The sequence below is a fragment of the Onychostoma macrolepis genome, chromosome 03 (genome assembly GCF_012432095.1).
Source record: "Onychostoma macrolepis isolate SWU-2019 chromosome 03, ASM1243209v1, whole genome shotgun sequence".
Classification (NCBI taxonomy): Eukaryota; Metazoa; Chordata; class Actinopteri; order Cypriniformes; family Cyprinidae; genus Onychostoma; species Onychostoma macrolepis.
In genome coordinates this window covers 2,204,563-2,339,507 of record NC_081157.1, presented here as the reverse complement: position 1 = coordinate 2,339,507, position 134,945 = coordinate 2,204,563, and the positions used below count along the sequence as shown (strand labels likewise).

Genomic DNA, 134,945 nt, shown 5'->3' with positions numbered 1-134,945 from the left:
GAAAAGAAAAGAATCTCTCACAATTACATTAAAACTTACTTGAATTAGAGAGAAGTGTGGTGTTTTCATCTGAATGTAGATGACCAAACAAGTAATGTTGCACTCCAGAGTCGAGACCTGCAGTGACAGTGCAAAATCTTTATTTATTTATAAGCATTAAATATTAATTTTACATTCAGATAAGCATTTAAACAATAAAAACAAAGGACCCATGGCAATTTCAGCACTGGGGAGTAGGGGTCGAACCGATATGTGTTTTTCAGGGCCGATGCCGATACCGATTATTACAGACCAAGTGGACCGATAACCGATATTTTTAACCGATATATTATGTCTAATGTAAAAATGAAAATTAATGTCAAAATTAAGAATAACAAGGGCTCTGACAAAAACTGCCTTCCCTGGTGTTGATTGCACTTCTTACTCTTGTCATCCTCCATGCATCCATCTACAATAAGGGTAATATAAAGAGAGAGTTAAAAGTGGGGCCACTGCACGCTTCATGATTAAGCCGATGAATACTGTACTACAGCTAAACAGCTTGGGGAAATGTAAGTATTTGGCTTCAATAATTTACATGTTAGAAATGTATGTGGAATAGCATAACCTCTCATAATTATAATATAAAAGTGTAAATAATTTAATTGTCTTCATAGCTCCATTGTAGAAGTTGTGAAGAAGACTGCAACTATTTTAATTAAACTATAACACTAATAGCCTGTTATAGGCACACTTGGTTCAATAGCCTATTGAAATGTCACAATTTATGTCGTCATAATCTTGGCCTGTGTGACAGTATCTTAATCTTGGCCTATGTGACAGTAATTTCGATTACTTTTAATTTACAGTGCAGTGCAAATGAAGCCATAAAACATTCATTTCAGTTATCTTTTATTCAAATGAGAGTTAAACAAAATTTTTTCGCAAACAAATGGGTTTACCATTAAAATTAAAACATGGAATAAATAGCATATTGTGTGATTATTCTTTTAAACAAAAGTTGTTGTTGTAGTAGTAGTAGTAGTAGTAGTAGTAGTAGATAAACCAAACTTTTATTTTGACGGGTTGCCATGAGGACCTCTTAAGTTTCTGTATAGCCTATGTATGTGATATGACGATCGTTTTACTCAAATGAAACGGTCAAATGCTCATGAAGCAACTCTCAGAGCAGTTCTGGGGATGTTGGTCATGTATTTATGTCCTCATTTAGTGAGACGGCAGATGCTGAAAACACTGCGAGCGTCGCGCACTTCAGTGTGTGTGTGTGTGTGTGTAATCAAAACCGCGTGTCTGTGCCATTCACATATACAGAGACACGCAGAACATACAGAATTCATATTTAAATAAGTCTTTTTGCAGCTTAATATTTACAGATACTAGTCCATAGCGCGAGTCGATTTAAGTGTACTGACCTACTTTTGATTAGTTCATCCAAACTTTGACGAACTCCGTGACTCCGCGTTATACAGTAAATTCCCTTTACATGACTGGATTCCGCGATTCCGTCTGTGTTTTCCCCATCGCAGAAACCATAAATAGATAATATTAAGGTGTTTTGCAACTTCAGTGTAGTGGATTGTGATTCATTGCAACTTGAGCAACGTCTGCTGCTGCCTTTGAGAGACAACTGATGCGTGATGATCACTGAAACTGTAGCAAGCACTTTCAGTGTGAGAGTGCCTTAGTCTTCCACATTGATTGGTCTGACTCGTGACTCCCAACAAATCAGATGCGTGGTGGGCGGAGACTGCTCGAGGCCACAGAGTGGTGAGTTCTGACAGGCTGCATCAGAGCCAAATAGCGCGTTTCAAAATTAAATAATTATATCGGCACATCGGTTTTGAAAATGACCGATACCGATAATCATAAAAATGCTTAATATCGGCGCCGATAATCGGCCAGGCCGATAATCGGTCGACCCCTACTGGGGAGGGCACAATATTAATGATTGAAATGAACTGAGTGATGGATTTTGGATGCTCCATACTGAACAAAAAGTAGACTGCAAACAGATACTGTGTTATTGGTCAGTGACACATCCATTTTGATGCTAACTCTCTTTGCGATGAGTAGGCTTGACATCCTAAAATGGGAATACAAGTCAGATAAACATTTATTAGACCTATGGAGAGTACAGTACAACAGGAAAAAGAAAAGAATCTCTCACAATTACATTAAAACTTACTTGAATTAGAGAGAAGTGTGGTGTTTTCATCTGAATGTAGATGACCAAACAAGTAATGTTGCACTCCAGAGTCGAGACCTGCAGTGACAGTGCAAAATCTTTATTTATTTATCAATCAATCATAAGAACGAGCATGATAAAAGGTGGAAAATAGAAAAAAAAAAGAAGCTATCAGTAACTTAAGATTAGCTGATTGATGAGTTTCAGTTGGTACTGTTAGGAACAAGAAATAATGTACCTTTTGTGTTATTGTTTTGCAGCAGGTTGGTCATGTTTCCTCTGACTTCCACTTTTCAGCTCTCTCTCTCTGATAAGGTGGAGCTAAAACTTTAACAGTGCTCTCTCATGGGATAGATGAACATCTACAACAACCAAATACAGTGTGTTTTGAATAATATACAATTACTTCAGCAAAACAAATATTTATATTTCACTATACGGTAACACTTTACAATAACAGTACATGAACTATCATGTACTAATACCTCGATTAATAATTACTTGACTATGAACTAACGAAGAGTTAAGACATGTATTAATCAAGAACTAATGAAGAACTAACTTAACTACGACGTGAGTCATATGAATTACCGCATGAATAACACCACCTTAATTACATGTTAGTTCCTGCATGTTAGTTAATGTATTAATTAACACTTTGGGGTAAACTAAATCAAACATGCTCTAGAAGAAAGATTCATGAAAATGGCACACTGCAAAATTGTTTATAAATTTTCCACCTGCAGCTATGTCACAAACATCAGTGAATGACCGTGGATTTCTTGCAATATTAACGTTTAACCAAACTCATCCAACGCACAATGATGCATTCATAATTAAAAACAACTTCATCTCATCCTGTTTTGAGTGATTCCACTGCTGCCCTCCTGCAATAATGTATTCATTAAGCAGATGTGATTTTCCAAATTAAAATCAGTGTTAGCATAGAGATGATGGTTATGTTATGGATTGGTTTACTGTCTTTATATCATAATAATGCACTGAAATCAGACGTTTGTCTTGTGTTCTTGCTCTTCTTTTGGGCCACTATTGCCCCTTCAAAATGTTAACCTTCCTCCTACCGTTCAGTTCCTTCTCCATCCAAATGCAGCCACGTGTGGTGACTCCTGGAGTAAAGCAGGAACTTGTGACCTCTTCAGCAAACGCCTTTTCCTTTGTCTTTCTCTAGCAAGCTCCCTGACTCTCTCTGACTCTTGTTTTGATTGTGTTTCTTTCTTTCTTAGTCTTTCTGCTTTTTTTCTTTTCTTCTCCTTTTCCTTGAAATTGTCATTATTCCTCTTCCTCTCTCTGAATTCCCTTTGTCTTTCAGTATTAGTTTTTGCCATTGCGCTATAGGATGAGAGTTATATAGTATAATTACACTTTGTTGTTGTTTCTTTGTTCGTTATTGTATATCGTTTTATTGGTTGTTGTATTATATTAATTACTTTTATTAACATTGATATTGTGTAATAAAAAACATTTTTAAAACTGAACTGATTCTTTCATTATACACAGGCAACAGTGTGTTCAAGATATTTTATTTATTATTGTAATTTATGCACTTTTATCAAAATTAAAATGTACATGTAAATATCAAATTACTTACCATTTACTTCAAATAAAGTAGATATTTATCCAGAAATAGTTCGATCTGCATTCACCTCAGAAATAACTCCTCTTGCTCAACAGAGGGCGCGCGCAGGAAAGAAAATGAGGGAAAACGCGTCATCACGAGAGGCGTGTCCTTTACGGTACAGCAGGACGTAGGCGATCAGCTGAGTAAACATTTGCGCACGTCTATTCGTCTCTCTCTATTAAATATCGTCATAAATTATAAATATTATAATTATTACAGTATGTAAATCTTAATTATGTTCTCTTTATTAAAAATTATTTTTTTTTAATTTTTTTTATAAATGTTACTAGAATGAATTGGTTTCTGAAATGTTCTGATATAGCCTACAGTAACAGAGATACATTTAATGTGAGCCAGTGATTTTAATAGCAACAGCATGGTGAACAAATACAAGCTGGTCAATTGCATGATTTAATATGAAGCGTCCGTAACGGTCACGTCCGTAACGCATAATTAAGGTTGTTAAGAGCGAGTAAGTGAGATGAATTGTCCATCATAATTAGCATGGACATATTTTGGCTTTGTATATGAAGTTTGACATTATTTGTATTAATATTTATTATACAGTATAAACTTTATATTTAAATCGTTACGGACATGACACAGCACTGAAGCGTCATTACTTCCTAAATATATCGCTTGTAAATGTACAAGGCAGTGCTGTCATAAAGTGAGTGTTTATTTCTCATGCATACCCCCATCTTTCTGCAAAATGCTTACTGTTAACAAAGTATAAAAAAGGGAGTATTTGATCCCTCTTTTGAAAGCATGAATTATAGTTGACTGAAAATTTAACTTTTCTTGTGCAAACCTCATATGTGGTGAATAAACAAAGCAATTTCCTTAATTTCCATGGCAGCACATTAATACAATAAAATACAGACCTTAAAGGACAACTTTGAAAGGGTTTTATTATTTTGGTAAAAAATATATTTTTTCATGGCAAGGTTGACATTTGCATGGAATTGGTGATATGCTTCCTCTTCGAGTCAGGGAGTCAAACAGCAACGCATGGATATTCAACAATTCCTCTTCAAATCAGACAGGATGGAGCTGCACTCCTGTACAGCATACACTCAACACACAGCAGTTAGTTAGTTTCAATTCGGCACTCGAGACCGAGTATGCCAACTGGGGACACGGGCAGACACAAGAGTATAATATCACACCTGTGCATGCATCAATCACTGCAAATGGTCACACGTGTTCACTTCACACTAAGCACTGCAACTCACAACAACTCACGGTGAATAGGGTCTCCACTCGCGGTCCCAGCCGACTCCCTCCTCTCAATTGACAAAACTGTACATCCAGAACTGTGTGAGAAGTGTATTATGAACACACAACTGACATTAGAGGCTTCAAACCAGCTTTCAATAACCTCCAGGGCAGTTTCACCAAACTGTTGTGTACAGCGCGTACTGAAGGCATTAAGTTTCCTAATAATAATTACAGATGACAATCAGCTGCTTGACGAAGTAACACAGATCCACTACCTCTCTTCCTCTGTTAGTATTATCTCCCTTTATGGGTCCAGATACATCAAACCGCTGCTTTAAGGCTCCTTCTTCCTAATGTGCAGTCTCCCTCCGCTCTGTGTGATCTCAGTGTTTCTCCCGGAGTGGGTCCCACCTCTCTCCATGCAAACATGTCCTTTTATAATCCCAGACTAATTTATAGTCTCTCTCGCGGCTCCATCTCGCTCGTTACACAGCTGACGCTCATTTCTCATTTTCTAAGCCCGGCCGGACTGTTTACATGGCAGCATGGAAACAACATTAGGCAAAAATAGTTCCGCTTCACGTCACCCCGTGACAGATTCCACTGCTGCCCTCCTACAATAACGTATTCATTAAGCAGATGCAATTTTCCAAATTAAAATCAGCGTTAGCATAGAGATGATGGTTATGTTATGGATTGGTTTACTGTCTTTATATCATAACAATGCACTGAAATCAGACGTTTGTCTTGTGTTCTTGCTCTTCTTTTGGGCCACTATTGCCCCTTCAAAATGTTAACCTTCCTCCTACCGTTCAGTTCCTTCTCCATCCAAATGCAGTCACGTGACCTCTGCTCTTCCACTTTTTTACAAACCACCAAAAAACACCAAATATCTGATTTAGATGAGCTGAATATGTATAAAACATGTGTAATTGATAACTTTTAAAGATGTGCCCTCAAGACAAGTCATGACATGATACATTGACAACTCATGAATTCATGTTAAGTTATAAGTAATTAATGATGAGTTAATAATATTGTGCCCCCCCCAAGTAAAGTCATGGCATTATGATACATTAACAAGGCATGAGTTTATGTTAGTTAGTCTATGAGTTGTTAATGATTTATTAATAATGTGTACAGTCAAGTAAAGTCCAGCGTGATCTCATGATAATTCATATGTATTTTACGTAAAACGTGGTTCTATAAAACATACATTTACTTACGTTTTTACAGGCACCAAAACGTACAATACTAACGTATTTTCAGCATCTAAATGTACAAATACTTCCGTATTGACAAAAATGAATCCTTATGAATATTGAAATATTTGTCATATCAATTACCTTGTTTCCAATTGCATCATTAAATTGTTTACTCGTTTACTTAATATGAAATAATAACATTTATTTTTTGCCAACGACACGTTTCTGAGGACAGTCGGTTCCCTTCAGATACATTCACATAAAGACAACCGCGCAGCGTTTTGACTTGAAACGTGCAGCGCTCATATTGATTCAATGACATCGTTGCCTTTTGAAGTTTAATCCAGCCGTATCGCGACTCTTGTCTTTCCGTCCCCAACTGTAAGACCTCTAGAAATTATAATTAAGACATTTCTTATACCATTTAACGCATTTAAAACTTTTTTTGGCCTTAAGTTTGATACAACTCACGGGAGATCTGTATTTAAGAAGTCCATCCATAAAACTATAGGACATAGCGTAACAGTGTATTGAGGCGATTCACTTCCTTCGTAAGTTCAGTACGTAACAGTTTTCCTGAAGCTGGATATTTTACTTTAGAAGGTGTTGAATATGGATATTTTTCTAACACAAATGCATTGGTTTGCATCAAAAGATGTTTACTAACCCCCTGGAGCCGTGTGGAGTAGTTTTATGATGGATAGATATACTTTTTTGAGCTTCAAACTCATGGCACCCCTTCCCTGCCATTTTAAAAGTAGAAATGTATCAGTAGTAGACTAAACTGTCTAAATTCCCTTTCAGATAAAAACACACTCCACACAATGGGTAACCAATCATATTATAGTTTCATCCTTTGAGGTTTTGTGTGATTGGCGTGAACATCACAGCTGGACATCATTCATAATTTATGGTTATTTAATGTTTAATGGACATTGATCTTAAAATTTGTGTTCAAGAAATATAAGATGAAGAAATATGAGTTAAAAGCAAATTAAAGGTTAGTACAGCATTTTTAAGAATTGAAGGCACTAAAGCACATCTTGCATACAAATACACAAAGAAGAGCACAGCGCTGGGAGAAATCATTAGAAAGAAAAGCGTAAGTTTACAATTAACAAACAAAGATGGTTATACTCCGTTACAACAGAGAAAAAGAAAAGAAATATTCTCTCATTTTGTCTGTTTACACTTACAGTGACCTTCTTGGTTACTATTGTAACCTCCGTTCCCAGATGTCTTTCTGTATTTATGTAGACATAGACATTCAGTTCTAAAGTTCTTACCTTGTTGTTCTGGGTAAATGAATATTTAATTTATTTTGCCTGAAGGCTTTACAATAATCAACAACACGGTAATGAACAAACCCCAGAAAAGTTTAGAGTTCACAAGTTGAGAAGAAACAGTTTCCAGTCAGTTAAAGATGGCAGGCGAGTAGTATGACTGAACCTGTAGAAAGACAGGTAAGGTATCGTTGGACCCAAAAGTGTTGCACAGTGACAGCAGCGCTGCACAGTACTGAGATGTTGTTGAGATGCGAGACAATCAAGCAGACGAGTTTAAGGGTAGTAGAGATGTTTTACTGAGAATTACAGACATCTGCATTTGGTTTTGCTCATGCACTACTCCCATTAAAACATTTGCTCAGAAAGTGTTAACAGATTGCTTATAATTTCATTACAGTTACACACAGAGACATGCATGAAGAAGTGCAGAATATACCATTAACCATAAGTTACTTTTAATATTATGCTCAATTAAGGTAAATGATGAGAGACAGTGAAGATATTCTCCTTCATATCAGAGTCTCATAAAGACAGAGGGGTACATTTTCTTAATTAAAACAGTGTTTTACTCTCAAACAGTGTTCGTCATGTTTACAGCACATGTGATGAACTGGTTAAAAACCACTGACTGCACATTAACCTCTAACTGAAGTCAAGTACTTATAATTATATTTATCTTTGGCTTCATGATTGACTCACTGATTTTTTTTTTTTTTGCAGTTGAAAAACAAAGAAAGACAGAAAAGAAGAAGTGAACAAATGATTAGTAAAGTATTATAAAGATCTGTGAGGCTCTATTCAGCCTATATTCATCTGTTATGCACTATTTCATAATGTACAGGCAAGCCTTGTTCACAAGCTAACACAATGTAACGCGTGGACAACCTCCCTGTATCATATACACAGTTTGGCCACTGACCACTTCTTAAATTACACGTGACCACAGAAAACTGTTGGTTGTTCTGAAACAGGTTATTATTCAGTCGGTTATTTCTGCCACAAACTGCTGTAATTTGATTTTCATTTGCTTGTATGAAGGTGTTGACAGGTTTGCAGCCACCAGTTTCAGAGACGATGTTTCTGTTTCTGATTACATCTGTACACATCTCCCTATTCACAAAAGGAGCCAGATGCTGATTGAGGAATTTTTGATAACGAGCCCTTATATACGCTGATTGACCATGAGTGAAGGACGACACACTCAAGAGCAGCAGCACAATCACTGAAGACCGATGGATCTCCATCACCTGCTGAACAACACACACGTCACACTTGACTTACTCAATCAGTTTAGGCATGATTAATTAAGAACATACTTCATCAAATAAACGACTGTTTTTACTTGCACATATCTGTGTTACGTTAACCCAGCTGTGCTCTTCATACAGTACATACACGGTTCCAGTCCTGTATTTGTGTTAAATACACATTTCTTGTATATCTTACACTTTCTGAGTAAAGTTTTAAAGTTCTTACCTTGTTCTTCTGGGTTAATGAATATTTTGTTCTTCTTTTGCCTGAAGGCTTTTAGAGTAATCAACAGCACGGTAATGAACAAACCCTGATGAAAATGAGTTTAGACTTTACACTTGTCCATCAGTACCGCTGGAGTATTTATTGAGAACCGAACATGATCTTTGAACAAAGTAAAGTGCAAACATGGCCTTGGCCAATTGAGCTGGTTGACGGGAATTCCATCATCCTTATTTGTTATTTGCAAATATTTAAAAAGGAAAACATTAATGTTGTTTCAAAGTCTGGTTTACCGCACCTGAGCTCCTTTAGCTAGATCTTTAAATGATCTGAAATATCCTGTCATGATGCACACGGTTGAGCTACACCGGTGGTTATCAGATCCAGTAGCTCATGTGATCAAACTGAAATGTCGTTCACAGTCAGTCTAAGAGGTCCTTCTAATGATTAGACGCACAAGCTATAATAAAAGTGTAGATGTGGTATGAGATGTTGAACATGGTCAAATAAAAGCACATTTCAAATGTTTTTTCCACAGTGGTGTTGATGGGCCACAGTTTGAGAAGCAAATACAGTCACAAAACAATTCCATTCCTAAATGTTGGTTCATCAATGATTTATTGATCTCAATGTGTGGACTATGTGTGGTACTGTCTAGGTGTTATACTTCTCATGTACACTTTTAAAAATAACCTGACTACAGAAGATGATTTTCAGTTCTCTGACCTCTGTTCACTTTCTTTTTATCTGACTGCGATGGAATGAAGCCAAGGGGTGATATTTGAGAAACAGTTCAGTCTCAGCATGCTTCTTTGTTTTTGATAGTTTACCTGACCTGTTAAACACACAGAGACAGGGAATGAGGTGCACATTCATTTTGTAAGGAATAATTGACTCCGGGCCGTTGGATTATTAGAAAAATGTGCATTATTTTTCTAATAATTCAACGGCCCGAAGTCAATTATTCCGCTTATACTACGGTTGCCACACCTCAAGACATCGATCAGATGATATATTTCAAGGCATTCGTCCGGTTTTTCTGAATAGGAGTGAGTAGGATTATTTCTTCCACATCTCATCCAACGACTCCGTTGCTAATTCCAAAACGTCATTTTAAACTGTAACGGAGGCTTGAGCCGTTGATGCAGTTAATACAGTTAATAACTAAGTTATGAGAGAGAGAGAGAGATTACCTCTGTGCGTTTGTCAATAGTGTTCGGCAGCAATGTCTCTAGTTATAGTGAAACCATGATTTTTACTACCCCAACCCCATAAAAATCACAATAACTCATGAGCGTTAGCTCTGATAATATTCTTTTTAATTGTTGAACACTGACTGTCTGAATGAACCTGCAAGCACAAGAAAAAAAACAAACATTATTTTTCAAAGCAGTGTTTACAGAATTTGCCTCAACTGTCAAACTTGGTGCTGTATGCACTTTGATGTTAATAAAACCTTATATACTATATCTAAACGCACCTACAAAAGGAAGGTACATAATTAGTTGCTAATCCATCACATTCAAATTATTATCCATTTTTTACAATGCATTCTCAATCAGTAGAGCAAAGTGCTAGAATGCTGAATTAATGGGTTTGATTCCAGGGGCGGTTCTAGGGTGAGTGGATATCCGGGGCTTAGCCCAGAGACATTCATTTATCTATCAGAATACACGTCAGATAAAACGGCTAAGTGGCTTAATTTTTATTTTAAAGCGACAAGTGTAATTATAATTTTCACTTACAAATTGCATAAATAATATTATGAAATTAATGTTTTAAATATAAACAAAAATATGTAATGATAGAAAAAAAAAAATAGAACGATACTTTTAAAAATGAGACTAAAATTACCAGTAGGTGGCAGCAAGCCACTGTCTTAATGACTGAGCCACTGAGTCATTTATTCAATCTATTCATTAAAAACTGCTGATTCTTTCAGGAATGAAGAAAGAATAGATCAGTGAATCACTGATTCAAGGCATTCAAAAAAGGTAAATTCTTTCAGTAATGAAACACTGTTGTGTGCAGAGACGCACAACATGGCTTTGTCTAGAACCGTTTTTGTGAAAAGACAATATTTTCTTCACGATTTAAATCACTTAATATTAACTTCTTGTTTATTGAATTTTGTTGCCCTGACACTTAGTAAAGTCTGCCACAGACCATGCTAAATGCTATCTGTTCATATGATCTAGTCATTCTAAATGTGTGTGTCCTAGAAAATCTGTGCTTATAATACCATGATTAAAAATCTATATTTGTTGCTATACAGTAACAGTAATCTAATTTTGTCAGATGGGGATATCGGTATTATGAATTTATTGGCTACAGTAAGTTAAAGATACCTGAAGCAGCTACATTTTGCTGTTTTAAGTGCTGGTTTAACAGAAATAATTTTAATGCACATGAAAACTCAATCTTGAAGACATGGTAATAAAAACATTCGGGGCTTTAGCTCCCTTAGCCCACCCCTAGCGCCGCCCCTGTTTGATTCCCAGGGAATTAATAACTTAATAAAATGAGTTGGGGAGCGCAGGGCACAAACTAACACGGGGTAAGTTATAACACACATGGTTTCAATATTTCCACACATGCTAGCATAACCAAATTTACAGTATTTACTAGCTGCCATATCAACACTATATAGAGAATAAAGTGCACCAAAACTCAAAAATCTTTTGAAGATGTCGCTGAATATTTATTCTACCACAGCAGAAGTACATTTCTGGCTGAAGTAAATTTTGTCATCTCAGTTTTTAGTATTCATTTAAAATTAGACAAATCTGCTATTATTTTAATCTCCAATCTGTTATCAGTTTAGATAGTTGTATAATGCTTCGCTAACTAGCAGAAGACACTAACCAGTTTTAAATTCCAGTTGCACAGATGGGTAACGTTATAACACTGCGTTACAATGTGCCTCGATATTATTAAACTATGCTATTCTATGACATTAGCGATGCAATTTACACCATTTACTTTTATGAGTTTCAATGAGAAGCCACAAGAAGCAGGTGAATAAAGACTGAGAATCGATGTTTAATGTTCAGAAATTGTTATTTCAAGAAATGTAAAGCATTTTGGCTCGTTTATGTGTCTCGTGTCCTGTGACAGCTGTGTGTGGAGGGAGGGGAGTGTATCATTTCTGAATTTCTGACTGTGTTTCTTCATTTGCGCACTCTGTTTTGAACTACACTATATATGTAGCTGTGTGTTGCGATCAGGGCCGTCCCAAGCATGGTTGCAATGTGTTCATTGTCAAACTCCAAAATTTGATTATTTTTCATTCTTAAAAAACGCCATTATTTTATTTGAAAAAGTTAATGATTTTATTGACAAAATATTTTAGTTTGTCGTGTATATTTTTTCATTAGATCCGATAATATTTTAAGCTGTCATATGGTTATGTTACAACGTGCCCCTCACATGTTACAATGTACCCCACCTACGGGGCATGTTGTCACTTCCATTCTTTTGAGATAAATAACGAAAAACATATACACCTGTAATTATGAAACAACGCAACATATTTGTACTAGACAAGTGTGAAATTAAAGTGTATAAATAAATTATACTCTGAACCCCATGTGGATTGACACATGCTAATAAAGTCAGTGTTAGGTTGTGTCCTGTGCTCCCCTATATTAAATTCAATATAACTTGCTTTGGCTAAAAGCATCTGGCAAATGCATGAATGTAAATGCAATGTAGAACAAAATGTATTTTGGGTTACCTAATTCTGCATTTCTGTAAAACGGACAGGTGGCTGTACGATGATTCTGCCCTCATAGTAAGGATCCTGTTTTTGCTTGGAGAAATCTCCTGTAACAGACAGAGTCACAACACACTTTTAGTGTTACTATAGTTTATGATCAGAAAAAACTACCGTACAGTAATACAAACATTTTTAATAAAATAAACTTTTTTGGTAACACTTTAACCAATGTTAACAAATGACATCTTATTGTAATGTATTAACTAACATGAACAAACAACGAACAATGCATTTATTACACTATTTATTAATCTTTGTTAATGTAAGTTAATGACAATACAGTTGTTGTTTATTCATGTTAGTTCACAGTGCATTAACTAATGTTAACTTGTGATTTTAATAATGCGTTAGTAAATGCTGAAATTAACATTAACTAAGCTTAATAAATGCTGTAGAAGCATTGTTCATTAATGTTTTAAACTAACGTTAATGTTAACTAATGAACCTTATTGTAAAGTGTTACCACATTTTTTATATTTATAAGCAAAACTTACTATATTAATATATTGCTAGCCCGTTCCTCTCTTATAAAGTAAGTTAGTGGAGAACAGCAGCCCGTGGCTAATTTGGCTACTTTAGTAACATTAGATGAAAGCTCACCTGTTGTTACGACGGCAATCACAGGAAAAGACTCCAATACTCCTCCGATGCAGGCGACATGACCACAAGATCACAAACTTGAAAATAAAATACAAAATATGTACTTTACAGTGGTATTTCTTAACTCAGTTTTCCTCAGTATTTCACGTTAGCTCGCGGTTTTATTTTACGTCTCTCACTGAATAGAGACCATCTCTAAAGTTACATACAACATTGGTACACACGTTTCTAACTTAAATAGCATTTGAAGAGAATTACACTTGCGATAAAGAGGCAGTGTACAAAAGATATTATGCTTCTCTGTGTTCGTTAACTTCGGCTAATTGACATTATTAACTTACCAGTTGATGTTATCATCGAAACTATGGCATTCACAAGAAGAGGCTCCAAAATATACCTCCGACGTTGTCGACGAAATCTAGACTAGAAACTTGAAAAGAACAAACAAAAGAAGTACTTGAAAATACTGTTTAAAATCTCCACTGAATTGAAACAGTGGTGTTGCCTACGCACTTTACCTCAGTAACATTATTTCATTGTTAAGGTTAAGTAACGACTCGCCAGATTAACTAACTTGCATCAAAGGGCAGCAGAACCTACACACGTGTTTCTCGGTTTAATAAGGTTTATTTTGACTAATATAGGTGACCTTAATTTACTCACCAGTCGATGTTATCACCGTTATGGCGGCGTTATCCGGCCATCAGTCAGAAAAAAAGGCCCCAACTCCCGACATGAAAAATGACACGATGAATAAAGTTAGTTTGTTGTTAACAAGTTAAAACATCTTAAAATATCTCAGTTTTGCATAAAACAGAAATAATATACTAACCTTTTTGTCCAGTTAACAGTGCAACGTGTCTCTTTTATTCTTTTACTACTGCATCCACTAAACAGCAAACAAAATAAATCTCCCTTGCCATTGGTTTCGCAGGCAAGTTCACCATTTACAGTAGTTTACTGTAGTGACCATATATTTTCCCATAATCCTTTGCAGTTTACAGTAAAATACTGTTCAAATTACAAAAATCGGTTACAATTTACACAACCATGACAAGCCACACACAGACCTTAAAAACATGTACAATAATATAACAGCTAAAGCAATAAAATGCTCAGTGTGCATCTACCATCCCAGGATATAAAAGTGAAATCACCTGAACCACAGATGATAATGAAGAGAGGTCTATATAGAATAAAAAGATAAACAAAGACTGCAATGCGGTAGGGAGGCTACGGCGCGTGGCTTGAATCAGCTCGGCGTTAAGGTTAACGAGTCACTGAACACCATCGACTATCTTCACTTCTCACTCTTTGGATTATTGGATTGTATCATTGCATCGTTATCAAATAACTTTGTGGATTTATACTCATTTCATCGCCATCATCAGTTCATCTAAAGTCTGGACATTGATAAGTTTCATTTATTATATTGACTCATTTACACAGAGACAAGATTGTTTGTTTGTGCATTTTCTTTCTTTTTTTTTTGTGGTAATTATATAAATGAGCACTTGTGGGAATAAAATATGAGAAGAGAATATTTGTTTGGAGAAGTGGTTTTATTATTCTGTACCGATCAAATTTCTGTTGAACCCCCTCAGAGTAACATCTTAAAAAAAGGAGGTGTTGCAATGCAATAAAATCAAATAAAGAATGAGCTGCAGAACCAGGCTGAAGCTGAACACAGCAGTTTGATACGGCTATTCATCTGATGACCACTAGATGGACACAATGCGTTGAAAAGTGATGAAAGTGAAAGTGAAAGTGACATATGAAGGCCAAGTATATGGTAACCATACTCCGCATTCGTCCCCATCCACGTTAGTGCACACATACGAGGGGTAGTGAACACACTTTTTTATTGAATGATAATTTACAAACTCAAGTGGGGAACAATAATATGCATATGAAACTATACACACTTTTCCCGTAATTACATCTCCAGCCATACATGTCAAGTCAAGTCAGCTTTATATATATAGCGCTGTTAACAATACAGATTGTGTCAGAGCAGCTTTACAGTATTCAGTGGGAAGAATAGTGTCTCAATAATGCATATTACAGCTAAAACCAAAGACATGATTATAGATCTCGGAAAGTCTGCTATTTCTGTTTCTCCTTCTGTCAATAATGTGAGGCACATTGAACTTGTGGATGAGTATAGATGTCTGTGATTGATAATAAATTACATTTTGATGCTAATACTGAGGCCATCTGTAACAACGTTTGTTTTTCTTAAGAAAAACTAATTTTTTTTTAAAGTATGCACAGTGTTAATGACACTGTTTTATTGAATCTGTGATTTCTGAGTGTGTTTGCTTGCATCAGCTTGTCTGGTAGAAACAGAACGACGAAGCTGATTAAGACTGCATCCGAGTTGATTGGAGTTCAACACACATTGCTTCCAGACATTTGTAAAAAGAACGTGTTGTTAATAAAGCTTACATTCATTCATTCATTACATAAAGAGTTTGTTGTCCTCCCATCAGGCCGTGGATATACAGCGATAGGGTGCGGACAAATTCAGTACTTATTGGACTAAAACATTTTAATATTGTCATAATTTAAATGATTCTGTCTGCAGCTTTGTCATAAACATTACTGGACGGCACAGGAGTAGTCTGTCATTATTTTCACAGATCCTCAAATGTAGAAAATATTAAAACACTAATAAATGATCTTAAAAGCTCATGATCTGTTTTGTGTGATTCTCTTTCCCGTCAAACTCAACATTGTAAGGTTCTGGAGAGTCATTCCTTCTGAAGGATTGGGTAATACTCGGGTCATTACAGGAGGGTTATCATGAGCTTTAGACTACTAACAGAATGAGTGAAGGACTCCAGGCAGCTGCTGATGAAACGGACAGAAGCATCAGAGGAGGAACCTGACTTTCTTAGGCACGCTCTTGTGTCCGTCTGTGGAGGAAACCGAATAAACAATGATACATTACTTTGACTGGGGTTACCCACATTCTTCAAAATGCCTTCTTTTGTGTTCAGCACGAGAAAGAAATTAATGCATGTTTGGAGCAACATGAGAGTGATGACAGAAAAAGACAGAATTTTCCTTTTTGGGTGAACTATCCCTTTAAGGACAAGCAGAAGCATGTTTCAGAAGCAAACAATCACATAAATAAAATCATATGTGGTCTGAAATCCTGTTCAAATGGCATTTCTGGAAATCTGTTTCAGTCTGACGCTCAGATTAGATTTTTTTTTTTTCACCGGTCACTTTCTCACAGCACGTAAAACAAACACCTCAGACTGTGTTTCTAGAAAACATTTCTAGCTTCCTAAGTTTCTGTTTCTGCCTTCAGCTTGTGTGTTATGGACTGTAAGTCTTCATTACAAACAGAAAAAGAAGTTCTGCCCGTCCTGTGAAATGAGTTGCTCGTCTCTGTTGACAGACGCATTCAGATCAGCCTCCATTTCTGTACGCAGCGCTCACTGTTCACAATCAAACTAGCTACCACTGGACAAATCAAGACCTGCACTGCGCATGCTTTTCTTGGTCCACAAGCCGTCTCACTCAGAATAATGACCTTCATTTCATGCCAACATTAAAGGTGACAGCCACTTCTCAGACAAAATAATTTGATAGAAAATCTTTCTTATAGGCAAAACAAAAAGAAGAAAGACACTAGTAGTGAGAGTGATGAGTTAAACTCTTCATCCTCCTTCCCCTCATCTTCACTGGAGGATGAATCCAAAGAGAAGAGAACACACACACACACGTCTTGTTTGCTATCCTTGTGGGGACTCTCCATAGGAGTAATGCTTTTTCTACTGTACAGACCGTATATTCTATTGTCCTACACCAACCCTACACCTAAACCTACCCCTTACAGACACACACACACACACACACACACACACACACACCAACCCTACACCTAAACCTACCCCTTACAGACACACACACACACACACACACACACACCAACCCTACACCTAAACCTACCCTTACAGACACACACACACACACACACACACACACACACACACACACCAACCTACACTAAACCTACCCTTACAGACACACACACACACACACACACACACACACACACACACACCAACCCTACACCTAAACCTACCCTTACAGACACACACACACACACACACACACACCAACCTACACTAAACCTACCCTTACAGACACACACACACACACACACACACACACCAACCCTACACCTAAACCTACCCTTACAGACACACACACACACACACACACACACCAACCCTACACCTAAACCTACCCTTACAGACACACACACACACACACACACACACACACACACACACACCAACCCTACACTAAACCTACCCTTACAGACACACACACACACACACACACACACACCTAAACCTACCCTTACAGACACACACACACACACACACACACACACACACCTACACCTAAACCTACCTTACAGACACACACACACACACACACACACCAACCCTACACCTAAACCTACCCTTACAGACACACACACACACACACACACACACACACACACACACACAACCCTACACCTAAACCTACCCTTACAGACACACACACACACACACACACACACACACACACACACACACACACACACACACACACACACACACACACACACACACACACACACACACCCTACACCTAAACCTACCCTTACAGACACACACACACACACACACACACACACACACACACACACACACCTAAACCTACCCTTACAGACACACACACACACACACACACACACACACACACACACACACCTAAACCTACCCTTACAGACACACACACACACACACACACACACACACACACACACACACCAACCCTACACCTAAACCTACCCCTTACAGGAAACTACAGGCATTTTTAGATTTTCAAAAAACTTCATTCTGTGTGATTTATTCACGAGTCCCCATGAGTCTGTTCTGTGTGTATTCAGGTTTAAGTCCCCACCTGAATAGAAAAACAGGTACACGCACACACTCTCTCACACACACACACACACAGGCCAAGATCCAGTGCCACAGTTAAGAGCACTTCTTTTCATTTATTCTTGATGTTCTCTCCTTTTCTTATGAAACAGTCAAGCAGTGCATCTGAATCCAAGGATTTTTTGGCGAATAAAGGTTAAGCGCATCAAAATGTTTGCGATATAGCTGATGGAAATGTTAATTATCGATAAAATTTTGCAAATGTTGACAATATTTTTCCGTTTAACTTTAGTGCATAAATTATATATCGATACTTCAGATGTTGCAAAAACTACTTTGGAAACACTTTTTGTCGGAAAAAAGGGTTTTAACACAAATAAAGCTGTGTCACATGATACATTTTCATCACGTGAAATCACAACGAGAAATATGGCGGAGCGGTTCGCTTGGACTGATGAAGAGACTCGTTATTTCCTCAATTTAATTGAAGAAAACGACATTACCACTATTTTTGATGGAAATGGCAAAGGAATACAACATTCCAGGATCTGGAAAGAAAAATGGCTACACGAAGCCGTGGCATATTCTTTGCAGTAAATGTAAGGTGCTGAAACAGCGTGACCTGGCAGAGAAGCGTGACCGTTCACGTAGTGGTTCTGGGGGGAAAATGAGGACGAAGTTTAAATTTTTCAGTGGAATGGATCGCATACCATACCATACCGTGGTGGCCTCGTTTTCCACAAATATCAACAGCTCTGGTCAGTTCTGTTATTGTTTCACGTAGATCGCGGAGAGTTCTGTTTAATGTGATTTTATTTGATGTTACTTCTATATGTACATTTTTGGAGCGCTTTCTGTGCAATTCGTCTCTAAAACATTTAACGTTAAATAGAAAACATCTTTGAGATTTAAAATGAAACTGCTTTTTAACAGACTTTTTAAAATACACTTGTCTTTGAGATGTGTACGAGCGCTATCTAAAAATGAAAAGCTTATTTAAAGACTTACAAATCAACTAGGCTATTTTCATTGTATTAAATAGAGTCCTGTGATCTGTTTGAAGAGCAGGGAAATGAAGATGACTCCAGTGTGTCCACAGGTAAGTCCTAATTAGAAATCATTTCTCATTTCCAGTCATTTTTATCTATTTGACTGTTGGCAAAATTTGAAAGAGAAAAAAAAAAGCATTGATTTTTCAATCTGACATGTTTGTAATACTTCTTTACTTGTTAACATTTTGTATTTACATTGTGCTGAATGTGAATTGCATGTCTTACGGAGCTGTGGACATTCAAGTAAAAAAAAAAAATAATAATAAGTAAAATAAATTAGGTGTTTATAGTGTTTTTACATCATGAAATCTAACTCTTCTGGATTGTAAACTAAAGTTTCTGGATTTTATAGATCATCCACCGAATGATTCACTCACCCCCTCTGATGGTGGACCAACAAATGATTCAAGTACAGAGTCACCCTCCCTGGACCATCCTGAGCAAACAGCACAACAAGATTCTGACCCACCACCCAATGACTCAAGAATGTGGAGGCGAAGTCAACAGCATGCTCCAAAAAAAAAAAGCAGTTGGCTGAGGTGAAAGCTATTTTTCAGGATTTCCTTAATCTACAGCAGGAGCAAGCAGAGCGAGATCAACAAGTCATTCAGTCAATTACCACCGTCATCTCTCAAGCTGTGCAGAAAAGCATGCTCAAGCATCTGAGGTGATGGCTGGTTTGAGGCAACCAGAGAGTTTGCACAATCAACCCAGGTGCTGCAATCATCTAGCGTCTCATCTCCCCTACTTTAACTTTACAACAAAGGTTCACAACAACAAGTCTGGTGAATTCTACAAAGATGTACAGTAAGCTTCAATGTGTTAAATCTTTATAAAGCAGATGTACAAATTTTGTTACAAATAAAATGAGTAACAACATATTGTAGTTTGTGATTTGAAATAATAGTAACACATTTTGGTTTTATGGTTCAAATACCTTTTGAACTTTTGCCATGACAGCCTACTGCCTTTCCAAGTTTGATACATATTGCATTAGAGTGTCCCTGATAAGCACAGCTTGTGGAGGTCGTTCATCGCATTGCAAGCGGCGTGGTTGTCTCTCGCCTTCATTACATGAGTCTTCACTAGGTGGTACAAATCGTTGCTTCTCCATCTCACAGATGTTGTGGAGTACACAACACGCTGCCACAACAGTAGACATGAAAGAGTGGTGAATATCAGATCGTTTTGCCAGGATGCGCCATCTTCCTTTCAGCCGTCCGAATGTGTGCTCCACCTTAACCCTTGATCCATTCAAGTGAGAGATGAATGCTGCTTGTTCTTGTGACACATTGGGTCCAGAATAACCTTTGATGAGCCATGGCAATAGTGGATAGGCTGGGTCTCCTGCTACTAGCAGAGGCACCTGAACTCTCTCCACATCAGTTGTAGCCTGGGGGTGTCTCTCAGTGTGTCTGATTAATGCAAATACAGCAAAGCTAATTTACTGTGCCAGTCAAAATATTCAACACACCTTGTGTTTTCATTATCTAAACATTTTTTATTTTATTAAATGGCAGATATTTTAGCATATGTGAAATTCTTTTCCATTCATATTAACTTTAATACCCCCCAGCTTACTAATTACTTTCACACTGTAAAAAGTGGTAATCAGTAATTGTTACTTTAAAGAGCTATTTCAACTGGATTTAAGCCATAAAATATGGTATGCTGTTGGTATAATGTTGTTCAGTTATGTTAAATAATATTTTTGACTAGAATAAAACCAGTTAATTTACATGTTAACATTGTCTTATAGAATGTGCAGTGTATAGTTCATATTTACAGCTTTAAGACATTGAACAACAATTGTTAGCTTTTACCACACTTTTAATGAAAAAAAAAACAAACAAAAAAAACATTTATGATTTATCACAACTTTGTCAAATCAATTTAGATTACCTATTTCTGTTCAGATAATATTGTTTCCTTTGTTGATTTAAACACCTTTATTTTGTATTAATTCAAATTTTAGTTTTAATTAAAAATCTTAAGGCAAGCAGGTTACAGTACTAATTCAGTTGTTATCGCACTGGGAAAGATGTTGAATGGTAGGCTCACCTGTACAGATCCGAGGCTGCAAACACAGCTGCATCATGGGCACTTCCAGGAGTGCCAACGCAGATGTCTCGTATCATCAGAGGTGGGTAGTAACGAGTTACATTTACTTCGTTACATTTACTTGAGTAAATTTTTGGGTAACTAATACTTTTAAAGTATATTTAAAAATGGGTACTTTTACTCTTACTCAAGTACATTTTTAGTGAAAAAACGGTACTTTTACTTCGTTACTGTGGGCGACGCTCCTTTCGTTACTTTATCTTAATGCAATACAAGTTAAAAATCCTTCAATTTATTCCAAACGCTCCGTCTACTTTTTTTCTGGGCAATGATCGATGCCCGTTCGCGAATGATTCATTCTTTTGAGTCAATTCTGTTCGAAGGCTTGATCAGACCAGTTGGCAGACCAGTGAATCGGTTCGCGAATCAGTTTAAATGATTCGTTCAGTTCCCTGCCGCACGCAAGTATAGGTCTCTGCAGCAAAGTAATGGGAGTTACCAGATCGGGGCGTTTTTTGACCATGTTACTTGATTGGCTGACGTCATAGTGACGGTAGGTTTAGGGGTGGGGTTAGGTCAGGGGGATCATTTTGATTGCATGATTTAGAAACACCCAGCAGCTTGAAAATGCCTAGCAATTCAGAAACATCCACTTTTGCTCTGCAGAGACCTCAATCTCGCCGCACGCGCTGAGTCGTCTGAAGCGGTAACATCAGGAGCGTTGAAGACGTGGCTTTGGATCAACAGTCAGTTGAAAGCAAATCTGCAAAGGCTATGGTTTGCTAGCTATGAAGATCTTTATTAGACGAACACCGCGTGTGCTGTCGGTTCCACAGGTACAGATTCGATTACAGTACACGATACCACTTTGACATTACAGTTTGCTGTACATGTACCTTACACATTAAATACAATGTATAATTTATTCATTAAATAAGCTGTCACAGAGTATGAAACGAACACCCGCCAAACCCGCTCCAAACCTTTCCTAGAGACAATTAATATTGATATTTTCACAATATTTACGCTTGCGGAAACAAAGGCTACATTTGTTTACATTTTGCAGAACAGACGGAAGAAGTGCATTTGTTTCGTTATGTTCAGATGTTCTGTAGCGGTCATGTGAGGAGTTTTCACTCTTCTCCGTGTCAGAGGTTATATACATTTATAATACATAATTAAACTTTAAAATATAATTTAATTTAATTCAGTGATGCAAATCAGAATTTTTATCAGCTGTTACTCCAGTTTTCAGAGTCATATGATCCTTCATAAATCATTCAAATATATTGATTTATCACCAGTGTTGTTGAAAAACCAGCATATGCTGGTTAGGTATGTTTTGAAGCTGGGATGCTGGTTTAAGCTGGTCCTTTGCTGGTCGGACCAGCATAAACCAGCAAAGGACCAGCTTAAATCAACTCAAACCAGCATCCCATGCTTCAAAACATACCTTACCAGCATATGCTGGTTTTTTCAACAGAGAACAGTTTTGCTGCTTAATATTTTTTGGAACCTGTGACATTTTGTTCAGGATTCTTTTATGAATAGAAAGCTAAAAAAAGAACAGCATTGATAATAAATCAGGCTGATAAAAATTCTGATTTGCATCACTGAAATAAATTACATTAAAAAAAAAACATTAAAAGTATTTTGAACGGCAGTGTGTGTGTGTGTGTGTATATATACATATATGTATGTATGTATATGTGTATGTGTATATACATATATACACAGTATATGTATATATAAATTTAGTCTAAATATCTATAGATCTACATAAAAATAGACTATATTCAGTATATGATCCAAAGTAACTAGTAACTAACTACTTGAGTAGTTTTTTTATCCGATACCTTTTTACTCTTACTCAAGTAACTATTCAGACTATTACTTTTACTTTTACTTGAGTACAGTTTTTGGGTACTCTACCCACCTCTGCGTATCATGCACCTGTCATCAACAAGGGCCTGGAGAACAATAGATGGCCACCCTTTGCGATTAATGTAATCGCGGTAGCCTTCCGTCGGCGGAAGAATGAGCACATGCGTGCCATCCAGCGCACCGTAAACCTGTGGCACAAGATGCACCAAGGAATTACGGTATGCAATTTCATTGGCCTCCGCTACAGTTGGCAGTCTGATATAACGCCGCATTAATTTTGCTTTAATAGTTGTGCACACAGCGTATACACATCGATGGACAGTAGTTTTACTAACTCCAAACGTTTCTCCCACTACTCTATACTCGGCGCAGGTTGCCAGCTTGTAAAGGGCGATGGCAATCCACTTTCGGGTTGGAACCGGTGGTCGGTGGCAACCTGTGATGGGCGCAACATCAGGACCAATGAATTCACACAACATCTCAAACGTCGGCCGTGTCATTCTAAAATGTTGCAGCCAGAGACTTTCTGTAAAGTGTCTCTCCACCACCTCCTCCCAGAACGTCTTATTGCGCGGTCTCTCCGATACCCATGGGCTTCGTTGCATTGGGGTAGTTTCTTGATGAGCAACTGCTTCATTCTGCTGTCGTCTTCAGATATTTTGTACAATTGCAATTATTTGTGAAATTGAAATAACAGTAAGCTGGCAAATTTCAATAAATTGTCTGAATACTCTCCATTTTTATTTATTTTTTTGTTTGTTTGTTTTGGGTAGGGGGGTGTCACGTGGAAAACAAAAGGTAGATATTTTGCGACATACACAAAATTATGTATGGAAACGGCTCAAGGGCAGATTTCTTTTGCGATACACCAAAACTTCGCTTTTGTCATTCGTGACGTCATCACGCACTCCACTTTATCGGTAAAACACCAGTTGGATGGAAATGGTAAACATTGCAAAGTTTTTTTTCCCGCATATTCACTTTGTCGATAACAAAACAGCGCAAAACCTGGATGGAAACTTGGTTAGTGATAAATAACTCTGGCAGTTTCTCTTGTTGAATAATAAATACTCACTGTGCTGTAATGTAACAAAGTAATAATACTTCGTTACAGTACTTAAGTATTTTTTTGGGAGGATCTGTACTTTACTTATATTTCTGTCAACTTTCACTTTTACTCCACTACATTTCTTAACTAATATGTATACTTTTACTCCGATACATTTCCCTGAAGCATATTCATTACTTACTACAAAATAAACTTGAAGGAAGAAAGACAAAAAGCCAGTTTGACGAATCAGTGGTCTAGTGCTAGCAAATACTGCATGTGGAAATATTAGCAGATGTCTGTGGTAGTGACAGGTTACAGAAGAGTGTTCATCATTATGCATGTCTTCAAAGTGCCATACTCTCTTTGAGTTTTGCTTTTAAATAATTGTCAGAATTCAGTGATTATTTTGGCTTTATTTATTACTCAGATATGTTTACGTTATGAATCAATTTGAATGAACTTTTTAATATTAAACAATCACAAACTAGGGCTTAGGTGATGCATAACTCACAGGTAATGGTAACTGACTGTTAATGTTGTTGGGTAGCTTTTAGATCCTGTAGCTGAAGTTGTTACACTTAGAGTGTTTATCTCTCTCTGTTTCAGAGAAAGCATGCACACACCTTAAAAAATATGGAAATTGACATCAACAAAAAGGGGCCATCAGGGTCATCTGCACAGACTTGAAGGTTCCAATGTAAGTAATTGTGTATGTTTTTTGTTACCATAATTTAACAAAATGTCTTAAATGTTTTATAACTGTCCCAGTGTTTCCCGACCCATTCTTGGCCATTAACTGTATCCACTTCTCACTGGTTCATTTTAGCTTTTTTCACTAGATGAATGGTTATATGTTAATAAACAGTGTTGTTGTATTATAGGTGTATTATAGGTTTAATCCAGCTGAACTTGCATTCCTCACTGAATATGCTGCTGCTATGAGCCCAGTCGCCCAGGCAACCGGCATCTTGCCAGCAGAAGCACATGCCCAGATGGGCTGGCTACTTCCAACAATCAACTTTAGTCCAGGCTATATGAGAAAATAATGTTCACTTTTTCATAAAAGCATGAAACTTGGTACACTTGTATAGTTTGCGGCCCTAAACATTTTCAGAAATGGAGCCATTGCAAAAACACCTTGTGGTTGCCATGGTGACCATTTTACTTTCTGCCATAACCAAATTATGTATTTTGTGTCATAGCTCCTGAACCAAACATGATAACACAGAAAAGGTGATGTCTACCCCTATGTTTTGATGGTCAAGGATTACCATAATGATACCATATACAAAAACATAAACTATTCAGGTGAAGAGTGTTGTGAACTTTTATCTTCTAAAGTTTAGGCAACTCAGAAGTGAAGACCATGGAGACTTCGGGTTGTATCTTCAGCAGGATTCTTTTATTGAGAACACAAGCTGTTGGTAGCTGTAGTCATCGAAAATCTCTCTAAAGCAGTGATACATTGTAGTTTATATACATTTAGGGGGCAGTGCTTAGGAATGGAAACAAAGCACCTGGGTGACGATCTTAAACAAAGCATGCAAATGAAGTATTCAGGTATAGCAACCTGCCCCATTTAACCACTCCTAATCTAGTCAGCCTAACTGCCCAAAGATTGGGGCAGGGGCATCAAGAGCAATTACAAACAAAAGGTGAGATTCTCCGTCGTCTGGCTCATTTCACTTACAATAAGAGAACAGGAACTGACAACCTCTTGCTACAAACTTTGTATATCACAGCCGTTCATCTGATGTCACCATCTTCACCATAAATGCTAAATACAATGTATATAACTTCTTCAGTTTGTATATTATTACATTGGAACCTAGATTTAACATTTTATAAATTTGTAATCCCACAAGAGTTAATGGTGAAATCAGCAATGTGAGAAGGAAATAACAGTATCTGAGCATCACAGCATTTACAAAAGTCCATATTATGGCTATAATTTTTTTCTTTGATAATTAACTAATATTTTATTCAATAATACATTAAAAGATTGTTTTCAAGAATACTATCATATATTTCAGAGATATAAAAAAATATCTCAGTTAAGTGTATTTTCTTTACCTCTCAGGCAGAGTCAGATAGGCAGTGGTGTGTTTCCAATACATTCTTGTTCTCTCTCAGCAACGCTCTAACATCACACACAGATGGCAACGCAATCAGGTGAACAGTTAATGGTTAATTCAGTGACTTTATGAGAAGCATTACAATGAAATCTCAGAAGATGCAGAATGAAATTTCAAACATATTTCATGTAAACTTAATTTACAATCGCTCTCTGGGGGTGTTGTCTATTATGTTGTCCACAAGGGGGAAGCCAGATTCCTGCATGCAGGTGGGTACACGCAGATGAATCGCTAATGTTTGATGTAACGGGTGGAATAATATTTATGTGTAGGGTGTGTTGTGGGCGGACGGTGAAAAGCACAGGCGGGTTGACGTCCAATAACCAAGACTATTTTGACTCGGTCCAGTACACGCTGAGCAATGTAGCCAATCGCACTGCCACTGATTGACAGCTGTAGTGATTATATTAAAGGGAACGCTCTTTGCTTGCTTTCTGTATTTAAATCTATTCACAATTTGAATAAAAGTTTTAATAGCTCGGCTAGTCCTTCCGACATTTGCCAAAAAAGTGCAAAAAATTTAATAATTTAACAACACTGCGTAGTTAGCGTTGGTATTGTATCAGACACTTGCACTTAACATTATATGAAAATCAAGCTCAAATGGAGTTAACAATGTTTTTGACCAGAGAATGACGGAGATGGATTGTTTTGTCTGTCACTGGAACGGCTGTAAACTTATCTGAAGCAGCAAGTGCATTGCATTATATGCTTTCATCAACTTTTACAGGTTATATAACTTTGATTGTAGCTATATGGGCTCTTAGTTTTTTCTTGTTGTTTAATACACTTGGCCAAAATCTCAAATTAAGCGCTTATGCACAGGATATTTAAAACGTAGCCTACACAAGTATATAGACGGCAAATAACTAATTCTTCTCCACTCTTCAAACACACACAAACATTATCCTTTACAGACATAGTGTTTGAGTAAAAAAAAACGGCTGTACTATTCAAACATGAATTATTTATTTACCCTCAAGGAGCGGAAGGCCTGCGATCGGATGCCGAGGTTGCTTTGTTTCTTCTCGATAGGTGAGTAACACTGTGTCTACACCGGATGCGCCGCTACAGGTAAAGCCTGCCTACACTGGACGCAATAAAGCAACTGTTGAAAATCATTTGAAATTTGTGTCAGCATGTTATAAATAGAACGCGGCAGCAGTTTTCAGTTGGAAATTTGTCGCGCCGCACAGCATCCAGTGTAGACAGCATCACTGATTATAATGACTTATATAGTATTTTGTTGCGCCGCTTGCGTCTGGTGTAGACATGGTGTAACATTGGTTTTGCTTTGTTTCACAGAACTAATCGTTGCATACGTATGTGTGGGGCGGAGCTATCAAAATAGGGGCGAGACCCTTTTGGGGTAGGGGCGTGTTTGTTTTAGTGATTTCAAATATCAACATTGGCTTCCAGAAATCGCTTACCCCACCTTTAATGGGGCTATACTGTCTTAATGGTTCTCTATTGTCCGCCCCTAAATGGAACAGCACACTAATGGTTTGTTTTTCCAGACTTCCAGCCAGATCTCCAGAACCAGCCACTGGCAGAACTGCTTCTGGAAGATTTAGCAGACTATTCTGATGTTCACCTGCAGGATCTTTTGGACCTGGATGACCTCTGAAATGCTCTTGTGCTCTTCATGGATGATTAGTATTATTATTTTGTTTTTATTTAATTTTCTTTTGATTATTTAAAAGTTTAAGTATCTGTAAGTGCTTTTTTTTTTCATTAGGTCTTTTTATTGGACTTATAAATCCAACTTTTGTTGTTGACACGTTTTGTAAACTTACAATTATTTATTAATAGTACTCTCTTTAACTGTATATGTGTGTGTTTTTAAATGTAGCTTTCAAAAATATTTTCATATTTACACCAATTTAAAATTACATAAGGACTGGAATTGAGAACCACTGACCTAGACCCTGACCTAGTTTGTAGGAAAATTTTAAACAATCATCACAGGTCAATCAAGCTAAAAGCGACTGCTAACGCTACCTCCCTAGATTTCTACAGAACACTACTACATACAAAGGCCCAGACTTCGACACTACACACTAATTAGAAATCTTCTTCAAAGAAACCGATACCCATGCCCTCCTACATTACTAGAACTTCCATCCTCGACACACCTTCGGAGGCATTGTACGATCCCTACTTTTCCAGAATCTGCACAAGAGAAAATGACTTCCAGGAAGCTACAAGGATCCTTTTTAAGGCGCTAAAAACGAGGGGCTATCCATGATCACGATTGAGACAGCTATATAAACAGCACTGACGTCTGAACCTACCCTTCTAATCACACCCTGGATCCAGTAGTTTTCACCAACAATCCAAGTTCAGTAAAACTTACCCAGCATATCAAACACAATTCTGCACAAACTCTGGTTCCAACACAGGATTTCACCATCCTAGCGGCATACCAGTGAAATTCCAACTTGGGAAACCATTGTAGGGAGTGAAATTATTTCCTTTATGAAATTAACTCAGGAAATCACAGATGCCATGCAATAAAGCCGTAAAACTAATCTGGAGAAGAGATCTCCAAAGAGAACAGACAACACCACCCTAACCAAACTTATCTTCTTTGATCATTTACGACCCCCTTCTTCACCCTGCCATCTCTGCATCTCCCTCTTTCTCCCCAAAAGGGTTCACTCAAAGTTCATTAAGAATATGCAAATACCACGTCATGTATCTTGTGAACCTGTTGTTTTTCACCTTCATGTTTGGTATCATTTTAAAGGTCTCGGTGCGATGGGTAAACTGGTCTCAATTTCACAGTAGTCACTTGTATTATGAGAAATATTGGAAACTTAAGTTAACTCTGTACTTCTGTTGTGGGCGGTCTCCTTTCAAAACCTGATAAACATTGCTCTACAGGTACGAGAACAGCTCCTCCTGAGGTTTCTCATCCCCCATACACAGATCTAATCTGTTTTGGGGCAGAGAATAAATGTCTATGGGCCTTTTGTTCTGGTAGTATTTAAGGGAAAGTTGCAAATCAGTCGGTGTGATTTGTAGTCAGATCAGCCCGTAGTGTGGAGGGTATTTAATATTGTTCCATACTATGTATCTTCTTCTTGAATTCAGGTAAACATTTTATTCTTAGATTCATCTTTGAACAACTGATGTTATGCATTTTCTTATTTTTAAATTGGCTTCTAATTGTTTCATTATGTAATTGGCGAGATACGTTTACCTGACTAATAATAAATTGTTATATTTGATTTATTCTGATCTCTTCTGAAATCATTTTTTCTAGTAGATTAATGTGTAGCAGTATTTCCGCAAATACGTGTTCAGGACAGATCACACCAAAGCACTAATGGATGAGCCATGGGGAGCACCATGAAGGAGACTTAACACGGTGTAGCTCTCGTGGTTATAGGAAAAAATACACTTTTTGTTATGAGTATGCAGGCGCAGCTCACTTAAAGGTATTATAACACTCTGCAGCCCACCCCACCCATCCAAGAAAAAAAACCCACAAAATTTTGCACGAACAGCCATGTTTTACTATAACAATATAAGTGTCAGACAAGCTTATATTTCTCAATTGCACAAATCCTTCAACAGAAGATTTGAAAAACACAATTCTGCACAAAACAGTATAAGTTATCAGAGCTTAAATAAATATACTCTATATACATAAAAGTGGCAAAAATATGTACAATCAGAATGTAACGAGCAGAGAGTAACAATAATATAAAAAATTAAGAATAATATACAAATAAAATATAGAATAAATATTCTAAATAGCACAAATTCTTCATCACACAAATCACACTAAAGAAAATCTAATTATTACACTATTGCACTAAGAACAGAAAACAAACTAAAACTAAAACCTGACCTTTCTGGCCTTCCTTGATGCAAAATCATCAATAATGTCATATGTAAATTCCGTTGGCTAATTACAGGGCCCAACATTAACCCAAATGATGGAAATGAATAATAACTGTACTTGTAACGGTTTTGTTGCAAAGCACAATCTTACGTGAAATTAGATCTCGTGATTGTTGAGTTAAGACTGAATTATTGTTGTATAAGCATAGCAAGCATCATAGCAAGAAGGCTAACAAACGTAAGAGTTAACGTTATACCACCAATTAACATTAGCCCTTCATTGATGACATGGATACCGTAATCATACAGAGAGAACGTAGTTGCATACCTTTATCTTTTGCTCTTTTCTCCTCTTCTTCTTTTCTTTTTTCTTAAATTCTTAAAACCGACCCCCAATGTCCTGCAGAACCACCACATTCCAGAAAGGGAAAATTGCGTCCAAAATAGAAAGATAAAAAGAACAAAAAAAAAAAAGTAAGAAAAGAGCTTGAACATTTCCATTTCCAAGTCAAGTCAAGTCAAGTTGAGCTTTATTGTCATTCCGCTACATGCGGGGCATACAGTGGAACGAAATGTCGTGCCTCACAGGACCACGGTGCTACATAAATACAGGCATACAACAATGGAGTAAGACAATATAAACCTATACACAACTATCCTACTGATAGATTTTGACTATAAATATACTATCTATAATTTTTTTTTTACCTATACATAAACTAAAAAAATACAAACTATACAAACTATAGGAGTGCTTCAGATAAGTACTGTACATGTGCAGGAGAAACATTGAGTTCAAGCAGCTGGCTGGGGAACAGTGCAGGATGATTTGTAGTGCATATAAAATAGAAAATATCCAGGATGGAGGGGAGAGGGGCACCGATGATCCTTGCAGCTGTGTTCACTGTCCGCTGGAGGGTCTTGCGGTCTGCTGCGGTACAGTTCCCGTACCAGACAGTGATGCAGCTGGTCAGCACACTCTCAATGGTGCCCCTGTAGAAAGTGGTGAGGATGGGTGGAGGGAGACTTGCTCTTTTCAGCCGGCGGAGGAAGTGTAGGCGCTGTTGTGCCTTCTTGGAGCACATCAGCTTGCATTTAACTTTCTCTCCACTGTTCCATTCCCTTTTCTCCCTATCTTCATAAATGTGTCCAAATATCAGCTTTTAAGGCATTTACTGTGCACAGGCTCCTGCTCTCCTTCTGAATATGTATATACATATGGAATATGTATGCAGTTTACTTCCAAAGGTCACATTTTTAAAAATCTGTTCTTTTGTTTTGTGCATTGCCTTTTTTTTTTTTTAAACATGATGCATCGTAAAAAAAAAAAAAATTAAAAGTTTGAGTTTGCGTATACAGTGGGGAAAATAATTGAACATGTCAACTTTTTTTTTTTAATTAAACACAGTTCCAGTGCAGCAATTGACATGAAATTGAGTAGAAATTGGTAATAACTGAAGAAATCTACACATACAAAAAAAATCATAATATTACAGTTCATAAAGTTATGTGTAAAATGAAATGATACAAGAAAAAAAACTATGTATTTAATTAATCTGCATTGTTAATCCTTTTGATCTTTTATTTAAAAAAATCACAAAAATCTAACCTTTCATTGGATAATAAGAATTTAAAATGGGGGAAATATCATTATGAAATAAATATTTTTCTCTAATACACATTGGCCACAATTAACGCACCCTTTTATTCAATACTTTTTAAAACCTCCATTTGCCAGTTTAACAGCTCTAAATGTTCTCCTATAATGCCTGATGAGGTTAGAGACACCTGACAAGAGATCAGAGACCATCCAGAATCACTCCAGACCCTTTAGATTCACAGCTTCTTCTCTTCAGGTCACTCATGTTCTACAGGGTTCAGGTCAGAGGACTGGAATGGTGTTTGCTGCTAAAAAGCTCATTTTTTTAGCTTCATCTGACCATAGAAGCCAGTCCCATTTGAAGTTCCAGTCGTGTCTGATAACTGAATATGCTGGAGTTTGTTTTTGGATGAGCGAGGAGAATTTTTCTTGAAACCCTCCCAAACAACATGTGCTGATGTAGCTGCTGTTTGACAATTTAAATTTTTTTTTTTTTTTAAGGTTTTCTGACTTAAGAGATATTTTACTCATGAGAATTTCTAGGGGTGACAATAATTGTGTCCAGTTGGTCACATGACGAGAGTGATACAGGACACTATGATCCAAAGGCTCAATTTTTGTTAGTAAGTTTCTTAGTTTAATAGAAGCGAGTTTGTCTTTATTGTTTTATATGTTATTAGTGCAATAGTAGCAGTTTTTTTATAGATTTGTTTAATTGTTATAATGAAAAATTAAATTAAAATGTTTTATTATTTTAAGTACTGAATTGTATTTCAATGGTAATATATATGTATTGATTTGTTATTTAAATATTAATAAAACAGATTATTACTATTATTATTGCATAGTGATATTTATTTTACAGTACAGTAGGATTATGCCTATCATAATTCATATTATTATTACTAATTACTAAATTATTAAATAAATTTTACAATGAAATAGACTTGTAGCAAATGTAATATTTATTTGTTATAATTTAAATAAAATAAAATTCATATTTAGGTTATTATTATTATTATTACTTTTTTATTTTACAATAAAATAGGTTTATTGCAATCGTAACATAAGCTCAAATCACTTCAGCAAAGTTTGTACGTTTAACACATTTTTAATAAAATAATTGATTTTGTTCAGTAAATATTATGTCATTAAACATGTCATTAAAACATATTAATTTAAAAAATATATTTTAGAAAATAAATATTCTGTCATCTTTCACAGGAGTTCCCATAATAATTTAATATGTCTTTACTGTAATCACAGCATTTAATCAGATATATTTATTATAATTAATGTCATATTTTGTCAGAAACTGAAGCTGATTTCAGTCTTGTGAGGAATCGATTTTATTCATGAATCATACAGCATTCAGACATTTCACAGATTCATCATCAATTAAAATATATCAAGATGATTTATTACAAATAGAGAAAAATCACATGAATTTGAAGATATCAGACTGATTTTGATAGTATATCAATGATTGATGTGAGACTTAATCAGAAGTGATTTTAATCAGCACAAGTAGAGTTTGAGAAAAGCACAGAAAAACAAATCATCACACACTGATCTTACTGTATAGATGGGGATGTATTACACACATTTATTCTGATTCATGTTATTTCACTTACAGTTCAGCTGCAGTATTAATGTCACAAAGAGAAAAGAAGAGACTCTATAACATCTCACTGTTACTGATTTATCATGCAGCTCAAAGCATTATGGGTAGAATCTCTCATCAGTCTATTCTGATTCATCAACAAAGTTTACTGATCCATAAACTCTAAACCCAGGATAGAGCGGCTGAGTGAATGTGGTGTGGACTGTGTGGATGAGGCTCGTTGTGTCAGAGACGCTGTAGAAGGACAGAGTTCCTGCACTCTCATCCACATACACTCCTACTCTATAGACATTACCATACACTCCTATTCTCCTGCTGATGGGCTTCACAGAGAGAGCAGTCTGTGTGTTATTGTGTCTGAATGAGTATCTGTCAGGAGAGCAGTACAAACTCCAGGACTGAACATTACGTCCAAACCAACACTCATCACCCCGTCCCTTCCTGCTGATGCTCTTATATGACACTGATATACGCACTTCTCTCCCACTCCACTCGATCTCCCAGTAACAGCGTCCACACACACTCTCTCTACACAACACCTGACGACACACATCAAATCTGTCTGGATGATCAGGATACGGCTGGACTGTGTCAGTGCGAGTAATCACTCTGTTGTTCTCAGACAGACTGAGGTGTTTATTCACTGTGTTCAGATCCAGACTGAACTGATGGGAATCTGATGGAGATAAAACACATCACAATCAGGATTCACGAATGAATTATTCAATTAGACACACAAACACATGACCTTTAATATAAGACTATAAAATCACTAAATATACTATTGTCCAAACCTGCACAACCTAAACCTACCTGTCACAGAACACATTCTGATATATATCTGTTAGGGATGTGACGAGATCCGGTGTGTCTCGCGAGAACGTGACGATATCCTCGCAAAATATTTTGCAATGTTTACATTAGAGCTGCACCATTAATCATTAAAAATTGCGCTTGCGATCTTGATTCAAACACCCACGCGATCTTATTCCTGAATGACAGCGATTCAGCTCTGTCTATTAAGACTGTTTCACATCGCGAGTGTCAGTGGAGCGTGAGATGTTGATGAATCAGCATGAATTCATGCTGCTGCTGATCCAGAAAGAGTCTTTTCAACCACACATCATTATTTCTGTGTTACAGACATTTAAATAACAGAAGTACTGGGATAAAAGTTTATAGTTTGGGTATAAACACTTATTGTCTACAGTAGCGATCAAAACGAAAGTGTCTTAACCAGGGCTGGACTGGTAATCGGGCATACCAGGCATTTTCCCGGTGGGCCGACAGAAGTTTTTTTTTTTTTTAATTAATTAATTTTTTTGCAAAGGACCATCACTCAGGGACGATGAGCAGCCAGTGGCCCATTGGTTTGTCTCCTGTATTGACAGCGTAAACCACCCAATCACAATGCGCTACAGACGGAGTCATGAAGTGTTTTGCTCCGCCTATATAAAGAACGCTTCACCCCAATTACTTCCTCGTCGGCTTTTCCCACATTTTCACAGCAGCTTCATCAAGAACAGGCTTGCTCTGCGGTGAGTGAAGCGGCGTAAAGAGCCAGCTGGAGGAGGAGAGGAGAGCAGCTGAATCGGTAAAGTGCTTGATAGGGACTCGCAATGGAGGCAGGCATCTATCCTGTGCGCGCGCCATTAGTGCAGAATACGCAAACACTTTTTATTAAAACGTAAATTCGTCCACCGCGATTTTTTGGCCAAGTCATGTCAAGTGTGTTCATAGAGGTTTCCATGGGCCAATGCGAATAAATCTAGATTTAAATTCGAAAAGACACAATAAAAAAACGTCAGGTCTGACAATATCATCCAAAACAACCAGATGCAATGATACATATCTACACTACCAGTCAAAAGTTATTGAACAGTAAGATTTCGAATATTTTTTTAAAGAATGATCTTCTGCTCACCAAGCCTGCATTTATTTGATCCAAAATACAGCAAAAGCAGTAATATTGTGAAATATTTTTACTATTTAAAATAACTGCTTTCTATTTGAATATATTTTAAAATGTAATTTATTCCTGTGATCAAAGATGAATTTTCAGCATCATTACTCCAGTCTTCAGTGTCACACGATCCTTCAGAAATCATTATAATATTCTGATTTGCTGCTCAAGAAATATTTATTATTATTAATGGATTCTTTGATGAATAGAAAGATCCAAAGATCAGCATTTATCTGAAATAAAAAAAAGCTTTTGTAACATTATACAATACACCATTCAAAAGATTGGAGTCAGTATAATTTTTGTTTTGTTTTTTGGGAAAGAAATTATGGAAATTAATACTTTTATTTAGCAAGGATGCTTTAAATTGATCAAAAATGATGATAAAGACATTTATAATGTTACAAAAGCTCTCTATTTCAGATAAATGCTCTTCTTCTGAATTTTCTATTCATCAAAGAAACCTGAAAAAAAAATATACTCAGCTGTTTTCAACATAATAATAATAATAATAATAATAAATGTATTTTTGAGCAGCAAATCAGAATATTTGAATGATTTCTGAACAATCGTGTGACTGGAGTAATGATGCTGAAAATTCAGCTTTGAAATCACATGAATAAATTACATTTTAAAATATATTCAAAAAGAAAAGTTATTTTAAATAGTAAAAATATTTCACAATATTACTGTTTTTGCTGTATTTTGGTTCAAATACATGCAGACTTGGTGAACAGAAGAGAGAGAGAGAGAAAAAAAAAGAAAAATCTTACTGTTCAAAGACTTTTGAATGGTAGTGTATATCATATTGTGACGGATCGGTGGCCCTCCCCCTTATTATCATCACCACCCCGTCCCTTATTCGCCGCCCTTCACCAGGCTCCCGACGGGAGTGGGCGGATGAGAGGAGGGGCGTGGGATCAACGTGGGCTGGCGGCGTGTGATGAGGCACAGCTGGACTGAATGAAGCCTCATCACCGCCGCTGTTTAAATGCCAAGCGCGCCTCTCCTCGAGAGACGGGTCTCTTCCCCCGTGCATGCACGCTGGTGTCCTCGTGGGTCCAGGAAGGGTGCGTAGAGGGACGACGCGCCACCGGAGATGTGAGCTGCAGAACCCGCGGTCCGGGAGAAAGCCGCACCCGTATTACGGCCGACGGGCCAGGATGCCGGGCCGTTCAAGTCCCGCCAAAGGCCGAGGAAGAAGAGGAAGAGCCGCCGCTCAGAAGAAGCCGCCGCCCCTCATAACCGGACCAGAGCGGGAGCGCGTGCGGCCACCGGACTCCGCCCCTTCCCTGGACCCTTCCTCCTTGAACACTGCCTTCCTTCACGAGCCCCGCAGCACAACGAGGACACCAGATCCCCCTGTTTATTTTGGACACTTCTTCCCCTGGACACTTTATTTTATTGATTTTTGTTTAATAAAAGCCTCTCCGAGGCCTGATGCCACACCCACTGTGTCTGTCGTTGGCTCCTCCCGTCATATATATATATATATATATATATATATATATATATATATATATATATATATATATATATATATATATATATATATATATATATATGTGTATGTGTATATATATGTATGTATGTGGTGGTGGGCCACCAGGACCAAAAAATTCCAAGGCCGATTTTTTTTTTGTCCCAGTCCAGCCCTGGTCTTAACACTTGTATTGTAACGCTTATCATCTTCCGCCAGGAGGTGGCGACAACCCGTTTAAAAAATGTATTTGACATTGAATCATTCATTCAGGAGATTCCAACAGTCAAACAAGTCTTTATGAAGTGAGACACTGATTTCTTCATTGATTTTTAAAAAAAATTTGTTCAAATTAATATATATATATATATTTAAAAGACTTAAGCAATGAACATTTTGTCAGAACAACTAGTAAATTACGTTATTTTGTGAGAGAATCGTGGTCTCCAATTTATATAAAAAAAAAAAATTGTGATTCTCAATTTATCCTGAATCGTGCAGCTCTAGTTTATGTTTATTACTGCATATAATTCATCAAAATAGAAGTTTAATTTCATAAAGTATAAGTTGATTTCAAAATGCACCTACATTTTTTGCATTTTGTGTTTTTCAGTTGAATAAAAGACTATTCTCCCTATATATTTAATCATTTTTTTAAGTCTAAAAATCTCGTCGTCTCGTCTCATGGGATAAGTGTCTCATCACACCCCTAATATCTATATATTCTCTTATATATCGTATATGTATGTTTTACCATTCCTATATAGAAAATTTTTATATAAGAATATTTTATCATTGTTATATATATATAAAAATGTTAAAATGCTCTGAAACCTCACTACACACAGGCTAAATGGGGAGGACTGATCTGGTCTCCTAGCAACAGTGACACAGCAGCTGTTGCCGAGCGACAGTAACGACTGTACTGGACTGTTTCAAACTGATGTCTGATCCATTTATGTATAAACTGTCTGCAAAATCACATTATAGACCAAAATGTTAACATTTAAACCGCTTTAAAGTTTAAAACCGCTGTATGTTTATCTGCTGACGTTCACAGACCTCCAGAGGAAAATCACAAAATCTGTCCTTCTGCGCCCCGGAAACTAAGGATGCCATGAAAACCATTTCACTTGTCCATAAATTATGTTTCTATTTTATTTATTTCTGGATTCTGTGATTAATGATTCAGTACCAGTTTAACATAAAAATGGTGTTTAATTCAATGAAGTAATAGAAACTATTAAAATCTTTTAAAATGTATTCAAATGAAAACAATTAATTTACAACAAAACAAAATATTGCATTTTTATTTTAGTCAAATAAGATGCTGCACAGCAGAACTGTATAAATTAATAAAAAATCAGTGGTTGAATGATATTCTTTAATAATAGTAATAATAATAATAATAATTATTATTATTTTGATAATTATATTTTAGTATCCACCTTTTTCTTCAACGCGGAAGTAAGGCTATGGGTGAGACTTCCGGTTCATTAGCTGCTATAGGTAAATAACGAGAAGAATAACAACGTGCAGTAAACGGTAAAACTATTTGCACTACAAACCAGTGTGTTCATAATTAAGATAATACATTAAAATAATATAAGACAAGACACACCAATTTTCAATATCAAGCAGCAAAACAAACTGTTTTGTACAGCTAAAAATAGCTGGACGCAGATGAGACCGGAAGCTAGACCCATAGAATTTACAAATGGCCGCACCCATTTTTACATCAAGAAAAAGGTGGATACGACAGAGCCGTTGAGAGACAGAGTCGTGTCAACTCCATTCACTCCAACGGACCAGTTTTTTACAGCAATGGCGGATCGTGGAAGTTAGCGCTATGCAGTTTCATTCATCGTTGTGCAATTAAATATTTAAGCATGATTTTTGCTGGTGGGGAGTTATAGAGAAGGAGAATGTGACGTCACGCCGTGTTGAGTTCTGGGAAACTGCTTTGTTTATCCGCCATACTTGCAGGATAGCGCTGCCTTTCCGCTATGGAGTTTAGGGCAGTATTTGATTTTTTTGTCGTGATTGTGAAAAATATCACCATTGTATGTCATTCATGCTGCATCGAGAATTGCAATAGTAACTCATATCATCGTTCTGAGAGAAAACTGGATAAAATAGTATGTTTTTTCACCTTTTGTCTGTGTAAAAACACCAAAGGCAAGGCAAGTTTATTTATATAGCACATTTCATACACAGTGGTAATTCAAAGTGCTTTACATAAAACGAAGTGAAATAGTCATTAAAAATAATAATAAAAACAAGGAATTTTAAAAAAAGAATAGATCACAACAATAAAAACAAAATGATAAAAAAAAACTGATTTAAAAAGAATTTAAAACAGTTAAGAATAGAAAGTGATTATACATAGTGCAATCAGTTCGGACGTAGCACAGCGCTCATTCAACAAATGCACAGCTAAACAGATGAGTTTTGAGTCTGGATTTAAAAGTGGCTAATGTTTTAGCACATCTGATCTCTTCTGGAAGCTGGTTCCAGCTGCAGGCGGCATAATAGCTAAAAGCTGACTCCCCTTGTTTTGTGTGAACCCTTGGTATTTCTAACTGACTCGATCCTAATGATCTGAGTAGTCTGTTAGGTTTATATTCAGTGAGCATATCTCCAATGTATTTAGGTCCTAGGCCATTGAGTAATTTATAAACAAGTAAAAGTACTTTAAAATCAATCCTAAATGTAACTGGAAGCCAGTGTAAGGACCTGAGGACTGGTGTGATATGCTCTGATGTTCTGGTTCTAGTCAGAATCCTGGCAGCAGTGTTCTGGATGAGCTGCAGCTGTCTAATGGTCTTCTTTGGAAGGAGACCATTACAATAATCCACCCTGCTGGTGATAAAGGCATGAACCAGTTTCTCCAAGTCTTGACTGGAAACAAAACATTTCATTCTTGCAATGTTTTTGAGATGATAGTATGCTGCTGATTTAGTTACTGCTTTGACATGACTACTAAAACTAAGGTCTGTCTCCAGAATCACTCCAAGACACTTTTTGACTTGGTTTTTAGTTGTTTGACCCCTAGAGTCAAGGTATGCATTCACCTTGTGAACTTCATCTTTGTTTCCAAATGCAATGACTTCAGTTTTCTCCTTGTTTAACTGAAGAAAGTTCTGGCACATCCAGCTGTTAATTTCATCAATGCATTGGCAGAGGGAGTCAATGGGGCTGTAGTCATTTGGAGATAAGGCTGGGTAAATCTGGGTATCATCAGCATAGCTGTGATAGGCAATTTGGTTCTTTCTCATTATTTGACTAATGGCGCTTTTCCACTGCGTGGTACAACTCGTCTCGGCACAGCTCAGTTCGGCTCGGTTTGCGTTTCCACTGCAGTTTAGTACCGCTTTAGAGTGGGCGGGATTATTCACGTGCCGTTATAGTTGTGCCGCCTCTACTGCCATGACTCCTGAAAAACTTTTTAATTCCGTGTCGCTCCATCAAGCTCTCGCTGGATCCGCTCCTCGGCTATCAACGAGAGGACAGTCTGTACTTCCTCAACAGACCACGAAACAGCCATTTTTTCCACATTGAAAGCACGAAGGCTGTCTTTATAGATGCTATAGTGAATTTCAAGTTTTGTCTTCCGCCACATCTGCTCAGCTTTTCTGCATTGTCTTTTCATACTCTGAACTGCTGTTGATTTTCTCCAAGATGATTTTTGTCTGCCAGTCTTCTTGCAGACCCTTGTCGGAGCAATATCATCAATAACTTTCTTAACTTTTGAGTTAAATGAATCCAGGAGAAGATCAACAGAATCTGCAGAAATGCTTGGTGTTAAAGATACAGCCTTCATAAATAGCGCACTAGTGTTCTCATTAATGCATCTCTTTCTGACAGAGACTGATCTAGATTCAGTGGTAACAGAGATCAATATATCAAAGAAAATACAGAAGTGATCAGATAGTGCTACATCCTTAATAACAATGGATGAAATGTTTAGACCTCTACTGATGAGTAAATCTAGAGTGTGTCCACGATTGCGTGTGGGTCCATGCAGGAAGCAGGTCACGGAGAAGACGCCAAATAGTAAATCTGTTAGTCACTGATTAAACCTACTGCCTCTCACTCAATAAAAGAATCACATTTCTGTGTGTTTTTGAAAGATTTGATTTTGTTGGTTTAATAATTAACGTTACCTTCTTTGCGAGTATGACTCTCACTAGACTTGTGAATAATAACTTGAACAGGGGACTTTCTAAAATGCTTAAAGTGGCTTAATGTACCAAGGCAGTGATAAAGACAAAACTGTGGAGCATATACTATGTGCAGATATGCATAAACTCAAAATGTGAACAAACGCGTTTATTTACGTTAAGCATTTTCCTCTCATAAAAACACGCTTAATCCACAGAGACAGCGATGATAAAAGACCACATTCTGTACACACCTTTCTAATAAATCATAATACGTGCAGGAAAACAGATGAGCCCAAAATATGAACATTAACCACTGTCTTAATCCATAAGCGCTTTCTATATTACGGTTTTCTAAAGGGAGGAAAACACTTTGTTGAAAACATGTCGCATTAATATTCTGGCTCACCTGCATGTCTTTTAGCATCACTGTCTTAGTACATCAAAATGCTATAAAACTGTTCACAAGCTCCTAAGGATTAGATTTTGCTTGTCATTTGTTGAAATTAAGATAAAAATACAGCGAGTTTTTGATTCGCTGAATGTGACCCACAATCTCTGATTCTCCTCCGTGACCATGGAAAAATTTATATTTATGACAACAATTATACTTTGTCATTTAAAAGTTTCCAACAAAGAAATGGATCGACTTCTGTCAGCTTGTTGAACACACTTTTATTTGGATAATTTAATATGACGGCTGAAGCAGCAGCGAGCGTCCAGCGGGTGACACTGTTTTCACGGTAATCAGATCAACATTGTAAATGAAATTCTACAAAACCTAAGAGAAAAAAAATCTAATTATCATGCAGTGCGATAAATTAGCTTCTCTTCCCTGTAAACGATACAATGAAGGATGAATAATTGTTTAACTTAAAGGCAAAAACAAAACAAAAGATGAGCAGTTATCCGTATAGAGAATGAGAAGTAACCATGGGAATGGACAGCGTATCGTGCTAATATGGCGGTGCCTTCCCGAAATGCAACGCGGAGTGAAAAGAATGTGACGTAACTCCTCTTTCTCTATTATTAAAATTTATTGCAAAGGATGCTGTTGGACCTTATTGATAATGGAAAAAGTTTAAAACAGGCGGGCAGTTTTCATTTCGGAATCATACTAAGCTAAATTGCCAGAAATGTATTATATGCTACTACTGTATTATGAAAGTAATCACTGTAAATCTGTATTTTATATTCAAACTTCTTAGCTACGGAAACACTGTGTGGTGGAGGAGCAGTGATAAATAATGTTTCCTAATCCATATGGTCTAATCAGAAGTGTCGTGAGAGTGACATTAACTTCCTGTTTAAACCGGAAGTGAGCTCTGCGCCTTTAAGAGAAGGCTTTATCTGTGATCTGGAGCGACTGTTAAATGAAAGGTGAGTAATTCGGCTGTTGAATCTCTTCTCTGATAGTTTTTGGCTCAGGTTGTCTTGTTTGTGTGTGTGTGTTATAAGCTCTTCACAGCTTGTTTTACATACATAAAGCAGCTAGCGTGTGATGCTAACGGCACTACCAGACTTACTGACCATGGCTGTAGCCAGGCTTTGAAAATTAGTGAGGTGGGGGTGTTAAAGAATTGTGCTATAATCAGGGCTGGAAATGGGGCGGAGTGAATTTCAAGGGGGGATGGTGTTTCACTTCCACCTGGTTAGGTTTATTTGGAAATTAAAGTGATTTCTATATTTTATCCATTCAAAAGATCATGAAAGCGATCCCAGTTCTGCAAATAAATGTAGCGCAGTGTTTATGGTTTCTGCTATAATATCTGCAGCCAAAATGAAATGCTTCTCTATCGCTGCGTGTCCTGCTCCTCACAGCACAGATCGTGAAAGCAGACTGTGGTTTTTGTCATTCATTATAACAAACAAAGTGTAAAGACGATGTAAATAATAGATTCAGTGTGCAGTGTAGAGGGCTTCATTAATTAAAACGGAAGTTTGTGAGATAGCGATGAAGTAAGACGAGTGACAGTTTTTTAATGATTATAAAGAGTTTGCAAATGAGAAACTGAATTTATACGACAGTTTTATACATTTCTGATTTTATACAAAAGTTAATATTAAGTGACTTACATTGTAGGAACACTGTTGTCTATTTTGCTCTATTTCGTAAACAAAAATAAAGTTCAAAAACAAAGTCCCAGCTGAGCCGCTGCACATCTATAGTCTTTGACACAGCGCTGTTTCGTTTATGAAGGAGTCTTTGTTTTTGAACAAATCTAGTGGTCAATGATTCAATGAATTTTCCATTCATAAAGAGATTCACTTGCTTCGTTCCTAAATGAATCAGCCGTTTGAATGAATCGACTGAATGAATGGCAAAGACAGTGACTTGCTGCCACCTACTGGCGGTTTCAGTTTCATTTTTAAATTATAAATTGAGTCATTTAAATAATTTAAATTTCTATATTCAAAACTTTTTATTTAAAACATTAACCTCATAACATTGTTATTATGAGATGCATTAATGCCACCTCTGAGTCTATTCCTTAATGCCATATTTGAGCTCTTCTGTGGCATGCAAAGATGAATTGATGCTGATTTCATTCGACTGGTAATTTATTTGTCCTGATTGTATCTTATTATTTTAATTGAATTTATTGTTTAATTAAAATTTTTGATAAAAGTTTATAAACCTAAATTTTTTCAGAAAAATGGCATTACAAAGGTTAAAAAATAAAAAAACTTTAAGGAGTCAAATATCAATGGGAAAGTTCATTTCTGTCATTGATCGGAAGGTGTCAGCCTCCTTCACGGACAGCAAGCCAAGTTTGTTTACCATTATCTGGCAGGGCTGAATGGGCAGGCGAACTCATGAAATGTATGTCAAATTTCTGTAGAACTAGTTACTAAATAATAATTAGTTGAAACAGCTTGACATTTTTTACAGTGTGTGTAAAAAATATAATACACACACTGTAAAAAACACTGATATTATCGGACTGATATCGGAATCGGCCGATTATGCCTTTAAATGTACATATCGGCATCGGCCCGATAAGAAAAACTATGCCGATATGTCTTGCCGATAAGAGGAATAGGTTAACTCACATGTGCTCAGGGTGTGCTAGCGATTAGATCACGTCAGCAGTGTGACTCATTTTTGAAGCAAGGTTTTGCCTGAATGGTGATTAGATTCACTGTTTTGGATTGCTGCATTTAAACTGAGAATGCACGTACAGAATGATGCGTTCGTTGTGTGATAGAGTCAATATTGACTACGTTTACATGCGCAAGAATAATGGGATTATTTCCAATAATCAGAGTAAGGACTTAATCGTATTATGATGTTTACATGTCAAGAGCAAACCTCTTCACTCCCGTTTACATGCACTTTCCATTATTCTTATTATTCGCTAAGAATTGTGATTATTTTTTTACTGCCATTATTCACATACCCCACTGCACAGCACAAATGATGGACTCAGAAAGAGCAGGTGTGTTACTGGCTGCTGTTTTAATTTATTTTCGTCTAATGCAAAACACTTTTGTATGGTCGTATTCCTTGCTTTTTTGGCGCCATAGAAATGTAATTTGTTTGCTTACGCTGCCATCACGTTCTACTCGCCATTTCTGGATGAGGGTAAGGAACAGAGACTGGTGGCAGCAAGTTGTGTTTTCTGCAGATATGCGATACTTTCTTCCTCTCCATCGTTTCTAATCTCCGTATTATTACAGGTGCGTGTTGCGTCATTCATGTCACTTAGCTAATGATTAATTAAAGCAGACAACTGGAAGTTTAAAGGCATGGCTTCGACCCAATGTGGTAATTAACATATGAATTTACTTCATTAGTTAATAAAATAAATTGTTAGGTATTTAACTGATAACAATTTATTGATTACTTAATCTGTGAATCATATCGAATGTTCATTAGTTGCTGATGCAGTAATCATTAATAAATGGTTTAGTTCTTCATGAGTTACACATTAACTCATGATTATCTGTGCATTTGTTGAGCATGAATTAATGCATATTAGTGTCACCGTATTGTAAAGTGTTACCGATTATTTTACCGATCTCCTTGCTACGTTTCTGGACCTTGATCTTGTAAGGACCCTTGCTGTCTCAGATTCCATTAAAATTATCTTCATTTGTGTTCTGAAGATGAACGGAGGTGTTATGGGTTTTGAACGACATCAGGGTGAGTAATTAATGACAGAATTTTCATTTTTGGGTGAACTAACCCTTTAGGGTTACTACTGCATCTTTCTTTAAAAAAAATGCAGCGATTGATATATAGTTTATTTATAGTTATTTTCAAAGCTTCAATGTACTGTCATTATAAAAATATTTAATTCTAACAGATAAGTTCTTGTTTAAAAATAATTTGCTTGGAGTCACGTGAGTACCTCAAGCAAGATGGCGGCTCCTTCGATAAGCTCCTACCCACTTGCTAATTATTACATAATTTATGATGAAATAGTTGACATTTCGTTGGAAAGAATACTTTGAAAACGTCCATGACCAGAATTCTAGTGACCAGGTGGAAGGCTGTATTTCACACTTGGAAGATGTGACAGAGGGGCTGACGACAGACAAAGACGCTAAAGAAAAGAAGATACAAGCTTTGTGGGAACGTGTTTAAATGCTTGAAAACCATAGCAAGAGGAACAACGTAAGGCTTGTGGGGCTGAAAGAGAAGTACGGGATGAACGGCACCCTGGAGAGATGCGTGAAGAAAGTTCTGAGTGAAGGTCTGGAGATCGGCATGGAGGGGGAGTTCAAAATTGAAAATTAAAGATCTTTTGCATCAAAAAACATCATCATTTATACATAATAGTCTATTTCTGTGCTGTTTTTGACCCCCTTATCTGAACGCTCCGTTTGGATAGGTGTGACCCATTATAGAGCAAGTAAACACCCACTACAATGATTGGCTAACAGTTTTGCATATTAAAATAAGTTTCAACGTCCCCGTCATTACGCGTGTGGAATTGTTTCGAAAATTTCTGATTTTGAGAAATGGCTACTGGTGAAATTCAGTCAAACATGTTTGAGCCAGAAGACAATGAACCTGCACCTCAAATGCCAAAGAAAATACAGTCTGTGACAGCCTAATAATTAATTATTTGCATTTATATGTATTCCTTATGTATTATATATTAGTGTTTCACTGAAGATGCTACAGAAAACTGTTCATGCCATTATGTTAACGTTTATGTGTATTGCACATTTTATATTTCATTGGTTGTGGCACAAAGTTTAGATACTTGAAGCTACTACAGTTAATTAAAAAAGGATAAATCATGCTGTTTTGATGTAAACGTAAAAATGTAAAAATTCTGCATGTCTGTTTGACAGCCTACATCCTTCACAGATGGAAACTGCTGTGAATTAGGTTTAAAATGCACGAATGCTCATATCAAACGATCTGTAATAACAGACAAAGCAATAGTGAGCACGTAATAAAAACAGTTTCTCACATCTGACATCCAACAGTAATGTTGCAATACACAAGCGACATTACTGTCAGATCCAATATCAGAATCAGAATCAGAGAGAGCTTTATTGCCAAATGTGTTCACACACACACAAGGAATTTGTCTTGGTGTTAGGAGCTACCAGTACAGAAAGTACAAACACGTGTGAAGATGGGGGCCAGTTGGTCAGACAGGCAGGTGAAACACCGTCTTGACCTGAAGCTTTCCTAGATTTCTCTTTTCTGAAGACCCGGTTCACATTCTCTACACAGACCTTAAAGGTGCCATAGAATGAAAAACTGTCTTTACCTTGGCATAGTTAAATAATAACAGTTCTGTACATGGAAATGACATACAGTGAACCTCAAACACCATAGTTTCCTCCTTCTTATGTAAATCTCGTGAATAAAAAAGACCACTGAAAAAGAGGCGAATCAGAACATAACACTGATCAACAGTCGTGATCACTACGCCCCCAACATTTGCATAAACCCGCCCTTGTTCTAGGCCAGCCACCAACCGAACCTACACAACCGAATCATCAGAAGTTCTGCAGTTATTGTAAAGAAACAAGCGAGGATAACAGTGAAAATGGCAGACCATGGAAATAAATGTTATGTTTCAGGCTGTGCAGGGGATGTGAAGTGCAGGGATGGGCTGGTGTCTATATTCAGAAAGGCACAGAACGCAAATAACGCGTTCTAATAAAATAACGCAAGCCACTAAAGGAACATGGTTAGCTTGTTAGCAGTAGTCTGTTGCATTACAGTACATAAGATTTCACTTACCACATAAACAGAGTAAGGAGAGATGAGGATGATGGAAAATGATTTACAGATCCTGAGCACCACTGACAAGCATCTGATCTTGTAAAATGTGTGGTAAGTACTGCCGCTCCATAGTATAAACATAGTTCGTGCGATCACGTATCTTGAAAGTGAAACTATAACGCGATCAACCAATCGTTCAAAAGCAGTTTCAATGCCTTGCGTATTAATAACGGCTCCCTGATGCCCGCATTTTATATACAGTATAATTACCCGAAGATATAACTGCGAGAGAAAGTATTTAAATATATATTTTCCTCCCTGTGTTTCCTTCTTGCTTTGAGTTATTGAAATGAGCCGCACTGTGAAACAGCCAATCAGAGCAGAGCTCATTATTATTCATGACCCTGCCAAATAAGCCAATAACAGACCGTTTCATTCTAGGGAGAAATCCTAGGGTTTTAAATGGACATTTCTGGAGATTTTTTGCCCTTACCTAAGCCACATACCTTCTATGTGGCTTAGGTAGATATCAGAGAACAATTTAAAATACTGTATCAATGCATTCTATGGCACCTTTAAGCGCAGGTTGAATGGTGGAGGGAGTGGGGGAGGGAAGGGTGGTAGGTGAATGTGTGAAGTGCAGATCAGAGCGGGTGCTGGGTGTCAGTCTGGCCTTTTCAAATCGGCAGTAAAACACATTCAGATCGTCATGTCAGCCAGTTGTTGATTCTACACAGACTGCGGGGGTGGTTTCTTGTACATGGTGATGTTCCTCAGACCAGTCCATACTGACGCCGGATCGTTGGCTGAATTCTCTTTTCTCAGCTTTTCAGAGTAGTTCTTTTTAGCCACTCTGATCTCCTTTGTTAGTCTGTTCCTGGCCTGGTTATACAAGATTTTATCCCCACTTCTGTAAGCAACCTCTTTGGCATGACAAAGCTGTTTGAGTTTCCCTGTAAACTACGGTTTATCATTATTGAATGATAAGAATGTTCTGGTGGGGATCCACTTATCCTCACAGAAACTTACATATGAAGTTACAGTCTCCGTGAGCTCGTCCAGATCGGTGGCAGCAGCTTCAAAAACACTCCAATCAGTAAAGTCGAAGCAGGCTTGTAAATCCCGCTCTGCTTCATTAGTCCATCTTTTAACAGTTCTTAATACAGGTTTAGCCAATTTCAGTTTCTGCCTGTAAGTTGGTATTAAAATGAACCAAACATTGTTCAGAGAGCCCCAAAGCTGCCCGTGGGACAGAGTGATATGCATCTTTTATTGCTGTGTAACAGTGATCCAATATATAACTGTCCCTGGTGGGACATGTAACGTGCTGTCTGTATTTTGGCAGTTAACGGGAGAGATTTGCTTTGTTAAAATCTCCAATAATAATTAAAAGAGAGTCTGGGTAACTTTGCTCCATTTCAGTTATTTGTTCAGCCAGTTGTTGCATCGCAGCGCTCATGCACGCATCCGGAGAAATGTACACATTCACGAGAAAGGAGGAGGAAAACTCCCGGGGTGAACAGAATGGTTTGCAGTTTATGAAGAGCACCTCTGAATTAGGAGAGCACAACTTCTTCAGAGTTGTTACGTCTGAACACCAACCTTCATTTATGTAGAAATATAGTCCACCACCTCTCGTTTTCTCCATTAACTCCGTGATGCGGTCTGATCTGAACAGCTGGAAGCCCAGCAAATGAAGCATGTTGTCCGGAATGGCTTCACTCAGCCAGGTTTCAGTGAAGCGGAGCTTAACCAGCACGCTGGCGCGCTTCCCTCTTTTCCGTCTGAGCACGCGTTTGACTAGGAATGCTGCCCCTCCGACTAGAACATCCAACAAAGCGTCCGGATAATCAAAAACCAGAAAAAATTGGCTGGTGTGTGTTGCCTTGTGTCCATTAGTCCGTCTCTGGTAAAACTGATAGTAAGAGAGTGACTAAAAACAGAATAAACAAACAAAAACTGTAAAAGAATGGGAGAGCTCCACACCATGGCAGTCATACACGGTGCCATCTTATATCCACTTATAACATTTTATTTTATTTTTTATTTTATTTTTTTACATTATGTTTATAGGGTTTTTCCAAGTTAAACACAACATACAAGATACAGAATAATCTAAATATATAATTCCCATATATATACAACCCATAGTGCCACAAATAAACCGTAAATAAAATCAAACAAGAAAACAGAGAAAATTAGATGGTATCTAGTCATTCTGTCCTGTTATGCCCAAATAAGAAAGGAAACTACCCCAGTATTTGACAAACAAATCTAGACGTTTTTTCAAACGAAATGAATTTTTTTCCAAAGGTATATAAGATGATACTTCTTTAATCCACATAGAAGTAGAAGGTGGTTTAGAATCCTTCCATCTCAAAGTTATACATTTTATGGCCGCTAGGAAGGCTAGCCTAAGAAATCTCAAATTAACCCTTTGTTGATCAAGTAATGTGGTGTCCCCTAAAAGAGTAAGTCTAGGCTCTCTAGGCACATTAGTGGCAGCAACTGTGGCAATGATCTCTAAGACCTCTTTCCAATATACTTCCAATTCAGGGCAAGACCACAGCATATGTAGGAGAGTCCCTCTATCCGCTTTACATCTAGGACAGAGCTCCGAGCAGGAGATTTTAAAGGAGTGCAGTCTAACTGGGGTATAATAAACTCTGTATCACATTAAATTGGATGAGTTTATGACGGGTACTGATAGAGAAACACTGAGCATCCTCACATATTGTTTCCCATTAATCATCAGTGAATGAGCACTCCAAGTCTTTTTCCCACTTAGATTTGACGTCACAGATATTACCAGCCATCAACTGCAACAACTTGCCATAGATAAAAGATAGCCTCAAGAGGTGAAAAAGGGAGCTTAGATAAACGGCCACCTTGCTGGGTCTGAATGTAATGTCTAACTTGTAGGTATTTAAAGAAAAATGTAGAGGGAAGGATACATTTCTGTTGTAGCTGCTCAAAAGACATGAACGTGTCCTCCTCATAAAGTCTGTCAAAGGTTTGAATGCCTCGATCGTACCACTGTTTGGCTATGCCATCTTTAAGAGCAGGGAGTAGAAAAAGATTGTAATAAAAAAACAGTGGATCTGAAGAGAGTCTGCTTGCAGTTCATCTTTTCCCTGAGGTCCTTAACAATTTTAGAGGTACCAACGATTAGTGGGTTAGAGGTCAATTTCTTTAAACAGTTTATAGAACTAAAAAGGTATTGCAGCAAGAGTTATACCCTGTACCTGGACCTCTTCTAATTGCCGCCATGCAGGAGGGGAAACAGATTTTGATTGCCAAATCCAGACTATGCGCAGCTGAGTTGCACAATAATATAAATAAAAATCAGGCAATTTGAGTCCACCATTCTGAAAAGGCATACACAGTGAACTTAATTTTACCCGCGGAACTTTCCCTTTCCAAAAGAACCTAGAAATACTTCTATGAAGATCTTTAAAGAAAGACTTTGGTAACACAGGAGGGAGTGCCTGAAACAAATATAAAAATTTTGGCAACACATTCATTTTTATAGAATTTACCCGGCCAATTAATGAAATAGGAAGAGATTTCCATCTATCTAAGTCCTTTTCTACTCTTTTAAGCAGGGAGGCTTAAAAGTTTAAGTTATATAATTGAGACAGATCTCTGGGTATTTGTAATCCCAAATACATGAATTTATCTGTATTCCAGACAAAAGGGAAATTTTTAAGGGACAATTGGGTAGGAGCTATATTAAGAGGCATAGAGACACTCTTATTCACATTAATTTTATAACCAGATATGATTCTGTGCTCTTGTAATAATGTTGACAAAGCTGGTATAGAAGAATCTACATTTGTCAGATACAACATAATATCGTCTGCATATAATGAGATTACATGCTCAGATTGAAGGGTTGTAAAACCACTAATGATGTCATGTGAGCGAATTGCAATAGCTAAAGGCTCTATTGCAAAAGAACATAAAAGGGGAGACAGTGGACAACCATGCCTTGTACCCCGCTCCAAAGAGAACCGAGCCGAAATCTCATTATTGGTCCGAATGACTGCTGTTGGTTGGTTATATAGCATTTTGACAATGTTAAGAAATTTAGGACCAAAATTCATCTTTTGAAGGACTGTAAATAAATAGGGCCACTCAACACGATCGAAAGCCTTTTTGGCATCTAAAGAGATAGCAATAACAGGAAAGTCAACCTGAAGCCCGGTACACACCAAGCCAACGCCGACAAACTAATGGCGACGAAAGCGGACTGCGAGGTCAGCTCTGCATCCGACGGCCAAGTAGCATGTCTGTTCTGCACCTTTCTCGCACACTGGTTCGCCAGCTGAACAGCCAATCAGAAGGATCAGATGGCCCGACTGACCGACGAGCTCCGACGCATATTCAACATGTCGAATCGGCCGAAAAAAAGCCGACAAGGACCAACTTCTGCCGACGGCGTGGAACACACTGAGAAAACTTAGTCGGCCAACAAACAAAAACTGCCCGACGACCGACCGTCGGCTTGGTGTGTACCAGGCTTAAGAAGCAGAGAAAATTACATTCAAAAGTCTCCGAACATTGTCAAAAAGAGATCAATTTTGAATAAATCCTGTTTGATCCATGTGTACCAATAGTGAGATAACTTTTTCCAATCTTAAAGCAATAATTTTGGCAAAAATCTTATAGTCTGAATTGAGTAATGAGATCGGCCTATAGGAGCCACACAAACGGGGGTCTTTACCAGGCTTAAGTAAGAGAGTTATTATAGCCTGTTCAAGAGAATCAGGTAAATGCCGAGTCTCTATAGCCTGTAAATACATATCATTTAGTGGTTTAATTAGTTTAGGTAAAAAAGCCTTTAAAAAATCCATAGAAAAACCATCCATACCAGGCGATTTGCCAACAGCTAAGCAAGATATGGCTTCTTGTATTTCGATCTCAGTGATGTCCCTCTCCAAACAGTCCAAGTGAAGGTATGTCAAGTCTATCTAGGAAAGAGTATATTTTCACCATATCTGTACCCTGGGAGGTGTATAACAGCTTATAGAACTGCATAAATTTCTGATTAATAAGATTAGGGTCTCTGAAGACAGTATTATCCATTCGGTGAATTGCATTAATAGACCTCACTGCATCTTCTTTTCGTATTTGCCAGGCTAACAATCTGCCAATTTTGTCCCCATGCTCGTAATATCGTTGTTTGGCACTGAGGAGGATACACTCTGCTTCTTTAGTGGACAGCATATCAAACTCAAGCTGCAATGAGCTTAGTCTCTGAAGAATATTTTTGTCTCCACATACAGAATAGTCCTGTTCCAATTTTTTAATGTCTTTGGAAAGTACATTCAGTTGACTTTGATATTTTTTATTTTTTCCAGATGAGTATGCTATGATTATTCCCCTCAGATAAGCCTTTAGTGACTCCCAAATCACCCCCGGAGAGGCAGAGCCAGCATTAAAATTCAAGAAATTTTCTATATTGCTGTTTAAAAAGGCTATAAAATCAAGGTCGTTAAGAAGATAGTTACTAAAGCGCCATCTTCTAATATATAATTTAGTAGTAGGGGTATAAATTGTAAGCGCTAAAGGGGAATGATCAGACAGAGTTTGTGGGAGGTATTCACATGATTCAACTAAGTGTTCTTGTCTTTTATGTAGAAGAAAAAGGTCAATTCTAGATAAACTCTTATGGGGCCGAGAATAAAAAGAAAAATAATTTTGCTTATTATGTAAAGCCCTCCAAATATCTATCAGTTCTAATTCAGCCATCTTGTGTTTCACAGCTCTTGCTGATGGGGTTAAGACAAAACCCTTGGTGGGTGATCTGTCGGCTGCATCTAAAACCAAATTAAAATCACCTCCAATGAGTGTACAGGGCAAAAAGAGTTTAAAATAAAAATTATGGAAAAATTGAGAGTCGTCTTGATTTGGGGCATAAACATTTGCTATCGTCACATTCTTAGAAGTAATATATCCTTTAAGAATAATATATCTTCCATAATTATCTTTAACCATGTGTTCAAAAACAAAAGGCACTCTGTGATTGATCAGAATGGCAACATTTCTTGAATGAGAGCTATATGAAGAAAAAAATATTTGTCCAGACCACTGACGTAATAGCTTACAATGATCTTCCTCAGTCAGATGGGTTTCTTGTAAGACAGCAATGTCTATCTTATTTTTCTCTAAGAACAACAGAATTTTCTTTCTCTTTAGATTGTTATTAATGCCATTAGCATTCCAGGACAGATATTTTTTCCATCACTGTCCATTCTGGCAGTCAGTCAGAGTCATCCATAAAATGCAGTCACTAGGCTATTCATAATGTACCTACAGTCCCACTATGAACTTGTTGACTATAGAAGTGTTGAATGATGGGCTTTTAGGTAAGCCTCGGCAGCCTCTTTTGAACCGAATGATCGCACGCCCTCAGGAAGATCCACTCTAAGAGTCGCTGGGTACTGCATACTGTAGGAGATATTATGGATCCCGGAGCCGTCTTCTAAGAGATGCAAACGCCTGTTTCTTCTTGTAGAGAGCTGTTGACATATCTCGGAAGATCATGATTTTGGAGTTTCCATATGCAAGGTCTTTTTTCTCCCGTGCAGCATTCAAAATCGTGACTGTATGTCTGAAACGAAGCAGTCTAATTACAATGGCTCGCGGTCTTTCGTGTTCTGACGGCCGGCACTGAAGTGTACGAGCCCGCAAGTCCTTTCTCCAGTTCTGTCTGGAACCATTCAGGCGGCAATGTCGGGCTAGTCCCTACAGCTAACGTGGAGTGATCTTCGACAGTTGTTTCCTTCTTATTCTCAAAGAATTTCTTAGGAGGCATCTTCAAAAGTTGCCCAAAGATGCCAGTCCGGTTCAGAAAAAGAAAAATACAAGTAAATCCACGCTTTACTCAAATTAGTGCAATAAAAAATAATTTTGTGTGGGAGCGAAGATTCTCGCATCTCACTCTATGACGGCCATAACCAGAAGCCTCCACTTAAAACATTTTATAGTAGGCACATCAACATCTTTTAGTTTTCAATCCTGCATCAAATCGTGCCTTGTTTGTAAATGAATCCGCACTAAAATGAAGTGTACAAAGGACCGAGTTCTTACTGACATGGTCTGGAACTTCATTAAAGATAAAGTTCATCCAGTTTTTCCGCTGCTAAAGAGTGATGTAGTGATGTAGAAGCATTTGTTGATCTTCTTCCACAGAGACAGGCTTACATCGCACTGTGACATCATAATGTGACAATAAATGAGTGGTTTTTGCAGCTTTTAGACTAACGAGAAAGTTAGTTGCCTCACCCACGCAGAGCACGGAAGCACAAGTGGATCCTGGAGCACGACTATCTCACTCACGAGCACGACGGCACGCACAAACACTCACAATAAACGCACCCTTCGGGGCATTTATTGACTCTCCGTGTCGTGTGATTCTTCCTCCCGTTACAATATATATATATATACATACATATATGTATGTGTGTGTGTGTGTGTACATACATTTCTTTACTCCTGCTGTAATCCTGGATTGTCCTCCATGATCCACACTATAAAACACACACAATAACATGCAATCAGTTAACACACACAAAATCATATTATATTTTCAATTAGGATCTTGTCTTCAAATGATTATGAAAACAAGATTATCATGATAAAACAATGTTAAAAATACTTTAAACATACTAGCAATATTCTAAAGTATGCTAAATCTAAATCACACAGCAAATAACAAGACAGCACAAAATAAATGACTAAATTTGCTTAAGATTGTTCCACTGGTCTTGTTTGGTTGCACAGAGACTGAACTTGTCTAAAGCTGGTCGTACCACTCTTTCTGCTCCTGTTTTGTTTTTTCAATAATGTTTTGGTGATTCGTTAACTTTCTTAAACAAGTCTCTGAGTGATTAATTAACAATAATAACTTGTTATCTGAACCTGAATACAACCTCATCGAGCTCCAAGAGGTACGGACTTGACTGAGCCAGGACGGTCACCGGCTGAAAAGCATCCAGAATCATTGACGGCATCCATCCAGATAAGAGGTAATTATGCATTCGCTATTTACAAGGTACTTATGGATGATGAAGATGTCAATTATGAATTTTTGGAGCTTTTAACCGGTATAGAAGCACAGCAAAACCTATGTGAGTGCCACAATAGGTAGAATGCAAAATGTTTCAATAGAAGCATTTCAAAAATATTTAAATACACCGCATACTGAGTGATGTGCCAAAATTATATACAATATTAGAATGTTTAAAGGAGTGGACCCGAAAATCGTGGGAGCGAAACACATGTTGTGGGAGCAGGCGGCAATGGTCAGAAATTCAGCGGTAGCGGGATTAAGAAAACAGCCGAATCCCGGACATTTTGGGGCGAATTAAGAAATTCCGGCTGGATGTGTCCGGGGAAAAGAGTTAATTAAAGTTTGGTAAAGTTGGTTTTATATTGGCACATTCGGACTTCTGCATTCAGTTACTTTGTTAACCGTACTACATTGCACATTCAGCATTTTGATCGATTGTGAAAAATGTAGTAGGTTGACGATGTCGCTGATTAGAATTTGCAAAAAATAACTTTATTGCACATATAATTAGCAAGTTATTGAACGCGTGAATGTGTGAATATAAAACCATCTTTACCCAAGTGGAAAAGAGGACGTATAGTTACCCTATTTAATTTATTTCTCCAAAATAAAACACTTTTCATAGATTAAAAAAAAGAACAAAACGCGAATAAAAGAACCTATGAGCATGGGTTATCTCTAGCCGTTGAGTGTACATCGGTTGTACACTGCTTTTTGCGGTGCATTGTGGGATTGAATGAGTGCACTCGAGAACATCCACTATGGTTTCGAACACCACTTAAAATGGCTGTCCCCTCAAATAGTGCACTATTTGAGGGTATAGGGGGCGATTTCGGATACAGCCTTGAAGTCAGGTCAACTTTATGGTAATGAGCTATGAGAGGATTCCAGAGAACGCAGTCCTGTAAACTATAGCCGCTTTTCCACTATCGGGCGAACGGTTCCGTTATCAGCCCCACAGTGGTAAACGAAACCGTATTCGTGCTGACTGGCCCGGATCGGCACGGAACAGTTAAGCAAAGAGAACCGTTCGCCCGATAGTGGAAAAGCGGCTTTTGGTTCCCAAGCATTTTCACACTAGAACGCTTGTTTTTCAGCGGGAATGCAATTTATTTGCTCAAAACAACACCGATTTGACCAACTGTATTTAGGCTGCACTTCAACCAGGACAGTTTGGAATGTAGGGTGCGCACAAATTATGTTAATGTTAATGAAAGACCTAGGCTAGTAAACTTCTCCCATAAACTGCATGTTGAAATTAGACTAGCACTTAACCATGAACACAAAAAAAACACACCACACAAATGGCATTTATTGGTTTATTTCGTTAAACATGTAACTATAATTGTTGTAACTATAAAGTTCTTTCCATTGATCAACTTCTTACTTTCACAATTAAAATATTTCATGAGGTTAACTTATACCCTACTTGTGGTCAGTCTGCACAAGATCAACGCCTTTGTTTCCTTTTCGCTCCTTTAAAAGCGCCGATCGTCAGAGCATCAACGAATCTTTCTACAGCGTCGTTAGCAGGGCGGCCAGAGCCAATTTTGACGCTCTCGCCGGCGGTGTGAACGCACGGTTATTCACGCTACCTCCATTCAGGTTTAACTTAAATTAAATATGTGATTTTTTTTTGTTGCACAAAACGCATGTTAATTGAGGAGGAACAGAGCTTTTAACCGGAGCGTTAGCACAGCTCGCCTCTCCTCAGCCGCGCTTCCCGCGAACTGAAGAAGAGAGGAGAACATGACGCTCTCTTAAAGGGGCCCAGATCTGATAACGTACCCAAACCATGGAAAAATCAGAGATGGCAAAAGTACACACATAGTGTACATATACTCATGTTTAAAAATACATTGGTAAAAGTAGAAGTACTGGCTACACTTCTTTATTCAAGTTAAAGTAAAGAAGTATTGGCTATGACATTTACTCAAGTAAAAAGTACCCATTACTACTACCTGTTTTAGTGTCACTCTGGTAACTGGACCTCACATCATGTTGACATTAATACAAAATAACTTACATTTAATATATTGTTAGCTAATGAATGTATCATGGCTGAACAACCACCATGTAGAACAGAGCAGGACTGGGACACAATTTCAGGCAAGGAAATCTCACACTCATCCAGGCCATCCCATACACCCACAACACATTCTGAAACTACGAATAACACTCCTTTTTTTTTTTTTTTTTTTTTTAATGGGCATCACATTTAAAAAAAAGTTTAAAACCTCAGGCTGGGGCCATGCAAAATAATTAAAGGTGCTCCATTTAATTGCACCTTCACTTCCACTTTCATTTTCATCTTACTTTGTGTGTGTTTACTTTTTTCCACTAATTTTCTTGTACCTGTCAATTTTCCCATCAGCCATCCGCTGTTATGAACAGAGCTGCTCCACCTTGTTGCAAAACAACCACCTCATTGTATTCTGTTTGCAATAACATAACTTTTTTAGTTCAATTTAAAGTTTCACATTATGACCATGTTGTTGTTCTATCTTATAATGACTTGAATACTATAGATTTAGCGAAACTATACTTTTAAATTGCCTAAATGTCAAAATTAGTACAATAATAATTACATCATGACAATATATTTAAAGAAAAATCCTAATACTGTACATGGTATTGCATTATCATGAGTCATTTTTCTCTTACCAAAGTTAACCATGGTTTATGTAAAAGTAGAGTAACCATATTTGTTTGTTTGTTTTTTGACAGATTGATTGCGATCGGTTTTAATTCACAACCATAGTTTTACTACACATTTCATGGTTAGACTATAGTTAGTGTAGCAAAACCATGGTTTTTGGTTTGAATTTTCGTAAGGGTTGTGTTGTTATCTGCCCTAGCTCCCACTCCTCTAAACTTATTATAAAATGATGTTTTATAACATTTGCTAAATTACTACTGTAACTTTACAGTAGATAATAATGATGTCCTTTACCATACAGTATTTTGAGTGATGATAGTAATTTAGTTTAGTTTAGTTTACAGTAGGCTATTATAAATCATCTGGCTGCTACTTCTAAGAGTTGCTAGCAGTTTAATTCTTAACCAGTGTTGGGTAAGTTACTTTCAAAAAGTAATTAATTACAGTTACTAATTACTTCAATATTGTAAATTCCTCATAGTAGGTCTTCTTTCAAAAATGATGAAAATTAGATGAATCTTGATTTTTTTTGTAATATTTGGGTTTTTTCTGTATCTAGGTGAGGGCGTTTGCGTGCAGGTGACTGCATATAATGAGCTCAGATACAGGAAAGACTACCTCAGTTTCATTCGGATTACATAATCAGATAATATTTGTTTTCGATTTGAATTCGTTCATTTAAAAGTAGAAACCAAGATTTCAGATCAGGGAAAGACTGTACCTCGCTTTCATACGGATTACATAATCAGAAATATTAGTTTTTGATTTGAATTCGTTCATTTAAAAGTGGACACTTCAAGCTTTTTAGATTCTATTGATTTTAATCTTATGTATCTGAGTATTTAAGGTTTCTCTGTGAATCAGGAAAATCTGAAAGTGAACGAGCCGGCGCGCAGAGGATTAAAGCTGCTGCATTCAATGCAGCAACGGTAAATTTAGATTTCAAATTCAATATTGATTTTAGAACTCTTGAAATTATTTACTGTATGTAACGCAAGTACTTTATAAGTAACTGTAATTAAATTACCTAAAAATGAAGAGTAATCCCTTACTTTACTTTTTCAGTGGATAAGTAATTTAATTACAGTAACGCGTTACTTAGTACTTAGTAACGCGTTACACCCAACACTGCTTCTGACTTGTGTGCCCTCTAGAAGCTTGTGTTCTGCAAGTGAACGTTGCTTTATTGTGCCATCCCAAAGAGGCACAAAATCACTTTCACAGACTTTTAAATTAAATGTTCCCTCCTGGTGGAATGACCTAGGCCGGGTTTCCCGATAACAATTGATCTTAGCGCTTAAGAGCGTTTTCTACGAGTCATTTTGCGTTCGTTATTGTTTCACAAGCGTTTCCCAAAAATGCACTTAACACAATCGCACGTAGCCGTGCTTTAAGTGCTACTTAGGAGTCGCTATCCATTGGTCAAGTGCTGAAATGTCAATTTATAGAATGGCTTGTATTTGTAGTACACGCTCGCTTATTAAAATGTTAACCTAATGCTGCGTTCCAGACAGCTCGGATATAATAATATAATATAATACAGTGGGTACGGAAAGTATTCAGACCCCCTTAAATTTTTCACTCTTTGTTATATTGCAGCCATTTGCTAAAATCATTTAAGTTCATTTTTTCCCCTCATTAATGTACACACAGCACCCCATATTGACAGAAAAACACAGAATTGTTGACATTTTGCTTTTTTGATTTATTAAAAAAGAAAAACTGAAATATCACATGGTCCTAAGTATTCAGACCCTTTGCTCAGTATTTAGTAGAAGCACCCTTTTGAACTAATACAGCCATGAGTCTTTTTGGGAAAGATGCAACAAGTTTTTCACACCTGGATTTGGGGATCCTCTGCCATTCCTCCTTGCAGATCCTCTCCAGTTCTGTCAGGTTGGATGGTAAACGTTGGTGGACAGCCATTTTTAGGTCTCTCCAGAGATGCTCAATTGGGTTTAAGTCAGGGCTCTGGCTGGGCCATTCAAGAACAGTCACGGAGTTGTTGTGAAGCCACTCCTTCGTTATTTTAGCTGTGTGCTTAGGGTCATTGTCTTGTTGGAAGGTAAACCTTCGGCCCAGTCTGAGGTCCTGAGCACTCTGGAGAAGGTTTTCGTCCAGGATATCCCTGTACTTGGCCGCATTCATCTTTCCCTCGATTGCAACCAGTCGTCCTGTCCCTGCAGCTGAAAAACACCCCCACAGCATGATGCTGCCACCACCATGCTTCACTGTTGGGACTGTATTGGACAGGTGATGAGCAGTGCCTGGTTTTCTCCACACATACCGCTTAGAATTAAGGCCAAAAAGTTCTATCTTGGTCTCATCAGACCAGATAATCTTATTTCTCACCATCTTGGAGTCCTCTATGCGGGCTTTCATGTGTCTTGCACTGAGGAGAGGCTTCCGTCGGGCCACTCTGCCATAAAGCCCCAACTGGTGGAGGGCTGCAGTGATGGTTGACTTTCTACAACTTTCTCCCATCTCCCGACTGCATCTCTGGAGCTCAGCCATTGTGATCTTTGGGTTCTTCTTTACCTCTCTCACCAAGGCTCTTCTCCCCCGATAGCTTAGTTTGGCCGGATGGCCAGCTCTAGGAAGGGTTCTGGTCGTCCCAAACGTCTTCCATTTAAGGATTATGGAGGCCACTGTGGTTTCCAAATGAAATACAAAACTTGCTCTCATCTGAAAAGAGGACTTTGGACCACTGGGCAACAGTCCAGTTCTTCTTCTCCTTAGCCCAGGTAAGACGCCTCTGACGTTGTCTGTGGTTCAGGAGTGGCTTAACAAGAGCAATATTAAATATCCTAATTGAACTATGGCCTAATCCTGGCTTAGTCTAAGCCCTGTCTGTGAAACTGGGCCATAGTATATAATATCTGTAGAGACGTTATTATCGGGTCCAATATATGGCTGGTTTTCGTCACTGACAGATTTTTATGTTTTTTTGTACACACATACATCTAATCCATATAAATCATCCATGTATATATATTACGGGTGAAACGATACATGTATTCGTACCGAACCATCACGGTACAGACATCTCGGTTCGGTGCATGAGGCCTTACAATGAATACAGGCAATTCACCCCCAATCCAGAAGGGGGCACCCACAGTAATGCAACACTGTTTGATAACCGCCAGCAGAAGAACAGCAAATGCCATGAGTTGCGCACTTGAAAACAAAGCCCCCAGACAGTGACCATGCGCTGATTCTGAACGCGTCTCTCAAAGTTGTGAATAAAACACAAATCATTTTAAAAAAACATTTTCAATCTCCTCACATTCTTTCTTACCTTCCTCAAAGTAACAGTCACACTGATGGGGCATTAGGGGGTGGCCCTTTGTCTCTCAGGTGTGAATCACTAAATATTCATGGCCGTTGTCACTCCCTCACATACAGGCTTTCGATCACAAAACATGTCTTTAAAAATTTAAATCAATATATTGTTTTCTGTGAAGGAGTAAGCAGGATGATTTTCACATCATTTTGAAGTAAATATTCAAAATGATGCCTACAAATAAATAGCCTACAAGACTGTTTACTCAAAAGTCTTATTCAGAACTATTCAGTATGGGTTTTATGGCCTTATTTCAGCTTAAGTTTTTCCCCCAAAACTTACTAACCATGCGTAATATTTTTTTTCTAAAAAATGCAAACATGTACCTCCATCATGCTCACATATTATTTTAGCACAGTTTGTGCGGAATACAAAAAAAAAAAAAAAAAGAATGTTGGCCAATAGTATAAGTAGCTGAAATAAGCACAAATGTAAGGGCATGTTAAAATATCTCAAGGGCCACAAAATCACCTCAGACCCCAGTGGGTCAAATATTTGTAAAACCCACAAACAGACATAACGATGACCAATAGCACTGATGTAAAATAACGAAATATAATAGAAATAGGAAGTTTTTGATAATTTTTCACAGCACACCCGATAGTGTGCCATGGCACAGTGGTTGGGAAACACTGGATTAGACTGACAAGACAGCTGATTCGGTGGTTGCAACTTCAATGCACTGCTCTTTTCAAAATTAAAAAAAGTCAACAAAAAAAGGCAGTGCGGTCTGATCAGCGCTTAAATCTATTATATTGATGTGTCCTCTAGAATCCCCTAAACTTCTGTCTACATAGAGACACTGAGTAGTTCAAATAATAAAACCTAAAAACTGTTGCTGCTCAACTTACTTGAGTTTCTCCAGTGAACAGTCTGGATCCCTCTGTTTTTCAGAGAGCAGCTTGACTCCTGAATCTCCTGGGTGATTGAAGCTCAGATCCAGCTCTCTCAGGTGTGAGGTGTTTGAACTCAGAGCTGAAAATATGTAATGACAGCCTTCCTCTGTCACCATACACCCAGACAACCTACAAACACACATAGCAACAGTCCACATCACATTAGTTTGGCAGTCAGATGTTACTAACACAGTCATTTGTGCTGTGGCTGTTATTTTCTGTAGTTTCAATCACAAAAGTAAAGTAATCAGAAACAGTTATGCTCTATTAAAATATAAATGTACTTAAGAACAGGCATTAAGTATTTCTTTATTGTCACTAGACACTGAAGTACCATTTTTAAAATTAATCTTGCTGTGTCATTTCATCTGAAAAGAGGACTTTGGACCACTGGGCAACAGTCCAGTTCTTCTTCTCCTTAGCCCAGGTAAGACGCCTCTGACGTTGTCTGTGGTTCAGGAGTGGCTTAACAAGAGCAATATTAAATATCCTAATTGAACTATGGCCTAATCCTGGCTTAGTCTAAGCCCTGTCTGTGAAACTGGGCCATAGTATATAATATCTGTAGAGACGTTATTATCGGGTCCAATATATGGCTGGTTTTCGTCACTGACAGATTTTTATGTTTTTGTACACACATACATCTAATCCATATAAATCATCCATGTATATATATTACGGGTGAAACGATACATGTATTCGTACCGAACCATCACGGTACAGACATCTCGGTTCGGTGCATGAGGCCTTACAATGAATACAGGCAATTCACCCCCAATCCAGAAGGGGGCACCCACAGTAATGCAACACTGTTTGATAACCGCCAGCAGAAGAACAGCAAATGCCATGAGTTGCGCACTTGAAAACAAAGCCCCCAGACAGTGACCATGCGCTGATTCTGAACGCGTCTCTCAAAGTTGTGAATAAAACACAAATCATTTTAAAAACATTTTCAATCTCCTCACATTCTTTCTTACCTTCCTCAAAGTAACAGTCACACTGATGGGGCATTAGGGGGTGGCCCTTTGTCTCTCAGGTGTGAATCACTAAATATTCATGGCCGTTGTCACTCCCTCACATACAGGCTTTCGATCACAAAACATGTCTTTAAAAATTTAAATCAATATATTGTTTTCTGTGAAGGAGTAAGCAGGATGATTTTCACATCATTTTGAAGTAAATATTCAAAATGATGCCTACAAATAAATAGCCTACAAGACTGTTTACTCAAAAGTCTTATTCAGAACTATTCAGTATGGGTTTTATGGCCTTATTTCAGCTTAAGTTTTTCCCCAAAACTTACTAACCATGCGTAATATTTTTTTCTAAAAATGCAAACATGTACCTCCATCATGCTCACATATTATTTTAGCACAGTTTGTGCGGAATACAAAAAAAAAAAAGAATGTTGGCCAATAGTATAAGTAGCTGAAATAAGCACAAATGTAAGGGCATGTTAAAATATCTCAAGGGCCACAAAATCACCTCAGACCCCAGTGGGTCAAATATTTGTAAAACCCACAAACAGACATAACGATGACCAATAGCACTGATGTAAAATAACGAAATATAATAGAAATAGGAAGTTTTGATAATTTTCACAGCACACCCGATAGTGTGCCATGGCACAGTGGTTGGGAAACACTGGATTAGACTGACAAGACAGCTGATTCGGTGGTTGCAACTTCAATGCACTGCTCTTTTCAAAATTAAAAAGTCAACAAAAAAAGGCAGTGCGGTCTGATCAGCGCTTAAATCTATTATATTGATGTGTCCTCTAGAATCCCCTAAACTTCTGTCTACATAGAGACACTGAGTAGTTCAAATAATAAAACCTAAAAACTGTTGCTGCTCAACTTACTTGAGTTTCTCCAGTGAACAGTCTGGATCCCTCTGTTTTTCAGAGAGCAGCTTGACTCCTGAATCTCCTGGGTGATTGAAGCTCAGATCCAGCTCTCTCAGGTGTGAGGTGTTTGAACTCAGAGCTGAAAATATGTAATGACAGCCTTCCTCTGTCACCATACACCCAGACAACCTACAAACACACATAGCAACAGTCCACATCACATTAGTTTGGCAGTCAGATGTTACTAACACAGTCATTTGTGCTGTGGCTGTTATTTTCTGTAGTTTCAATCACAAAAGTAAAGTAATCAGAAACAGTTATGCTCTATTAAAATATAAATGTACTTAAGAACAGGCATTAAGTATTTCTTTATTGTCACTAGACACTGAAGTACCATTTTTTAAAATTAATCTTGCTGTGTCATTTCATCAAAGCATTATCAGGAAAAAACAATTGTTCCCCAAAATCATTACACATTATACATCTTGGCCCTTATTTATCAATTTAACCTAAAAGCGAGTGCTGATCCAGAGTCCACAAATCAACAGTGTTCACATGTGATTCATGAAACATTCATATGCCACAAATCCCATCGTAAAAATAATCGGACGTTAGTATATATTGTGGCTGAAAACAATTGTCATTTTAATATCAGGCCCCTAGAAACACCCCGGTTTAGAGGCCTTGCCCCTAGAATTTACGACATGGAAAAACATAACCTGGCCAAGAACAGGAAGTAGGCTAATCTCATGAAAGAAATTGATTTTACACCTAAAAACACCTGTTAATCTTGTAATTGCAAACAATTCAATTATTATATAAGTACACTACACATTCCAGTTGTGTGTGTTTTTGAGAAGAAAAAAACAAACAGAAAAATCACATCCTTTAAGTTGCATTTTGTTACATTTGTAAATAAAAGTAAAAAAAAAAAAAAAAAAAAATGATAAACCGAAACATTTTCAAACATTAAAAACAAAATTAATTAATTAATTAATGGATAATCACTTATATAAACTAACATTCAAAGAATGTTATTATTTATACATTTATGTATTTTTATAAAGAAATGAATACTTTCATTATATATATATATATATATATATATATATATATATATATATATATATATATATATATATATATATATATATATATAGTTAATTTTCAAAACCGATAAACGCCACTTTAAAAAAAAATGAGATGAGTGTCGTACATTATTCTCCACATATAGCGCAATCTGAACCCTAAACACATATTGTCAAAACAGCCGGTATTGTTCACTTTCAAGGCACCGCAAGTTCACGTTTTACTGCAGAAGCCGACAAGCGCCCTTGTTGTTTTTGAACAGAAGCCGATATGTCCATTTTAGTGAATTAGCACGCTGTAACCAGGTCAGGTGACAAGGCTACTTTCACTTTGAAAAGATGTGCTAGTGTAGCAGGGTTATGTTTTACACCATATTATAAATTTTAGTTATTTACGTAATTTTATTTTTAATTATTATTTGTTAGGGGTATTTTATTTTGAAAGACGTTTGTGCGCTTTTATTTAAGGTAATAGTCACAGTAGGTACGTCGGCTGACGTCATACGTAGGTGAGAGGTTCAAATCACAGCGCAATCAGAGTTTGTCCTCTTTCCTGCAATGCCACTAGAGAGGAGAGGTACGATTTCATGAGCTCCGTTCATCTGATGTTAAACTGTTTTATAGGTGTTCATTTCATGTTTAAATGATCAACTGTGAAAAGGTATTCCATGTGATGTTATATTTGACTATTAGTTTGAGTTCTCAATCGGTTAAATGAAGTTTGTTTGAGTGGTGTTAATGGGTGAATAGTATATTGCGTGAAATGGCGTCCTGGTGTGTGCGTCATGAGTGAGAGATGTGTTAGCGGTTAAGCAGCTAACATTTCGATTAAATGTGTATGTATTTATATATAGATATGCATGTATAATTGTACTTATGTAATTGTGTACATTTTGTAAAAATACTAAAGACATATATTCTAGTTTATTAACATGATGGACACTGCATCAGTGTTTGTTTTGTGGTTGACTACCCGGTTTAGAGGCCTTGCCCTAGAATTTACGACATGGAAAAACATAACCTGGCCAAGAACAGGAAGTAGGCTAATCTCATGAAAGAAATTGATTTTACACCTAAAAACACCTGTTAATCTTGTAATTGCAAACAATTCAATTATTATATAAGTACACTACACATTCCAGTTGTGTGTGTTTTGAGAAGAAAAACAAACAGAAAAATCACATCCTTTAAGTTGCATTTTGTTACATTTGTAAATAAAAGTAAAAAAAAAAAAAAATGATAAACCGAAACATTTTCAAACATTAAAAACAAAATTAATTAATTAATTAATGGATAATCACTTATATAAACTAACATTCAAAGAATGTTATTATTTATACATTTATGTATTTTTATAAAGAAATGAATACTTTCATTATATATATATATATATATATATATATATATATATATATATATATATATATATATATATATATATATATATATATAGTTAATTTTCAAAACCGATAAACGCCACTTTAAAAAAAAATGAGATGAGTGTCGTACATTATTCTCCACATATAGCGCAATCTGAACCCTAAACACATATTGTCAAAACAGCCGGTATTGTTCACTTTCAAGGCACCGCAAGTTCACGTTTTACTGCAGAAGCCGACAAGCGCCCTTGTTGTTTTTGAACAGAAGCCGATATGTCCATTTTAGTGAATTAGCACGCTGTAACCAGGTCAGGTGACAAGGCTACTTTCACTTTGAAAAGATGTGCTAGTGTAGCAGGGTTATGTTTTTACACCATATTATAAATTTTAGTTATTTACGTAATTTTATTTTTAATTATTATTTGTTAGGGGGTATTTTATTTTGAAAGACGTTTGTGCGCTTTTATTTAAGGTAATAGTCACAGTAGGTACGTCGGCTGACGTCATACGTAGGTGAGAGGTTCAAATCACAGCGCAATCAGAGTTTGTCCTCTTTCCTGCAATGCCACTAGAGAGGAGAGGTACGATTTCATGAGCTCCGTTCATCTGATGTTAAACTGTTTTATAGGTGTTCATTTCATGTTTAAATGATCAACTGTGAAAAGGTATTCCATGTGATGTTATATTTGACTATTAGTTTGAGTTCTCAATCGGTTAAATGAAGTTTGTTTGAGTGGTGTTAATGGGTGAATAGTATATTGCGTGAAATGGCGTCCTGGTGTGTGCGTCATGAGTGAGAGATGTGTTAGCGGTTAAGCAGCTAACATTTCGATTAAATGTGTATGTATTTATATATAGATATGCATGTATAATTGTACTTATGTAATTGTGTACATTTTGTAAAAATACTAAAGACATATATTCTAGTTTATTAACATGATGGACACTGCATCAGTGTTTGTTTTGTGGTTGACTACCTGGTGTATTTAAACACGTATTTTGTGGTTAACAGGCAAAAGAGAAAGGTATGTTAATTGGCATTTAAGAAACACTGTAATGCTCTTTTGAATTATTTTCATATAAGAATGACATGTTGTTACTTGATTATAATAATTAATACTTTGTATTATTATATACGTGTATGCATGTTGTAAAGTGTGTATCTTTTATTATTAACATCAAAATAACACAACGCAGAGGAACAACCGCTACACTGGCTGAAAGGAGTTTCATCAAAGCTGACTAAAAGTGATCGAGGATGGATAATTTCGACGAACTTGATATCATCTTCAGGGCAAAAAAAGAAAATAAAAGCTGAAATGTTTTCATGGACCCTTGCGAAGCGCATTACAATGGTGAGGGAAAACTCTGTGTATTGCCTGTAATCACATCCATAAATCTATGATCACAAGAATATTTGTCAGGCATCTACTGTCATCTGAGGAGACTACAAAGATTAAATAAGTGTTTTTTTTTTAATCTCTAAAACATGAAATGTGGAGTTATCTGCGTTTGCTATAAAACAAACTTTTAATATGTAAAAAAACAACATACTTTCAACTAACTTTAATTTAGTAAATTACCTGTACTTAGGTTATTAATAATTAATCAAAACAACCCAACTGCAGTTTGATTGATATTACCTGGAATGTGCAATTTAAAAAAAAAGTTTAGAAAGCAAAAGTTAGAAAGTTAGAAAGCAAAAGTCCTGCTGTATGTTTATGCCACTCATGAACTCAGCCAGCTGATTTCACTAATTAGTTCTACCTCCTGGCTGAAAAACTGTGCTAATTAGCAAATCCAGGTGATTGGAACAAAATACTGAGGAGGACTTTTACTATCTCTGAGCCAAAGTCAGTTCTGCTGTTTTCCACATCAAAATGCAGCGCGGTCACTGGCAGTCAATTTTATAATAAAAGTTATACAAGATCAGGAGTAAACAAACAAACACACCACTAGACCATCATATATCATGAATGAAGAGCGCTTCTCTCTCATGTTCTTCATGCTGCTGGAAAAGGTACTTCTGGGCATTTCATGGAAAGTTAATTCATGGTTGAGTGGTAAAGTGTTCGTTGGCAATGTCAATGATGGGATTAAATCCTGAACAAATGTGTGTTTTTCTGTGAGGATTAATGCAGATTTGTGCAGTTCTAAAACACACTGATTTATGTTATGGCCCATTTTACACTAAAGCTATACAGGTGCATCTCAATAAATTAGAATGTCTTGGAAAAGTTAATTTATTTCAGTAATTCAACTCAAATTGTGAAACTCGTGTATTAAATAAATTCAATGCACACAGAGTGAAGTAGTTTAAGTCTTTGGTTATTTTAATTGTGATGATTTTGGCTCACATTTAACAAAAACCCACCAATTCACTATCTCAACAAATTAGAATACTTCATTGTTGGCCTTCTGGAAAGTATGTTCATTTACTGTATATGTACTCAATACTTGGTAGGGGCTCCTTTTGCTTTAATTACTGCCTCAAGTCGGCGTGGCATGGAGGTGATCAGTTTGTGGCACTGCTGAGGTGGTATGGAAGCCCAGGTTTCTTTGACAGTGGCCTTCAGCTCATCTGCATTTTTTGATCTCTTCTTTCTCATTTTCCTCTTGACAATACCCCATAGATTCTCTATGGGGTTCAGGTCTGGTGAGTTTGCTGGCCAGTCAAGCACACCAACACCATGGTCATTTAACCAACTTTTGGTGCTTTTGGCAGTGTGGGCAGGTGCCAAATCCTGCTGGAAAATGAAATCAGCATCTTTAAAAAGCTGGTCAGCAGAAGGAAGCATGAAGTGCTCCAAAATTCCTTGATAAACGGGTGCAGTGACTTTGGTTTTCAAAAAACACAATGGACCAACACCAGCAGATGACATTGCACCCCAAATCATCACAGACTGTGGAAACTTAAGACTGGACTTCAAGCAACTTGGGCTATGAGCTTCTCCACCCTTCCTCCAGACTCTAGGACCTTGGTTTCCAAATGAAATACAAAACTTGCTCTCATCTGAAAAGAGGACTTTGGACCACTGGGCAACAGTCCAGCTCTTCTTCTCCTTAGCCCAGGTAAGATGCCTCTGACGTTGTCTGTGGTTAACAAGAGGAATACAACAACTGTAGCCAAATTCCTTGACACGTCTGTGTGTGGTGGCTCTTGATGCCTTGACCCCAGCCTCAGTCCATTCCTTGTGAAGTTCACCCAAATGCTTGAATCGATTTTGCTTGACAATCCTCATAAGGCTGCGGTTCTCTCGGTTGGTTGTGCATCTTTTTCTTCCACACTTTTTCCTTCCACTCAACTTTCTGTTAACATGCTTGGATACAGCACTCTGTGAACAGCCAGCTTCTTTGGCAATGAATGTTTGTGGCTTACCCTCCTTGTGAAGGGTGTTAATGATTGTCTTCTGGACAATTGTCAGATCAGCAGTCTTCCCCATGATTGTGTAGCCTAGTGAACCAAACTGAGAGACCATTTTGAAGGCTCAGGAAACCTTTGCAGGTGTTTTGAGTTGATTAGCTGATTGGCATGTCACAATATTCTAATTTGTTGAGATAGTGAATTGGTGGGTTTTTGTTAAATGTGAGCCAAAATCATCACAATTAAAAGAACCAAAGACTTAAACTACTTCAGTCTGTGTGCATTGAATTTATTTAATACACAAGTTTCACAATTTGAGTTGAATTACTTAAATAAATGAACTTTTCCACGACATTCTAATTTATTGAGACGCACCTATAAATATTACCCAACTGTGTGACTATATTTCCAGTCCAGTCTGAGGGTGTTGGGGTTTGGAGGAGTTCAACAGCTTCATCGTGGGGGTGTGAAGGTCTGAATCACCAGTCTTTCATACAGAGAGAAGAGGCCTTACAGAGCAGACAAAGGCCCGGTTTCACAGACAGGGCTTAAACTAAGCCAGGATTAGGCCAAAGTTCAATTAGGACATTTAAGTAATTTTTATAAACATGCTTAGAAAAAACATTACTGTTGTGCATCTCGAGACAGAACAAAGGCACTGATATATTTTAAGATCAGTCAGAGCAAGTTTATTTCAGTTGAAACAGCTAAGACTTACATTTTAGTCTAGGACTAGGCTTTAAGCCTTGTCTGTGAAACCGGGGAAAGTGTTTCAGGATAAATGCCTCAGTGTGTCCAAATGTGTTTTATTAAGCGATAAATATTGTAATGTACTTAAAAGTTTTACATGAAAGTGTTTAAAGTGTTCAGTTGTTTTTTACAGTTTTACAATATTTTAACAGTGTCTTATGATGCCAGCAATCTTATATTATCTAAACATGAACCGTTGAGGTAAAGCATCACTGCCAGTTCTATAGAAATGAATGTGAGTGGAGCTGAGGATACAGAGCTCTTAAAGCTATACTAAACCTATTAAATTATATATTTATTTATTTTTAATGCTCATATGTTGACATTTTATTTCTTTTCTTCCACTGATATGGTTATCATTTGTCAGTTATCTCATATTTTGAGTGATAATTTAGCAGATTCAATCCAGTATTTAAATGCAACTGCATGAAAAATAAAGGTTTTACTCAAATGATGAATAGATTGTATAGAGAGAGTAGATGTGCCGGTATTCAGTAATGCGATATCACGATAATGAATATGCACAATATTGTTATCATGGGCACTTCAAAATACAGAGAATAATTATTTATAACAAATTATTCAGAATTTTGAATGCATTTAAGAATATTTTTCTCATCAACTGGTCACAATGCACAACACCGCTGTATGCTGCATCAAAGACGTGGGTGCACTCTGATGTAAACAAGCACGGATGAGATTTTTTTTTTCCAGTTCCGGTGCGCCGTAAGATAGCTGCGCTGTTGAGTGCTCTGGGCAAAGTCTACAGCATTTCGTGCTTTTTTTTTTTTACTGTTTTTGTGTGTCTTTTTGTAAATGTCTCTTCCTTGACCATCCAGTATGATCGTCAAACACTTCTAGACATTAGATCAACACTTGACTTGGACTCTCTGCGCATTTTGAACGCGAATACAAGCTACTGCAGCTTCTCCGCTGAGCATCTACCTCTTTGTTTACACCCGTGCCGGCGAAAGAGGAAAAAGCACAAGAGGGGCAGCTGTGCCGGCATTTTGTGCAGAACTTGCAAAAGGACTTTCAAACCTGCTCTTCCGAGTATTCTTCTAGCAAATGTTCAGTTGTTGGTCAGCAAGGTGGACGAACTGAATGCTCAGATTATGTTTCAGTGCAACATAAGATACTGCTGTCTATTTGCATTCAACTAGACATGGCTAGATGCTACTATTCCAGACAAAGGAGTTTCATCTTTGTTTCCAGGCAGAATGTTAAAACGCGACACACACGTCTCCCGAAAATCCTGTATAATTCAACCAATCCGACGACAAGTTTGACACTCCTGAAGTGTTTCCAGATAAGTGTGCCATATATATCAGACGCTTAGCCAACGTTCCATGGGCGTTGTCTGAGGCTGAGACTATTTTCACAGTAACTTATACTGTATACCTCTGCAGGCAGATAAAAGCAATGCAATGGACACTCTTTATGAAACTATAAATAGTCTGGAGAACAAATACCCGGACGCTGGTTTTATTGTTGCTGGAAACTTTAACAGGGCAAACCTGAAAAAGGTCCTCCCTAAATTCTACCAACAACCTTTCACACTCGAGCAGATCAGACGCTGGATCACTGCTACACAGCACTCAAAAACAGTTACAAAGGAATATACAAACTCTGTCACTGATTACATCAATATGTGCACGGAGAAAATTATCCCAAAAATCTGCATTAAAACCTTTCCAAACCAGAAACCCTGGGTGAATGCTGATGTCAGGGCTAAACTCAAAGCTCGTACTGCAGCCTACAACTCCGGTGACACCGAGGCATACAGAAGGACCAGATACGATCTTCAGAAAGCTATCAGGTCGGCAAAAATAGTCTATAAAGACAAGATGGTTTAAAACATTCAGGGATTTAATCTCAAGCTCTTGTGGAACGGCTTACACTCAATCAGATAACAGTGGAAAAAATGATGGAAAAACCTAAAACATGGATCTGTCTGCCTCTCTGCCAGATGAGTTGAATGCCTTCTATGCACGGTTTGAGGATAGCAACACCTTCCCTGCAGTGAAACTGCCAGCAGAAAATAACAGCTGTTCTCTTACCTTCTCCTTGCCTGATGTTTTCAGATCACTTAGAGCAGTCAACCCACGGAAAGCACCTGATGTCCTGATGGTGTACATGGCCATGTCCTCAGATTGTGTGCCAGCCAGCTAGCGGAGGTGCTTACAGACATCTTCAATCTCTGTCTTAGACTGTCTGTGATTCCCACCTGCTTTAAGAAAACCATCATTGTCCCTCTCCCTAAGAAGTCTGAATGATTACTGGCCTGTGGCACTGACCTCTATCATCATGAAGTGTTTTGAGCGGCTCATTAAAGACCACATTTGTTCCTTCTTGCCAGACACCATGGACCCTCTCCAGTTTATATATAGGAAAAACAGATCGACTGATGACACCATTGCTCTAACCATTCACAATACCCTCACACACTTGGACAAGAAAAACACTTATGTGTCGATGCCGTTTATTGATTACAGCTCTGCGTTTAACACCATCATCTCATCAAAATGTATCACAAAGCTCAGAGATTTAGGACTGAACTCTTATCTCTGCATCTGGATAATGGACCTTCTGACTTGCAGACCCCAAGTGGTAAGAATTGGTAACCATTTCTCGTCCACACTGACCCGGAGCACAGGAGCCCCACAGGGCTATGTTCTCAGCCCCCTCCTACACTCTCTGTTCACACACAACTATGCTGCCAAACACAATTCCAGTATCATCTTTAAATGTGCTGATGACACATCAATCCTGGGTCTCATCATAAATGGAGATGAGATGGCCTACAGAGATGAGGTGAGACCGCTATCACAGTGGTGCAATGACAACAACCTCTGCCTCAACATCAGCAAAACCAAAGAGATGATAGTGGACTACAGGAGGACACAGGAGGTCAGCCACGCCCCCTTATACATCAACGGATCTGCAGTAGAAAGAGTTAAGAGCATCAAGTTCCTTGGTGTGCACCTCTCCGATGACCTATCCTGGTCTCTGCACACCACATCAGTAGTTAAATCTGCATGCCAGTGGCTCTATTTCCTATGGAAGCTAAAAAGCTTTGGTCTCCCTCCCAATATCCTTATAAACATCTACAGATGCACCATTGAGAGCATCCTGATGGTGTGCCTTACTGTATGGTATGGCAGCTGCTCACTCCTCGACTGCAAGGCCCTCCAGAGAGTTGTGAAAACAGCTGAAGTCATCATCGGCAACAAACTTCCATCCCTACAGGACATCTTTCATCTGCGATGTCTGAGGAAGGCCCAAAAAATCACAACTGACTCTAGTCACCCAGCACACAGTCTGTTTATCAAACTGCCATCAGGCAGGCGATACCAGAGCATTCAGTCTAGAACCAGCAGGCTGAAAAACAGCTTCTACCTGCAGGTCATCAGAACCCTTAATAAACTGTAAAGCTGTCTCTAAAATTACACTATTATCCCCCTTCATATCATACCAAAGGACCATAAAAACTGAATCTTGCACACTTTGCACAACTACATTACATTACATACAGTGAGGAAAATAAGTATTTGAACACCCTGCTGTTTTGCAAGTTCTCCCACTTAGAAATCATGGAGGGGTTTGAAATTGTCATCGTAGGTGCATGTCCACTGTGAGAGACATAATCTAAAAAAAAAAATCCAGAAATCACAATGTATGATTTTTTAACTATTTATTTGTATGATACAGCTGCAAATAAGTATTTGAACACCTGAGAAAATCAATGTTAATATTTGGTACAGTAGCCTTTGTTTGCAATTACAGAGGTCAAACGTTTCCTGTAGTTTTTCACCAGGTTTGCACACACTGCAGGAGGGATTTTGGCCCACTCCTCCACACAGATCTTTTCTAGATCAGTCAGGTTTCTGGCTTTGAGCTCCCTACAAAGATTCTCTATTGGGTTTAGGTCTGGAGACTGGCTAGGCCACGCCAGAACCTTGATATGCTTCTTACAGAGCCACTCCTTGGTTATCCTGGCTGTGTGCTTCGGGTCATTGTCATGTTGGAAGACCCAGCCTCGACCCATCTTCAATGCTCTAACTGAGGGAAGGAGGTTGTTCCTCAAAATCTCGCAATACATGGCCCCGGTCATCCTCTCCTTAATACAGTGCAGTCGCCCTGTCCCATGTGCAGAAAAACACCCCAAAGCATGATGCTACCACCCCATGCTTCACAGTAGGGATGGTGTTCTTGGGATGGTACTCATCATTCTTCTTCCTCCAAACACGTTTAGTGGAATTATGACCAAAAGTTCTATTTTGGTCTCATCTGACCACATGACTTTCTCCCATGACTCCTCTGGATCATCCAAATGGTCATTGGCAAACTTAAGTCGGGCCTGGACATGTGCTGGTTTAAGCAGGGGAACCTTCCGTGCCATGCATGATTTCAAACCATGACGCCTTAGTGTATTACCAACAGTAACCTTGGAAACGGTGGTCCCAGCTCTTTTCAGGTCATTGACCAGCTCCTCCTGTAGTTCTGGGCTGATTTCTCACCTTTCTTAGGATCATTGAGACCCCACGAGGTGAGATCTTGCATGGAGCCCCAGTCCGAGGGAGATTGACAGTCATGTTTAGCTTCTTCCATTTTCTAATGATTGCTCCAACAGTGGACCTTTTTCACCAAGCTGCTTGGCAATTTCCCGTAGCCCTTTCCAGCCTTGTGGAGGTGTACAATTTTGTCTCTAGTGTCTTTGGACAGCTCTTTGGTCTTGGCCATGTTAGTAGTTGGATTCTTACTGATTGTATGGGGTGGACAGGTGTCTTTATGCAGCTAACGACCTCAAACAGGTGCATCTAATTTAGGATAATAAATGGAGTGGAGGTGGACATTTTAAAGGCAGACTAACAGGTCTTTGAGGGTCAGAATTCTAGCTGATAGACAGGTGTTCAAATACTTATTTGCAGCTGTATCACACAAATAAATAATTAAAAAAATCATACATTGTGATTTCTGGATTTTTTTTTTTAGATTATATCTGTCACAGTGGACATGCACCTACGATGACAATTTCAGACCCCTCCATGATTTCTAAGTGGGAGAACTTGCAAAATAGCAGGGTGTTCAAATACTTATTTTCCTCACTGTACCTCAAAGCAAAGTTTCCATCTCAACCTTGCACCTGCGCACTTTTTATTTTATTTTTACTTTTATTGTTATTGTGTTGTATTGCATTGTCAAACTGTTTTAACCACTTTAAATTTGTCTTGCTTGCCCCTTTATTATTTATTTCTATTATTACTATTGTACTGCTGTAGACTGCCTAAGCCTTACAAAAAGCATTTCAATGTACATTCTGTCACTGACACATGTACATATGATAAATAAAACTTGAACTTGATGAGAAGCGAGACGCTCTGGATGCAAGCGCACATTCACTCTCTGACAGCATATGGTGCTAATCATAATGCAGATGTTACCCCGGAAACCCCGGAAACAAAGCAGCTTTCTGTTTCTGAAAGGTGTTTAAATTATTTAAACAGCCATTCAGATTTGTGTATTTGATGTATATTTGCTATGGTGTTCATCACAGAGTCAAACACTTAAATATTTAGACTTAATAGGCTATTTATTTTTAAACTTTTTATTTATTTATTTATTTATTTTTTTACAATTCTCAATTTGCTCAACCAAGACCAAAACAATGTCATTTTACTGCCAAATTTTCAAATGATTTCACACTGTATGTCAGAACAGATAACATCATGTTCTAAACCTAACTTGTAGGATAAAGTCAAAGTCAACAGCTGTATATATATATATATATATATATATATAGTGAACTGAAACACAAATATGTCCCCTGTATTTTATTCCATTGCTAATGAGAAACAGCTGATTGAAGTTATGCAAATATATAAATTACAAGTAATAATAATAATAATAATAATAATAATAAATTAAGCTCTTGTTCTGTCCAGGCTGGACTATTGCAATGCTCTCTTGGCAGGTCTTCCAGCCAGTTCCATCAAACCTCTACAATTAATCCAGAACGCAGCAGCAAGATTAATTTTTAATGAGCCAAAAAGAATGCATGTCACACCTCTGTTTATCAATTTGCACTGGCTACCAATAGCTGCTCGCATAAAATTCAAGGCATTAATGTTTGCCTACAAAACCACCACTGGCTCTGCACCCCTTTACCTAAATTCATTACTTCAGATTTGTGTGCCTCTAGAAGCTTGTGTTCTGCAAGTGAACGTCTCTTTATTGTTCATCCCAAAGAGGCACAAAATCACTTTCACTGACTTTTACATTTACTGTTCCTTTCTGGTGGAATGACCTGCCCAACTCAATCCCAGCAGCTGAGTCCTTAGCCATCTTCAAGAATCGGCTAAAAACACATCTGTTCCATCTTTACTTGACCTCTCTATTCTAATTCTATTTTATCTATCTGGATAAAAGTGTCTGCTAAATGTAAATGTACATTACAGCTGATTCCCATCTAGGAAACACACTCAGGTGTTGGGTTTTTCAATCGCATGACCATATGATACAGTAAAAGAGGAACTCTTTGGGCTGATCTTGTGTGGAAAAGTGCACTCCTGCATAAATGTGAGATTTAAGAAGATCTGCACCAAAGATTGGTGCCAGAGAAAGGGGACGGGTGGGAGACCACTTATATATGCCAATATATGTGATCACATGGAACAATGTGGCATTCCACCATTCCCAGTGCAGTCAGAGCCTGGTTTGACACCCATTCGAGAATGATGTCTCCTTTCCTTGCCCCTTACTCCCCTTTCCTCCCCTTTCCTCAACCCCATTGAGGAGTTTTTCTGAGCCTGGAGATGGAAGGTTTTTAACCATCGTCCACAGGACCAAATGTACCTCCAGGATGCAATGGATGCTGCATACCAAGATATTACAGCTGAACACTACAGGGGTGGATAAGGCATACCAAAAGTATCTTCCCAAGATGCCTTGCCAGAGAAAATATCAGGTGTGATGTGGATGAGAACATGTGGCCAAACACAGAAGACCGGGCAGATTAGATTACATTTATTTATAATTCTGTGGCTTTTTCTGTTTGTATATTTTGTACTTTCACGTAATACATGACAGAATACTGCATATCTTTTGTTTTCTGTCTCAGTCTCTTTTTCTCCCATAAATCCTTCATTCTATAAAGCTACTCTGAGATGGATTTACTAAACCCAAAAAGAAAAAGAAACTGTAGTGTAAAACAATCTATGATCAATGCAATATACTGTATTACTTTAAGGTCAGACCTGACACCTAAAATAATACAGTTTCTGTAATTCCATTTGATGTTAGTGTTTTTATGATGTTGTGCTATGATTGACTAAATGTTCCTGTTGGAAGAGAACATGTGTTAGAGTTTTGGATTAGTAATTTGATTTTGAGACGTGTTTGCAGTGTTTAGGTAGATGTAGTTTGCAATGTGTGATTTTGAACATGAAATTAACTGTTTTGTCAATTGTGTGTTGTAGGAGTGTTGGTGCATTAAGAGTTTAGTTAATTGTTAGAAGTACTGGAAAAAATGTCATAGCGATTGTAAAAAAAAAAAACTGTAATCTGGACTACAACATGCCCTATATATTGTTTGAAAGTGTTTTGATTCTTTATTGTTAGGTCAAACTTTACATTAGGGCTTCATTAGTTAATTAATTAGTTAATATAAACTGCCAATCAAAAATTCTTCTAAACATTCATTCATCTTAGGTAATTCCAATATTTAATAACACATTGTTAAAATCAAAAGCTGCAACTGTGTTATTTAATGAGCTAATATGAGCTAAGAGTTGTATTTTTTAACAAAGTGTAGCATTTGGACCAATCAGACAATTTTGCATTTGATTTAACAAATCAATTAGTTAGTAGATTAAAAAATGGTCACAGACCCCTCACCCAATACACATACTGGGTGCTGGTATGTCTGTCAATGACTCCAGGCCCCTGGTTCCATGGCAACCCATCTGATAACACTCGTTTTATTGCTCAAAGGATTGCGGGCAGAGCAACTCACTTCATCTCCCCTTAGGAAAAAGACATTATGCCATAAAAATGGACTCTTCTCTAATTAATTCAAAGAAAAACCTTTATTTGTTCAAAAAAAACCTCCAAAAGTTCAAGTCACCATAGGCTCTTTGACTCCCCAGAGGTGTGACCTCTATAGCAGATAAAGCTCTCACGTAAGTGATGCCCTGGCAGTCTGTGGTTCTGTTAGATCCTAAGAGGATGAGGAAGATGTGAGCTAAAACTCTTCTGAACACCTTAAGTTTTGCGCCAGACCTTGCAGCCTTGTCTTTCCATTCAACCAAAGCTCCTCGACCTCAGCAGATCTCTTTCTTAGCTCTTTTCCCACTCTCTACCTGGAAGAACATTTGGTCCCACTTTATTTTAGGTGGCCTTAACTACTATATACTTACATTTGAATTAATCATTTGGTACAATGCACTTATTGTGTACATACATGTTTTTACATTGTACTTATATTTTTAAAAATACCTATATGTAATTACATCTGTAATTAATTTCTGTAATTACATTTATAATTACACTTTTGACCCATCACTTACATCTTAACCCAGCCTTAAACCTACCCATACCACCAAACCTGTCCCTAACCTTACCCATATCCCACCTCAGTAGCAGCAATAGTGTTTTGCAATACAGTATAAACACAATAAGTACACTGTACTTATTTTTTGATGTAAGTACATAGTAGTTAAGGCCACCTAATATAAAGTGTAACCGAACATTTCTACCTCAGAACCTCTTTAGAATTCCTCACTCTTCAACCCGGAAGAACATGATCGGGAGTCCAAAACCTTGAAACCATTAAAACTTTCATCTTGAGACTGCATTCCGGACACTCGTCACGACCAAATGCATTGCAAGTATTGTACATTTAACTAAACGAAACAGAGGTTATTAGTACAAGTTATAGACCCCGTTATAAACGGCGCTGATGGTTTTACTCAGGTGGTTAAATGACTTTTTCCATAACTGCATTCTCTGGTTTTCCTGATGGTTTCATCCATCAACTCTCATTAGCCCTTTCCCCATGTATGAGCGATTGTTAGTTAGTTAGACTAGTCTGCGTTAGTGTTTAGTTAATAAAACTCTTATGCACAAATTACATTTTCTGATTCTGCCTTGCAAATTAATGTCCCTTTACGATAAGCTAATTTGCTACAAAAGATTAATAACTTCTATAGCAAATGTAGCTTTTGCTCATTGTGAATGTTAATGCATTAACTAAGTTTTACTAATGAGATCTTATTGTGAAATGATGCCTATTGGTCTTTATAATTCTTTTGCACTTTAATCTGTGTAAACATTTTACTTCATACATGTTTTTGTGTATGGTTTATTATATTTATATGTTCAGTTATTTTTGTTATAAGAAAAAAGTTATTAAACCTGTTATACTGTATTATGACAACACTTTTTTTCAACTAAATTTCAATATCGTGATAATACCGTATACCATGATAAAAGCATTATCAATTAATCGGAACATGAAAATTTGATGTATCCCTAAGAGAGAGTAAAGAACGCTTCATTTAAAATCACTGAAGTTTAGCTACAGTATACTCATGAGGTAGTTTTATTAATCCCTTGCTTCATTTTAGCTCCATTGTTTTAGCTAAATTGTGGCCATGCTTTATTTGTTTAATATTTTAGTTAAATAATCAGTTAATCAGAATTAATAAAAAAAATCCTCAATGATTTCTTAGTTTTTTTTTTATTCATTTTGGTGCGATTTTCACATGAAAGTGTTGCATTTGTTTTCTTTTAATGTATTTTATTTTCTTATAGGTAATTTAGAGGGTACCAATTTAGCTAATTTTGTGTGTTATTTTGGCCTGGTCCACTCCTGAAGTGAAATTCTTTCATTTCTGTATTTCTTGTTGGTTTTTTTGTTGTTGTTTTTTGTTTGGCAGATCCACTTCTTGAATGAGTATCCTTTATTTAGTTGTAACAAAAAGGTGTACATTTTCAAAACTCAAAAATCCAAACTGATCACACTTGTAACACTGCTAGTCAATTTTCCTAATATGATATTTTGAAGAGCAGATAGAAAAATAGCCAATGTAAACTAAATATCATAAACATCGGAGTAACCATAGAAATGTTTAAATGTATCTTTATTAGACTTTCTATTTATCACCGAAACATGGTTTCCCAATGGAGATCTAGCTCCTCTCTCTGAGCTTTTACTGCCCAAATGTAAATTTTTTAATTCCCCTTGCTCTGGAAGAAGGGGTGGCGGTTTGGTCTCAATTTGTAAAGATTGTTTTCAATGTCGAACCATGCAAAGAATTACATATAACAGTTTTTAATTGCAGATGTTTGTGTTGGACTCGGACATTCCGTTAGTTGTTGCTGTGGTCTACAGGCCTCCTAAGCCACATAAAGACTTTTTAACAGATTTCTCAGATTTCTTGGGGGGGAATCATCCCCAATTCTGATAGGTTTTTAATTATTTAACATTCACATATGCTGCCCCCAAAACTCATTTGCAAAAGACTTTATCTGTTAAGGGACTTACTCATATTCGTGGACACACTCTCGATCTTATAATGTCCCATGGTTTCTCTATGGGTGATATTGAGATATGCGATTTCAGCTTTTCTGATCACAATCCTATTTTATTCAATACACCATTGTCATTGAATGCTGTAAAACCTCATGTATCAGATCACCTGACACGGAGGATCACTGCTGCTACCTCCGCTTCTTTTTCTTCAATGTTTGAGGAGTTTTCCCATTCTACTGCTCTCGCTTCATCTGAGCTTAGTCCTGATGAATTGCTTTTTAGTTTTAATTCTGTCTGTACAACTATTTTGGATTGCGTGGCTCCACTGAGGATTAAACATCAGTTATCAATGAATGGAACAGCCCCCTTTATATAAACTTCATCGACAGTTTACATCTTATGTCCTATGTTACGGCCTTATGTCCCATACAGGACGAAGAGGATTAAGTTAAGTAAGTGTAACGGGGCTGACGAGACGTGAGACATGCGGATCCAAATGCAAGCTTTTTACAGGCATGGTCATCAATACAGGCAGGGTCGAGCAATGGCAAACAGGTATGGCAGGGACAAGACAAAGAGTAATCCTAAGGCAGGCAAAGGTCCGTCGACAGCGAACAGTATCCAAAGGGGCTAGACAGAGAGATAATCCAATTACATGAGCTATAATCCAGGCGAGGGAAATGATCAGAGTCAGAACAGGGAGACAGGGGTAAACACTAGGAACACAGACTAGAAAACAACAAAAGTACCGTATCGCAGCTAACACTAGGGGAGTGAAAAACGCAGAACAATACAGGAACTGAAAAGAAACACGGAATGGCACAGAAAGGGTTAATCCAGGAAAACACGGGTTAGAAATAAACACAGGAGAACAGGTAATGCCAGACTAGGAATACTAACAATGGCTTTGTAGAGTAGCTACGGCTAGGGGAGCGGTAAACACATACAATACTCGGCAGTGAGGCAGAGAAAGTCCAAGGCTTAAATAGTGTGTGTGATTGCATGTGCGTGGGATCAGGTGTGCGTGTGATTAGTGCAATGAGTGATTGATGACAGCTGTGATCAGTGTTGGATGATGGGAATTGGAGTTCATTGTGAAGTGTGGTGTGAAAGTCCATGTGGTGAGCGGGTGACCTCTGGTGGTGAATGAACGGAAGTGCAGACCAGATTCGTGACAGTAAGTTTAGTCAGTTTACACCTATTTCACTTTCTTTTTTAAATGACACTGTTAATCAACTCAAACCAACTGGTTCACCCTTAGATATACTTCCCTCACGGTTATTTAAACAAGTGTTCAGTGTAATGGGTCCGACACTTTTAAATTTGATCAATAAATGCCTTGTTAGGAGTTGTTCCAGACTTTTAAAACATGCCTCGGTACAACCCAGACTTAAGAGGCCTAATTTAGATTCCTCTGATTTATCAAATTTTAGACCCATTTCTAACCTTCCTTTTTTAGCAAAAATTATAGAGAAAGTGGTTTTTCATCAACTTCAAAGTTTCTTGGTAGATTACAAAATTGTTGATGCATTCCAATCAGGCTTTATGAAATTTCACTCCACTGAGACGGCTCTTTTAAAAGTGTTCAACGACATTCTCTTAGCTACCGACTCTGGAGATTCTGTAGCTCTGGCACTTCTAGACTTGAGCGCTGCTTTTGACACTGTAGACCACAATGTTCTTCTGTCCCGCTTAGAACAGGTAGTGGGCATTAGAGGTTCAGCCTTAAATTGGTTCCATCTTACGAACAGAAGTTTCTCAGTTAATATTGGCAAATTTCACTCTTCCTCTGTACCTTTGACCTGCGGGGACCCTCAAGGCTCTACTCTAGCTCCCATGTTATTTTCCTTGTATATGCTTCCCCTTGGATCTATCTTTGAGAAGTATGGTATATGCTATCATTGTTACGCAGATGACACTCAAATATATATTCCTTTGAAACATAAGAATGGATTAGACCCAATGGCCGCCTGCCTCTTGGATGTTAAAGCATGGATGTCTCTAAATGTTTTGAGTCTGAATGAGAGTAAAACAGAAATTGTGGTATTTAACCCTTCGGATACACACTGTATACCAAATCTAAATCTCGGTGTTCTTGCACCTTATGTAAAGCCATACGTGAAAAATTTGGGTGTAGTGTTGGACAGTGCCTTAAAGCTTGATAGACAAGTCAATCAAGTTGTGAAGTCAAGCTTTTATCAGTTCCGAACCCTGGTAAAAATGAAGTCCTTTCTTTCTTTTACTAATTTTGAAAGAATAATCCATGCTTTTATCACCACAAGGCTTGATTATTGTAACTCTCTTTATTTGGGGATTAGTCAATCATCCTTAAAGCGCCTTCAGATGGTTCAAAATGCGGCTGCTAGAGTCCTGACGGGCGCTCGAAAGAGTGAGCATATTACCCCTATCCTTCAGTCGTTACATTGGTTACCTGTGTGCTACAGGATTCATTTTAAAGTGCTCTTACTGGTTTTTAAGACTTTAAATGGTTTAATACCCTCTTACCTCTCGGATCTGTTGATAGACCAACAACCTGCAAGAGCTCTTAGGTCTGCCAACTTAAGGCTCTTAGTGGTTCCTAGAACCAGGCTCAAGTCTAGGGGTGATCGAGCATTCGCCGTAGCTGCTCCAAGACTTTGGAATAGTCTTCCTACAGAAGTCAGAACCGCCCCTACTCTACCCATTTTTAAATCCAGGTTAAAAACGTTTTCATTTGATCTGTCCCGTGTCTTGCAGTTTTATTTGTGACATTGGAATCATCCACGCTCATCCTTGAAACTTTGATGTTTCTAGGGTTTTTAAAAAACTCAGAAATTCTCTTTTGCGACATGCTCAAATTTACACTGCGTGTGTCTAACTGAAATTACATCCCTCAAGGTAACCCTCAACCTGCAGCACCCTCAGCACCCCCACTTCCTGGGCCTATGAACTTATCTTGTGCTTAACACTGCAGCAAATCAAACTGATTCATGAACAGTTTGATCCGGTTCAACTCACTGACTCAGTGATCTGGTCAAAGCGGTTCACATTATCAACACACTAAATCTGTCCTACTGAAATGAGGCAAGAACTGGGAGTAATATGATCCTCAGAGCACAGTGTGGAGAGAATTTGATTGACGAAGTGAAAATAAAGCTACAATAATAAGTGCATTAAGAAAGAGAACATTTAAATTGACATGAAATGGTTAATAGAAACGAACGGTTCAAAAGAATCACTAAAGAAAATGTAGGTATTATTTCATTCTCATAATTGGAATACTGCATTACAAAATTCCAGGTTCCTCTTCAGGAACTCAAGCTGCGTCCAAGAACGCTAGGGGAATGCCTCCAGCGTGACCGCGCTCTGATACAAATGTAATCTGTCCAAAGGATGGGCGAGACGTCACAGGCGGGTGATGTAACGGCCAGGAAGCATAAAAGCACGTGCGGTGGAACCGGCGTCAGCTTTTGTCATTCAGCAACCGCTACTCTGTCTGTGTGTCTGTCGATCTGTGTGGTGGGTCTTATTTAGTGTTGTTTGTCACTTGAAATAAGCTCCACAATGTCCAAAGTGCAGAGAAAACTAGCACTTGGGCGAGAGCAGATCACATTACAGGCTGTGTGTTTTTCACTAACAGTCCGTGTGTGGTCTGCTTGAGAGCAGAGCACGCAGAGTCAGCTCTCGAGGGACCTGACTGCCCGCTTTGTGAGTGTTTGTCGCTGCGTATGCTTACTCTCAGAGGGCTCTCTTTGAGGAGGGAGCTTTCACCTGCATTCCTTGCGTTACCGGCCCGCTTTCGCTGAGGCAGAGCAGCAGCTGCGCTCGTGGGGATCGCAGATGGATCAGGTGGAGGGAATGAAGACGGGCGAGCCCCTACCTTCTTCCTTCCCATCAGATCCAGCGCCCGCTCTCTGGGTTCGGAAGCCCCGCGGGTTCTTCCCCCCAGAGAGAGGGCTCGACGCTCCGCCTGTCTTTCTCCGAGGAGGTGGACGTGAAGGGCGTTGATGAGCTTTGTAAAATAGCAGTGTTTGCACGAGCATTGTTTGCACAAGCTTATTATGAACGAGGTTGTCATTATAGCAGTGTCCCTGCATAGGAACAGAGTTAGATATGTATGTGTAATACATATCTGTGAGAAGTTAGATGTGTATGTGTAAAAGGAGCCCAAGAAAATTTGGGATTTTCTCGAGTGAGAGCACAATGTTTTACCTCTCTTCCTCTGAGGAGGTTGATGTGGTCAGCAGGGGCTGCTGGGCAGAGCAGCCCCAACCGTGTTCCAGCTCCTCATATAGGGAGCGTCATTTCTCGTACTCCCCAGTATGTTGGAGTCAGAGTGGCGCTCCCGGGGCGAGGCCTTCTAGCAGAAGGCGGATCTGCGGACCGTCACTCTCGCTGGATAGTCTTTGGCTAAAACATCCTGCTGCCTATGGCCCAGGACTTCTGAGGGCCGGCCCCTCTGGGGAAGAGCAGCGTACACCGCGGTACATGGTGCCCGTCTCTCCTCAGTGCCCTCAGGAGATCAGTCTGCCAACCCTGCCACGTACGGTGTTCCAGGGCACAGCGATCTCCAGCGAGCACACATCTCAGTTTCTTCCGCCCGGAAACGTAGCGGAGCTGAGATGCTCGCCACCCCCTTCAGGGGTCTCTAGAGCAGCTAGTTTGGCCGTTTCCTGCCGGCTTGCCGTTCCAGGACACCGATCTAGCCGCCCTGGTTATACCAGAGGCCAGTCTTGAGAGACTGGTTCCCTTAGTAGACTATTTGGCAGCGTGAAAACTACTGCCAAATGTGTCTCCATGGGACCTGCATATTGTAGAGAGAGGCTACAAAATCCAGTTTGATTCTCCTCGTTTCAAAGGGGTGAATCCCTTCACCCCTTGAGATAGACCTTGAGATGGTAATGGATTGCTTCAGTCTGTTGTGCTGATTGCTTCAGTCTGTTGTGCTGCTGAGAGGTTTGTGTTTGTAGCTCCGTGTACCTTCGCTTTTTATTGAATCTCTACTTTACTTTCAATCCCTTTTGTCTAAAGTGATAATATATAACTTAATTCCCACCATATTCTGGTGTTATCTTTCAAACTAATCTAACTAATTTGATCGTTCTCCTTTAAAAACCGCGAGTGCAGCTTGTTAGCCCGTTAGCTTGTCACTCGTGGTTCCATTTGCATTCTATTCGCGCCTATTATTATTTTATTTTTCCTCGCTCCGTTTTCATGAGCTCATCAAACAACAGTGGTAAGTGGTAAGTTAAGTTGGTATCATTCATCAATCACGGTGAGTAATGGCTTCTTCTCCTGCTATTGTTGTTTGCACTGTTTGCCACATGTATAGTTTATCTGTCTCTGTCAGCAGCGAGGATTCACATGTGATAAATGCAGGAAATAGTTAGGCTGACAGAGAAGGTTTTAGAACTAGAGACACGCATCCAAACTTTAGTTGAGGATAGTAAGAATGTGAGGGCTGTAGATACTGCTTTGGATGCGACTAGCTCAAGGAGTCCTGTACATTGTTCGGTTTCGGTTGAGCCCGTGCAGCAGGGCAACTGGGTGACAGTGAGGCGGCATAGTCGCGGGTCAAAACACCACTCTTCCGTTCGATCAGAACATCAAACAGGTTCTCCCCACTCGGTGACGCACCCACCGAGAAACCTGATGAAAGTGCTCTAGTTATTGGCGATTCTGTTATGCGGAACGTGAAAATAGAGACACCAGCCACCATAGTCCATTGTTTACCGGGAGCCAGAGCGCCTGACATCTTGGCAAATTTAAAAGTGCTGACTAATGCTAAACGTAAATTCAGTAAGATTGTTATCACGTCGGCGCTAATGATGTTCGACTTCGCCAGTCGGAGATCACCAAAAATAATGTTAAAGAGGTGTGTGAACTTGCAAGTACGATGTCAGACACTGTAATATGCTCTGGTCCGCTCCCTGCTTACCGTGGTGATGAGATTCATAGCAGACTGTCGTCACTTAATGGCTGGATGTCTAAGTGGTGCCCGCAAAATAACATAGGCTTTATAGACAATTGGAAGAATTTTTGGGGCAGACCTGACCTGTTGAAAAGAGATGGTGTTCATCCCTCTTGGGGTGGTGCCGCTCTTCTCTCTAGAAATATGGCACATAGTCTTAGAGTTTGTACTTGACTAACTGGAGCCCAGGTCAGGAAGCAGACAGACTGGCTAAACCGATCGTCTGCTAGCCGCCTCACGCCACCAAAGTCAGTTAACTCTCAGCACATAGAAACTTTTTCACCTAGATATCACACTATAGAGACTGTGTCTGTTCCCCGAACTAGAAAATACAGAAAACATCCAAACCAAAGTAATAGTAACAATTTAATTGATGTTCAACAAATAAAAAAACGATATAATACAGATAAACACATGATAAAGCTTGGCTTATTAAATATTAGATCCCTTTCTTCAAAAGCACTTTTTGTAAATGATATGTTCACTGACCATAAACTAGATGTGCTTTGTCTGACAGAAACCTGGCTAAAACAAGATGATTACATTACTTTAAACGAGTCTACACCCCAAGATTACTGTTACAAACATGAACCGCGTCCAAAAGGTAAAGGGGGAGGTGTTGCTACAATTTATAGAAATATTTTCAGTATCTCTCAGAGGTTGGGTTTCAAGTATAATTCGTTCGAAGTAATGGTGCTTCATATAACGTTATCCAAAGAAACAAGTGTTAATGATAAATCCTGTGATGTTTGTACTGGCTACTGTATACAGGCCACCAGGGCACCATACAGACTTTATTAAAGAATTTTCTGATCTTCTATCAGTTAGTGCTGACTGCAGATAAAGTCCTAATCGTTGGTGATTTTAATATCCATGTTGATAATGACAGAGATTCGTTGGGATCAGCATTTATAGACATTCTAAACTCAATTGGTGTTAAACAACACGTGTCAGGACCTACTCATTGTCGAAATCATACTCTAGATTTAATACTGTCACATGGAATTGATGTCAGTGGCGTTGAAATTTTGCAGCAGAGCGATGATATCTCAGATCATTATCTAGTCTCCTGTATATTCCATATAGCTAAAGCTGTAAAGCCAACTTCTTGTTACAAATATGGTAGAACCATTACCTCTACCACAAAAGACTGCTTTATAAATAATCTTCCTGACTTATCTCAGTTCCTCAGCATATCCAATAGCTCAGAACAACTTGATGATGTAACAGGAACTATGGACTCTCTTTTCTAGCACTTTAGATGCGGTTGCTCCTTTACGCTTAAGGAAGATTAAGGATAAGAGTCCAACACCGTGGTATAATGAGCACACTCGCCCTAAAGAGAGCAGCCGGAAAATGGAGCGCAGCTGGAGGAAAACTAAATTAGAGGTATTTCGTTTAGCTTGGCGGAAAGTACCTATCCTACAGAAAAGCATTAAAACTGCTAGATCTGATTACTTTTCGTCTCTTCTAGAAGAAAACAAACATAACCCCGATATTTATTCAATACAGTAACTAAATTAACGAAAAATCAAGCATCAACAGGTGTTGGCATTTCCCAAGAGCATAGCAGTAATGACTTTATGAACTACTTCACTTCCAAGATCGATACTATCAGAGATAAAATTGTATCCTGCAGCCGTCAACTACAGTATCGCATCAGATAGCGCACTATAGACCCCTGAGGAACAATTCCACTCATTCTCTACTGTGGAGAGGAAGAATTGTATAAACTTGTTAAATCATCTAAACCAACAACATGTATGTTAGACCCGATTCCATCTAAACTACTAAAAGAGCTGCTTCCAGAAGTCATAGATCCTCTTTTGGCTATTATTAATTCATCATTGTCATTAGGATATGTCCCCAAAACCTTCAAATTGGCTGTTATTAAGCCTCTCATTAAAAACCACAACTTGACCCCAAAGATCTAGTTAATTACAGACCGATCTCAAATCTCCCTTTTCTGTCAAAGATACTAGAAAGGTAGTATCCTCACAATTATATTCCTTCCTAGAGAAAAATGATATCTGTGAGGAATTCCAGTCAGGATTTAGATCGTATCATAGTACTGAGACTGCTCTCATTAGAGTTACAAATGACCTGCTTCTATCATCTGATTGTGGTTGTATCTCTTTATTAGTTCTACTGGATCTTAGCGCTGCGTTCGACACTATCGACCACAACATTCTTTTGAATAGACTACAAAACTTTGTTGGCATTAGTGGAAGTGCCTTAGCATGGTTCAAATCGTACTTATCTGACCGCCATCAGTTCGTAGCAGTGAATGAAGAGGTATCATATCGATCACAAGTGCAGTATGGAGTACCTCAAGGCTCAGTACTAGGGCCGTTACTTTTCACGCTCTATATGTTACCCTTGGGAGATATTATCAGGAGACATGGTGTTAGCTTTCACTGTTATGCTGATGATACTCAGCTCTATATTTCTTCGCGGCCCGGTGAAACACACCAAATTGAGAAACTAACGGAATGCATAGTCGATATAAAAACTGGATGACGAGTAATTTTTACTGCTAAATTCTGAAAAACAGAGGTGTTAATTATCGGACCTAAAACCCCACATGTAACCTAGAACATTATCTAACACTTGACGGCTGCTCTGTCAATTCTTCTTCATCAGTCAGGAACCTAGGTGTGCTGTTCGATAGCAATCTGTCATTTGAAAGCCATGTTTCTAGCATCTGTAAAACTGCATTTTTCATCTCAAAAGCATATCTAAATTGCGACCAATGCTCTCAACGTCAAATGCAGAAATGTTAATTCATGCGTTTATGACCTCAAGGTTAGACTATTGTAATGCTTTATTGGGTGGTTGTTCTGCACGCTTGATCAACAAACTACAGTTGGTCCAAAATGCAGCAGCTAGAGTCCTTACTAGAACCAGGAAATATGACCATATTAGCCCGGTTCTGTCAACACTGCACTGGCTCCCTATCAAGCATCGGATAGATTTTAAAATCTTGTTAATTACTTATAAAGCCCTGAATGGTTTAGCTCCTCAGTACTTGAGCGAGCTCTTATCGCATTATAGTCCTCCACGTCCGCTGCGTTCTCAAAACTCTGGCCGTTTGATAATACCTAGAATATCAAAATCGACTGCGGGCGGCAGATCCTTTTCCTATTTAGCACCCAAACTCTGGAACAGTCTACCTAACACTGTTCGGGAGGCAGACACACTCTGTCAGTTTAAATCTAGATTAAAGACCCATCTCTTTAGCCTGGCTTACACATAACACATTAATACGCTTCTATTATTCAAATCCGTTAAAGGATTGTTAGGCTGCATTAATTAGATCAACCGGAACCGGGAACACTCCCCATAACACACGATGTACTCGTTACATCGTAAGTTGAATGGCATCTGCGCTAATGTTTGTCTGTTTCTTTCCTAGTCTGTTTCTCGGTCCGTGTCCGATCAGATGGTGGGTCGGCGCCGGAGGTGACGTCTGCGGCCCTGATCGTCAGCGGAGACCAGGACGCCCGGATGACCCCCAGAGATATATCCCCAGATATATCAACCAAAAATAACAAAATAACTAAAATATAATAAAATACCTAACTACATAATACTACTATTGTTAGAAATTGCAACAAAATTAAAATAGAAATATAAACTTTTGAACTGCGGGTTTCGTCTGGTCAGAGGAGAACTGGCCCCCCGACTGAGCCTGGTTTCTCCCAAGGTTTTTTTTTTCTCCATTATGTCTCAGAGGAGTTTTGGTTCCTTGCCGCTGTCGCCTCTGGCTTGCTCAGTTGGGGACACTTAATTTCTAGCGATTATCGCCGATTTGATTGCACAGATACTATTTAAACTAAACTGAGCTAGACAATGACATCTCTGAATTCAATAATGAAATGCCTTTAACTGAAAATTGAGTGTTTAATCTTATCATTATACATTACTGACACTCTATCCTCCAATTTGATACTGTTAAGTGCTTTGACACAATCTGTATTGTAAAAGCGCTATATAAATAAAGGTGACTTGACTTGACTTGAATCCCACTCTGGTGGGCCCCGAGCAGGTTCTGGTAATGGAACGAGAAGTAGAGTACTCTCTTGAGGAAGGAGGCCATCGAGGTGGTCCCTCCTCACGAAAGAGATTCCGGGTTCTACAGCCGGTACTTCATAGTTCCCAAGAAGGATGGAGGGTTGGCGTCCCATTTTAGATCTGCATCAGTTGAACCGCTCAGTCAGCAGACTGAAGTTCAAGATGCTCAAACAGGTCGTGTCTCAGATCAGGTCCGAGGACGGGTTTGTCACGATCGTTCTAAAAGACACATACTTCCATATCTCCATCCTTCCCACTCACAGGGAGTTCCTGAGGTTTGCTTTCAAGGGCGAAGCTCACCAATATCGGGTTCTTCCCTTCGGCCTAGCACTCACCCCGCACTTTTACAAAGTGTGTGGATGCCGCGTTAGCTCCGTTGCGGCTACAAGGCATCCGCATATCCACATTGCTTGATTCTCGCTCAATCAGAGCAGATGGCAGCTCAACATTGAGATGTTGTTCTTGCTCACATGAAAGTGTTGGGGTTAAGACTGAACGCCAAGAAGAGTGTGCTTTCTCCATTACAGAGAACCACTTATCTTGGTGTGGTGTGGGATTCGACCACGATGCAGGCACGTGTGTCCCCTGCTCGGATCAAGTCGATCCTCACGGCAGTCAGGAAAGTGAAAGAAGGCCAGTCACTCAACAGTGATGGCTCAAGACCAAGGGGTTATCCCCAAGGGGAAACCCGCTTCACATGATCAAGATCACGTGGTGGTGCCTACGTGCCTTAGACATGTGGAGACATCCTTGGTTCTTGTCTCAGGACCTGGTGCTGGGAGCTCCGTGTCGCTGCGTACGCTAGCGATGGACGCGTCCCTCACCCTGCCCGCGGTCTGTGGAGTACTCGCCGTCTCATGTGGCACATCAACTGCCTGGAGATGCTGGCGTTGTTTCACAGAAACACTTTCTCCCAGACCTAAGAGATTGCTGGTGTTGGTGAGATAGCACCGAAAACACAGCGGTGGTCTCTTACATCAACCACCGAGGAGGTCTGCGTTCACGCCCCCTGTACAGGCTGGCGTACCAGATCCTTGGGTGGTCCCAGGACGAACTCCTCTCGCTGAGAGCAGTTCACATGCCTGGGCATCTCAGTGTGGGAGCAGACATCCCGTCAAGGCACCCGAGGGGGTGAAGCACATTTGGAGAGTGTTTGGCCAGGCTCAGGTGGACCTCTTCGCTACTCAGGTAAGTACACAGCGCATGTCCCCTCTGGTACTCTCTAAATTCATCCAGCTACACTGGGGCTGGATGCCATGGTACAGACGTGGCCAAGGCTTCATCTGTACGTTTTTCCCCGATCGTTCTGCTCCCGGGAGGTCTGGCAAGAGTACGCTGGGACGAGGTCAGTCTACTTCTGGTAGAACCGTTCTGGCCGTGCCGAGTATGGTTCTCGGACCTGATTTCTCTCCTCGACGGCTCTCCATGGGAGACTCCCATCAGGAGGGATCTCCTCTCACAAGCAGGGGTCTGTCACCCCTGCCCGGAGCTTTGGAAGTTGTAGGTGTGGCCCCTGAGGGGGCACAGTCCATAGCTTCCGGTCTCCCAACCGAGGTTGTTGAGACCTTCCTCCAATCCAGAGCTCCCTCAACGAGGAAACTATACGCCTTGAAGTGGAACTTTTCACTTCTTGGTGCGGAGACCGCCAGCTCGACCCAGTCAACTGCCCGATTGGTACAGTTCTGGAGTTCGTGCGGGCCTGTTCCTCCGCAGGGTTAACCCACTCCACCCTGAGGGTTTACGTGGCGGCTATACCGGCCTACCGCGCCCTTCTCGGTGGCCTTTCAGTGGGTAGACACCCCCTAGTACATGTTTCCTCCAGAGACTGAGGCCTCCGGCCAGAGAGCGTTTGCTATGTGGTGGATCAGGATGATATTCCACAGCCTCGAGTCCTCTGCTCTCCCCTCTTGGGGATCAAGACTCACTCTTCAGAAATTGGCCTTCGGGACGCAGGTCCCGCTCACCTTAGCCACCTGTGGCCTTTTGTCTCTCGCCCTAGCTGTGCTCCATCCACACTAGGCAGGGATTTGTCAGTCTGGCGGCGTGGGGATCTCGTTCCCCTAGCGTTCTTGGACGCAGCTCAAGGTCCTGAAGAGGAACGTCTTAGGTTACGCATGTAACCCCAGTTCCTTGAGGGAACGAGATGATGCATCTCGAAGCCATACTTCCGGCATCCCTACGAGCGGTTGCTTCATTCCTGAAGCTGACGCCGGTTCCACCGCACGTGCTTTTATGCTTCCTGGCCGTTACGTCACCCGCCTGTGACGTCTCGCCCTTCCTTTGGACAGATTACATTTGTATCAGAGCACGGTCACGCTGGAGGCGTTCCCCTAGCGTTCTTGGATGCAGCGTCTCGTTCCCTCGAGGAACTGGGGTTACATACGTAACCTAAGATGTTTTCCAGGATGCTTGGAAAACCTGATTGTTTTCTCATAAGGTTTTTTGAGTACACATTGCCTGCCTTGTGTTATTGGAGAAATGTCACTGATACATTCGTACTACAATTTAAATGGGAAAAACTGCTAGCTGTAGTTACAAAACTCCGATTTATCCACATATTGTAACATACGGACTCAGTGAATGTCAAACCTCAGTAAGTTCAGTGAATACAGTGTCATGCTTCACTCTCAAACAAAATGTGGTAGAATGATGTTAAAAATAGAATTTTTGGAAAGCCATTTACCTCAGTATCTCCAGCTTACAGTTTGGACTCTTCAGTCCATCAGAAAGTAGTTTCACTCCCGAATCCTTCAGGTCATTGTTACTCAGGTCCAGCTCTGTCAGATGAGAGTTTGATGATTGGAGAGCTGAAGACACAGTTTCACAGCATGTTTCATCAAAACCACAGCTGTCAAATCTGCCAAAACAGAAGGTTTATGCTGATTAATTATGCTGATTAATTTCTGATGTTCAGTGTTTCTGCAATGTGTAGTACCCTTCATAATCAGGACAAGATATTTTCCATAATATTCTGACATTTAATTGTTTAGTGATGTAGAATAAAATATTTGATCAAACAGCAGTCAGTGAAATTACTCACAAGGCTTTTCTGCAGCATCTCACAGCTGGAACAAGTCTTGTTAAGCCTTCTTGTGATGACGTGAACCTCTTTGGGTTGAAGTCATCCAGCACCTTCTCTGACATCAGCAGTACGCAGATCAGCACTGAACACATTGAAGATGAGAGGTCTCTTCCTGGATGTGCATCTGAACTGAGGTATCTCTGGAGTTCCTCATATAATGAACGATCATTGAGCTCAAGTAAGCAGTAGAATAGGTTGACTGAAGCTTCATCTGAGATATTCTTGTCTTGTTCTTGTGTAATGTATTGAGTTGTTTGTCTGATGCTCTCTGTGGTGTCTTCAGTGTGTGGGATCAGGCCTTGGAGCAAGTTTTGGCTGGATTCCAGTGTAATGCCCATCAGAAACCGCAGAAACAGGTCCAGATGTCCTTTCTGACTCTTCATGGCTTTATCAATAGCCTTCTGCAGAAGTTCCTGCAATGTAACATTTTCTTTGGGACTATCAAAGAAAAACTGAAGCTCCTGCATGTTCTTGCTCAGGTAACAGAGGAACACATGCACTGCAGCGAGAAACTCTTGAACACTCAGATGCACAAAGCAGAAGAGCTTCTTCTCATGAAGTCCATTTATCTTCTTAAAGATCTCAGCGATCATTCCTGTGAACTCAGTGTCTTTACTCGCATCAATACCACATGCTTTCAGATCTTCCTCATAGAACACAATGTTTTTCTTCTTCAGCTGTTCAAATGCTAGCTTGGCTAACTTCAAAATCATTGCTCTGTTTGAATTTAAGTACTTTGCACATTCTCTTTCTTCTTGTTCATCATACTTCAGGCACTTAATTTTCACCTGTATCAGCAGGAAGTGGATGTACATTTCAGTGAGTGTTGTGCTGATGTCACTGTTGTTGATGATAATATCCTGAAGTACTGTGGCTGTGATCCAGCAGAACACAGGAATGTGGCACATGATGTTGAGACTACGAAACGTCTTAATGTGTGAGATGATTCTGGAGGCCTGAGTCTTATCTGTGATTCTCTTTCTGAAGTACTGCTTTTTCTGCTGGTCAGTGAATCCTCGCACCTCAGTGAACAAACCCACATGTTCAGGAGGGATCTGATTGGCTGCTGCTGGTCGTGAGGTCACCCAGACCAGAGCTGATGGAAGCAGATTCCCTTTTACCAGATTTGTGAACAGCACATCTACAGATGATCTTTCTTCAACACTCTGAATTTCACTTTTAAAGTTCAAAGGCAGGCAACTCTCATCAAGTCCATCAAATATAAAGGCAAGTTTACGTTCATATAACTTTGATTTTTCCAGGTTCTTCAATTCAGCATAAAATTTCTGCAGAAACTCATGGAGACTGAACTCGTTGTCTTTTATTCTGCTAATCTCTTTGAATGGAAGCAGGAACACACAGTCTATATCCTTACTGGCTTTTCCTTCTGCCCAGTCCAGGATGAACTTGTGCACAAAGACAGTTTTTCCAATGCCAGCGACTCCCTTGGTAAGCACAAAATTTCTCTCAGTACTTTTTTCCCTTAATAATGTAAATATGTTATTGCAGTCGATTGGTTTGTCCTGTGTTTTTTTGTTCTTGAAAGCATCATCAATCTTCAGAATCTCATGTTCCTGATTGACATCTTTCATGTCTCCCTCTGTGATGAAGAGCTCTGTGTAAACAACCTGGAGATGTGCTTCTTTTTCTTTCTTGCCCTCAAAAATACATTTAGCTTTATTCTTCATGCTGGATTTGTGACTATCCAAAAAATCTTTTAGAATCAAATTTGCTGTTATAAAAGATGATTAAGTTAATTAAACATAGGGAAAAAAGCAAACAAATTATTATTTTTTTAAATAAACATGACAAAGCTTTTGCATCAGCATGACCTCTTCAGAATTAATTCAACATTTTGTAATTAAACTACTTTTGAAAGTAACACTAAAGACTTTAAATATACAAAGATGGAGCACATATAATACTTGCATGGGAGAAAGTCGAACACACAATATGGTGGTATAGTACCGCTTCTAAATAAAAGAGCTAGTTGCTAATGGGTAAAGTCATTGCAACACTGCAGCTGCCATTACAAGCTTCAGTTGCTATAGAAACAGTCAGCATCCTGAGACGCTCTTGGGGCAGTGTATGCACAATGACTGGTCTAGCCTGAAAAAATAGCTTTTTAATGCCATTTGAGCATAAGAAACAAATCTTATGAGACGCATGTTGTCAGTCTTCACTTCACTTTACTTCTTCACTTCACATCAGATTTCATTGTTAATGTCAAATTTAATCATAAGCTTGTTGAACAGCTTTGAACAATTCAATGTTTCCCATTCAAAGAGATGAGAGCTGTATTTGTATGAGTGAAATATCTGAATGAGAGGCTTTTCAAAGATGGCCACCGAGTGAAATGACTTGCCTTAAAGGGACTTTGGTAATACAGTCCTGAGGTTTTCGATTTAATTCACTAAATTTGCCATGTCTCTTATGGATTTAAGCATTCAGATCAAGTCATCTAGGCATATTTACTTTGGTCAGTGTCTAATTTGTAAACTCAGTACAGAGGACAGGGCTTCAGGAACAGTTTCTTTGTATATAAGGTATACTATGGGATGAAATATTATATTATGGGACAAAACAACCACCGTTACATGGTCATTGGCCACATACAGTGGTTGTCTGAAGTTTTGGCTGTTGAGGAGGTCAGTGGTTCTGACTGGTTAGATCTGGTGATACAGTACATCACCTCTCACATTTCATCTCTGTTGTAATATTAATAATGCTCCCAACCCTGATCTGCCCAACATTATGAACAACACCATTGCATGGCAGTATTTAGTCATTGCCACTGATATTCTTACTCTAACTGTAATTTATACTGTTGAAATTGTTAAAACACCAACATCAAAACAATACGAGTACGACTGATAATACTGCACCTTTTTTTTCAGATTGTTGCTCTGCTGTCTCTGAGACTTTTTGTGTCTCTGTTCAGAGAGAGAAAAGGACAGAAGTAAAATCTTTGTACACTCTCTGGATTGACAACAACTTTCTATGCGAAGTATAAAATGTGTAAACTGCTCAATAAAGCCTGAAGATTTAGGACAGGGGTGCCCAACCCTGTTCCTGGAGATCTACCTTCTTGCAGAGTTCAGTTCCAACCCTGGTCAATCACACCTGTCTGTAATTATCAAGTGCTCCTTCAGATCCTAATTAGTTGGTGCAGTTGTGTTTGATCAGGGTTGGAGCTTAACTCTGCAGGAAGGTAGATGCAAAGCATGCAATGACTGTGGCAACTTAAACATTTGAAAGGTTACTGTGGCAAAGTTATTGCTTTCCTTATTCAAACTGATTTATTTTTTTCATGAATATATGGTTGACCTGAAGAATGAAAGCTATATCATACACTTGAAAAATTAAGAGCTATATCACTGCTTATCTACACTAGGGGTGTGACAATATACTTAGCCCACGAGATGAGACAAAATACAGACACTTGGTTCACTAGAACGAGACCATATTTTAAAACTATATTTAAATAAATTTTCAATGACAAAATATATCTTTTAATTACAAAAAGTAAAACAATGCAGTTGTATTTTGAAATATTTTAACTAATCTAGGGTTGTAACTAATGATTATTTAGGTAATCAAGTAATCTACTGATTATTTTGACAATTGAGTAATCTGATATTTTTTAGAAACACAAATAGACCTATGTGAAAACCAGGCTTTAGTATGACTATTCATATATAAACTAACGATGAGGCAATAATAATTGGCTCAAATAAAATATCAAAACCAAGTAATTACATGGTTTTATTGAACAACACTGTTAAAATACATAATGTAATATGCCCAATTGCCCATACATAATATGAACATAACCAACTTAAGTACGTAATGTATTATAACAAATACCTGCAGAGGGCGCCAACGAACTGGTGACATTTCACTTTACAGCGTGATTAAACGATGTTTAAATCCATTAAATTTTAATATTTGGCACACATGCAAACTCAGAAACTTTTACTTTGAAATCACGACCTACAATAAATGGCATATTTAGAAATAGGATGATGTATTCTCCTGTATTGGCAAAGGTTTAATGATTTATGTTACAAATCTAGTGAGATAATGCACACTGTTTTCCCAGATGAATGTTAAGCAATTCAAATTCACAGCGTATGCAGAGGAAGAATTTAGCCCCTTTCACACAAACAGTCTTTACTGTTAAATTAATTAAGTTACCATTAAGAGACCATGTGTGAACAGGAACTTTTCAAAAATCTCGGTAAATTTGTTCTGGCAATCATATCGTTCTTATGGAGGTGACATGATTACTCTAAGCTGTTTACAAAGCTCTGCTGCTTTTTAATTAGTTTTTCTATGTAAATATGTGTTAGATGGACATTTTTGACCATTGCACCTCGCAGCTTTTTGTTGCGCTTCTCCATTCATCAGGGCTGCAATGCGCGTCTCGTGTCTATAAGAGCAAAAAATTCTGATTGGCTAGTAATGTTAGTTTGTTTGAGAGTAAAAGCTGTGCTCCTCTCATATTATTGGTAGGCGAACTCATGGACTCAAAAGTGATACCAACAAGTACTTTTAAATGTAGGAATTTGTTTTTTTTTCGCAGCCAAACGCTGCACGCCAGAGATCTGGCACAGTGCTGGAGAATTTTAAGCCCTGTGAACTGACGAGGAAGAGAAATCTAATTCTTACATGAACTTAAATAGGAATAGGGTTCACAATTACTCAGCATTATTTCACTGACTGCTAATAAGCAGTGTGTCTCTGTAAGCACAGTTATAGTGACAGTACCGTTTCCTGCAGTGTTGTTGTAATTGATGGTCACTGCGCCTGCGATAGTGTTGTCAGTGAGTACAGGAGTATTAGCAGTTGCCCCCTCCTTAGCAGTCAGACCAACACTGACTACAAACAGAGACATTAATTACATTTCCTAAATGACAACTTTAATATTACTGATACTCTGTTCTTCAGTACCTTGCTTGGGTTTCAGCTTTTCAGATGCCATCGTCCTTCACTGACTCTGCTGTTTGACACGAAGAAAAAAGGTTTTTAAAAGCTCCCCTGTTACCAGACACTTTTCAAAAATAAATCAAGAAACATTTGAAAATAAACAAGTAAATAAATTATAGCAGCAGATGTCTCTATGTCGATATATTATTCAGTATATTTAAAGAAACAAATAATATTGGGTTTTGTTCATGTAAAATAATAATAAAATAATAAAATTAATATGCTTACATGCTAAATACCTGCTAACACATGCTAAATAAAAATGCCGCTCAAAAAAATTAAAGGAACACTTTTCAATCAGAATATAGCATCAAGTCAATTAAACTCCTGGGATATTGATATGGGCTGTGTTTCCCGATAATGCTGTCTCTTAGCGCGCTACGAAGACTCTAAAGGTATGCCTTAACTAAAGGTGTACCATTTCTAGGTGTGCATTCACCACGCTAAGGAAGCTTTCGTGAATGGGGCATGTTCTTCTTGTGGGAACATGACCATCTCAGAGTTGCATGAAAGACTCCGCTATGTCAAACATGGCGGAGTCCCTCTGCCTCTGCCGATCCAGCGTTCATCCCGGCACCCCAACAGTCGCTACCACTCTGCTTTGGTGACCCGTGTCTCCCCTCAAGGGCCTGTAAGTATTCATCAGGTCTAACTGACAGTGCTTATAGAGCTTGTGGGGAGGCGGCTTCTGCCCTCCGCGCCATGGCGTTACTGCAGGTCCACCAGGCCAAAGCCCTGAAACACCTGCATGAGGGTGGTCATGACCTGGCGGATCTACATGAACTGCGTTCTGCGACGGACCTTGCGCTTTGAGCGACGAAGGTCACCGCACGGTTTCTGGGTCGTGTGATGTCCACGCTAGTGGTCCAGGAGTGCAATCTCTTGGACCTCTTCTTTTTTCTAACTACATGGCATCACTACATGGCTTTTCATATCACTGCTATGCTGATGACATTCAACTCTGCCTCTTATTCCATCCTGATGATCTGACGATAGCTGCTCGCATCTCAGCATGTCTAACAGACATTTCTTGCTGGATGAAGGACCATAACCTTCAACTCAATCTAGCTAAGACAGAACTGCTTGTAGTTTCAGCAAACCCATCACTTCATCACAATTTCACCTTCCAGTTAGGCTCATCACCATAAACCTTGTAGTTGTGATTGATGATAAGCTGAATTTCTCAGACCACATTGCTAAAACTGCCCGGTCCTGCAGATTTGCTTCATATAATATTAGGAAGATCAGGCCCTTTTTCTCGGAACATGCAACACAACTCCTTGTTCAAGCTCTTGTTCTTTCTACACTGGACTATTGCAATGCTTTCTTGGCAGGTCTTCCAGCCAATTCCATCAAACCTCTACAATTAATCTAAAATGCCGCTGCAAGATTAATCTTTAATGAGCTGAAAAGAACGCACGTCACACCTCTGTTCATCAATTTGCACTGGCTACCAATAGCTGCTCGCATTAAATTCAAGGCATTAATGTTTGCCTACAAAACCACCACTGGTTCTGCACCCCTTTACCTAAATTCATTACTTCAGAGTTATGTGCCTTCTAGAAGCTTGCGTTCTGCAAGTAAATGACACATTATTGTGCCAACCCAAAGAGGCACAAAATCACTTTCACAGACTTTCACATTAACTGTTCCCATCTGGTGGAATGACCTGCCCAACTCAATCCGAGCAGCTGAATCCTTACCCATCTTCAAGAAACGGCTAAAAACACATCTCTTCCACCTCTAACTCTAGCACTCTCTATTCTAATTCTTTTTTTATCTAGCTGTCTTCTTTTTATTTAAAAAAAAAACACACACACACATTTGACCCTCTATCAATTGCATATTTATTCTCTAACTGCTAGCTTTTCTTGAAAAACTAACACTAGCTTTCTTTTTTTCTATTCTATCGACTTAAAAAAAACACTAGGTTTCTTTTTTCTATATTCTATCTACTCGTTTTCTTAAAAAAAAAAAAAAAACTTTATGTGTATTGCGTTAGTCTAGCCAAGACTTGTAATAGCACTTGCATGTTGTTGCTCTTTCGTTGGTTTTGATTGCTTCTAATGTCCTCATTTGTAAGTCGTTTGGATAAAAGCGTCTGCTAAATGACTAAATGTAAATGTATCTCTGGCTGTGTCTAGCCGACATGAAGGAGCATGAGATGGTACAGTTCCTGAATGCTCCCGTGTCACAGACCGGCCTCTTCGGCGACGCTGTCGAGAGCATTGCCCAGCAGTTCTCGGCAGCACAGAAGCAGACTGAGGCGATCAAACACATCATGAGCCGGAGGAAACATGCTGCTTCCACCCTGGCTGTAACCCCTCAGCCTGCTCGTCACTGTGGGCGCCCCCCTACAGCTGCCCCCTCTCCCATGCAGCCGCAGCAGCCTTCCACCAGGCAGTGTTGTGGAGCCGGTCACAGGCAGGATGCCTAGCCTGTCCAGGCCCCCGCCAAACCTGGCGGCAAGCACAAGTGCAGGAGGCCCTGAGACGGGCGATCCAGAGATGGAGGAGATTGCTCATATCGGGAGATGGTGGCCGCACCACTCCCTCCCCTGGAGTAGGGCCAGGTGGAGAATCTTTTGTTTCGTTTTGTTTTTGTTCCGCCACTGGCCAATTTGTATTTAGACACACCTGTGGCAAGTAACAGGCAAGGAGCAGGCCGGATTCAGGAAAGACACATCAAATCCTGATTCTAAGGCTTATGGCAGAGAAGGCGAAACATAAAGGATGACACATCATCAACTGTTTCATCGATTTCCAAAAGGCATTCAACTTAAACAGGACGTCACATGGGCAACACTCAAGTCATATGGAGTTGGAGCAAGATTGATAAAGATACTGCAGAACATCAGTGAAATATCGCAGTCGGCGGTGCGAGTTGGCGAAGAAATGGGCGATTGGTTTAAACCAACGGTTGGAACAAGACAAGGGGATCTGATATCACCAACTACATTCATCTCGTACCTCGAGAGAGTAATGGACTCGGTAAGAGACAATGGTACTGGAATATCAGTCCATGGGTACAAGATCAGCAACCTCAAATTTGCAGATGACATTGTTCTGGAAGAGGTTAGAGTTGAATTACAAGGAAATCTGGATCGGATCAATGAAGCTGGGGAGGCCGCAGGATTACAGATTAAGCTGTGCTGTTGTTGGCTGCCACCGTAATGGCAATAAACTAAGGAATTCCCTTAAAGTACTTATTTTGAGTACCAGAAAATATCCGACTCTGTATGCATGGCTTGCAGCACTTAAGTTAAAATACTGAGTGTGAAATATCTTATCATTCTGTGGACAAAATCCTTTGAACTTCGCCCCGATCCGGAGCTGTATATGCACATGTGCGTTCATCTGTTTTCAATGCAGCTAACCTCGCGTTGCTTCATGTCATCTTCCCACGCATTATACTACGCCAGGTCCTTTACTACAAAAGGACACTGCGACACTGTAAAGTGTAAAGTCACAGGTGTTTGGTGATGAGTTTTTGGCTCAAGGTCTGCATTTAAAGTCACACCAGAGGTGTTCAGCTGGGATTAGGACTTGGCTTTCTGCAGACCAGTCAAGTTCTTCCACACTGACTCAATCAATCATTTCTTTTTGAACCTTGCCTTATACACAGAGACATTGACATGTTAGAATAGAAAAGGGTCCTGTCCAAACTGTGACTATAAAATTAGAAGCACACAATTCCCAAGAAAATTATTATATGCTTAAACGTTAAGATTTGTACTCATGGAAATTAGTAAAGTAGTCAAAGCTGTTCGTTAGAAGGGGGTGACCCAATACTTTTATCAGGGGCATTTCCTCCGAGGAGGCAAGGGAGGCAGTGTCTCCTCTCCTCAAAATTGGATGAGAAAATAATCGATATTACAAAAATAAAACAGCGCAAATATGACTAAATATGACATTAAAAGTCTAAAAGTCACTCGTTTTTATAAAATAACACTGTCCAACAGCGACACCCGCAGGTAAAGTTACAGCGGAGGCTTGGCTCCCTTCGGTCCATAGACTTACAACAGAGACCCTAAAGCGTGCGGTGGCTTTTCTGGAGGCTCATTGAGATGAATGGGGGAAAATCACATGAGAGGAGGCAATGCCTCCATCGCGCTATAATTGGATATGATCGGTTATGATTGGATGTGATTGGTTCATGCGATAAATCCCGCCTCTTGTTTTCGTGCAAGCTCTCGGTCTGAATGAGGAAAACGATGGCGTTATTGACTAATTATAAAGTAAGTAAACAACTCTCCCACTTAGATATCACTGCTGTGTCATGTCAAAATGAAACATGAAATGGCTTGAAAACGTGATGACTTTGTCAGTCATTCAGCTTGATGAAAAAATCTTCGTGCCTGTGACAATATTTGTGACAGGGTTTTTTTGACGATGACCCAAAAATAAGCTGACTATTAAAAAAAAACAGCTGAGCATCAGTTCACAAATAAAAAATAAAAAAGAGTGTCTATTTACAAGTGCATATAGCCCTATGAGCCTGCCTTGTTGGCCGCTGCTATTTACACTAACTCTGCCCACCAACGTGTGATTACAAAACATTTATAACAGCTCCAGTGGTGCAAATGGTGAAGTACGTGTTGAAGTCGTGTTTGACGTGATCGACCGGGGTTGGAATCCGCGTTTTGCCGAACTTTTTCCCCTACCTTTTCAAATCAAATGTCACGTCGGAAAGGCATGTATTTTCAATAATAATGAAGGAAATACTCTAAAAGTTGAACTTAAATTATCGGGTAGGGTTAGGTAGGTGTAGGGAGGGATTTATTGTCCCAATAAGGTGACATCCATTTAATAATTGGAATTAAAATTATAATTTACACTCAACATGTTATTACTGAATACTGTTTTATAATGTACTACAATACTGAGGTGCAGATAATTGCCACTGTTTGCAAGTAGTATAAATAGCAGAAAATCTAGCTGTAAACAGAATAGCTATTTGCACTGTGTAAACATTAAGTGTAACAGGGACATACATTTTTTTTATATATATTTTAGATTTTATTTTATTATATATAAAAGCAAATTAGTTTAAAAGGCAATTGTATATAAATAATTACAATTATGATTAATTACAATTATTTATATCAGCTGACAGTAATAACTGTAGCAGAATTAAATTGCCATCAACTGATCTGTTCGTCCAGCGAACATTTCAGTACAAGTTCATATCAACTCTAAGAAAGGATATTTCCGTGGCCACAGAAAACACTTTCCTATTAATGCATTAAAGCATGTAGCGAGGGTCAAAAATTGTAAAGAGACATTAATTTGCAAGGCAGAACCAGAAACTCATGTAATTTGTGCACACAACTTTTATTAACTAAACGCTAACACACTAGTCTAACAAACAAACAAACATACAATCACTCATACATGGGGAAAGGGCAAATGAGAGTTGATGGATGAAACCATCAGGAAACCAGAGAATGAAGCTATGAAAAAAGTCAGTTAACCACCTGAATAAAACCATCAGCGCCGTTTATAACAGGGTCTATAACTTATACTAAACCTCTGTTTAGTTTAGTTAAATGTACGATACTTGCACTGTCTTGGTCGTTGGCGAGTGTCCGGAATGCAGTCTCGGATGAAAAGTCTTGATGGTGTCAAGGTTTTGGACTCGTGATCACGTTCTTCCGGGTTGAAGAGTGATGAATTCCAAAAGATGTTATTCTGGCTCGGTGGTAATTGGGAGTTTCTTCCCAGGTAGAAAGGGAAAAAGAGCTAAGAAAGAGATCCGCTGAGACCCGAGGATCCTTGGTTGGATGGAAAGTCAAGGCTGCAAGGCCTGGCACAAAAACTTAAGGGTCCAGAAGAGTTCCAGCTCACATCCTCATCTTCTCAGAATCTAGCAGATCCGCAGACTGGCGGGGCGTCACTGAAGTGAGAGCTTTATCTGCTATAGAAGTCGCACCTCTGGGGAGTCAAAGAGCCTATGGTGACTTGAACTTTTGGAGGGAAAGTTTACGACTCTTTGTCTCCATGCATAATAATTTGCATATGAACTGGATTGGAAGTTGATATACAAACTATTAAAGATTCCTAGAACACTTATATGTTGCATAGGTATTGACATATAATATACACTCTCAATTAGATCATCCGTAGACGAATTGATAGAGACCAAACATAGTATAAGTGAGTTAATATTAACTAGTGTTCTATTATAAGAATGCATAAAACAGAATACAGTACACAAGAACGTATACAAGAACAGTAATAATATACACAATGACCTAAAGATATGCGTGTTCATTCAAAGAAGGGTTTTTCTATGAATTAATTAGAGAAGAGTCCATTTTTATGGCCTAATGTCTAAGGGGATATGAAGTGAGTGTTCTGCCCGCATTCCTTTGAGCAATAAAACAAGTGTTATCAGATCGGTTGCCATGGAACCGGGGGTCTGGAGGCATCCACAGACATAGGGGCACCCAGTATGTGTACTGGGTGAGGGGTCTGTGATTATTTGTTAATCTAATAACTAACTTCACTTGTTAAATCAAACGAAAAATTGTGTCTGATTGGTCCAAATGCTACTATATATATATATATATATATATATATATATATATATATATATATATATATATATATATATATATATATATCTGCTTCCTCATTTGAAACACCACCGCATGTCACTGGTATATATGTAACGGGGCTGACGAAACGTGAGATGTGCGGATCCATATGCAAGCTTTATTGACAAGAGATTTGGTAATAACAGGCAGGGTCGATCAATGGCAGACAAGTATATAATAGACAATACACAGAGTGATCAAAAACGGGCGTGGGTAATACGACAGCGAACAGTATCAAAAGGGGCTAGACAAGAGAGGTAATCCAAAACGTAAGCAAGAGTCCAGGCAGGGGAAAACACAATCCGAAACAGGCACGACGAGGCAAGACTTGGGAAACTAACAGGGCTCTGTAGGGCAGCGATAATGCATACAATACTCGGCAGTGAGGCAGAGAAAGTCCATGGCTTAAGTAGGGGGTGAAATGGGAATCAGCTGTGTGATCAGACTCGGGTGTGAGCGTGTGATTGGCTGCAGCTGAGTGTAATGAGTGCAATGGATTGTGGGAACTGAAGTTCAGTGTAAGTGTAACGATCTGTGCAGTGTAAGAGTCCATGTGGTGAGTGAGTGACCTCTGGTGGAGGGTGAATGGAAGTTCATGGACAGGATTCGTGACAACATATATATATATATTTATTTTATTTTATTTTTTTACGATATTCACATTTTTTGAACTGCACCTGTATGCTGAGTTATATTTAGAGGACAGTAAATTTGTACTTCTATACAAGCTGCACATTGACTACTTTAAAATATATCCAAGTTTCATTTGTGCAGTACTGTCTTGAGAAATGATACTAAAATTTTTGCTGAAATGTGAGGGTATACTCACTTTTGTGAGATACTGTATATATATATATATATATATATATATATATATATATATATATATATATATATACACACACACATATACATACATATATATATATGTTAGGGCTGTTAAAATTAATGTGTTAATGCAAATTAATTTTAACGGCACTAAATTTATTAACGCACGATTAGCGCAGCGCACATTTTCTGTTTGACCCGTGGCCTAGCCAGTAGTTTGAGAAATGGAGATACACAGTGTTGCCAACTTAGCAGACCCCTTAAACGATTAAAAAAAAAAAAAAGCGCCTAGCAACAAACCTTTAGAGTTTATCCAAACCTTATTTAGTTTCTGAGACTCGCCGGTATTGCCGTGCGAGCGCGAGGTCTTGCTGTCCCAGCGCACGCGTACGCACACACACCTTTCTCTCTCTGTGCGTCTGCTCTGTTCAGCAAGCGGCGGAGGGGAGGAGCGCTTTCAGTTAAAACACATTATGTTGCTTCTCTAATTTTACATAGCCGAAATCACAGCACAGCTATTGTCTTTATCGTATGTATATTTGATTTCATCAGACGACGGCTCGAAGACAGCTCGATTATAAATCAGGATTTTTGTGCAGATTAACATCTTGGAAGGGAGAGCTGGTTATGTCTTAAAGGGTCGGGTTTCAGTCACTATTTCATTCCGTTGTCTGACAACAGAAACAGTAAAATATATCAATGAAAACAATTTTATTGAGAATTTAGCTGCATCAAAATACAGTATGTGGGCACAGAGAGGCAAACAAATGTAATTATAAATAATAAATGTACATTTTGCATGTTCAGAAGAAGAGAGCTGCCCTGTCCTGCGAAAATGTAAACAGGTTTGTGTAAGTAAATTGCTCAGTGCAAAGAAAGCGAAGTAATGGGAACCTGGTATTTCTATTTTGTTTTTTCATGTGTCTAATAGACATGAACAAGTTCTTTGAAAAACATCTATGACCTTTGAAACATGTCAAGTCTTCATGCTCTATGTTGACTATGGTTTCACTAATAATAAACATACATTTGCATAAAGCATCATATTTGTCTATGCCCATGCGATTAATCACAAGTTAACTCAATGACAATCATGCGATTAATCGCGTTTAAATATTTTAATTGATTGACAGCCCTAATATATATATATATATATATATATATATATATATATATATTATATACAGTCATGGCCAAAAAATATCGGCACCCTTGCAATTCTGTCAGAAAATGCAACCCTTCTCTCAGAAAATTGTTGCAGTTGCAAATGTTTTGGTACTCACGTTTATTTTTTTTGTTTGCATTGGAACAACACAAAAAAACAGAGAATAAAAATCAAATCTGATACAATTCCACACAGAACCCAAAAAGTGCACGGGACAAAATTATTGGCAGCCTTAACTTAATATTTGATAGCAGCCCCTTTGGAAAAAATAAATCAATCGCTTCCTGTAACCATGAATGAGTTTCTTACACCTCACTACTATTTCTGACCACTCTTCTTTTGCAAACTGCTCCAGGTCATTCAGATTTGAAGGATGCCTTCTCCCAACTGCTGTTTTGAGATCTCTCCACAGGTGTTCTATGGGATTCAGATCTGGGCTCATTGCTGGCCATTTCAGAACTCTCCAGCGCTTTGTTTGTAACCATTTCTGAGTGCTTTTTGAAGTGTGTTTCGGGTCATTATCCTACTGAAAGACCCATGACCTCTGGTGGAGATGTAGCTTTCTGACACTGGCCACTACGTTACGCCCCAAAATGCTTTGGTAATCATCAGATTTCATACCATTCACACAGTCAAGGCATCCAGTGCCAGAAGCAGCAAAGCAACCCCAAAACATCTTTGAACCTCCACCATGTTTGACTGTAGGGACTGTGTTCTTTTCTTTGAAGGCCTCATTTCTTTTCTGTAAACAGTGCCATGATGTCCTTTACCAAAAAGCTCTACTTTTGTCTCATCTGTCCACAGTACATTCTCCCAGAAGGATTGTGGTTTTGTCACATAAGTTTTGGCAAACTCCAGTCTTGCTTTTTTATGCCTTTTATACTGTGTCAGCAGTGGTGTCCTCCTGGGTCTCCTACCATACCCTTTTCATTCAGATGGCGATGGATAGTGCGAGCTGACACTGTTGTACCCTGTGTCTGCAGATCAGCTTGAATTTGTTTGGAAGTTAATCGGGGTTCTTTATCCACCATTCGAACAATCCTTTGTTGTAATTTTTCATCAATTTTGCTCTTCCGTCCATGTCCAGGGAGGTTAGCTACAGTGCCATGGGCTGTAAACCTCTTGATGATATTGCGCACAGTGGACACAGGAACATTAAGATCTCTGGAGATGGACTTGTAGCCTTGAGATTGTCCATGTTTTTCCACAATTTTTTCTCTCAAATCCACAGACAACTCTTTACACTTCTTTCTTTTCTCCATGCTCAATATGACACACAACACAAAGGTTGAGTCAACTTTTCTCCATTTTACTGGTTGCAAGTGTGATTACTATAATGCCCACACCTGTTACTTGCCACATCCATCATTCCATGGGCTCTCGCCCGTTGGTGTCCAATGCCCATCTGACTCTCCATTTCCACTGTGCACGGTCCTGTGCAATCCTACAGAGAGAGTGTATGTCCATCTGGCACCATGCCATCCAACCACTCCCTACTCGGTCTTCCTCTCCATATCCGTCCTTCCATGATCCCAAACACTACACCCTTCACCAGTCGCTTGTCCTCCATCCTGCAGATATGTCCAAACAGGCTGAGCTTCCTCTCCATGATGACTTGTACAATGTTCCTCATGTTTCCAACTCGTCTTCACACCTCCTCGTTTGTAATTTTCTGATGCCAGTGAATGTGCAAGATTCTCCTGTAGCACTTCATTTCAAACACCAACAGTAAATCTTTGTCTTTCTTCCTCAATGTCCATGTCTCACAAGCATACAGCAACACACTCATCACACATGTCCTGATTATGCTGATTTTGGTCTCTGTGCTGATATGCTTGCTGTTCCATATTGTCTTAAACCCTGCCATTACTCCAGTTGCCCTCGCTATTCTCCTCTTGATCTCCTTATTGCAATCATTGTCCTAGGTCAGTAAACTACCCAGGATCACGAACTCTGACATCTTCGATGCTTCTGCCCCTGATCTCCATTTCCTCTTCTATGTCCTCTTGTCCAAACACCATTGTCATTTCAATGTTAACCCTCCGCACATTTTTATATTTAGTTATATTGAAAAAGTGGTAACGCTTTAAATTATAACCCACAACTTGCTGTGTAATTAAACAGAATTTACAGTGTAACTTCTTTGTAATTATAGTGTACCTATTCAGTACCTCCATGTAGGTATAAGGGAATAATATGTGAAGTTTGGGGAATAAAGGGGTAATAACCTGTAAAATTACAAATTATTTCTACTGTAAGTATTTTGAAACTAAGGGGTACCTACTCCAATATCACAGGCTATACAGCAATCTTATATTTGCAAGCGATTTAGCAAAAAAATACACTGTGTAGGCCTACTTTTAACCCTTTAACGTGCGATCACACCGGTGTGATCAGTCTTGGCTGGTCCCAGGAGTGTACGATCACACCGGTGTGATTAGAACGTTCAGTGCGTCACGTCATCAACTGCTGAATTCAAATCTGCTTTCTGGCGCGGAGCCAGATCAGACGCGCGAGCGCTTGTCATATTATCACTTATTCAGTGTTTTCAACCATATAATACTTATTTTAGGTTTCAGACATTTAAATACACATAAGTATTAGCAAAACCATACATTTATAGTTTGTAAAATACATGCTAATGTCTATAGAAACGGCAATAATGATCATTACAAATATAATCTGAGACCATGTTTTATTGATATCATATACAGATTGTGTAGATAACTTTAGTTTACTCTGCTCTTCTCACAGTTTAACCGGAGACTTACTTTAACGGGTTTCGGGAGGAGAGGATGAATTTACGTGTTGTAAATCCCACAGCTCGGATTCAGCGCGAACAAACATGGCGGCGCCCATCACCCGGTATAGATCAACTAACATGATCATTATAAAAGTATTTAAATTACCAAATACATTTACTTGCACATATTTCAGAATCGGAATATCAGATATTTCACAATATAGTGAGTATGTTTGTGAATATTAATAATCAAAAAAGGAAAAAGGAAATAAAAGCGATCCATGTGTCATACAGCGCTATTGTGGCCACGGTGTGTCACATGACAAGCATGACGCGTCGCCATGGAAACAATAAGGCTATACATTCTAAAATAGCAGTCGTCTAAAAAAACTCATGCTGGGGGCTCAGCTAGAATATTTTAAACTCATGTGTGAAAGGGTTAAACACGCTGGGTTATTGTTTCAATCCAAACGATCGGTTGAGACTGTTGGGTTAGGAAGCTGACTTGATTTGACCCAATTTGGGTTTATATCAGTAATAAGTAACCTGATGGTCCTGGGTTAGGAAGAGTGTTGCCATGTCCACGGTTTTCCTGGGGAACCCTCCTCGAAACGTGATTGTGCTAGTTTTGAGTTAGAGGGTGACACGGGAGTGCATTTTCAAACCTCTCCCGTCCCACTCCCACAAAAAAAAATCTTGTCTCGTCCCAATCCCATGAAAAAACTGGGGGAAAATCCCGTCCCTTTCCACTCCCGGAAGAATTACTCCCATTCCCTCCCACTCCCGTTTTTTTTTTTTTTTTTTAATTACATTTTTTTTTTGGCCGAAATCTGTCAGTTACAGTAAAAATATAGTACAGATCACAGCGTGCCCACCTTAGCTGAATAAAAACCCAAAATATAGTTTTTTGTTATTATATTGAACTGAAAGCCAGTTTATGCACAGTGTAGGCTACATTGCACACATTCAATTTTATGTAAATCATCCATGCTAACACACACGTTTTCTATTTGAATTTTGTTTTTTCATTTGAAAGTAGACATTTCACTCTCTATAGATATATTTTTCAAAGACAGAGTTTCGAAATTTCTCGCTCAGAGACCTAAAGCGCACCCTGTTTGCTTTAAAGCGCAACGTTTCGTTGTTATTCTGAGTGTACACAAATAAACGTAGAATCTTTATAGATTTGAAAGACGTATTAGGCTACTTTTATCTGTATGACCAAAAATTACGGAGATTTTAAGAGCAAGTGAGCGCGCCGGTGCCTGTCCTGCAGCGAGCGCGCTATTCGGCTCCACTCTCCACACAAACACTTCAATAGCGCACATTTCTCTAGGTTAACATCACATTGAGCGGCCATGTAAAATTGCTACTACATACATCTTTCAGATGAAAAGTCATATTTGAGGTCGATGAATGATAGTGTGTATTACCACACAGGGCCGTACGCAGGTTTTCATAAATACCGAGGTCTCAAAATGGAGATTGTTAGGGGGGTTCGGGGGCATGGTCCCCTGAGAAAATTTTGTTTTTCCTGACCTACATGTGTGCATTTTAAGATGTTTTAAGGCTCAAAAATTGGATAATAATATAGGTTTAAAACCAAGTCAGTGGGCAGTAGTAGCATGAATTATTTTTCAAGATTTATCAACAGATTCTTAAGCATGAAAATCAGATTAAATGTTGCAATGAATGATCCATGCTACAAACTGGAAATAGAGAAGATATAGTTTGTTTATGAATTTAATAAAAAGTTATAATTATCCTGGTAGCCTTCAGTAAAATCAGGTGTCTAAAATGATTAAACATTATTCACACTTATTTTATTCACACTGATAGAAATGAGTCTTTTCCAATAAATTTAAACATATTTTTACATTTTATGGGCATTTTTACCTTTATATGAAGCCATTTTTTCTAAAAGTGTCCATTATCTTTTGAGTCAAATTCTTACATTTAATCAGTTTAGAATAAGAATAAGACATTTGGGCTGATACCAAGCAAATTAAATCAACACAAGAGTCATCTGAAGTGGCATTTAGATGTATTTACACACTGTTTAATGCAGGACATAAATGCATTTAACCGGCAATTACAAATGCATAAATAATGTTTTGATATATTGATATTTGAAATGATTTAAAACTTTCGAGAAAGTCGAAATGTGAAATTAAAATCACCAGTAGGTGGCAGCAAGTCATGTTAATAAGTGAGTCATTGCGACTGAACCAAATCATTTAAACGGTTGATTCAGGAACGAATCACCGTCATGTTGCTCAGAGACGCAAAACACTGCTGTGGCTGTGTTTGGAGTGATTTTTGTTGACGAAATAGAGCAAAAACAGGCAATATGGTGTCTAAAACTTAAGTCTCTTAATTAACTTATTGATTTTTTACAACAGCTCAATAAACAATATCACATTTGTAATCATGGTAATTTTGGAGAAAAATGGCACTCTTCATATGAAATTGATTAACTATATGAAGTGGTATAAATATACTTTTTCTGCCCCCTTATCCTTCATTTGTGATCATTCTAAATGCATTTCATTAGACTGAATCACGCAGTGAAAGAACGCACTCTAAATGCGCACACACACTTCACGTAATGTATGCGTGCGATCTGTTGGGGTGTTTTGAATGTTTTTTGCAAAATACTCGATAATGTCAAATCGCACATCGTTAAAACAACAGTTACGTTATTATCGCAGACTATATATTACACACCCCTACCGCTGAGGCATCTCAGATGAGATGATCTGTTATCTTGGCTTTTTATCCTTGTAGCACCAAAGCATAATTAATATAAGGTAATTATTTTACAACTTCTGTTATTGGAAAAATACAGAGGTCCGGACCTCGGGGACCTCAATGGTGGGTACGGTGTTCTGTCGATTTGTGCTACCCTGTCAGATTTTGCTACCTCCCATTAAAACAGTAGGTAGTACAATTCGACAACGAAAAATGCTACCTGTCAAATTATGATTTATTAATGTCTACACCTACCACAACCCTAAACCTACCCATACAGTAATGCAGATACATTAAATTTAGTTGTTCAGCATGAGAAAAAAGACGCAATATTGATTTGCGCATGCGCAGTAAGCCCTGGTAGGAAAATCTGACGGGTAGGATAAAATGTCAGGACACCAGCCCTGTTACCACATAGACCAGCCGTTAACGATCTGTCCGTCACAGACTGCGTCATTCACGCAGCCACACCAAAGCAAACAGGAGGAGAGCGAGACAGGGCAACTAGAATTGAGTTCAGAATTAAAATATACAGTTTTAGTTTATTTATATAAAAGGTATATTTGTGTATAAAGTTGGGTATCATTACTATTCCCGGTCCCGCCCACTCCTGATGACATTTTTTCCTGTCCCGTCCCAATCACATGATTCGTAGCGATTTTGTTTCCCATCCCGCGGGATTCCTGAAAAAATGTCAGCCTCTATTTTGAGTAGCAATTGGGCGGGTTTTGTTGTGAAAACCTGGCAACCCTGGTTAGGAATGTGGAGGTTCAAACGCGAAAGGTTCTGTGTGCTTAAGATGGAAACGTGTGGAAAATAGGAAAAAAATAATCGAAACGCAGACGAGGGACAACTTTGAAACTGTCTGGAGTGTCAGTGTTGCCAGACATATGATAATTATCGTATTTGTGCGATAATTTAAACCTCTGTAAGATGTACGATCAATAATGAAAAAAATCCCATAATGTACGATAATTTCAATATTTTGTGAAACTTCAAATGTTGGTCGTTTTAATCATAGGGCTTCTACACTAATTCATCTAGCTGTGGATCCTATGTGTCACAAGCCAGGCCTCTGTGGCTCTCTCCGATCACCACCGGAGGGCACCCTCACCCGAGTACTAACACTCTCATGGATTCCATTTCCCACACACCCCGTACCTAGGACTAATCACTGCCAGGTGTTCTCCATCAACCCCATTATATAAGGCACACTCACACTCTCCTCCAACGCGAAGTCTTGTTTAGCCTGTCTGACATTTCTGAGCATTTTACTTTGACTGTTCTTCCGTGTTTGATCCTGAACTGCCCTGACCTTTGGAATTCTCTGCCGCCTGCCCCTTTGATTGTTTGTTCGGACTCTGACCTGATTCTTGCCTGCCGCCTGCCCCGACCCAAGCCTGGTAAACGTTTATGATCCTGGTTCTCTGTGTTATCCAAGACGCTGTTGATCGACCTCTGTCTGCTTGTTATACTGATCTTAATAAAACACTGCAAATGGATCCGATTGCCTCTGACTACACTATGTCTACAGTGCCCTGCTTTTAAAGCAGCACTATGTAACTTGTTTGCCGGTGGATCTCCTGTCCTTCCTGCCATGCTCCAATACAGTGTCCTTAATATAGGTCATCAGCACTCATGCCATCAGACGCAGGTGCGCAAAGGCGGACCTAAACAATCAGACTCCGAGAGAGAGACTCTCAACATCTGGCAGCATGCAGGATTCTGATAACTGCAACTCAAAGGTGGAGTTTGGACCTTCCCACTAATGTATGCCTAGTTATTTATCTATTGTGGTAATTTGCAGGTCGTGTCAAAAAGTTGTTGGTCTAGATAAATAGCTATATTCTGTATGTTTACATCATGTACGATAATTTTATTCCAAATATGATCATTTTGAGCTACTGGTACGATACTTGGACATTTCCTATCTGGCAACACTGTGGAGTGTGTTCATTTAAAACTGGACCGGTGAATGTGCTGATCTGGAAACAGCTGGAATGGCGCTTGAGACGAGTCCGTGTTTGCGGTGCTCATGACAGGAATATGTCGAAAATACAAGAAAATTAATTGAAGTGAAGGTGGAGAGAGATTTTTGAAACTGACTGGAATGTGTTCTTTTAAAACTGGAGGGTTTTGTCCGAGTATGTTCTCATAACATTGAGCGGCGATTGAAACCGGGAACTATGAACTAGTCAAAATGGTGCTTGAGGACGTGGATCAAAACGGAAAAATCAAAGATGGTAAAATGCTGTCAGTTTGCTATAATACAGTTTAACCCTTTCAGTGGTGAGTTTAAAATATTCTAGTGGTCCCCTCAGAGTCAGTTTTTTTTTAAGGCAACCGTTATTTTAGAACGTTTGCCCTTACTGTTTCCATGGTGACGCGTCATGATTGTCACGTGACACACCTTGGCCACAATTACACTGCATGACAGGTGGATCGCTTTTATTTCGTTTTTCCTTTTTTAATTAAAATATTCACAAACTTTCTTACCATATCATGGACAATCTGATATTCCGATTCACAAATATGCATAAATGAATGTGTTTTGTCATTTAAACACCTTTTATAAATGATCTTGATCGTTATCTGTAATGTGAGATGGGCGCCGCCATGTTTGTTCGCTCCGCAGTTCAGAGAGTCCTGTCAGTCTGATTTACAGCATGTGAATTCATCAATTTCTCCCGAAATACATGCAAGTAAGTGGCTGGTGAACTGGGTGAAGAATAGAGTGAACTTCATAGTTACTTACACTGTGTATCTGAAATGAATAAAACACATGGGCAAATTAAATTTGAATGGATTGTTATTGTTGCTTCCATCGACATCTGTGTGTATTTTACAAGCTCTAAATGTATTGTTTTACTAGTACTTATGTGTATTTAAATGTCTGAAACCTAAAATATGCATTACGTGGTTAAGAACACTGCATAGTTGTGATAATATGACAATCGCAGTGCACGTCTCTCTCTGGCTCAGCGCCAGTCAACGCGCGAAACCACAGTTTGGCAGTTATGTTACGTCACAGAACGTTCTAAATCCCATATGTGGGACCGTACCGCTCAAAAGGTTAATCTTGACCTTCAGTGTTTATTACTTTTTATATTGATGTGATGGTTTGGTCATCGCAGTTTATCTTCGTCAGTGGATGAAAAACGTACAAATTGAACAAAATCTTAAATTTGTTCTTAAACTTTTCAAAAGAATTTGGTTTAACTGTATAAGATGTATAAGTATGGAGTTGCTTTGTTTTTTTTCTGAACTGGTGTAATAAATTTTTGTCTTTTATTATCTGTTGCCTGGTTGTTACCCCTTTATTACCCAAACGTGACTCATTTTCCCTTATACCTACACGTATGTTCTTTATTGCTACACTATAGTTACAGAAACGTACACTGTAAATTCGGTATACTTATGCAGTTCTTTGCGGGTTGTAATCTAAAGCGTTACCGAAAAAGTTTCAATTCAGTCGATCTTTTTTACCCCATTTTAACATGGATTTCTATGGAGACCGGCCGTAGCTGTCGGGCAAGATGGCGGATAGCAGCGGCGGCACATAATATCCGCGTTCTGATTGGTCAGATCACCTGTCAATCAAGCTCTTTGCGAACGGTCAATTGTACTTTTAATAGCCTATACTAAACTGGTATAAAGTGTGCTAAATTGGAAGTAGTGCTAAAGTCCAACTAAAGATATGCTGAAGTATATTTGATTGCGCTAAAGTGGAACTATTGCAAGTATACTTCAGGTACACTTTAAATCTTGTATTTACAGACATTTGTTATTCAAAGATCATACAATCCTCAACATTAGTGGCTTAACACATTTTAGGCTTAATATTAAGTAATGCGCATTGCGCACAAGTAGTACTACAGATAAAGGTTAATTATAATTTTTAAATCAGTAAGTCTCGAGTGATTAACAGTAAAAATGTTAATAGATTAGTTTAAGTACAATAGATCAAATACAAATTGAAATATTCAATTCAGTCAAATACAGAATTGATTTTAAAATCCTATTGTTTGTCTATAAATCTCTCCATAATCTGGCTCCATAGTATCTATCTGATCTGTTACAACCTTATACTCGGTCAAGAGTACTCAGATCTGCTGATTCTGGTTTATTGCAAGTCCATAGGGCACGTCTCAAAAACAGAGGTGATCGTCCCTTTTCTGTTGTTGGCCCCAAGCTGTGGAATAGTCTCCCAATTCATATCAGAACTGCCTCAACATTATCTGTTTTTAAGTCTACTCTTAAAACTTATTTCTTTTCCTTGGCATTTAATATTTTTTGACTTGCTGTGGAATGACTTTATTTTAGTGAATCTCATCCATTTTACATTTTGTGTTTATAGTCTTGTTTTATTGCTTATAAACTTGTCGACTTGTTTTTGTTTGCATAATCTGTGAAGCACTTTGGTCGACTTCGGTTGTTTTAAATGTGCTATATAAATAAACGGTGTATTGTATTTAAGTATAGGCAATTTTAAATATAATTACTTTCTACTATAGTAAATTTCTACATATGCCATATGTCATAGCATCATTAAATAAAACCATCAAAATAACTTTTAAGCAGCATTAAAGAAGCAGGAATCAATCACACATCATAAGATGACATTCAAACAATGAAAGAAAAAACAAACACTCACCTCAAATTATATTTGTAAATCTTTCTGCTTCCTCTGAACTGTTATGTTGTACAGCAGCTCTGAAATCTCTTTCTCTTATAGCTGGATGAGAGGAATGAGTCATCTAAACTCTCCTCTGATTTGTCAGTTAAAACAAAAGGTTAATTCTCAGGAAACGCTGCTGAACTTACTTAGAAGTAGTTTTACAAGTTTATGAATATGTTTTTAATGTCAGAAGTGTATATTTATAGTGTTGTGTAATGTTTGATAGGACAGTGATGGGTTTCCACATTAATTGAAATTGTGAGATAAATAAAAATCATAGCTTCATTATTTAAACTTTAATATAAGTTAGGATTTATCCAGGTAAACAGAGTATTTTTCCCCATTGTTTAGTTGTGATTAATTCTGTTTCGTTATGTGATGTAAAAATGACTGTGGCTCATTTTGTGTAGTATGTGACCAATGTTCCCTTGGTCCCATTTTTTTTCTTGCTGAGCAAAAGTTCTCTCTATTGGGCGGACATTTCGGCCACCTCAGCAAAAACATTCTTTATACTCTGTACAGAGCACACACAAAAAAGTGTGTAACTTTTAACTTTAATGTGCTATTTATATTTGATTTGACCATTGATGTAACTAAATGATGTACATTTTAGGTTACCTGAGAAAACATATCTCTTTTTTTGTTTTTTACTACAGTATAATACACTGCCATGAGTTACATAATACACTGATCAAAAGTTTGGGATCAGTAAAGTTTTTTTTTGCTCAGCAAGGCCGTATCTATTTGATAAAAAAAAAAAATACAGAATATAATTTCACAAAATAATTTAAAATAAAAGTTTTATATTTAATATACTTTAAAATATATTTTTTTCCTGTGAAGCAAAGCTGAATTTTCAGCATCATTACTCAAGTCTTCATTGTCACATGATCCTTCAGAAATCATTCTAATATGCTGATTTATTATCAGTGTTGGAAACAGTTGCTTAATATTTTTGGGACCTGTGATATTTTTGATAAATAAGAAAGTTAAAAAGAAGAATGTTTATACAAAATAAAAATGTTGTGTTACAATATACTCTACTATTCAAAAGTTTGGGGTCAGTAATTTTTTTCTTTCTTTTTAAAGAAATTAATACTTTTATTCAGCAAGGATGTGTTAAATGGATCAAATTTAAAGTAAAGACTTTTGTTTATTGTTAGAAAAAAATTCTATTTTGAATAAATGCTGTCCGATGCCCCCAGTCTGCGATTTCTGCTGAGGGTAGGGGTGTTTGATATGACGATTTTTGATCATGGACGATAAAAATGTCTCCAAGATCTGCTTTTTTTTAAGAAATATCATAGTATAGTGCTACAGCGCACTTTATATCAGCTGCAGTTCTGGCGCCTCCGTCTCAATATACTGTACAACGCCACATACATTCACATCAGTGTTAACTCAGCGGTAGAGTTACTCTCATGGGACACTGCACTTATTCACAATCACAAAAGTACATTATTTGCATCTGCTTCAAAGCATTGCCGGTTGAACGCTTCTTTCACACGCTGGTCAGATATGCACATTTTTCTGAGCACATACACCCGAAGCGCGCGCAAAAGCCCGTCAAACAGCGCCTGATTACTGAACTAAGTTATCTTTTGTGCTAATACTGTCAAAACACACAAGGTTTATGTATAGACTCGGTTGGTTATGTCTAAAATGAAAGTAAACAGCTGAGAGAAACGGATGCGTGCCTGAATATTTGATGGGAGCAGGTCTTAAAAGGACAGTACTAAACATGCTGCCAACTGTAATTAAAGGGATAGTTCACCCTAAAATTTTATTTCTATCATTATTTACTCACTCACATGTTGTCCCAAACCTGTATTAATTTCTTTCTTGTGCTGAACACAAAATATATTTTGGAGAATCTGGGTAACCAAGCAGTTGCTGGTCCACATTGACTTTGACAGTAGGAAAAAAATACTATGGAAGTCACTGTGAACCAGCAACTGTTTGGTTTTCCACATTCTTCAAAAGAGCATTTATGTTCAGCGGAAGAATCCCAGACAGCAAGCAGTGTCGGCCCAGATCCGGCCCACATCTGGCCCGCATGGATTTCACGCGGGCCAGATGTGGGCCGGATCTGGGCCAACACTATGATGCTGTTAGGGATAAAACTCATTGGCTACGTTTACATGCACAATTTTTGGTTCAATCGGACTGAATTCATTCCGATTGAAATAAAGTGATCGGGTTGATGTGCACGTTTATGTCACAAGCTTCAAATCGTAATTGGTTTTTTTGGACATGCACACACTGCACAAATATAGAGTTTCTCACACTGTTTGCACGTAGTAACTACTCTCTGTTTCTTTATTTGTTTTTTAACAGCAGAATTAATATTTTTCTATTTCTGGACAAATATATAAACTGCAGTGCCATGCTGTTCATATTTATCATGCAGAAAAATGCCCCTCCAAAATGCACAAAACAGGTTGCCTGTGGATGAGAGACCGAAACAAGGACTGGTGGGAGTTTGTCCTGCTCCACTTCACAGTTGCTGAGTGAAAGGAGAGTTTTATAATGACAGAACACGCATTTATACAACATTTTATTCAATAGAATGACCCGTTCGTTCTGCGCGTCATATACGCTATTTCTACGTCATTGAAAACCGAAACTGAAAGGACTGCGCATGTGCAATCCGATCGAGTGTTTACATGCACGCTCAATCGGATTAGAAAAGGAATAAACCACCCCCTTCAATCGGATCGAAATTTCATTCCGATCGAGCTCAATCGGATCGATTAAGGTGTTTACATGAAGCCTTTTCAGTCCGATTGAGCCGTCAATCCGATTACAAACGGATTATTTGGTTGCATGTAAACGTAGCCATTGAGGTTTAAAACAACTTGAGTGAGTAAATGATATAAAAAGAACACTATTTTTATTTTTGGGTTAATTATTCCTTTAATGTTAATAAAACACCAAACACAGAGAGAAAAATCACTCACTACTCTTGACTGAAAAACTTTAATACAGTTGCTTTAATAGAAATCGGTCTATATAGTGTTTTATTTTTATATTTGTTAATTTAATTTCTTGACTGCTCCTGCTAAATACACCTATTGTAGCCTACCTGAAAATAAAACACTGTTTATTTTATTTGTATATTGCGTGTATCTTTGTTCTAATTTTTTAATAACAAAGATAAAATAATGACAAAGATTTTTTATCTTCACCCACTTTGGCCTAAATATCGACCATCCTTTTTTATATTTTGTTATCTTAAAAGGCTGTCTTTATAATAGGGAAATTAGTTTGGCTGTAATGCTCAAACAACTTGCAAAATAGAAAAACATAAAGAATCGTGATATGATATTTTTGCCATATCGCCCACCTGTCACACATTGGAGGGAGAAGCACACAAGGGTAAGTCAGGTAAGAGCTTCTTTATTAACCAAACTGAAGGCAACATTAAAAAGTAAGTGCAATAACTCAGTTCAATGAAGCTCAATAAACTGAGGAATTAAGCGTCCTTATCTTTCCCTCTTAGTGGAATCAACTGGAGGAAGACATCCATGAAGCCACAGAGATCCAGCATGAAAGTGACCAGACAGATGAAGGGCTTATAACCTCGAGACCAGACCATGAGGGTATGGATTGAGTGAAGTCTTATAGGGAGCTTGATTAGTGGCAACAGGTGAGGAGGATTCCCTGATGACGGTCAGGTGTGAGTGATTACAGATGGAGTGCAGGTGAGTGACCAGAAGGATGCTGGGAAATGTAGTGCGGTTCAACTGGTGACTGTGACAGCGGGGGTGAGGCAGATTCTGTGGAATGGCAGCGGGTGAGGGAAAGTCGCGGATGGCGGCATTATTTTTCCCGTGGACGGCGGGCTTGGGAGAGCCGTGGACGGCAGCGTTCTTGCTTTTGATGATTTTGGCTCACATTTAACAAAAACCCACCAATTCACTATCTCAACAAATTTGAATACTTCATAAGACCAATAAAAAAAAAAACATTTTTAGTGAATTGTTGGCCTTCTGGAAAGTATGTTCATTTACTGTATATGTACTCAATACTTGGTAGGGGTTCTTTTTGCTTTAATTACTGCCTCAATTCGGCGTGGCATGGAGGTGATCAGTTTGTGGCACTGCTGAGGTGGTATGGAAGCCCAGGTTTCTTTTTATTTTACCCAATTAACATAAGGATACTGATAAACACAGGGCAACAAAAAAATCAACAACTGCTCAACCTTGCCAAGACAGAACTGCTCGTGGTCTCAGCCAATCAATCACTTCACCATAACTTCTCTGTAAAGCTGGGTTCTTCAACCATAACTCCTTCCAGGACAGCCAGGAACCTTGGAGTTGTGATCGATGATCAGTTAACCTTCACAGACCATATTGCTACAACTGCCCGGTCCTGCAGATTTGCCTTACACAACATCAGGAAGATTAGACCCTTCCTGTCAGAACAAGCCACACAACTCCTTGTCCAAGCTCTTGTTCTCTCCAGACTAGACTATTGTAATGCGCTCTTGGCAGGCCTTCCTGCAAGTACTATCAAGCCTCTGCAACTGATCCAGAATGCAGCAGCCAGAGTGGTCTTTAATGAACCGAAGAAAGCTCACGTTACCCCTCTCTTCATCACGTTACACTAGCTACCAATAGCCGCCGCATCAAATTCAAGGTAATGATGTTTGCCTACAAGACAACAACTAATGCTGCACCAATATATCTAAACTCACTAGTTTACTCACTAAACTTATGCACCCTCCAGAAGCTTGCGTTCTGCAAGTGAACGACGCCTTGTGGTGCCATCACAAAGAGGTACCAAATCTCTCTCACAGACCTTTTCCTGGACTGTACCCAGCTGGTGGAATGACCTCCCGATCTCAATTCGAACAGCTGAGTCTTTAGCCATTTCCAAAAGTCATCTAAAGACACATCTTTTCCGCCAGCACCTGGCCAACTAATACTAACACCTACCTATTCTTAAAAAATAAAATAAAATAAAATAAAAATACTAGCTACGTGTACTGTGCTGGCCTAACTGAGACTTGTCATGGCACTTGTATACTGTTGCACTCTCGATGGTCTGATTGCTTCTATTGATCTCATTTATACGTCGCTTTGGATAAAAGTGTCTGCTAAATGATTAAATGTAATGTAATGTAAATGTAAATAAATTCAATGCACACAGACTGAAGTAGTTTAAGTCTTTGGTTCTTTTAATTGTGATGATTTTGGCTCACATTTAACAAAAACCCAGCAATTCACTATCTCAACAAATTTGAATACTTCATAAGACCAATAAAAAAAAAAACATTTTTAGTGAATTGTTGGCCTTCTGGAAAGTATGTTCATTTACTGTATATGTACTCAATACTTGGTAGGGGTTCTTTTTGCTTTAATTACTGCCTCAATTCGGCGTGGCATGGAGGTGATCAGTTTGTGGCACTGCTGAGGTGGTATGGAAGCCCAGGTTTCTTTTTATTTTACCCAATTAACATAAGGATACTGATAAACACAGGGCACATGCATTTTCACTTCTTCTTGAGGTCACAGCTGACCTGTACTCTTTCTCTGTCTTCTTTGAAGTTCCCTATGAAATAACAAGAGAGAAAATATTGTCAAGCTCAACAGTATGATGAATAAATATTAACATAAAATCTGATACTTTAACCTGTTAACTTGTGTAAATTACCCGTATTTTAATCTCTTTAACGTATAGTTGCGCCGGTGCTAATGAAGTCATGCAGTTAACGCGTATCTAATTCAGTATTACGTGCATCTAGAACGACCGCAGATGAGGCATTTTGATGAGGCATAAAATTTTACAGAGTTTAGTGTAGCAATGTGGTCGCTCAGTTTTTCTAGATTTGTTTTAATCGTGTAAAAACGATTTGAACAAAGAAATCAAGTGCTACACACATGTATTGGCCATGACTTGATTGCAAATACAAAATTTAGACGAGTAAAGAAAACGCGGAACTTATTAAAATAATCACCCCTTTATTTAAATATATTAACACAGGAAACCACTGTTAACAGGTTAATGTAACGTCTCCCATTTCATGACTAGTAAAATAATGACAACTTACTGTCTGTATAAGATGAACATGGTTCTTCTCAGAGTAGTGCATCAGTATAAGTTCTTTGGCGCGGCCACGAGCTGCGTCTTCTTGTTTGACAGGTGTCAGTGTTAAGGCGCAATACTGCCACCTGGGAGCTCAACCAGGTACTGGTGCTGGAGTGGGCTATTTGCGTGTCGTGTTATGTTAAGTGTCCTGTTCATTTTAAATATCATGGTTATCGCAAGTACCGGTATATTGTCACACCCAAAATTAAAACAAAAAAAACTTTTCAAATGTTTTACTTTACATGTAATGAATCTAGAATACAGGTGCATCTCAATAAATTAGAATGTTGTGGAAAAGTTCATTTATTTCAGTAATTCAACTCAAATTGTGAAGCTTGTGTATTAAATAAATTCAATGCACACAGACTGAAGTAGTTTAACCCTCTGGGGTCCGAGGTCATTTTGGGGCCCTTGAGATGTTTTAACATGCCCTGATATTTGTGCTTATTTCAGCAACTTAAAACATACTATTGACCAACATGTAATTTTTTTTGTATTCAGCACAAACTGTGCTACAATAATATGTGACCAAGATGGATGTACATGTTTGCATTTTTTAGAAAAAAAATATTATGCGTGGTTAGTAAGTTTTGGGAAAAAAAATGTAGCTGAAATAAGGCCTTAAAACCCATACTAAATAGTCCTGACCAAGACTTTTGAGTAATCAGTCTTGTAGGCTAGAATATTTACTTAAAAATTATGTGAAAATCATTCTGCTTACTCATTCACAGAAAACAATATATTGATTTAAAATTTTCAAGACATGTTTTGTGGTCGAGGGTCTATATGCGAGGGAGTGGCAATGGCCATGAATATTAAGTGATTTTCACCTGAGAGACAAAGGGCCCTCCCCTATGGGCCCCTAATGGCCCATCAGTGTGACTGTGACTGTGAGGCAGGTAAGAGAGAATGTGAGGAGATTGAAAAAAAGGTTTTTTTTAAATTATTTGTATTTTATTTACAACACAGTATAATCAAAACATACATAATGAAGGTCAAAGACACATTATTGTGCACACTGATCTAACCACAGAGATGTGAACAGACTTTGAGTCATTCCTGCAACAGATTCTGTTCAACAAGTGAAACAAGGAAATCATACCTGATATTTACGTGTGTTATTTAAGTGTTTCTACTTCTTTCCATGGATTCAAGAAGAAAAAAACATAATCAGTAGAGAAGGAGCTTGTTTTGACATAGAATATCAGTGTAGTTGAACATCTGATGTTGGTACAGCGCTCTCAGAGGAAAACAGTTTGAAGAGACATCAGGATACATCTGGTGCTAGTATCTGATTCAATAAAATACAAACAAAAAAACATTTCTGAGCATGTTAATATCAGGAACATCTGTATATATATCATAAATATCATATATATCACTATCATAAAAAAGAGAAAGAAATCTTATATCTGAGAAACTAATTATTATTGTTTAGCACGTTATTAAAATCTATTTCTGAACAGAGTAGGCTATTAATAATAAACGTACTAAACATACTTAGACTCGTAGCATTCATCATGTTACAGTGTACACTCATATTACTTTTATTGTTTTATATAGAGCATGAAAACATCATAGCGCTGTAAGAAATTTAAATACAATGAATTGCCTATCATATTCAAAATGTTTTACACGATTTCAAACATTGTAGTCAGGAATTATAGTTTGGGAAAAACCCAACTATGATTTTGTAGTCATATAGTCTAGTATGTATGATTTTATAGTAGTCTATGATATGATTCTGTAGCCACAGACTCAAGCATGCTTTGTACAATAAAAGGATGTACTTTGTACTATAAAAAAATGATATTTTATATCTGAGAAACTAATTATTATTGTTTAGCACGCTATTAAAATCTATTTGTGAACAGAGTATTAATAATAAACATGGTCTAAACATTCTTAGACGCGTAGCATTCATCATGTTGTCGTTTGGGGGAAAACCCAGCTAACTGTTAAATCTGTTCAGGTTTATGTCACAATAAAACGTTAACTAATGTAAAAAAGAAACATTACTTACTCATCTCCTCTGCTGGGTGAAATCGTGTTCTTCTTTCGAGGGAAATCCTGCTTTTACTCAGTGCATCTTCTTCCAGAAACGAACAGTAGCCGCGATGAAGGACCTCCTCTTTGTTTGTGTTGTTGGGCGTTTGCACGCGCGCACTTACCACGTGGCTATTTACATATGAACAGCGCGAGCCGCGGGATCACATTAGCGATAATGAGTCAGACGGGAAAGATTGAACATCGTGTTGGTTTCATACGGATTACTTCATCACAGAATGTTTGTTTTCGATATGACTTGCTACATTTCAAAGTAGACACTCCAAGCTTTCTATAGATATGACTCCCATGTCTCTGTGTTGAGTATTTGCTGAGTTACAGTTCATTTTAGTGACGCGTTTCTAAAAACAGTTCGCGGAGACGGAGAAGACAGAGAGCACACCCTGTTTGTTTTCTTTATTCTTCAGAAGCACAAAGTTTAGTTGTTATTATGAGTGTATACAAATAAAAGTAGACCCTTTACAGATTCGAATGGTGTATTGCTTTTATCTGTACGATCAAAAATGGCAGAGTAATTCAAGCTCATTTCGGCCTTATCAGGAAAATCTGCCTCAAAACGCGTATACGCGTTTGTCGACCCCAGAGGGTTAAGTCTTTGATTCTTTTAATTGTGATAATTTTGGCTCACATTTAACAAAAACCCACCAATTCACTATCTCAACAAATTAGAATATGGTGACATGCCAATCAGCTAATCAACTCAAAACACCTGTAAAGGTTTCCTGAGCCTTCAAAATGGTCTCTCAGTTTGGTTCACTAGGCTACACAATCATGGGGAAGACTGCTGATCTGACAGTTGTCCAGAAGACAATCATTGACACCCTTCAAAATTAGGGTAAGCCACAAACATTCATTGCCAAAGAAGCTGGGTGTTCACAGAGTGCTGTATCCAAGCATGTTAACAGAAAGTTGAGTGGAAGGAAAAAGTGTGGAAGAAAAAGATGCACAACCAACAGAGAGAACCGCAGCCTTATGAGGATTGTCAAGCAAAATCGATTCAAGAATTTGGGTGAACTTCACAAGGAATGGACTGAGACTGGGGTCAAGGCATCAAGAGCCACCACACACAGACGTGTCAAGGAATTTGGCTACAGTTGTCGTATTCCTCTTGTTAAGCCACTCCTGAACCACAGACAACGTCAGAGGCGTCTTACGGCTAAGGAGAAGAACTGGACTGTTGCCCAGTGGTCCAAAGTCCTCTTTTCAGATGAAACCAAGGTCCTAGAGTCTGGAGGAAGGGTGGAGAAGCTCATAGCCCAAGTTGCTTGAAGTCCAGTGTTAAGTTTCCACAGTCTGTGATGATTTGGGGTGCAATGTCATCTGCTGGTGTTGGTCCATTGTGTTTTTTGAAAACCAACATCACTGCACCCATTTACCAAGAAATTTTGGAGCACTTCATGCTTCCTTCTGCTGACCAGCTTTTTAAAGATGCCGATTTCATTTTCCAGCAGGATTTGGCACCTGCCCACACTGCCAAAAGCACCAAAAGTTGGTTAAATGACCATGGTGTTGGTGTGCTTGACTGGCCAGCAAACTCTCCAGACCTGAACCCCATAGAGAATCTATGGGGTATTGTCAAGAGGAAAATGAGAAACAAGAGAATAGGGGTGTCGCGATATACTGGTATTGAAATATCGACATGAAATATCGACATTGTGTTAACCCTCTGGGGTCTGAGGGTGTTTTGGGGCCCCGGAGAAGTTTTGACATGCCCTGACATTTGTGCTTTTTTCAGTTGCTTATAAACATTTTAATGGCTAAAGTCTAAAAACACTGTATTCAGCACAAACTGGGCTACAATAATATGTGAGCAGCATGTACGTACATGATTGTGTTTTTGAGAAAACAACGTTTATGCGTGGTTAGAAAAAAACTAAAATTTGAAAGTAACTGAAATAAGGCCATAAAACACATACAGAACATTTGTTCACAAGACTTTTGAGAACTGGATCTTGTAGCCTAGAATATTTGCTTCAAAATTATCTGAAAATAATCTAACTCACTCATTCAGAGAAAACAATATATTGATTTAAATTTTCTAAGTAACTTTTTGAGTGGAAAGGCTCTATACGAGAGGGCGTGAACTATCCTGGATAATGCTGTGACTCACACCTGAGAAGACAAAGGCCCGCATAATGAGCTCCATGATGAGCCATTGAGTCAGGTATGTGACAGAGGGAATTGCTACAAGAAAGAATGTGAGGAAAAAAGAAGTGTATACATATAACTATCACATAAAATAACTTGAGATTCACTTGGGAGTGCAGTTAAACAGTTTATTAGGAACAAATAAACAACAGAAGAGGCAAGACATCGTGGGTGCAATATCCAAAATATCCAAAACAGTGGCAGGAAACTGGAACCCAGGAAAACGGGAGACAGCAGAAACTGCATGAGGAAAACAAAACAGACGTGAGCAACACAATGAATGGACAAAGACAAAGCAAACATGGTGACAATACATACACTACCAGTCAAATTATTTAAACAGTAAGACTTGTAATGTTTTTTTTAAGAAGTGTCTTCAGCTCACCAAGCCTGCATTTATTTGATCCAAAGTACAGCAAAAACAGTACATTATATTTATTATAATATATAGGCCTACATATTGTTACTATTCAAAATAAATAAAGCACCCCCCCCCCCCCCACTAAAATTAATAAATAAATTAGTGAGCATGTTGATAGGCTTATCAAGAGCAACTATATTATTACATTAACAATCACCAATGTTGCCCACGTGATTTTATAACATAGATGCACACATGCTTTGCATGTATTATAATACAATACAAAAACAACATTTGGTCACACTTTATATTAGGTGGCCTTAACTACTATGTACTTACATCAAAAAATAAGTACAATGTACTTATTGTGTTCATACTGTATTGCAAAACACTATTGCTGCTATTGAGGTGGGATATGGGTAAGGTTAGGGACAGGTTTGGTGGTATGGGTAGGTTTAAGGGTGGGTTAAGGTGTAAGGGATGGGTCAACAGTGTAATTATAAATGTAATTACAGAAAATAATTACAGATGTAATTACATATAGGTATTTTTAAAAATGTAAGTACAATGTAAAAACATGTACGTACACAATAAGTGCATTGTACCAAATGATTAATTTAAATGTAAGTACATAGTAGTTAAGGCCACCTAATATAAAGTGGGACCCAACATTTTATAACTGAGAAACTAAATTATTATTGTTAAGCTTATTATAAACATGTTTGAGCAGGTATTTGCAAACAGAGTAGGCTACTTCACAGTAAAGATTGGTCTAAACTTTCTTAGACATTACTTTTATATTATTGTTTATAGAACATATAACTATCCTCACGTCATGCAACATTTAAATGCAATGAAAGGTTGCCTATCATATTTCAAAATGTTGCACTCGATTTCACACATTTTATTCTGGAGTTATAGTTTGGGAAAAGTTCACCTAGTAAATGCGTTCAACTTTGTCACAACAACACATTATTGAATGCCAATAAGAAACATTACTTACTCGGTATAAAATATCTCCTCCTCCGCCGGCTCCAGCTGCGCTCGTGTTCTGTTTGTGAGGTAAACAAAGCTTTTTCCTCTCAGTGCGTCTTCTGGGGGTAAATACAACTCTTTTTCCTCTCAGCGCATTTCTGAGGTAAATACAAGGCTTATTCCTCACAGTGTGTTCTTCCAAAACTGAAAAATATCTGAGATGAACGCGTTGCTGCTTTGTTTACGGTGGTGTGGGCATTTACATGCCGCGTGGCTCGCGTGGAGATTTGTAATAACAAAAGCGCGAGCAGCGCGTGGGCGTGACCTAATTAGAGATGATGAGACCAGACGGAAAAACTGGACATGTACTTGGTTTCATACGGATTACTTTATCACAGAATATTTGTTTTCGGTAAGACTTACTTAATTTAACAGTAGACATGTCAAGCTTTCTATAGATATATTTCTCATGTCTCTGTGTGAAGTATTTGCTGAGTTACAGTTTATTTTAGTGAGGTGTTTCAAAAAGCAGTTCGCGGAGACGGAGAAGACAGAGAGCGCACCCTGTTTGTTTTCTTTATTCTTCAAAAGCACAAAGTGTAGTTGTTATTATGAGTGTATACAAATAAAAGTAGACCCCTTACAGATTCGAATGGTGTATTGCTCATATCTGTACGATCAAAAATGGCAGAGTAATTCAAGCTCATTTCGGCCTTATCAGGAAAATCTGCCTCAAAACGCGTATACGCGTTTGTCGACCCCAGAGGGTTAAGTAGTATCTGTGCAATCAAATCGGCGATAATCGCTAGAAATTAAGTGTCCCCAACTGAGCAAGCCAGAGGCGATAGCGGCAAGGAACCAAAACTCCTTCTGTGACAGAATGGAGAAAAAAACCTTGGGAGAAACCAGGCTCAGTCAGGGGGCCAGTTCTCCTCTGGCCAGACGAAACCCGCAGTTCAAAAGTTTATATTTCTATTTCTATTTTCATTTTGTTGCAATTTCTAACAATAATAGTATTATGTAGTTTCACTGGGGATATGTCTCTGGGGCTCATCTAGGTGTCCTGGTCCCCGCTGATGATCTGGGCTGTAGACATCATCTCTTGGTGCTGATCCACCATCTGATCGGATACGGACTGAGAAACAGAATAGGAAAGAAACAGACAAATATTAGCGTAGATGCCATTCTACTTCCGATGTAACGAGTACATCATGTGTTATGGGGAGTGTTCCCGGTTCCGGATGATCTAATTAATGCAGCCTAACAATCCTTTAACGGATCTGAATAATAGAAGTGTATTAGTGTGTTATGTGTAAGCCAGGCTAAAGAGATGGGTCTTTAATCTAGATTTAAACTGACAGAGTGTGTCTGCCTCCCGAACAGTGTTAGGTAGATTGTTCCAGAGTTTGGGTGCTAAATAGGAAAAGGATCTGCCAGCCGCAGTCAATTTTGATATTCTAGGTATTATCAAATGGCCAGACGTGGAGGACTATAATGTGATAAAAGCTAGCTCAAGTGCTGAGGAGCTAAGCCATTCAGGGCTTTATAAGTAGTTAACAAGATTTTAAAATCTATCCAATGTTTGATAGGGAGCCAGTGCAGTGTTGACAGAACCGGACTAATATGGTCATACTTCCTGGTTCTAGTAAGGACTCTAGCTGCTGCATTTTGGACCAACTGTAGTTTGTTGATCAAGCGTGCAGAACAACCACCCTATAAAGCATTACAATATTCTAACCTTGAGGTCATAAACGCATGAATTAACATTTCTGCATTTGACGGTGAGAGCATAGGTCGCAATTTAGATATGTTTTTGAGATGGAAAAACGCAGTTTTACAGATGCTAGAAACATGGCTTTCAAATGAAAGATTGCTATCAAACAGCACACCTAGGTTCCTGACTGATGAAGAAGAATTGACAGAGCAGCCGTCAAGTGTTAGATAATGTTCTAGGTTATTTCACGTGGGGTTTTTAGGTCCGATAATTAACACCTGTTTTTTCAGAATTTAGCAGTAAAAAATTACTCGTCATCCAGTTTTTTATATCGACTATGCATTCCGTTAGTTTCTCAATTTGGTGTGTTTCGCCGGGCCGCGAAGAAATATAGAGCTGAGTATTATGAGCATAACAGTGAAAGCTAACACCATGTCTCCTGATAATATCTCCCAAGGGTAACATGTAAAGCGTGAAAAGTAACGGCCCTAGTACTGAGCCTTGAGGTACTCCATACTGCACTTGTGATCGATATGATACCTCTTCATTCACTGCTACGAACTGATGGCGGTCAGATAAGTACGATTTGAACCATGCTAAGGCACCTCCACTAATGCCAACAAAGTTTTCTAGTCTATTCAAAAGAATGTTGTGGTCGATAGTGTCGAATGCAGCGCTAAGATCCAGTAGAACTATTAAAGAGATACGACCACGATCAGATGATAGAAGCAGGTCATTTGTAACTCTAATGAGAGCAGTCTCAGTACTATGATACGATCTAAATCCTGACTGGAATTCCTCACAGATACCATTTTTCTCTAAGAAGGAATATAATTGTGAGGATACTACCTTTTCTAGTATCTTTGACAGAAAAGGGAGATTCGAGATCGATCTGTAATTAACTAGATCTTTCGGGTCAAGTTGTGGTCTTTTAATGAGAGGCTTAACAGCCAATTTGAAGGTTTTGGGGACATATCCTAAAGACAATGATGAATTAATAATAGCCAAAAGAGGATCTATGACTTCTGGAAGCAGCTCTTTTAGTAGTTTAGATTGGATAGGGTCTAACATACATGTTATTGGTTTAGATGATTTAGCAAGTTTATACAATTCTTCCTCTCCTACAGTAGAGAATGAATGGAATTGTTCCTCAGTGGATCTATAGTGCGCTATCTGATGCGATACTGTAGTTGACGGCTGCAAGGATACAATTTTATCTCTGATAGTATCGATCTTGGAAGTAAAGTAGTTCATAAAGTCATTACTGCTATGCTCTTGGGAAATGCCAACACCTGTTGATGCTTTATTTTTCGTTAATTCAGTCACTGTATTGAATAAATACCGAGGGTTATGTTTGTTTTCTTCTAGAAGAGACGAAAAGTAATCAGATCTAGCAGTTTTTAATGCTTTTCTGTAGGATAGGGTACTTTCCCGCCAAGCTAAACAAAATACCTATAGTTTTGTTTTCCTCCAGCTGCGCTCCATTTTCTGGGCGGCTCTCTTTAGGGCGCGAGTGTGCTCATTATACCACGGTGTTGGACTCTTATCCTTAATCTTCCTTAAGCGTAAAGGAGCAACCGCATCTAAAGTGCTAGAAAAGAGAGAGTCCATAGTTTCAGTTACATCATCAAGTTGTTCTGAGCTATTGGATATGCTGAGGAACTGAGATAAGTCAGGAAGATTATTTATAAAGCAGTCTTTTGTGGTAGAGGTAATGGTTCTACAGTATTTGTAACAAGGAGTTGGCTTTACAGCTTTAACTATATGGAATATACAGGAGACTAGATAATGATCTGAGATATCATCGCTCTGCTGCCAAATTTCAATGCCACTGACATCAATTCCATGTGACCGTATTAAATCTAGAGTATGATTTCGATCAATGAGTAGGTCCTGACACGTGTTGTTTAACACCAATAGAATTTAGAATGTCTATAAATGCTGATCCCAACGAATCTTTTTAATTATCAACATGGATATTAAAATCACCAACAATTAGAACTTTATCTGAAGTCAGCACTAATTCCAATAGAAAATCAGAAAATTCTTTAATAAAGTCTGTATGGTGCCCTGGAGGCCTGTATACAGTAGCCAGTTCAAACATCACAGGGGATTTAGCAATAATACTTGTTTCTTTGGATAACGTTATATGAAGCACCAATACTTTGAATGAATTATACTTGAAACCCGACCTCTGAGAGATACTGAAAATATTGCTATAAATTGTAGCAACACCTCCCCCTTTACCTTTTGGATGCTGTTCATGTTTGTAATCATTACTTTAAATGAATCTTGTAGACTCATTTAAAGTAATGTAATCATTTGGTTTTAGCCAGGTTTCTGTCAAACAAAGCACATCTAGTTTATGGTCAGTGAAAATATCATTTACAAAAAGTACTTTTGAAGAAAGGGATCTAATATTCAATAAGCCAAGCTTTATCATGTGTTTATCTGTATTATATCATTTTTTTAATTTGTTGAACATCAGTTAAATTGTTACTATTACTTTGGTTTGGATGTTTTCTGTATTTTCTAGTATGGGGAACAGACAGAGTCTCTATAGTGTGATATCTAGGTGAAAAAGTTTCTATGTGCTGAGAATTAACTGACTTCTGTGACGGGAGGCGGCTAGCAGACGGTCGGTTTAGCCAGTCTGTCTGCTTCCTGACCTGGGCTCCAGTTAGTCAAATACGAACTCTAAGACTATGCGCCATATTTCTAGAGAGAAGAGCGGCACCACCCCAGGAGGGATGAAAACCATCTCTTTTCAACACGTCAGGTCTGCCCCAAAAATTCTTCCAATTGTCTATATAGCCTAGGTTATTTCGCGGGCACCACTTATACATCCAGCCATTGAGTGACGACAGTCTGCTATGAATCTCATCGCCACGATAAGCAGGGTGCGGACCAGAGCATATTACAGTGTCTGACATCGTACTTGCAAGTTCACACACCTCTTTAACATTATTTTTAGTCACCTCCGAATGGCGAAGTCGAACATCATTAGCGCCGATGTGGATAACAATCTTACTGAATTTACGTTTAGCATTAGTCAGCACTTTTAAATTTGCCAAGATGTCAGGCGCTCTGGCTCCTGGTAAACAATGGACTATGGTGGCTGGTGTCTCTATTTTCACGAATCGCCAATAACTAGAGCACTTTCATCAGGTTTCTCAGTGGGTGCGTCACCGAGTGGGGAGAACCTGTTTGATGTTTTGATCGGAACGGAAGAGTGGTGTTTTGACCCGCGACTAGCCTGCCTCACAGTCACCCAGTTGCCCTGCTGCACGGGCTCAACCGAAACCGAACAATGTACAGGACTCCCTGAGCTAGTTGCATCCAAAGCAGTATCTACAACCCTCACATTCTTACTATCCTCAACTAAAGTTTGGA

At 38.4% G+C, this 134,945-nt stretch overlaps 2 protein-coding genes and 1 long non-coding RNA gene across 3 annotated transcripts; all 3 read right to left on the bottom strand.

Annotated features, from left to right (window-relative positions):
- Window positions 1-13,391: 13,391 nt before the first annotated feature.
- On the bottom strand, window positions 13,392-15,923 carry LOC131537843 (uncharacterized). The gene is made up of 3 exons (XR_009270406.1): window positions 14,051-15,923; window positions 13,729-13,817; window positions 13,392-13,464 (listed from the first exon to the last, which is right to left on the bottom strand). It is a non-coding gene; the product is annotated as an uncharacterized LOC131537843 (long non-coding RNA).
- Window positions 15,924-20,070: 4,147 nt separating this feature from the next.
- LOC131537395 (uncharacterized) lies at window positions 20,071-21,684 on the bottom strand. The gene is made up of 2 exons (XM_058770777.1): window positions 21,453-21,684; window positions 20,071-20,806 (listed from the first exon to the last, which is right to left on the bottom strand). Exons 1-2 carry the CDS (start codon window positions 21,527-21,529, stop codon window positions 20,353-20,355), a joined length of 531 nt encoding a protein of 176 aa, XP_058626760.1. The 5' UTR covers window positions 21,530-21,684; the 3' UTR covers window positions 20,071-20,352.
- An 11,759-nt stretch (window positions 21,685-33,443) lies between these two features.
- Window positions 33,444-99,426, bottom strand: LOC131537681 (NACHT, LRR and PYD domains-containing protein 12-like). The gene is made up of 9 exons (XM_058771274.1): window positions 99,396-99,426; window positions 99,213-99,323; window positions 97,328-97,375; window positions 94,401-96,174; window positions 94,044-94,217; window positions 64,237-64,410; window positions 62,331-62,504; window positions 54,889-54,935; window positions 33,444-34,274 (listed from the first exon to the last, which is right to left on the bottom strand). The coding sequence occupies exons 1-9, from the start codon at window positions 99,424-99,426 to the stop codon at window positions 33,721-33,723; spliced, it is 3,087 nt and encodes a 1,028-aa protein (XP_058627257.1). The 3' UTR covers window positions 33,444-33,720.
- Window positions 99,427-134,945: the final 35,519 nt, after the last annotated feature.

Excerpts from the sequence above, each read along its gene's own strand:
- LOC131537395 (XM_058770777.1), bottom strand. The coding sequence starts at position 21,529 with ATGATACGAGACATCTGCGTTGGCACTCCTGGAAGTGCCCATGATGCA. Across the intron at positions 20,807-21,452 it reads GCAGCCTCGGATCTGTACAG|ACACACTGAGAGACACCCCC; the intron begins GTGAGCCTACCA and ends TGCATTAATCAG.
- LOC131537681 (XM_058771274.1), bottom strand. The coding sequence starts at position 99,426 with ATGGCATCTGAAAAGCTGAAACCCAAGCAAG. Across the intron at positions 99,324-99,395 it reads AAAGCTGAAACCCAAGCAAG|TCAGTGTTGGTCTGACTGCT; the intron begins GTACTGAAGAAC and ends CTCTGTTTGTAG. Across the intron at positions 54,936-62,330 it reads TGTTCACTGGAGAAACTCAA|TGTGGATCATGGAGGACAAT; the intron begins GTAAGTTGAGCA and ends TGTGTTTTATAG.